Here is a 144,179-nt window from a genome sequence, read left to right on the forward strand (position 1 = left end):
TTGAGGGGCCAGAGAACAAAGCTGTGCGCCTAATCCCAACCCCCAGTGTATGACCATGCAGTCCAGGAGTGCTGAGCTGAGCCTTGGCCTCCTGAAATCATCCAGAAACAAAGCCAGTCAACTACATTCAATTTATACCACAGTCAAACCTTCAAAGACATCAAATAATATAAAAGCAAAAAGCCTCATCCAAAAGACAACAACTTCAAAAATTAAAGGAACATCCCACACAGATAAGAAAGAACCAGTGCAAGAAATCTGGCAACTCAAAAAGCCGGAGTGTCTTCTTAACTCCAAACAATGCAGCAGCTTTCCAGCAATGGTTGTTAACCAGACTGAAATGGCTGGAATGACAGAAATAAAATTCAGAATGTGTATGGCACTGAAGATCATTGAGATTCAGGAGAAAGTTGAAACCCAGTCCAAGGAAACTAAGGAATTCAGCAAAATGATACAAGAGTGAAAGGTGAAATCACCACTTTAAGAAAGAACTAAACTGATCTGGTAGAGTTGAAAAACTCACTATAAGAATTTCGTAATACAATCAGAATTATTAACAGCAGAATAGACTAAGCTGAGGAAAGAATCTCAGAGCTTGAATACAGGTTCTTCAAATCAACTAGTCAGACAAAAATAAAAAAGAATAAAAAAGAATGAATAAAACTTTTGAGAAATGTGGGATTATGTAAAGACACCAAACCTATGGCTCATTGGCATCCCTGAAAGAGAGGGAGAGAGAGTAAGCAACTTGGGAGACATATTTGAGGATATTGTCCAAGGAAAATTTCCCAACCTCCCTAGAGAGGATTTTTGCCTGAACAAAACTGATACCAAAACCTGGCAGAGACATAATGAAAGAAGAAAACTTCAGGACATTTGCTCATGTAACAAACCTGCACATGTACCCCCTGAACCTAAAATAAAAGCTGGAAAAAAAAAAAAAAACAAACAATGTGGTAACAGAGCAAAGATAGACAAATAGTCCAAAGAAACAATAGAGAATCCAAGAAATAACCACACATATATGAAACTTGACAAATGAAATAAAAGGAATGACAAATTTTAAAAAAGAAAGAAAGTAGATTAGTAGTTTCCTAGGGCTGGGGGTAGGGGGAGATGGTGGTAGGGTGGGTAAAGGATAATGGGTATTGATGGCTAATGCCTATAGGTTTCTTTAAGGGGAACAAAAATGAAAAATTAGGCCGGGTGCAGTGGCTCATGCCTGTAATCCCAGCACTTTGGGAGGCCGAGGTGGGCAGATCACTTGAGGTCAGGAGTTCGAGACCAGCCTGGCCAACATGGTGAAACCCTGTCTCTACTAAAATATAAAAATTAGCTTGGCATGGTGGCATGCACCTGTAATCCCAGTTACTCAGGAGGCTGAGGCAGGAGAATCACTTGAACCTGGGAGGCGGAGGTTGCAGTGAGCTGAGATCACGCCACTGTACTCCAGCCTGGGCAACAGAGCGAGACTCCCTTTCAAAAAATAAAAAATAAATAAAAAGAAACAGAAAAATTAGATTTTACACTTCTTAAAAAATTTATTGAGGTCTCTAATTTCTCTCAGTAATGTTTTGTAGTTTTCAGTATAAAATTAGATTGTGGTGAAGAATGTACAACTCTGTGACTATACTATAAAACATTGACTTATCCACTTAAAATAGGTGAATTGTATGATATGTGAATTATATGTCAATAAAGATGTCAAAAAATAAAAAAAGTTATTTTTTATTTTGTCCATGCCTCTTCCTGCTTGCCTTGTCTCTCACCACTGTTCTACCTATATTGCGGCCTTCAGCCAAATCTCGGTTAACTCCATTCCCCAATTAGCATCCACACTTTTCTGCGTCTGTGCATTTCTTTGACCTCAACTAATTCCCTCTCATTTCTTCCTGTGGAAATCTCATCCATCCTCCAAGACTCATTTCCATTCATTTGTCACTGACCACATATTCTAACTTGTATTGTAGTTATTGGTTGTTGTCTTATGCCCATAATTAGGCTGGAATCCCTTGAGGTCACAATTCATGTCTGTTTTGCTACATTCCTGCAGAATGTAGCTCAGCAACAATTAGGAACTGAAATGAATTCACCTTGAACTAAGAGTGCTCCACAATAAGATTTCCCTTTTGCTCTTTTAAAACTTTTAAATACTATGCTTTTTAGTTATTTAGACTCAACAGTTTTATAGCCATCTCTGAATTCCTGCTGAGTTTTTAGCCCTTTGTTAGCCATATGGTCATGGAATGCTGAGACTTCTGATCCTTCACTACTCTTTAATTCAATATATGTATGACATGAAATATATGTGTACATGCACATATGGTACATATATACATAAATATATAAAGATAAATACAAACACATACATATTGAGAGAAAAAGAATGTATTATATGCCAGATACTGGGAAGATAGCAAGACATAAAAGTCATAGTTAAGAGTCTTTGCAGGTGGAAATGAAGGTGGGCATATACAGACATAATGAAACTTCTAGATTTGGAAGTGCACAGAGGAAATCTTGCAGTGAGAGACTACTGAGTGCCAGTGCTGTTCTCTTCAACTTACCTCCCCCCAACTCTGCAAAGTACCTAAGTCTTTTTAACTGCCCGAGTGTCATTTGAGGCCATGTCTTAATTTACAGATTTGCTTGCTTAATTTTCAACCATATTGCTTTTCAAGTGTCTTATTTATTGTTTTCTTATTATGTATTAACTTGTCCTTAAACAGATTTTGTTTGTTGACCTATTTTAGAATTTTTGTTGCCCCTTTTCTAAAATTTGAGAACTAATATGTTGAAGCTTGTAATTTCTTAATGTAAAATATATCTAGCCATTTAATCAAGTTATACCACATTCCATCAATAACTCAAATAAATAGACAATATCCATTTTATTATCACTGGCTTCATCTAATCAGTTTTAAGGATGCTTTCACCAATGGGTGAATATGGGCCACGGATGCTCTTAGGAGTAAAGTCAACCAAAACACTGATTTCCTAACTCAAGAGCTATCCAACACTTTTAATAGTCACATTTAATTACTTTCTTAAAGCTACAATAAATAAAAGTTTTAAAAAATAATAAAATAGTTTGAAGTAACCACAGCTTTCCTTATATTCCTGCAATAATTCTTCTTCTTCTTCTTCTTCTTCTTCTTCTTCTTCTTCTTCTTCTTCTTCTTCTTCTTCTTCTTCTTCCTTCTTCTTCCTCTTCTTCTTTTGTTTTTTTGTTTTTGTTTTTGTTTACTTGGTGTCAACGTAAGTGTCTGGGAAAGGAACCCAAGTGAAGAACCTCAGTCAAAAGACATACAGTCCATCCTTGTGCCTGGTGGAAAACCAACCACTAAAATGCCAAAGGGATCAGTCTTCTGATTAATGGAGGGTTTGATAGAACGTATAGTTTACCACGTTTTTGGCCCTTAAAATTTTTATCCAAAATGGGTGAATCCACTTTCATGCCTGAGTCCTAACACTAATGCTCTGAGAAGAGGAGGTCCTCAGGATCATCATTCTGAACATGGGCCGTCTTCATCTGGAACTGAAAATGGCTGCTGAGATTGGATTTACTGTCTCCTGAGTCCAAATAGTCCTAGATTTGCTTTCAAAACATCCCATCAGCCTCTTCATATTCTCCCAGCCTGTGGCTTGCCTTTTCATTCACTTAATAGAATCTTTTGAAGAGCAGTTTTTAACAGTAATAAAGTCAAACATATCAATTTTTTCTTTCACAGATTAGCCTTTTGGTGTTATATCTAAAAATACATTGCCAAACTCCAAATCATAAAGTTTTCTCCTATGTTTTCTTATAGACCTTTTGTAGTTTTGCATTTTCCATTTAGCTCTATGATTCATTTTGGGTTAATTTTGTGTAAGGTGTGAAGTGTGTGTTGAGATTCTCTTTTTTTTGTATATGGATGCCCAGTTGTTCCAGCACCATTTATTGAAACACCCAATTAATTTTTGTAGAGTGAGTGGATTAATTTTGAAATTGTTGGTCTCGGTTATACATTGTGTTCCTGTTTTCTTTACGTTAACTGTAAAAAATTTTGAAGTTCTTACTCATTGCAAGATGGCCTCAGCAGGTTTCTTGGGTGACTAGTCCATACATTATGATCCATAAAATCTTTTTGGACTATAAATACTGATACTTACATACCATATTATTTTATATTTATATTTGTTGGATATTCAGCTTGCTGAAATAGCAAGAGAAAATTAGATGACATTTTAAGAGGAATTTAAGACCTAGTGATTGGAAGACTTGGTAGCTTGGGTCAATCCAGGAAATATCACTTATTTTAAGAAACCTGAGTGTCCCTTACACCAAAATGAATTCCAAATGGGTCGAGGATTTTACAACCAAAATCATGAAGAAATGGAAGAAAACACAGGATAAGTTTTATATATAATTTTGCAGTTGAGAAAGCCTTTTTAAGTATGACAGAAATCCAGAAGCCATAAAAGGAAGCATTGATAAATTTGACCTCATATAAGTAAAACAGCTTCTGTGTTTCAAAATACACTATAAACCAAGAAAAAAGTAAAAAATAAAAATGACAGACTGGGAATAATACTTATTACATGTATCATAGACAAAAGGGTAATTTTCTTATTATACATAAAGAACTCCTACAAATTGATACAACAACAACAACAAAAGCCATCAATTCAACTCAAGTTTGCAAAGGAATAAATAAAAAATTCACAGGAAATATAAGAGCTACATCAGTTCATGAAAGATGCCCATCAATAGTAGTAACAAAAGAAATGCAAAATGAAACCACACTCAGATACCATTTTTACCTGTTATGTTGGCAAACACAAAAAGTTTACACCTTGTGTGATTCAAGATGTGGGAAAATAAGTACCCTCATGCATTGCTGGCAAGAGTGTAAACTGACAATACTATCAAGCTGGAAAGTGATTTGGCAATGTCTATTAAAACCAAAAATGCACTTACCCTTCTCACACACACACATCTATCAATATTCACTCATTGTATCATTATTCATAATAGCAAAAAATTGAAAACTGTGTCCTTCAATTAAGACTGATTCTACAAAATACGATATATATATATACAATAGAATACTATGCAGCCTTTAAAAAATGAGGCAGCTCTCCGTAATTTGATACTGAAGGATCTCCAAGATGTAGTGTTAAGGGAAAAATAAAGCACACAACAGTGTCTAGTATGCAACATTTCTAAGAAAAACATGTTACAGACTGTGTAAGTGTGCAACATCTCTTAATGTACGCAAGGAAATCAGTAACCTTGTTTATCTCAGGAGGATGGTTTAAGGGAAAGGCAGGAGGAAATCTTGCTTTTCACTGATTGTCTTTCTGTGCATATATTAATATTTTAAAAGTGAGATGATTTTTAAAACTCAAGTGATAGTTTTCAATGTCGTTTTAGAAGTCCCTTAGGCTCTTACCTCTCACTCTGTCACCCAGGTTGGAGTGCAGTGGCGTGAGTCAGCTCACTGCAGTCTCAACCTCCCAGGCACAAGTGTTCCTCCCACCTCAGTCTCCCAAGTAGCTGGGATTACAGGCACGTGCCACTACATCTGGCTAATTTTTGTATTTTTTTAAGAGATAGGGTCTCTCCATGTTGTCCAGGCTGGTCTCGAACTCCTGGGCTGAAGTGATCTGCCCACCTTGGCCTCTCAAAATGCTGGGATTACAGACATGAGCCACTGTGGCCAGCCATACACTAATTTTCTTTGTGTTATTGAATCATGTGCAGTTTTAAATTTTCTACATTGAACATGGATTGATTGTGTGATTAAAGAAAATCTCTCTTACTATGAGCATTCTTGTCCATAAAATATTACCTTGTCTAATTTATGCTCTACGTCATTAAAAATGAACAATCAAGAAATCCTCATTGTGTTAACATACTAAGGAAAAGATGAGTGTGACAGGAGAATGGTACAAGATCCCTCTGTTCAGGCATAACTCTTATTCTAAGGTCATCTACTTTCTGTTCATGGAAGAAGGAGCATGGCCTGCTTGCTGGTTAAAGGTGACTCTGGATTATTAAGATGAGAAAAACTGGTGAGCAAGCCAGGAAAAGCAAGTGCCACATCTCAGAAGAGTTAGGGCCAGGTCTGAGAAAACTATGAAGTAGGCCCACAAGTGACCCTAGCTCTGTATGATTCAATTTTGCTCTTCTATAACATCCCCATTTCTAGCCCCGTTCAAGAGGGTGGAAGTGAGAAGATGGAAAAAGTGAAGGTGTTACTGGGAAGTACAGGAATCCTTGGTTCTTGTCTAATTTGGGAGAAAGAATTTGGCCAAGGGACAATTAATAATGCAAGTCAAAGGTTTGTTAAAGAGATAAGAGTACAACCCAAGAGAGGAGCCAGTTAACTTGGCTGCAAAACAGCTCTGGGCTGGTCTGGCTGGAAAGCAGCAGCAGTAGCAGCAAGGTTTATTTACACGGACAGTACACTTGGAAGCACGAGTCAGAGCAGGCTGCTCAAAAGAATGGGCTAGCAGCAGCTGGTGCTAGGGGACTCTAAGAGAATCTTACATGATTATTCATGAAGGGGCATAACGAGGTGTCACTTGCAATCATGTTTTAGGTGGTCCCCTTGGGCACACGTGCTGGATGATTGTACATGTTAGTATGCATGACACATGTCTCATTAACATTTAAAATCCCCACTCAAGGGTCTGTTTTTTGCTATTATAATGAGCAAAAGGGTACTCTAGGGCAAGCTATTGGAGGAGTGTGTATGCACATCTGCCCGGGAAGTCCCTACCATGGTTATCTCTGGCTAGGGCCTGATAAGTCTCCTTCAGGGCTGGAGGAGCCCAACCACAAGGTCAGAAGTAGCCAGTGTAGCCTGTCTTTTTTGCTGTCAGTGGGCAACATCTCCGCGACTTCTTTTCCCAGAGCCTCCTTTGCCTACTCGTTCCTGGCTATCTGCCTACTCTAACAAAGGGACTTTGTGGGGGGTTAGGAATAGAGGTAAAGTGACAGAAGACTCTCTTGCGTGGCATGAATAAGGGGTTTGCTGCAGCTTTATCTCTCACATGTAGAAGTCTAAGGGTAAGCATGAGACACAGGAGCCAAACAGGGAGAACAATGGAGAGAAATTCCAAATCCATTGCTCAGATAAGCTTTGTTAGAGGCAGACAAATGGAAATCCTGTGGCTCTGTATTCCATGACATGAGTAGTTTATTTTAAAGATTGAAATATTCTAATGACTGAGGCAAAATGCCAATTGGATTTGTCAAGTTGTGTGACAAGCCTGCTTCTGTTTCTGGAAAAAAAAAATACATATATATATATATATAGTCACAAAAACTGACTGAGCTGTGGCCAAAAAGAGATAAAGTGTAGTAATTTACTCCTCAGCCATACTTCTTGTTTTAAAACTTTCTTGGTGGAAAAAAAATTCATTATGTCCGCTATGAAGAAGAGAATCATCCTGGAGGGCCTCTATTTTTCAAATGGCTTGAGAATTCTTCAAATGAAACTGCAACACCTATAGGTTCATAAACTTCAAGTAGTTTTAACATAACATTGTCTTCGTTATCATCTCAAACTTAGCCCACCAAATCTAGAAACACGTGCTGTGTAACCTTTCCGTGTTAATGATCCTAACAGGTTTTTCATTACTTCTTTTTTTTTTTTTTTTTTTTTGAGACGGAGTCTCACTCTGTCGCCCAGGCTGGAGTGCAGTGGCCGGATCTCGGCTCACTGCAAGCTCCGCCTCCCGGGTTTCGCCATTCTCCTGCCTCAGCCTCCCGAGTAGCTGGGATTACAGGCCCCCGCCACCTCGCCCCGCTAGTTTTTCATATTTTTTAGTAGAGACGGGGTTTCACCGTGTTAGCCAGGATGGTCTCAATCTCCTGACCTCGTGATCCGCCCGTCTCGGCCTCCCAAAGTGCTGGGATTACAGGCTTGAGCCACCGCGCCTGGCCGTTTTTCAGTACTTCTAAGGCTGTTAGGTCTCTACTGCTCAGGGCTTCACTTGGAAAGAAAGTATGGATTTGATGGAGTAGGAAAGATACACGTTGCCAAGTTACAGTTTCCCATCTAGATTGTGTCACCCAGAGCAACTCATCAAGGGACAAGACTATGGGAGAAAAGAAAAACATGGGAAACAATGTTAAGTAATTGAAAAGATTCCATAGCCAGAGACTGGAGTCCTTCAGTACTGGTTTCCATTATTAGCTCATTCGATGAGACAAAGATAATGGGACCGAACATTTTACTAAGAATATTGTAAGTATTTCAAAAGCGTCTAAAATCGTGGCACACAGACAGTCTCCATATTGTTCTTCTCTATGTTAGTGAGTGGGTTGCTCCTGTGCAAGTAGAAATTTAAATTTAAAGTTTCTGAGATAATCGGCTCAGGAGTATGAATTTGAGTTTGTTATTGTGGGTCTGTGATTCATTCATAATTAAAGAAATATGATCATCTGTAAAATATGGATAAAAAAAGAAAAAAGAAATACTTTATTAAATTTTAGAAAAATGTTGCCAGCACGTTTTTCATTGAAAAGATAATGTATCAAAAAGCTAAAAACATTTTCTAAAAAAAAATATGGCCAGGTGCCCGTGGCTCACGCCTATAATCCCAACACTTTGGGAGGCTGAGGAGGGTGGATCACCTGAGGTCAGGAGTGCGAGACCAGCCTGGCCAGCATGATGAAACCTCATCTCTACTAAAAATAGAAAAATTAGCTGAGTGTGGTAGCAGTCGCCTGTAATCCCAGCTACTCAGGAGGCTGAGGCAGGTGAATCGCTTGAAACTGGGAGGAGGAGGTTGCAGTGAGTTGAGGTCATGCCACTGCACTCCAGCCTGGATGACGGAGCAAGACTCCGTCTCAAAAAAAATAAATAAATACATAAAAAGCAAAATATGTTTAATAGTTGTAATCAGAGTCAACTTGCTTTAAAATTTTAAAATGTAATACAGCTGAAATTGAGTATTTTTGGTTTAAACATAGAAATGCCAGTTCACACACAGAACTGTTATTTTAGTTTTACTCTTTGCTTATTTAATCATTTATTTTATTTGAATCAGGATTTCACTCTGTTGCCCAGGCTAGAGTGCAGTGGCCCAATCATAGCTTACTGCAACCTTGAACTCCTGGGCTCAAGTGATCCTCCTGCCTCAGCCTCCCGAGTAGCTGGGACTACAACCATACACCACTCTGCCCAGCTAACTTTTTTTTTTTTTTTTTTTTTTTTGCAGAGATATTACCCAGGCTGGTCTTGAACTCCCGGCCTCAAGCTATCCTTTCGCCTTGACCTCCCTAAGTGTGGGGATTATAAGTTTGAGCCACCACACCCAGCCTCAGTTTCATAGTTTAATTATTTCTGAAACTGTGGTTCAGATATTTAAAATTACTATTTGTAAAAGAGTGGGTAAGAGTTTAGCTTTTGTTTTATAAGGGATATATATGTATATATACATATTTGGTTTTGAGACAGGATCTCACTCTGTCACCCAGGCTTGAGTACAGTGGCATGATCACAGCTCACTGCAGCTTTAATCTCCCAGGCTCAGATAACCCTCCTATCTCAGCCTCTTGAATTGCTGGGAACACAGGCATGTGCCACAATGCCTGGTTAATTGAAAATATATATGTATTTGTAGAGACAGGGTCTCACTGTGTTGCCCAGGCTGCTCTCAAACTTCTGGCCTCAAGTGATCCTCCAGCCTCAGCCTCCCAAATTGTTGGGATTACAGGCATGAGCTACCGTGCCCGGTCTACAAGGGATATTTTAATAGGTACATTTAAGAAAAAGACTTGGATATTTAGTATGTAAGCATTATCCTTCAATGTAGAGTAGTTATAAAAAATAAAACTAAAATATTTCTATGCGGGAACACCTTGTCAACAGTCATTTCATATCCACTTTTTATTTTCTGCAGCATATATTATTTTGGTGCTAGTAACACTGATGAGATGTGATAAGTATGAGGAAAAAAACAAATGGGACAATAATAGAAGCTGAAAACCAACCGAAAAGACTACTGGTATTGTATTGAAAACAAATCACATGAAATAAAATAAATTGAATAGCCAAACCTAGGATCTACATGCATGAAAAGAGAAATAAATTAACACTATTTTTATAACAAAAGAAATGAAATCTATAAAATATGCAAAAGCTTTATCTTTTAGGTTCAGTAAACACTTATTTATACTTCCTATATGATATGCTTTTCCACATACATTATATTGGATTTCCTTGATAACATTTTTACTGATTTTAAAAAGTAGACTGGGCACAATGGCCCATGCCCATAATTCCAGCACTTTGGGAGACTGAGGCAGGAGGATTGCCTGAGGCCAGGAGTTCAAGACCAGCCTGGGAAACATAGTGAGACCCCCATCTCCACAAGAAATTAAAAAATCAGTTAAGTGTAGTGGCGTGCCTCTGTAGTCCTAGCTACTCAAGAGGCTGAAGTGGGAGTATCACTTGAGCCCAGGAGGTGGAGATTGCAGTGATCTGAGATGGTGCCACTGCACTCCAGCCTGGGCAACAGAGCAAGATCCTGTCTTTAGAAAAAGCAATATATGTGCATGCATGGAGGCAAGGTATATATGGGAACTCTCTGTACTTTCTGCTCAATTTTTTGGTGAACCTAAAACTTCTCTAAAAAATAAACTCTATTAAAAAAGGCAATATATACTTATTGTAGAAAATTAAATATACGAAGGTATAAAGAAACTTAACATAACCCACAATCTTACCACCCAGAAACCACTATTGACTTTTCTCTTTTCATTTTTTCTGTGCATATATATTTATAACCATTTAAAAAATAAAATAACAAGCATGCAAAAAACAGATGTAATTTAACCATTCTACACCTACAGGAATAGCAAAACGTTAACACCAGAAATTAATGTGCCTTTCAGCAATAAATTAAAAAACCGAATACGTTTTGTTAACTGTTTGGTCAAACAAAAATTTCTTTTCACAATTGGTGGACATGCAAAACAGTTGAAATATTCTGAAAAAAACCTGGACATCTATAATTAAAGTAACAAACACATTTCTTTTTTCTCTTTCTCATCAGGATCTAAGCCAATAAACTAAAAATAAAAACACGAATCAAGAATGATCCCAACAACCATGCTGGAAACTAAATATTTCATTTTTGTTTCACTAAAGATGTGTCATTAGCATAACTAAAGAAAATTATACTCCAATTGGAAATACAATGTGAAACTTTATACTGTATTGAATCCTGCACACAATAAATTGAGAAATGAAACCATGAAAAAATAAACAGAAAAAAAGCAAATGAGACATTATACATAAAAATAAGAATATGACACACTGAGAACTATAAAATATTGATGAAACTGAAGAAGACATAAATAAAACGATATCCTGTGTTCATAGGTTGGAAGAATTAATATTATTAAAATGTACAGACTACCCAAAGAAATCAACAGTTTTAATGCAATCCTTGTCAAAATTCAAATGACAAGAGTTTTTCACAAAAATGGAAAAAAAATTCCTAAAATGTGTATGGAACCTCAAAAGACCCCAAATGGCCAAAACAATCTTGACCAAAAGCAACAAAGCTGGAAGCAACACACTACCTGATATCAAAATATACTACGAACTACAGTAATCAAAACAGCATGGTACTGGCATAAAAATAGACATTCAGACAAACAGAACAGAATAGATAGCCCTCAAATAAGTCAACACATTTATAGTCAATTGATCTTTGAAAAAGTGCCAAGAACACACAATGAGGAAAGGACAGTTTCTTCAATAAAGTGCACTGGAAAACTGGATATCCACATGTCTCCTTTGAAAAAGAATGAAATTAGACCTTTTACTCACACCATATACAAAAATAAAAGAGATTAAAGACTTAAATATAAAACCTGAAATTTAAAACTACTAGAAGAAAACATGGGGGAAATAACTTCTTGACATCAGTCAGGGCAATGATTTTTGGAATATGACTTTCAAATCATAGGCAACAAAAGCAAAAATAAATGTTTGGGATTGCACAAACTGAAAAGCTTCTGCACAGCCAAGGAAACAATCAACAGAGTGAAAAGACAACCTACAGAATGGAAAAAAATATTTGCAAGCCATGCATCTGATAAGGGGTTAATATCCAAAATATATAAGGAACTCAAACACTCAAAGGCGAGAAAACAAATAACCCAGTAAAAAATGAGCAAGGGACCTAATAGACATTTCTGAACATCAATATGGCCAACAGGTATATAAAAAAATGCTCAACATGCTTAATCATCAGGAAAATACAAATTAACACCACAATGAGATCACTTCACACTTGTTAGAATGGCTGTTATCAGAAATATGAAAGAAAAGTGCTGGCAAGGATCTGAAGAGAAAGGAACCCTTGTATATTGTTTGTGGGAATGTAAATTGGTACAGCCATTGTGGAAAACAGTGTAGACGTTCCTAAAAAAATTAAAAATAGAACTACCATATGATCTAGCAATCTCACCTTTGGGTATATATTCAAAAGAAATGAAATCAGTATGTCAAAGAGATATCTACAGTCCCATGTTTGTCGCAGCATTATTCACAATAGCTAAGATGTGAAATTAACCTAAGTCCGCTAAGTGTCCATTGATGAATGAATGGATAAAGCAAATGTGGTATATATATACAATGGAATACTATTCAGCCTTAAGAAAGAATGAGATCCTGTCATTTGTGATAATGTGGATAAACCTGGAGGACATTATGCTAAATGGAAGAAGCCAGGCAGGTACAGAAAAGACCAACACTACGTGGTCTCACTTACATGTGAAATCCAAAAAGGTTGAACTCATAAAGGCAGAGAGTAGAATGATGGTGGCCAGGGCCTGGGAGTGGGGGCAGTGGAAATATGTTGTTAAAATGGAACAAAGTTTCAGTTATGTAGGATGAATAAATTCTGGAAATCTACTGTACAGCACGGTGACTACAGTTATGGTGTTGTGTCCTTGAAAATGCTAAGAGACTGAATCTTTTTTTTTTTTTTTTTTTTTTTTTTTTTGAGACGGAGTCTCGCTCTGTCGCCCAGGCTGGGGTGCAGTGGCCAGATCTCAGCTCACTGCAAGTTCCGCCTCCCGGGTTCCCGCCATTCTCCTGCCTCAGCCTCCTGAGTAGCTGGGACTACAGGCGCCCGCCACCACGCCCGGCTAGTTTTTTGTACCTTTTAGTAGAGACGGGGTTTCACCATGTTAGCCAGGATGGTCTTGATCTCCTGACCTCGTGATCCGCCCGTCTCGGCCTCCCAAAGTGCTGGGATTACAGGCTTGAGCCACCGCGCCCGGCCGAGACTGAATCTTTAGTATTCTTACCACAAAAAAAAAAATAAGTGAGTTGATGGGTACATTAGCTTGATTTAATCATTTCACAATATGTATGTGTATATACATATACATATATATTATATATATAACAACATCATGTTGTATACTGTAAATATATATAATTATTTTATTTGTCAATTATACCTTAATAAAGCTGGAGAATAAATGAGTATATAACTATGCACCTATCAGAATGGCTAAAATAAGAAATAATGATCACAATGCATGTTGGTGAGGATGAATACCTGGCACCTGTGAAAGGTGGGGGTTTGCTAATGGTGGTAGTTCAGGAACTCTCCCTGGAGACTCTTCAAATCAGAGGTAGCAGGCCTTTATACACTTGTAATTCTATGATTTTTCCATATGTGGGAAAATTTATATTTGGCTAAATGTGCAGCCAGCTGCTTGGCAACATTTCCCAGGAGAGCCGGGATTGCAGTAAAAAGGGACCATTTCTGGCACTGTTTTTGGAACACCCTAGATTGGCTTCAGTGGTTTCAAAGGAACATTTTTGCACAATTTTCTCAAAATTAATTTTCCCAATTCATTTTATACCAAAGATAATTTAAGGCAGGAAATACCCTCTGAAAATCCTTCTATCTAAATTGTATTTTATCCCTGGTTCTTCCTCCACAAAGCCTTCGTAGACTCACTTGGCCCGCAGTGAGCTCTTCCTGTGAGAATTCCTCCTGTATTTATGATACAAGTTCAGGTGGCCTTTCAGACGGCCATGTAATTTAGCACATTCTTCTGGGTCTATGTTCTTGCTCTGTTTGTCAGCAATTGACTCTCTCCCCAATCAGGTTGTCTACTCCTTGAGAACAAGGTTGGTGTCAGATACCTTAGTCATACTGCCTCCCCAAGCCCCCTCACTGGGTTAGCATAGTTTAGAACCAAACGTCTGTTCAAAAACATGCAACCAAGAAAGGGGATGGGGATGACATAAAGTCTGTGTCCCTGTAAAGCACTTAAAAATAGCTTCAAGAGAGCTCCTTGCATGAACACCTATTGCAATTTTCTCCTGGATGCTAAAACCATGCGTACATTATGTTGGGCTCTGTATTTAACCAGGCTGAAGTCTGGACTTATTTTCCTTGGGCCCTCAGCCAGAGACCACAGAGAAAAAGCAGCCTTGGGTGAATGTCTTGGTTGGAAGTGGAAAGACCTTGTTCAAGTGTTGGTGTAGGAATAGCAGCAGATAGGAGCTGAGCTACCTCCCTAACTGGGGGGTGATCAGTAAAAAAGGAAATTACTGTCCACGGTAGATTGTGAGATTGTGCCCTATTGGCAGCTGCTGAGTGATAGTGCTGAGATAGAAACCAAGGCAGGTTGGATCCACAAGCTGTGCTCTCAACCACTAGGTTACACTGCCTCTGACGATGGTTCCCTGTTAATGAACATACTTGCTATTTCTGGTTTTTAAACATTTGCAAGTACTCTTCCTTCGTTCATTGAGCAGGGACTCTCTCTCTCTCTCTCCCTATCTGTCCAATCTATCTTTTATCTGTCTATCATCTATCTATCTATCTATCTTTTTTTTGAGATGGAGTCTTGCCCTGTTGCCCAGGCTGGAGTGCAATGGCGCAGTCTCCACTCACTGCAAACTCCACCTCCCGGGTTCAAGCAATTCTCCTGCCCCAGCCTCCTGAGTAGCTGGTATTACAGGCGTGCATCACCACACCTGGCTAATTTTGTATTTTTTAGTAGAGACAGGGTTTCACCATGTTGGCCAGGCTGGTCTCGAACTCCTGACCTAGAGTGATCCACCTGCTTCGGCCTCCCAAAGTGCTGAGATTAGAGGCATGAATCACTGCTCCCAGCCTTTTTCTTTCTTTTATCTGTCTATCTTGTTCCCTGTTGTATCCCCAGTGCCTGGCAACGGTTGTTAAGAAAAGGTTGCTGAAAGAAGTCCCTCTTCTATCCCTACAGTGCTCTGTAATTGCCTCTGTCATTTTACTTACCATGCTGTGTTGTATGAGGTGGGACTGCACTTATTTCAGACATTTCTTTGTTTCTTGGAATTTTTTACATGAACCCTAGGAAGAAGGATGCATCCATACCCCTCAATCATTTTAGTGATACTGTCAATATCCTTTGGCCAAAGATCACTAGGCACACACATGTTGATCAACCTGGGTTTATCACTTGTTGAAGTGAGGGGGCATGTACACCATGAAGAACTGTGAGGCATCTCAAGAATAGTGTGTTAGAAAAGATTTGTTATAGGATTTGGGCATTGGCTAGATGACTTGGGGGAAGGTCAAAAAAAGCTGTGGTTTGCCCTAAATTGTATGCTGTCGGACAGTAGAACAATTCTGTGATCAAGTATTTCAATAAGTTTTAGCTAGAGGGAGGGTAGAGTAGAGGGAAGCTACAGCTCTAGTTAGTAAAGAATAGCAGTCATTCATTTTAGCTGGGAGAGGGATGTTTGGTCATTTCTGGGGTTTGGACAGTGTTCACATTTTGTCTGGGTTCAGCCGTTACAGAATGATCTTGCTTCTGCCTTGATCCACCATAGTCACAGAGTTGCCTTGTCTGATATTGGCATTCTGTGGATTTATGTTCAACAGAACAAGACCTAGTTTGGTGTTGCTACTAGTGCTAGGCCAGCTCCTAGCAACAGCAAGGCCTAGCTGATGGTACTAGTCCAACTCCCGGATGTTAGGAGATGCTTTTCTCTTTCTCATATCAGTATTTTACCAGAAGGGCATGCACAGGGAGCTACCCTAAGTGCATTTCAAATAGGCTCCTGAACACCTCCGTCCATCCCACAGGTGTTCTACCTCCAAAGCCCTATTCTCTGACCCCAATGAATTGTTCTGTTTCTGTCTGTCCAACCCCTGCTCTATTTCTGGGCCAAGTCCTACCTCTTATATGAAGACATCTCTGACCACTCCACACCAAAAGACTTTCTCACTACTCTGATCTCAGTGCCTTTATTGTTTGTTCTGTTTCTTTGACATTTTCTGGTAATACCAAGACTCTCCGGCTCACTATCATATCCTAAGGCCTAACACTACATACGGTCTAGTGAAGTGGTAGCATGTACTGCTATTTAATCTTTAATGCATGGGTTTTATCCCCCCAACTGAACTCTAAGCTAGTTGAGGGCAGGAATTATATGCTGAGGACCCATATGTTACTTATGTGCCAGGCTTTGTTCTAAGATTTTACATCTATTAGTTCATTTAATACTCACAACAAGCCTATGTGATAAGTGCTCTTATTATCTACATTTTTCATATTTTAAAAAAACCACTGAAGTGCAGGGAGGCTAAATAACTACCCAAGATCACGCAGGTACTAAGTGGCAGTTCAGCCCCCGAGTTTGACAAATTCTTTTTTTATATTCACAGCAGGAACATCTGGAATTAAAAAGTACCATCCTCTGGAGAAAGGCATCCTTATTCTTTTTTTTCCCTGGACCTGAGGTGTCTCTCAAGGAGTTGGAGAAATCAGAATCTCCCTAATAGAGATGAGCTCAAGGGTAAAAAAAATAAAAATAAAAAAAAATAATAAAGTGATGGATAAGATCTAAGCTTAGTACACAGATAAATGACTGCATATTACCCGCATACTAAAGCACTTTTTCCTTTACAAAACCCTTCCCTACAAATTCCTTCAAAGAGAAAGTACCCTAATGCATTTCTTTTTTTTTTTTTTTTTTTTTTTTTTTTTTGAGGCGGAGTCTCGCTCTGTCGCCCAGGCTGGAGTGCAGTGGCGCGATCTCGGCTCACTGCAAGCTCCGCCTCCCGGGTTCCCGCCATTCTCCTGCCTCAGCCTCCCGAGTAGCTGGGACTACAGGCGCCGCCACCACGCCCGGCTAATTTTTTTTGTATTTTTAGTGGAGACGGGGTTTCATTGTGTTAGCCAGGATGGTCTCGATCTCCTGACCTCGTGATCCGCCCGTCTCGGCCTCCCAAAGTGCTGGGATTACAGGCTTGAGCCACCGCGCCCGGCCCCTAATGCATTTCAAACAAGCTCTCTATCTGCAACATTTCCCTTTCAGCCCTCCCCCATCTCTCCCCACCCTCTCCAACTGTCAGTGGAGTGGCTTGAGTGGAAACTGCTATAGGTTTTTAGAACTTATGGTAGTGAATGTGTGCTTTTAAATTGCAGAAGACTCTGGAGGTCAGTGGGCTGGTGAGGCAACCTGTTGCCAAACAGTGCCAAATGGACAATAGAAGCTGAACCAGCCCAGAGGATGAGCCTGTGGGTCATACTGCAAATAGAGTTGTTTGGTTGTTGGCATGGGGCTTCCTGAACTAGACCTGTCAAACAGCCCATGGAGCTGTCTTGAAATGTTCTTTAGTTACAGTCATTTACAGTAGCTCCTTCAATTGCCCCATCGATAGCCCTGCCATGAGAAACAAGAATCCCTTCTGCAAGCCATTTGGAATATAGAGGAAGGGGAAAAATCATATATATATATGTATGTGTGTGTATGTATGTGTGTATATGTGTGTGTGTGTATATATGTATATATGTGTGTATATGTATATATGTATATATATGTATATATGTATAAATCAATATGGCCAAGAGCGACCTGATTTTTGTTCTCATTTCTTTGAACTGAGGTCCGCTCAGTTATAACCTTGCTTGGTTATTTCCCAGTCCTAGACAGCCATAGATAATGGGCTTGCAGCTTTGTATGGAGGCATTCATGGGGCACCAGTGCACTGACAGTCTCTGAAGAATTATTAGGTCAGCTGGTTTCAAAACATTTCAGGCTGATTAAGGCCCTGGAAGAATCTTTTTCCTAGCCCCTTCTGTTACCTCTTCCGTGCCTTCTCCTCCAGTTGACTCAGAGGTTGGTTCATGACCCATCGCAAAAAGCAGGGTAGTAGCGCATACAAATCTTCTCTCTAAATACTCTTCGGACATATTTCACTTTGTATAATACGTGTTCTTGAAACTTTGTATAATACGTGTTCTTGAAACGTATTTCACTTTGTATAATACATGTTCTTGAAACCAAATGGTCAAATGACCATTTGGCACTGTTTGGCAACAGGTTGCCTCACCAGCCCACTGACCTCCAGAGTCTTCTGGAATTTAAAAGCACAGAGTCTTCTGGAATTTATTATGCATTAATAAAATTGTGTTTGCTTGAATAGAGAAGCTACCATCACTGTGTGGATTAGAATGTCATTGGTGTAAAAAATCTATGAAGATACTACATCTACATGCCAAGTTAGATCAATGCAATTTGGTATGTGGTATCTCCTTAGATCCTCACAATGCCACCCTTATCCTCCTGTTACAAGTAAGGAAACTGAGGAAGAGTGATTCCCAGAAAAAGAAGAGGAAGACAAGATAGAGACGTAAAAGATAAGAGAAGGAAAAGTACAGGAAGTTTTGGGCAAAAAGAAACCAAAACTTAAACATTTCTGGAGACACTGCCTGGGCCACCCTCCTGGAATGAAGATCTGAGGTCAGGGTAGCTGGAAAAAAAAAAAAAAAAAAAAAAAAAAAAAAAATCCTTCTATAACTTTTGCCTTCTCTTGGAGCGAAGCGCGACCTCTACTCTGAAACAGAGTCATACAGCTCCACTCAGTGGCAGTCTCTAGGTAGTGCACCGAGAGTGTCTGCAGCAGCCACCCAGACCCAATGAATCAGAACCCCGAAAGACAGAGGAGAGGCGATTATGTTATTTTATTTAATCCCCACGAGGTTTTGATATGATACAACATTTGAGAATTTCAGGCCAAACTTGTGCTTTCTCTATGACATGAGGACTTTTTAATTTAATCCCCACGAGATCCTGATGTGCTGCCACATTTGAGAATTTCTGGCCAAACTTGTGTGGTTTCTCTATGACATGAAGGCTTTTTCTGATGCCAATCAGTGTGGCAGGAGGCACCTGGGCAAAGCAGAACCTAGACCCTCTCTTTGCTCTTTGCATTCTCTTCTCAGGAGTTTCCTTCTTTCTCATCAACTATCACTTCTCAGTGCGTGATTATGTATTAGGTGCTGTGGTGATATAGCATGGCACAAGACAAACGAGATGTCTGTTCTTGTGGGGCTTACAGGGAGAAAGACAGCAAATCTATACTTACAGATGGTGATAGGTTCTATGAAGGTAGTAGACAGATATAGCACTGAGACAGAAAATAACTGAGGTTAGAGAAGGCCTCTTTGAGGAGTTGACATTGAAGCCAAGACTTGAAGGTTGAGAAGAAGCCAGCCATGGGAAGAGTAGAAGCAAGGTCTTGCACACCAAGGAGCAAGCTTGACAAGCAGACTGCAGGCTAGATTTTGGCCCACCCTACACCTCAGCTGGATACCTTTGCGTAGAGAACAATCTGCATAATCTTACAAGAGAGTAAGGGGTAAGGGGATTGTTCCAGCAGATGGAATTTCATGTGTAGGAAAGAACATGTATTCTAGAAATTACGAGAACAGTGCCAGGCAAAGACTAGATCACACAGGGTCTTATGGGGTAAGGTAAGGAGTTTGTATCTTATTTAATTCACAAGAAGTCAGTGAAGGTTTTTAAACAGGACGACTGAAAGGATATGAATTATATTCTTTAAAATGTGCAGAGAATCCACCGGAAGGGGAAAAACCAATTAGGAGGCTATTGAGTAGTCGAATCAGAAATTCTAATGGTTTACATTAGAATGAGAGTATTAATAGTTGAAGAGGTGAGAAATGGACAGATGTGAGAGACGTTTAGGAGGTAAACTGACAGATGGAATGGATGTAGAAAGGAATTAAAGAGGGCAACCAGGTTTCCGATTAAAGCATCTTGGTGGGTAGAAGTGCCATTTCTTAAGAAGGAAGAACAAGCAGAGAGGAGGAGCAAATCAAGAATGACATTTTAGCTACTTCAGGTTGGAGAGATCTGTGAGATACTCAAGTGGAGATACCAAGTCAAATTTGTTATAAACTTGGAAGAGGGGTTTGAGACACAGATATCAATTTGGAAATTATAATCATTGGGTTATATTCAAGGCCTTGAAACAAAGATTAGATCACTGAGGGAAGGGAGTATAGAGAGGCAAAGTCCCAGAACAGAGCCCAGAGAAACTCTAGTTTTGGGGGAATGAGGTAAAGAGTGGCCAAAGAGGAGAAAACTCAGAAAACTGTAATGCCACAGAAATCCTGAAAGAGGCTGTTTAAGGAAGAGTAATGTGGGTAGCTGCTGCTGAAAGATCAAGAAAACTGAGAATAGAAAGAGACTGATGGCTTTGACCACATGGTGGTCATTGGGGACCATAATCGGAGCAAGGGCACCCAAAATAAGAAGTGGTGGTCAGAGTGTGGAATTCTTAAGATTTTTTAATCTTGAGATTTGGGGAGTGATGCATATTTTCATTAAGAAAGGTATAGGATCCTTGGCATGGTCCTGAGAGTAAGTGGATGAGATAGGGTAGATGGCAAATCATTGGAAATGTAGAAGTTAAGAAACAAAAATGTTTGTGTGTTCAATGGCAAAATTGTCAACAATTTGAAGTGGAGAGAAAGTGTAGTGAAACTGTGGTTGCCAAGCAGTCTTGAACGTACTCATGACCACAAATTTTTAATCAACTTAGTCAACCAATTTTCAATATTTTTATCTGCTTCATTTAGTGGCAAGGAAAAAGTAATAGAATGCAATTCAACTAGAGTTGGGGTTTTGCCTAGTAGATATGATAGACAGCTAAGAGGAGAAAGGGAATGGAGTGACTTTAACGTGAGTAGGTATTGTTTTCCTATTGCTGCTGTAACAAATCACCACAAACTTTGTGGCTTAAAATACAGACTTACAATATTAGAGTTGCAGAGGTCGGAAGTATCATTGAGCTGAAATCAAGGTGTGGGCAGAGCTGTATTCCTTCTGGAGACTCTAGAGGAGAATCTGTTTCTTTGACTTTTCCAGCTTCTACAGCCTGCCCACATTCACTGGCTTATAGTTCCGAACTTCCTCCATCTTTAAAGCCAGCAACATCAGGCCAAGTCTTTCTCATGCTGCCACCTCTTTGGTTCTCTCTTCTAATTCCCTCTCCCACTTTTAAGGACGCTTGTGATTGCATTGGGCCTATCTGGCTAATCCAGAATAATCTCCCTATCCTAAAGTCAACTGATTAGCAACATTAACTCTATCTGCAACCTTAATTCCCCTCTGCCAGGTAACCTAACAGACCCACAGGGTTCTGGGGATTAGGACACGGGCATCTTTGGGGAGGCCAGCATTCTGCCTGTGATAATAACAACACATAATGGATGGAATTTATGTAAGTAGGCAAATGAAGAAGATGGTAGGAAGGTAGAGTGAAAAAGTGGTTAGGTCAGCAGATTGGGGAAATAATCTGATGGAATTGAAACATTGTAGCAGTAGAGAAAAAATTTTCTAAATGGTGCCATTTCTGGTAATGGAAAATGGAAAAGGCTAGTGTAGGACCATGGGGGTAAGCATCTGATGTAAGGTTGGAGAAAAGATCAGATGAGGAGGTCATGGAAGTGGAATTCCAGGGCGTGGGATGAGTCATCCCTGTTTAAAGTCACCAAGAATGATGAACAAACTTCAGTGTAGGGAAGAAGACTGAGGATGCAAGGAAAGGCATAAACCCCACAAGCTAGATGAGCCTGTAAGTGAAAAGGAGCCTGTGGTGGTGCAGACTTGCCTAGAATTGGAAGAATGGAGCCCTGACATGCAACTCCACTCCCAGGGGCTGAGCTCAAAGTCACAGAGTCTGTGCAATGACCCCTTGGGATGTGGGGGGTCAAGGTCAAATCCCAAGAGAGACCAGCATTCCAGACTGTCCCCCACCCCTCTCGTGGCTTCCACGAGCAGCAAGAAGTGCTGGACTTGAGGACTGTGGGCTCTCCCCCGCCTGCAGGGAGATGGGACTCTTGTGCCAGAGTAGGCACAGAGTAGGCACCCACAGCCTACTCTGGCTGTGACACAGTAGACTAGGAGGCAAGCAAGGGACCAACTCACTCCTTGTATGTGGGGGACGGGGGCAGGGTCTCCCCTGAGGAGTGAGATCCCTCATTGTCCTCAGCCTCACAGCAGAATCACACTAGGTTGCAAAAGCAGAAATCTCACACGAGGCCAGGGAGACGATCCCAAGAGAGAAAGGAAGGGGGGATAGCAAGGCCCTTTGTAGACGGTCAAGCCCTAGGCAGGTAGAAGAGGAACACCATTCATGGTGATAGTGATTCCAAAGCCCTTTGCTTCATTTAGCAAACATTTATCAAACACTGACCTGGTGCAGAGCCCTGTGGCAGGCACTGTGGGTGTTACAAACTTGAGGCAGGCCTGGACGTTCACCCTAAAGGGCCTGTGCTTTCTTAGAGGAGCTAAACCATGTCCATGCATATCACTGTCATTCAGGATCGTGTCTGGTGAGGGTGGTGGGGGACAGATATAGAAAAGTAGGCTGCCTGGAGGCGATGAGTTTTGAGCCAGCCTGTAAAGGAGATCTTTGGGCTGGTCATCCCAACATTAAGTGGAAATCTCTGAGGGTTGTTGTGGCTTTAGGTCTCTCCCTCTGGCCCACTTTGACCCTGATGGTGGGTCTGCAAATGGAAAGGACTTGGCCACTTCTGTTGACTGATAGACGGAGGTGGGGTGGGGAAAGAGAGCACCTTTCCCTAAGAAAATCTGAAATCCTGGGTTGTGCCAACTACCTGACTTGGCAAAGATCAGATGTCATTGGTGGGATAGCTGGAAATAAAGGAAAGGTAGCAACTACACACCAGAGATAAGGGAATGTGACATCCTGGATGGGTCTGCATCTGCAGGCAACAGCCTCAGGCAGATAACCAAGGCTATGGAGATTGTTCCATGGACTTCTGGCTCACGTACTTGCCATGAAGAGAGCCCCAATGCAGGAGCTGGGAGGACACTCTCCCTCAGTTTCACTTCAGGTAGTTTCACTTCACTTCTTGAAAGCACACCTGCTCAGCTTTTTCCTTTCTCTTCTGTTTGCTGGTGCTAACTAGTTTCCCCTCCCAGGGACTTGGAAACAACCGTTAAGATAGCTTACTGCCACTGCAACAGAACCATCTCCTCCAGGATCTGCCTCACTCCTTGACAACAACTTGCTCCATAACAAGCCCAGTGCCCAGTCCTATCTCCCTGCAGAAAGAAGCAGCTACTGCTGTGCACTAGAGACCTCAAAATTGACAGCAGTCATCACATTGTGTTTCACACTCATTGATAAGTGGACAAGGAAACTGAAGAGGGAATGATTTAGTATAAACTGGAGTCTCGGCAAATATATTGGAACGTTGACACTATGCAGCTGAGAGGGCTCAGCTTCCAGAGGTCTGAGCTAACCTCCACCCCAAAGAGGGGCATAGGAATGATGGGGGAAGAGGTACTAGGATGTAAACCATGAGCAGTCTGTCATCTTTGGATTTCATCAGTCAAACAAGCAAGAGGTACAAATAACAGTTGTAAGGAGGCGTGGCATTGGTACATGGAAGACACTCGATACATTTGGTAAATGAATAAATAAATGGTTTAATGAATAAGGTTGATCACTTTAGGTAGGAGGTGAAGAAGATCGGAGGGCACTGACCAGGCAAATACAGAAAAGAATGGTGGTACAGGCCAGGCACGGTGGCTCACGCCTGTAATCCCAGCACTTTGGAAGGCTGAGGCTGGCAGATCATGAGGTCAGGAGATTGAGACCATCCTGGCTAACACAGTGAAACCCAGTCTCTACTAAAAATACAAAAAAAAAAAAAAAAATAGCCAGGCATGGTGGCGGGCACCTGTAGCCCCAGCTACTCGGGAGACTGAGGCAGGAGAATGGCGTGAACCTGGGAGGTGGAGCTTGCAGTGAGCCGAGATCACGCCACTGCACTCCAGCCTGGGCGACAAAGCAAGACTCTGTCTAAAAAAAAAAAAAAAAAAAAAAAAAAAAAAAAAAAAAAAAAATTCGTGGTACAAAGAGGAGTATGTGTCCTATGGAAGGCAGGAAACCTACTTAGTGATAGTAATTACATAATAGTCTCCATATTGCTTCCGGGCCTTGCAGAACCTAAAATTTTTCCTCTCTGCCCTTTACAGAAGTTTCCCCAATCCAGGGTGCCTCCACATTGGACCACTATAGTGTTGCTAATAATCGTAAAATTAAAAGGACAGGACTTGTGTGGACCTAAAGGCTAGCCCTGGACACTAAGGTCTCAAAGAAAAGGTGGAGTTCTGGATTCTGAGTTGTCCTAGAGCTTAAGGGCCTTGATCTTCATTGGACGCAGAGCATGTCAATCTGAAGTTTTCAGCAAATGAGCTTAGAGCTCACTGAGAACCCCTGGTTGACCCTCCCCGGTCCCGCCCCCTGTCACTTGCCAACCGGAATCTTTCCCGCCTTGTCTAAGTCCTCTCAGGCCAGCCTTGGAAGGAGGCTCCTGGGATTGGCTCCCTGCCCTTCCCACCTTAGGGTGTCCTCTGAGACAGACTCTTATTCCCTCAGTAAGGAGACAGACTCTTATTCTCTCAGCAGCCAGACCCTCACCTCCCCTCAGCCACAACCACCTCAGAGGCCACCGACTTCACCATCGTCGCCTCAGCCTAGTCGCCACTCCAGTTGAGGCACTGACTGGCGTCATGTCTGCCACAGGGGATCAAGACCCGATCCAAGAGGACCGGAAGGCCCCAGTGAGCCAGGAGAGAGCACAGGCCGAGGCGGGAGGTGACCGGGAGGCTGGTGACTCTGGCCCCGACAGTGGCGACATGGTGCCTGTGGCTGAGGTGGCCGGAGTCACAGGGCCCACGAGAGGCCTCGGGGAGGAGGAGGGTGAGCAGGCGGCAGGCTTGGCCGCAGCCCCTGTGGTCAGGAACCCCGAGGAAGACTCAGAGATCAGGATAGTAGTGGAGATGGTGGAGGAGGAGGAGGAGGAAGAGGAGGAGGAGGAAGAGGAGGAGGAGGAGGAGGAGGAGGAGGAGGAAGAGAGGAATGAGGCGGGCAACTTTGACTTGGTCGCGGCCACCCGTCGCTACCCCATAATAGGCTTTCGCGTGGAGTTTCTGGACATGGTCCACTCCCTTCTCCACCGCATCTATCACAACGACCACATCCTGATCGGGATGCGTGGCGGCCGCCTGATGCGGAGGCCCCGCACTGCGGCGCCCAGTGGCTCAAATGAGCCCGCACTGTTGCTGGTGCGTGAGAGGCTGGGCGTGGGGGCCATGGGCCCTGAGGGCGAGGGCCTGGGCCTGCTCCAGGAGGCCGCGTCGGTCCCAGAACCTGAGGTGCCAGCAGATCAGGCTGAGATGACCAGGGAGCCTGCAGAAGAGTCCGCAGAGGAGGCCTCAGAGGAGCACGCAGAGGAGGCCGCAGAGGAGGAGCTTGCAGAGGAGGCCGCAGAGGAACCGGCCACAGAGGAGGCTGCTGCTCCCGAGGGTGAGGAACGGGCTACCTGCAGTGGCGGGGAGGCAGGGACCCGTGCATCCGAGGGTTCCAGGCAGGGCCGCGGTGCGCGCATAGCTGGTGAAGAGGGTGGTGAAGCGGGGGTCGGGGCCTCGGGTGGTGAAGTTTGGGTCAGGGCCCTCCTGAAACTTAAGGCCAAATGTGTCCCAATGAGTCGAAGCCCAATTCTCTAACGACCTCTATGATTTTGAGAAAACATGCTGCCCTCTACCAACCTGTATTTGATAGGAGATCTGAGATCATCGATGCCATTTGGGGGGCCCACAGATGAATGGCCGGGTAGATAGGAGTTCAAGAGGGAGGTCGGCAGGAAACAGAAGGGACGCCGGAAAGAAAAGAACAGGCAAATGGCAGACATCCTTTTTGGTTCATGGCTTTTCAAAGTGTAAAGATTCTTAGAAAGTTGATCCCCAAATGATGAAGTGATATATTGGCCCTTGGTAAAAATGAAACATTCAGGGGGGTGAGGAACCAATGAGCTTCACCATAGAATTTGTCTTTTGAGGTAACAAATATTTTCCCAACAAAGTTCTGACCAAAACACTTGGAATGAGATCAGACACAATGATTCTAATCTCTTCTTCTCCAAAGAACTAGAAATAATCAGCAGCTTTGGGTGGGATATTTACTGGACAAAAGGGAAATAGTGTCACTGTGGAAATGATCAAGCAGCAGCAACGTGAGGTCCATGGAACTGTTGTGAAAACCACTAGGAAGATGGCCAGCTATTCCTTCCTTAGTTAAGTCTATCCTCCTGCTTCTCCTGAGGGTGGAGTACGGGATGCCGCTGCTAGTTATAAATTGGGCTATATTTTCTGCGAATGTCTGGTCCCAACGTCTCTATTATTCTCCACTAAAGAAGTCACTAAATATCAGCATGAAAAGTGGGATGAAAAGGCCCAAGATTCTGCAGGCGAGGAAGAGAAAGAACAAGAAAAAGAGAAGGATGAGAAAAACAAGGTGAAGAACTCCAAAGGGACCTAGACGCAGCAGAGCGGAAGCTGAGAAAATCCAGGTATCTGTGTATAGCTTTGAGGATCACTCGACTATTCCTGGCATTTACCTGTTACTGACAGTTTTATTTTTAAAAAAATCCCAGTAAATTAATTAAGAAAATGTTTTAGTTTAAAACTTCAATTTAACTTACTTAAAATGTTACTAGAATATTCATGTACCTAGTAATATGAACTGCAGTGTGTTCTGAAATATACTTCATGGCTACTCATTTGTTCATGTTGAGGTCTTTTGTCCTCTAGCTGCAGGACTACTAACAAGTGTCAAATGTATCAGACCTACTACCTAAGACCAATATTTGTGTAGAAAACAGTTGCCAGACGCAGCATCTAACTTTGTTGGGCCACACATTAGTTGGGCCTTCATTACTTAGCCACAGAAATGCAGGCTCCCATAGTAACTAGGAGGCAACTCAATGCCTTTTACAAAGTGACTACTTACAAATAGCAAAAAGCTAAGAATTTCAAGTAGGACCACATTTAATGACTAATACCTAAATATTTGTTTAGCTATATATCTTTGTATTTTATGTGACAAATGAAAAGAATGTGTGTAATTAAGTGTTAAGGCATATCTGTCTTTGAGTATATTTAAATGGTTAATATTTTTTCTTTTTTTTTTTTTTGCATTTTCACAGCTGTATATTTCATAACAGCTTCTTTCTCATATGGTAGATATGGAAACCAAGGGTCTGGGAGGGTAAGGGAGTATCATTTGTGGAACTAGCACAGGCTGTTAAAGCTCGAGAGATTTATTTAAATCCCAGAATTGCCTCTCATGTAAAAATAACAACAACAAGCTTTTCTGGTGCTAGGGAGACAAGGTTGGTGTGATCATTTGACTGGAACCATCAGTTCCACAAGCACCCTGATATCTAAGCTTGCGAGTTACAAAAGGAAAAGGTGTTCTTCTCTGCTTGTTTAAGATATAGCACACAAATGTTGCAGATATACACAGAGCTGGCCATTTTCTTCTATTTAGAAAGTCACTGGTGCTGCTTAATGTACCATTGTTTATTTTTTTCTCATTTCATTCTGTAGTTGGGAAGAATAGTAAGAAGATGAAGAAAGAAGACTCTGCTGTTCATTGTTTTTATTTTATTTTATTCAGATGCCTGCGAGAATTTTAACACATATCATTCCAAAGTTCTTTACCTCAAACGTGGTATCTAGTGACATCTAACTTTTATCTTTCACAAATATATTTGACAGTGTTTGTTCAAGTTAAAAATAAGAGTTTGTTTTAAATGAATAAATTGAAACATGGGGAGATTTTTCAATAAATAATTCTGACTCAAATCTCTCTTTTACCTCTTTGTTTTGGCCCACCATACCTTCACTGAAAGATATTACTTTCCACCATTTGGTAAGATTGTTTTAAATTATTTTACTGCAGCCAAAAGTCAATTAAAATGTCAAGTTTAAAACCATTTTTGAAAAGAGAGAGATGGGGCTCAAGTCTTTAGAGCTGTGCTGTCTACTACCTTAGTCACTAGTAACGTTGTGGCCGCTGAGCGCTTGTAATATGGCTAGTCTTATTAATATGTCTGTAAGTGTGAAAATAATATTGCATATCTTACTAATGATTTTCATACTGATTACAGGTTGAGATGATAATACTTGAATTAAAATGAAATATTAAAGTTTTTGTTGGTTTCTTTTTATTTTCTAATGTGGCTACTAGAACATTTAGAATTACCCATGTAGATCACATTATATGTCTATTGGACAATACTGCTCTAGAGCACGGTTTTGAAGAAAACTTCATGGATGGCCCAGGTTACCTAGAAGCCACATGGTATTGCTGAGCTTGGGCCCAGACTTTGATTTGGAGCAGTGGTTCTCAAAGTTTGGCCCCCAAGCAGCGTCATCAGCATTACCTGGGAATTCTCAGACTCCACCCAAGACCTACGGAATCTGAAAATCTAGGGTGGAGTCAGCAATCTGTGTTTTAACAAGACCCCCAGGGACTTCTGATGAACACTAAGGTTTGAGAACCACTGGTTTCAGGCAACAGAGGAAGAAGTTCAGCACCTCCTGTAGAGCCAGGGTTAATTCACTGGCTCGGGGCTGTTTCAGGTAAACTGAAAGGGACAGCAAGGGATGGGCTGGGGAGGAGACTAGAATTCACAGGGGCTGAGGCCGAGGGGGAAAAATGCATAAAGAAAAAAGTTGGGTCCAAAAGGATACAAACATGATACCATGTGTATGACTTCGAAGAAAACATACAAATGATCACCATAAATTGATTGTGGGTACATATAGAGAGACTAAAAGGTGTGCATGTAAGAGATGCATACAAGTGTAGCATACAGAAAGACAAGTACATTTGAGATGGTAGTTACCTCTCAGGGAAAGAAAGGGAGGGGCATTCTAGTAGAGAAGGCTCCACAGCAGGCATCAACTATATTTGTAATGTTACATTTCTTAAGCTGAATAGTAGATGCATGGATGTTTATAGTAATGTTTTCTACAATTTTGTGTAGGTGTGAAATATTTCTAAAGCGGGAGGGGAAAGGGGAGTAGTTCTTCCCACATCACTGGGGCAGGACTTACAGGAGGCTGAGAATTCTAGAACCCAACCTGGCCTTTGAGGTCATTATGAACGTACATTTGTCATGGAAGGAGATAAACCATTAAATAAAACATGCTATATTTGTTCATTTAAATATTTCAAATACTTAGACATATGGTATGTGGATCCCAAGTTGAACTCTTGTTCTAAACCCTGAACATGTTACAGATGAACCAGGGTCAATAGCTGGCCTATAACCCCTTTCCCTTTCTCTCTCCATGCCACTTTGTTACCTGAGCACAGTAGGGCCCCTTGCTTCTGAAAAGTGCTTGTTCCAGTAGCCCATCTTGCTATAGGACTTGGACTTTGTCCCTGACGCAGGTTAGAGTGCAACCACCAATCACCTTGTCTCTTCTGCTCCCCACCCCAACCACACCCCCTCTTTATTCTCCAGGTGTTCAAACCCAAAACCTCTTCAATGGCCCTTCTCCCCCATACCAAATATCAGTGCGCACCTGAAAGCCATCAGCTTGGTCAGGCACACCTGCGTGGACTCCCTTTATTCTCAGCACCACCTCTTAAGAACATTTTACTTCTCTGACAACCTTCAGCTCTGAATTGTCAATATCCTATTTGATTTCCCGTCCCATGTCACAGACAGAGATGGACTACAGAATAGGCTTTATTAAATTTATTTGCTTTGCATATATCATAAATCAAAAAAGCTAAAGAAGTAGAAAACTTGTCAGAATGTGCCTTTAGGCATTTATAAAGAACTTAATCTCTTCATTTAAAAACAGAGCTTTGTTGTTAACTGTGGAAAAGAAATTGTTATTGAAGAGTTCTCAGAGTGACAATAACTGAATACAGGTTCACTGTGAAAAAAGGAAGAGAGGTGTAACAGCTGTGTTGTTAATTGTGGAAAAGAAATTGTTATTGGAGAGTTCTCAGAGTGAGAATAACTGAATACAGGTTCACTGTGAAAAAAAGGAAGGGAGGTGTAACAGCTGTGTTGTTAATTGTGGAAAAGAAATTGTTATTGGAGAGTTCTCAGAGTGAGAATAACTGAATACAGGTTCATTGTGAAAAAGGGAAGGGAGATGTAACAGCTAATCTACCAGGAGTACCCAGATAAAGGGCATCTACCTTAATATATTGTTCACTATGGGAATACAAAGGAAATAAAATTCACTCAATCAAAATAGCATTATCAAAATGGCAAAGGCACGGTATCAGGAAAAATAGATGTTATATAGAGAAAATGCAACATTTAGCATGTAATTGTACTGTGTCACATTATACCAGCATCAGCAAAACCCAGCACCAAGTGTTTAGCTCCGACACCTCACTACCTCTCTGGATTTTTTTGCATGGGGCAGCACCCCACTCAGAATATAAAGGCACAGTCAGATGTCCAGGTCTTCATTTCTGTTTAAGCAAAGCAACACAGTGTAACAGAGGCAGACACAGTGATAACTATACTGAGAAGTCACTTCTGGGTCTCCTAGAAAAACGAGCTAGGTTTACCCCCCAGACATCCAAAGGGAGCTCTCCCTTAGTGTTTGGTGGGTTTGGGGGATGGAATGAAGGGAAAGACATAGAAAGGAAGATTTAACCAACTTCTAGTGAACCTAGATGAGATTCTAGGGTGGTCTGCATCTCAGAAAGCCAGCCAATTAAGGAACTGGCTCTGGGGGTAAAGGTGCCTACATCTTCATTCTTAGCCGAGGAGTTCTTAACGGAGGCTGTGCTACAAAAGAAAAAGACTGTGTGGCAAGATGGGAAAGGAGGCATCAACATTTGCAGGCTACTTGCCCCCACCCCTCATAGCTGACCATCCCTCTCATTCTCTTTCTCACTCTCCCTTTTTGGTCTTCCCTCTTCTCCATGGCTGGGAGATGAGTGGGTTACTGGAAGGTAGTGTCTCTCCAGCCTAGTAACTTTTGAGGTGTGTGCCCCTAGGAATGAGGGTGCGGAAAAGCTGATTTACTCACTTAACGCTTCCAGGTAGCAGAAAGTTCATTTCTCAGTGGCTTTGGGATTGCGCTCTTGCTTTGGGCTAAAACCTTGTGAAGCAAAGATAGCTGAGGGAAAAGGACAAGAAGCTACATGGAGTTCTCCACCTTAAGGCTGGAACCAGAGAGGAAGGAGTTCCAGTGGCCCCAGATGTGCATTGAGGCAGTAAGCTTGCCATATGCCTGATGGAAAGTACAGCTTTTGGCATCTGTAGAACTCTAATTTCAATAGGGTCTTCAGTGCTTAACAGGATATATGTGATAGACAGTGATTTCTGTGCGATCAGAGAGGGTCACGGTAGTATTGGGACAAGAAGCAAAACACTGATGGACTCACTATCCAGAGGAGTAAGATAATTCCCAAGAAGCATTCTGCGTCATAGGGAGGTGCTCGCTGCAGCCAGGCCTGTGACAGGTTGACGTGAGGCATGTCCAAAGAGGGAGTTTTGTGTAAGTGCTCTGCGTGTTACTATCACCCAAGGAGAAAGCATCAGGGGCCCCCAGGGACACAGGGAAGATGTGTCAAGGGGTGATAGGCTGTGCAGAAATTTTCTTGGAGACCCAGAATTTTCACTTCCACCATCTCTTTTAGGAGTCTTTGCAAAGTTTGGAGCAACAACCAAATAATTGCAGCATCTATCTAGGCTCATAAAACCTAAAGGCCAATCTTTGGGTCAAATCATCTGAATGTTTCCATTCCAAAGTTAAAGATTTTGCAATTCTACAGCAGTGCAAATGTTTTCCATAGTTTTAATAGAGGAAATGCTGGGTTTCTGGGTGCTGGCAGTGGCTATATGGAAGGTTAAGCATTCATGGCATTTATTTCATTCAAACAATTATGTTTTAATTCACATTTCTAAGGCTATTTTGCTTAATAAATTCTTATTTTGCTTAATACTTATTTTGCTTAATAAAACTGGTCACAGTAAAAAGATCACTACATAGAATTAATACAGCTATTAGCAATTATCATTTAAAATGCTGATGCTTGGCCAGGCGCGGTGGCTCACACCTATAATCCCAGCACTTTGGGAGGCTGAGGTGGGCGGATTACAAGGTCAGGAGATCGAGACCATCCTGGCCAACATGGTGAAACCCCGTCTCTACTAAAAATACGAAAACAAAATTAGCCGGGCATGATGGCGGCTGCCTATAGTCCCAGCTACTGGGGAGGCTGAGGCGGGAGAATGGCGTGAACCCAGGAGGCGGAGCTTGCAGTGAGCGGAGATCGCGCCACTGCATTCCAGTCTGGGTAACACAGCGAGACTCCGTCTCAAAAAAATAAAAATTTTTTAAAAAATGCTGATGCTCCACACAAGGGCTCTTTATTGCATCATCTCTGCCATGTGGCTCCATGCTTTGGCTTTCTTCCTGGCCAGGGAGAACCAGACAGGCTCAACTGGCTCTACTGGCTTCTGGAACTTGGCTGGGAGAATTGAAGATCGTTTGGTTTCTTTTTCCATGGCAGGCACTTGCAGTATCTTCTGAGCTTCAAATCCAACTGGAACCAAAGCAAATAACACACAAGCAATAAGGAATCCCAGAGATATTGGGGTATGTTGTTTATGGAATGCCAAAATGTTTCCTCCTTTCAGGCTTCCTCTGATCCCCCTGCTCTAGTGCTTTCTAAACCCTTCTCCCTTTGGTGCCAGACTTCTAAAAGTTAGGGCCTGTGTGATGCCATGTGTGATATGTCAAAGGTGTAAAATCAACATGGCTATAGCCACAGGGCCCTGGGCATGGGAAGGCCTGGGAGGTAATACCTGTGCCTATAACTGCCAATCTTTGGGTGGTTATTACTGGATTGTCTTACATCTTTGAACTGAGACCAGAGGGAAACATACTGTATCTGCTTAGTTTCTAAAATTTCAAATAAGGTAATGTTATTTGTGTTTGCCAATCCATGATTTCATGTGAAATGAATTGATTGATGACTCAATAGATGCACCCAGTAAAAGTTGATGGTAAATAATATTGTACTAACCCAACTACCCCAGCCAAGCAGACTACCTCCCTACTCCTAATTCCACTCCCTCCCTCATCCTGCTTATCGTCAATTGACTTAGTGACTTAGACTCAACCAGTGGTTCTCAATCCTGGCTACACATTAGAATCACCTAGGGCTCTTTTAAAAAACGCCAATACCCGTGCCGTTTCCTGAAGCAAATGAATTAGAATCTCTAAGGATGGAGCCAGGACCATCTGTAATTTTTTAAAAAACTCACCAGGTGATTCTGGTGCACAGTGACAGTTGTGATTCACTTGATAGGAGAATAGTGCCCATGAGGCCATTAAAAGCTGTGAGCAAGTCAGCTGCTGCTATTTCATGGCCAGAAAATGGGTTCCTGAATTCCTGGTCTAATTTCTTCATGAGCGGGATTAAGGGAGAGGACAAAGATGGTTCAATATAAATCCATCCTCCACTCCCCTGCTCCTGCTGAAAAAATTCTCTCTAGCACACAACTCTTTCTGGTGAGATCACATTTTATTATATCCCAGCAGAGTATTCCTCTCAGCTGTCAACATTTCCTCACCACTTACACATCCCTGCTCAGAATACAGAGAGGCTTAAACAAGCCTTCTAAATAATTAAAAACAATTGAATATCATTGGGCCTTTAGAGTGAATTATTTTCAACAGTTTCGTTGGAGATGTAGAAAGTGAGAAAACACCGCTTTGCTATGAACTGGAAAGTGACTCGGTACTTTCCTCTTGCATACCCAATCAGAAGAATGTTTCAGTGAGTGACCACAGTTTTGTGCCTAGACAGCTTCTCTGACGAGGCAAAAGACTGGAAGACCCTATGAAAGTTATACACTGGACTTGTATTAGTCAAAATAATTAGATTTTTCTAAAATAAGCTGTATCTAATTAAAGAGCCACGCGAGAAATCATTAAGCTGACTTGGGAGGTAAGAGACAAGTATTACCTGAGCTTGAAATTGCAAAAGTTTCACAACATTTTGCCGGGGCTGTTTTCCGAGTGGTCGGGATGTATGCTTTTACCTGATTTTGTAGGCTTAGGTGGCTTCATCTGTGCTCTCTTCTCCTGTTTATGGACACTGGAAGTGAAAATCTTTTTAGGTTGGTTTTCATTTTCAGGGCCAGCTCCCTTTAATACAAAAATGAAAACAGAAAGCTTGTAAGTTCTGACATTAAAATGGCAGATTGCTTATTCAGAGGACCATAGAGTGCAAGCCCTGTCCTGGGTACTATGAGTTTAACAGTATCCAAAAGGAAAGATTAGAGATATATAGATAGATAAGGAGAGAAATAGCATTGAGACTTTTGGCTTGAAATTTAGGTTCACAAAACCTAAGCTGGCTCAAGTTTACCACCTTTCAGACCAGAAAGAAAGAGCTGTTTAATTTTACAAATAGTGAAAGCAGGTTAACAAGAGAATTATTTAACTTGAGAACAACCTTTTCCTTAGCACTTTACCAACACTTAACAGCAAGCTAACAGAACATGGTAGTTGCAAACAAATCTGATCAATTCATTCAAGTGAGTTCCATAAGATTTCTACTTTTCAAAACTAGCTGACATATGACTTGAAGCATTTCTCACATTAGAAAGTAATATACCTGTAGGTCTTTCCAAAATTCTGCAGTTTATTCTTTTCAAATTAACCTCTTCATAATTGGTCTAAATTAGTGAGTTTATATACACTAATCTATCTCTCCTGACAAAAGCTTTAATCAGGCTGAGAGCAGTGGACTATAATCCCAACACTTTGTGAGGCTCAGGCAGGAGGACCACTTGAGCCCAGGAGTTCAAGACCAACCTGAGCAACATAGTGAGACCCATATTTACAAAAATATTAAAAATTAGCTGGGCATGGTGGCGCATACCTATAGTGCCTATAGTCGCAGCTACTATGGCGGGGATGAAGGGGAAGGATAATTGAGCCTGGGAGGTTGACACTGCAGTAAGTTGTGATTGTGCCACTGCACTCCAGCTAGGATGACAGAGTGAGAACCTGTCTCAAAAAAAAAAAAAAGCTTTAATAAAGGTGGACTTTACCCCTGTGTGATCCTGTCCCCGTGTAAATACTAACAATGAAAAAGAAAAGACCTTTAAAGCAAAGAGTTACACAGGTCCTTGCATGGTCCTTCAACAAATTTAGTAAGCACTTAAAAGTATAGGAGCTTAGACATATCTCTTGATATGCGAATCTGGTATGTTTCCTTGAGTCAGTTTTCTGCAGGTTTGATAAGAGGAGAAAGGCATCATCCCATCAGCTCTTACCCACATGTGGTAGTTAGCCTAGTTTACCACATCACATTTTATAACTTACAGGTAGGTGCCACACCAAACCAAATCAATATGTAGAAATCCAAACATCAAACACAGAAAGGGAACTTGTTTTGTACTAATATGGAAAAGTGCCCAGAAATAAAATGTTAAATGAAAAAAAAAACCAGTATTTATAGTTTGATTCCATTTATAAACATGTGTATAGATAGATAGATAGGCATAAAATATCTGTAAAGGTAATCACTCAACTCTTACCCCAGTTATTACCTTTAGGTATTTTTTTAAGCTATGAGGATGCAAAGGCATAAGAATGTTACAATGGACTTTGGGGACTCTGAAGGAAAGGGTGAGAAGGCAGTGAGGGAAAATACTATGAATTGGGTTAAAATACTATGAATTGAGTTAAAATACTATGAATTGGGTTACAGTGCACCAAAATCTCACAAATCACCATCAAATAACTTACTCATGTAAACAAATACCACCTGTTCCCCCCAAACCTTTTTTTTATGGAAATAAAGAATTTCCTTTTTTATGGAAATAAAAAATAAAATAAAATGACTTACTCCTTATTTCTCAACCAATTTTGTGGAACCTTGCTTTAGAATATTGAGGGCAGGATTTGTTTTGTAGATCTCTCTATATTCATGACTTTACACAACACCCCCCCACACGCACATGCACTTTTGAGAAAGGATCTCGCTCTGTCACCCAGGCTAGAGTGTAGTGGCGTGATCTTGACTCACTACAGCCTCCATGCCTGGGATCAAGCAATCCTCCCACCTCAGCCTCCCACCTCAGTAGCTGGGAATGTCAGTGCATGCCACCACACCCAGCTATGTTTTTGTATTTTTAGTAAAGATGGAGTTTCAGCATGTTGCTCAAGCTGGTCTTGAACTCCTGAGCTCAAGGAATCCACCTGCCTTGGCCTCCCGGAGTGCTGGGATTATAAGCATCAGCCACCACACCTGGCCTGCACAAACCCTTTAAGAGCATAAAAGCAGGGCATATTTGTATAAATGCAAAGCAAGTCTTTCCCTAAAGACTCCTCCTGCCTTGATTAATGCTCCCAAAGAGAGGGGGAGCTGCATGTCCACAAAGTTCCCAATAGAAGCCTAATCAGTGATTCCAGCAAACTTTTTGGAGTGTTTTCTTGGCTACCCCAGGTCCTACCCCATATTTAGGCTCCTTAGGCTCAGCATTGGCTCCAGCTCTGCTCTTAGTTTTCAGCTCTTTCATAGGAATGTGGGCCTTGAAACTCCTCTGCTTCTGCTTTGCCATATTTATCCAAACTGGCTCTGAGACAGCATAATCTGACTGTTGACCATCAGGCTTTCCTGAGAAAGAAATGAAAGGAGTTAGAACTGAAGCAAGGCAGGCAGGGTCTTGAGCCTGGCTGGGGCTTACCCACAATAATATCCCAAATGGGACCCTTGTTAATTGCCAAAGGAAAATAAACAGATATCAACCAGAGAAGGCCCCCCTTTTTTTGGGCCCTCCCTACAACTTGGCAAGGCAGGAATTCCTTGGGTAGTAAAGAAGCTGTACTTAAAAGTGGGCATCCTGTCCCTTTACTGGACCCTTCCCTTGTCCATCCCTCATCTCATCTGCAAATCAGGGTAGGAAACACTTGCCAGGGGTGGGCTGGGAAAATCCCAAGGATGCCAGAGGCTCAGGCCATTGATGCCATTCCTCTAACTCCTAGAAAAATCTTAGAGTATTTGTTACTTCATAGTCCCTCGTACAAGTGTGTGGTTACGTAAGTGTGGTTACAGGAATATAAAAGACTTTCCCAAGGATGGAGTGTGAAAGTCCAAAGGTTTTGGGAGACATTAGTGCCCAAAAGATCGCCTAGCTCTGAATTCTTAGATATTTCAGGTGAGCGAAGAGACATTTATGGCAAATTAAGATTTCAGGCTGAGAGACTGAATATAATGTTCTACTAATGAGTTGGCTTTAAAAATCCACATGGTGTTACGGAGGGGCTTAATGCATGTAAACGTATTTTGAGAAAAGCATAAAATTCCATCCAAACGTAAGGTGTGCAGAGGGTGAGGAAGAGGGAATGGGGAGATGGTCATGTGTCTACTGTGGAATGTAGATGGATGTCCAGAGGGGGACCCCATTGGGAAAGGGAAAACTCAAAATTAACTACCTCCAAATCTATTAAATCTAGAATGGGGCACTATTTTGCTCCCAAACCCATAAGCCAGCCCTGTCAAAGCCACAATTCAGTAAGCAAGGCTAGAATAGACTTTAATGCCCATTCAAGGCTTTGCTTTCCAGTTCTTCTTTCCACGTGATATCTACTTGCCATCTGGAGAGATAAAAGCCTTACCTGGGATCTTGCAAGCAGGTTGCTTCTTGGCCATGCTTTCAGATTTGGGCCTGCTCTGTTGCTTCTCTGCAACATTAGATATTTTGGTGAGGTTCCCTGCAGCCTCCAGGAGCCCCTGGGAAGTGCTTGTTGTGATTTTATGCCCCCTGCCTACAGAGGATGAAATTGGGCCCGAGGGCACTGAAGCAAGCTGGTTGAAGTTATCTTGTTTCTCACTCTTATACTTCTGTGAGGAAGGGGCTCTTTTCAGTCGAACCCCAAAAAGCTTTTCAACATCATCCTGGTTGGATAGGTTTGCATGCTCGTTATTATTACCATCACCACTCTCAAGATCTTCTTTCTTAGAGCAAATGTCCCCAGAAGTGGATGTTTGCCCAGCAGGGGCGGTGGTGAGCTTCCCAGGTTTGGTAGCAGGGGCCGGGATGCTCTTTATGGGGTGTTTGGAACCTTGGCTGAATTTATTGGTTTTGTTTGCAAAAGCTTGATCTCTTCGTAGGAACCAGTTGTCAGAATTGCTCTCAAAAATAGACCGCCTAGCAGCAGCATTCACAGAACTTGAATGAACCTGTTGCTGGAAAGGGCTACTTGGAGGCAGGTGCTTCTCACCGCTGCTCTGCTTTACAGGTACATTTGCTGGGCCCTTTGATGACATCTGTGGCTGGAATTTAGACCTATCTGAGGCTTGGGAAGAATGTTTGGGAGGCAGCTGCTTTTTAGAATTCCTCCACTCTTTAGGAGAGCTGGCAGAAGCAGAGGAGACTTTTTGCTCATACTCAGGTTTCCTCAAGGCCTGGGAAAGCTGTCTGGGAGACAGCTGCTCTTTAAAACTGCTGCACTTCCCAGGAGCTTTCTCTGAACGTGAGAAAACTTTCTGTGGGTCTTCAGGCCTCCCCAAGGACTGTAAAGGGTGCTTCATAGGTAGCATCTTTGAAGAAATGCCTCCCTTAGGATTAGCACTCCCTGAATCTGAGAAAACTTGGTGCTTGATTTTAGGCTTCGACAAAAATTTGGAAGGAAGATTGGGAGGCAGAGGTGCCACTTCACTGCCCCTCTTAAGAGCAGAGCTCTCTGAAAAGATTTGCTGTGCCATAAATTTCACGAATGACTGGGTTGGACGCCTGGGAATCCGTGATTTCTTAGAAATGCCTTCAACAGCCATTTTCTCTAGATATGAGGTCATTTCCTGAACTTTAGACCTCTTTAAGAACTGGGTAGCGTATTGGGGAGGCACTGGGCTCCCAGAAATGCCTGCCTCAACAGCAGCCCTCTCGAAATCTGAGGACAGTTGCTGGACTTTATTTCCCACAGTAAACCAGGAAAGATATCTGGGAAGCAGCTGCTCCTTAGAAATGTCCTCTTCAACAGTAGTGCTTTCTGGATGTGCAGGGAGTTGATACAGTTCCTCAAATTTAGGGGTCACCCATGGCTGGGAAGTGTATTTGGAAGGTGTTGGCGCCACAGGACTGCTGCATTCTGCAGAAGTACTCATTGAGTCTAGGAACTTAGGCCTCTCCGAGGGCTGGGAAAGGCATCTGGGAGGCAGCGACTCCACATAAGTGCCTTCCTCAACAGCTGTGCTTTCTGAGATTTGCCGGATTTGAGGATCTGTCAAGGACTGAGGAGAATATCTGGGGAGCAGTGGCTCCACAGAAATGACTCTCTCAACAGCAACATCCTCTGAACCTGAGAATATGTTTTGTTGAACTTTAGGATTCATCAAGGGCTGGCAAAGAAGTTTAGGAGGCAGAAGCTTCACAGAAATGCTCTCTTCAACAGCCATGCTCTTTGGAGATGAGGAAACTTCTTGCTCCACTTTAGGGTTCACCCATGGCTGGAAAGGGTGTCTTGGAGGGATTGGCTCCATGGAACCACTCTGTTTTACAGAAGTGCCCACTGAACTGGTGGGGACTTGTTGCTGAACAGTAGGACTCATAATGGGCTGAGAAGGGCATCTGGAAGGCAGCTGCTGTGTGGAAGCATTCTGCTCTTCAGGAGTATTATTTGAAGCAGAGGAGACTTCTTGTTGGTCTTTGGGCTTTCCCAAGGCCTGAGCAGGGTGTCTGAGAGGCAGGTCTTCCTCTGAGCTGCTGCAATCCTCAGAACTGTTGTACTTTTCAACATAACTGCTTGATTCTGTGAAGACTTCTTCATCTTCAGGCTCTTCTAAAGCCTGGGAGGGGCATCTGGGGTCCAGCTCCTCCTCAGAGCTGCTCAAGTCCTCAACAAAACTTTTTGATTCTGAGAAGACTTCTTGTTCATCTTCAAACTTCCCCAAGGACTGGGAAGAGTGACCATGAGCCAGTTCTTCAGAACCATCCCCCTCCTCAAGAATATTCTCTGAATCTGAGGAGACTTCTTCAGCATCAGGCTTCCTTGAGGACTGAAAAAGGTTTCTGGGAGGCAGAGTCTTGGCATAAACATCTCCTTTGGCTGTAATACTTGTCATACCCAAAACACTTGCTGTAAAGGCCTGGTGAACATTTCCAGAAGGCTTTTCTTTGCAGGTAGTTTGAACATCCTGGGCTGACTCCATTTTGGATTGGGCCTTCCGTGAATCAAAGCTGAAAGCTTCTTTATCTTCTAACTGGATATGAGAAGGATTCATAGACACCTGAGCCTCTGCTGCTACTGAGAGAATGGCTTCCTCTTGGGTTGTAGAAAGACTTTCTACCATCAGTGAAGGAGAAGCTCTGGCTTCTGTCTTCTCAGCTCCAGAAGCCACATCTTCATGGTATGGTTGTGGATCACTAACCATGGAATTGTCCATATTTTCAGGTATGGGCTGTGCTGCTGATGCTTTTCTGGATCCGAAATCTACGCCATCATTTCTCCTTCCCATGTCATCTTTATCTGAAAGCAACCCCTGAGGGGTAGTGGTTTCTGGTTGTGGAGTTGTAGGCTGCTCCATGTTGTCCTTCTCCAAGGACAAGTGCAAGAATGGGACATTCCTGGCAGTCTTATTGGTAGGCGAAGACCCAGCTCTATCGCCCAGGCCATACCCTTCACTGGATTGTTTAAGGCTTCTTCCTTTGAATTCACACTCACTCAATCCTGAAATACTTGCTCCTTTTCTTCTCTGTCTTCTTCCATATGCTGCTGACATTGGATAGCTCTGACTCCCAGAAGCATCAGTGTTTGGAGCCTGGTCTGTTGTCTTCTTATCATACATCTCAGTTTTGTTGTTCTGTTCCTGGCTTGAGGAATCTGCACCAAACAGAAATAAGGAAAGGAGAAATACATGTGACTTTGACTTCCTAAAATAAGAATACTGTGCCCTGGCCCAATGGTACCTATTTGCTACTGAATTTCCTAGTATGAGGAAGCAGCTATTCGGAAGACAGAGGGCAACTTGGTCACTATTAGGTTTCTGCAATTGGACATTTTTAAGCCAAAGAGAAATCCTAGCTCTAGAAACTGATTCCAGGGTTGGCTTATCACCTTTTTACCAATAGTCTGGTCCACCATTCAGTGTGAGAAACATCAGAAGGCAAATTTTGAACCTGTAACAATGACTACCTTTGGAGAAACTGACTAGGGAAGGAGGAATGGAATTTTTTACTTTCTAATTAGCATTTCTATTTTCTACATAATATTTATCTGAACTACTTGAAATTTCATATCATGTGCATGTATTGCTTTGGGTTTTTTGGGGTTTTTTCTGTTTTTTTGTTTTGTTTTGTTTTGTTTTTTTAGACGGAATCTTGTTCTGTCGCCCAGGCTGGAGTGAAATTGAAAATTAATTATGGCTCTATTTTATACTCTACCCAAAAGACAAATTTCACACTTTGAATTCATACCTCATACCAGGCTGCAGTGGCACGATCTTGGCTCACTGCAACCTCTGACTCTCAGGTTCAAGCAATTCTCCTGCCTCAGCCTCCTGAGTAGCTGGGATTACAGACACATGACACCACGTCCGGATAACTTTTGTATTTTTAGTAGAGACGGTGTTTCACCATGTTGGTCAGGCTGGTCTCAAACTCCTGACCTTGTGACCCGCCTGCCTCAGCCTCCCAATGTGCTGGGATTACAGGCATGAGCCACTGTGCCCGGCCATATTGCTTTGCTTTTAAGAAGGGGTCAATAGGAGTTATCTGGGAGGCAAGATTATGGCCCCTTTTTCTTCTTTTTTTCTACCCTCATATTAAAACAATCCTAGTTGTTTTTATTTCCAAGATGCAGATTGGAGACATTGTTAGCGTGTCTCTCCCACTTGGAAAGACAAAATAGTATGTAGATATTCTTGCTGTGAGCTTTTTCCAAGAAGCAACACAGGAACTTAACAGAAAGAGTGAAGCCAGGTGACAATAAACTATAATAATCCATTAAAAAGTGGGCAAAGGACATGAATAAACAGTTCTCAAAAGAAGATATACAAATGGACAACAAACATATGAAAAATGCTCAATATCACTAATCACTAGGGAAATGCAAATTGAAACACAATGCGATATCATCTTACCTCAGCCAGAATGGCCATTATGAAAAAGTCAAAAAACAATAGATGGTGGGATGAATGTGATAAAAAGAGAATACTTACACACTGCTGGTGGGAATGTCAATTAGTGCAAACTCTGTGGAAAACAGTATGGAAATTTCCCAAAGAACTAAAAATAGATCTATGATTCAATCCAGCAATCCCACTACTGAGTATCTACCCAAAGGAAAAGAAGTCATTATATCAAAAAGACACCTGCACACATATGTTTATTGAAGCACAATTCACAATTGCAAGGATATGGAATCAACCTAAGTGCCCATCATCCTATGAGTAGATAAAGAAAATGTCAAGCACAAGGTAGTAGTTGTACAGATTACTCCTCTCCTTTCTTCTAGTACTTTTCTAAGGAACTCACTTTGATCCCCAGATGGAAGGGCCCCTCGCTGCCTTTCTTCCCTCACTATCTGCTGCATCCCTAGCTCCATCTAGTGGTTTCATACCCAGCATATGGCGCTGAGAATAGCTGACTGCACTCCAAACCACTTCCATGATATGGAAAATCAACTAAAGAAAATGTGATACTACTCAGGCATAACAAAGAATGAAATAATGTCTTTTGTAGCAACTTGGATGAAACTGGAGGCCAATATTCTAAGTGAAGTAACCCAGGAATTGAAAACCAAATACCACATGTTCTCCCTTATAAATGGGAGCTAAGCTATGGGTATGCAAAGGCATACAGAATGGTATAATGGACACTGGAGACTCAGAAAGTGGGAAGGGTAGGAGGGGGTGAGGGATGAAAAACTACATAATGTATACAACGTACATTACTCGAGTGACAGGTGCACTAAAATCCTAGACTTCGCCACTATACAATTTATCCATGTAACCAAAAACCACTTGTACCCCCAAAGCTATTGAAATGAAAACATTTTTAAACCAATCATATGTAATATACATGCAAAGAAATTCTTGGAATGCCTTAACAATTGCATTGGTCCACAGGCTTCAGGTCAAGCACAAGGTAGTAGTCGTACAGATTACTCCTCTCCTTTCTTCTAGTTCTAAGGAACTCTCTTTGATCCCCAGATGGAAGGGCCCCTCGCTGCCTTTCTTCCCTCACTATCTGCTGCATCCCTAGCTCCATCTGGTAGTTTCATATCCAGCATACAGCGCTGAGAATAGCTGACTGTGCTCCAAACAACTTCCATGATATGGAAAATCAACTAAAGTATCTGCCCCCATGGATACTGACTCAGTTCTATCCTCTGTGTGTAAAAGAGACAACTATTAAAAAATAAAGCTCAAAGGCTGGGTGCAGTGGCTCACGCCTGTAATCCCAGCACTTTGGGAGGCCGAGGCGGGTGGATCACGAGTTCAGGAGATCGAGATCATCCTGGCTAACACGGTGAAACCCCGTCTCTACTAAAAATACAAAAAAATTAACCAGGTGTGGTGACGGGTGCCTGTAGTCCCAGCTACTAGGGAGACTGAGTCAGGAGAATTGCTTGAACCAGGGAGGCGGAGGTTGCAGTGAGCTGAGATCGCGCCACTGCACTCCAGCTTGGGTGACAGAGTGAGACTCCATCTCAAAAAAATAAGTAAATAAATAAATAAAAATAAAGCTCAAAAAGATTTTTTTTAAAGTACTCATCTAATCTTCCTTTTTCTTTCTTTTTTTTTTTCTGGAGAGTTTTGTGGTTTTCTTAGTTTTCATGGGAAAATGTGTTTAGGAATATCCTGTCTTTGAACCCACATGTGAAATCTTTTGTGGCAAAAACGTAACATAACTGTTCAACTTAATTTGAGGAACTGCATTTTTTATCAAATATTGCTTGAAATCAGCTTGCCATCAGCTGGAGCCAGCATCAACATATGCACACGCATAAACATACAGAGAGATTTTCACTCTGGTGATATTTGTTGTTTGGCGATTTAATAGGTATTGGCTGCCAAGGACATCTGTCTGCAGCTGCATAACCCCTCTTTGTCCATGGATGTGGGCAATAGTATCATTATTAAGAAAGTCATTTTCTCTCTACAGGAAGAGAAAGGCAACTTTTAAAAAATGATTTTTTGGCCAATTATGTTATTCCTTTCTGGTTCTTTTGCTGAGGAAGAATGCTGAAGGGAAATCAGTGACTGTCCTCCCGTATCTGGGCTCACTGAGGAACTCAGCATGTACGTTAGCCTCAGAGAGGATGAAACAAATTCACAAACAAAACACCTCTCTTGTTGGAAATTCATTTAGATAAAATAAGAATCCAGGTATGATCCTTTACCTGAACCCCACACAAGTGGCAATTGTATTACTTTGGCAGTTTAGATGGAGAAGCCTGGACCACATTTTCTGCATATAAAATTGAAAGCTCTCTGAAGACCAAGGGCAGCAGTCTTAGGTAATTCTTGGGTACAGCTCCTATCAACGTAGCACTGTGTAATGAAGTCTGTCATACATGTTTCTGAGTGAGGGTGAAGATATGCTAACCTGCACTGTCCGTTCCCAGCTTCTTTTGGTTGGTTTCTTTTGGTTTGGTTATACTCTTTTCTTCTTCAGAAACCAATGGAAGGTTTGGCTCCTCCTGCTTTGGTTCCACCTGAAACAGGAAAAGAAAGAGCTTGAATCCTACTGAAGTGCTTTCCAACCACTTCTGCATGGTTGCCAAAGAAAAAGCATCAGGAAAAATAGTTCTTGATGCTGGGCGTGTAACAATACCATTAAAGATGGACGTTATTTCAATGGAGATATTTCCAGGGATTTCTTAATGGAATTGTTTCCACCAAGAGATCCTTGGGGATCATTTTACCTATTGTAAGTGGTTCATCCAGTTTTGGAGTTTCTAATGTCAGAGTGACACACTGCAGGGATCTCTCTAAAATACCCTGGAAATGACTGAACCACATTGGAAGGTCACGAATCTGAAAATGGGGTCGTTGGGTCTGACAACAGTCATGCCCTCGGCCATATTGGGATTCTCAGATTTGCTTCACCAGACCTGTGAGCTAAATTCAAATCCATTTTGGCTTCTTTTCAGGGAATTTAATGAAAGCATGAATTATCTCTTTCCAGATCAAAAGAAGAAAAAGAATTGGGGTTTTGTTGGGAGGGAAAGGAGAAAAAGCTGAAAGGTTCAGCCCTTACACTGGATGGGCTGAAGTTGGTTTAGCATAAACAAGGTTTTCTGATGATTACAATACAGCTCTGGAAATGTCAGTGTAGCACTGCACTGAACAGTGTCCGGAATTTGCTTAGTGTAAGCCTTTATGTCATACATGTAAAGACAAACATACAACTCTTTACACTCCCACTCAAAGTACCTGTGCAAACAGACACAGCTCATAATAATTTATTTTTGAGAAAATGTAGTCAGATTGGGCTGGATTCAAAATCTCTTCATCATTTACTTGCTGTGTGACCTTGGGCAAGTTATTCTCTGAATCACTGTGTCTACATCGATAAATAAGAGACCAGGAGAAACCTCCTGTGGGACTTGCAGATCTAAGAAATTACAGAGCAGGGAGAAAGTGGTAGTAGTCCCTGTGTCATAAATGATCCTGGATCTTTTTTATATTCATCTACATGACAGGGAGAGAGTCACAGGGAAGAAGCGGATGTTCTGGCCTTCTCAGAGGGTAATGCCCAGGCTTTTTCTCAACTAGGCTATACAGAAAGAAGAAAGTTAGAAGGGTCATACTGCTTCCCTCAGCCAACCTTCCCCATCTCCCAGGTTTATTGTGAGGTATTCAGGGCATAATGCATGTATAGGGTTTGGCACCTCATAATTGGTCACCCCTTCTTTGACACCAAACTAAGAAGGTACTCTCAAGGCCACCAGAGGGCTTCCCTCTGCCCCTCTGCTCCTCCACCTGTTCTTTCAACTCGTATTTTTTCTACAACCTAAAGTGAAATTGAGATGCCTAAGCTAGAGGCAAGATGGTGGGATGAAAAAAGTGCTGAGCTGGAAGTCAGAAGACTGAATTCTGGCCCTAGCTCTGCCACCACCTGGGTGTTTGACTTTGGGTAAGTATCTGAAATTATTTGTGCTTTAACGCCCTCCCCTGTAAAATGTTTGTACTATACAATCTTTTAGTCTCTTCACCTCTGATTTACAGTCTCTTCCCTTCAGCCCAGAATCACTGGCGAATTCAGTTTTTTATCAAAGTGAGTTTTATAGCCAACTGACACATCCTTTTAAACACTAAACACTAACACTTTTTAATCCTTAACTTTAAAAACAAACAAACAAACAAACAAAACAAAACAAAACAAAAACGGAACTTCGCTCTTGTTGTTCAGGCTATAGTGCAATGGCGTGATCTTGGCTCACCACAACCTCCGCCTCCCAGGTTGAAGTGATTCTCCTGCCTCAGCCTCCTGAGTAGCTGGGATTACAGGCATGCGCCACCACACCTGGCTAATTTTGTATTTTTAGTAGAGATGGGGTTTCTCCATGTTGGTCAGGCTGGTCTCGCACTCCCGACCTCAGGTGATCCACCCACCTTGGCCTCCCAAAGTGCTGGGATTACAGGCATGAGCCATTACACCTGGCCCTAATCCTTAACTTTTACTAAAAGCCTTTTCCAAAAGCATTATTTCTCTATCTTTTTAAACGGGGATCACGGAAAATAATCTACTTTTTCTAGATGACTTGGACAAATAACGAAATGATCTATTACATTGGACTATGATATAGTGTGACCCTGAAGGACATATTGAGGTGGGCAAAGTTCTTGAGCCCCTATATTAAAGGGCCCCAGATTATTTCCGTCATTCTCTCTGCTATCAGCTGTCACTTCTCTTTGCTGTCAGGTCTGAGTCTGATCTGTGGCCATGTTTTTAACACAGTAGATCTGCTTCCTAGAAAGTCATGTGGCATCTATTTGGAGATCTTTGGATGGGTTAACAACTAAGTTCTGTATGTTTAGGGTTGCTGAAAGTTTGACCTCCAAATAAGTGGAATAGTGCTGCAATTTGTAACTCATGGGTCTCATCTGATTAATAACGGAAAGAATCCTAATCTGGGCTAGGGTTGAATATTCTCTACAAATAGGGCTGAGTGAACTCCCAGATGTTAACCCAATAAGCAGTTTATGGGGGTTTAAATCATTCACTGTTTCTGCTTCATTTTAGTCCCTTCTAATATGAGTTCCACATAGATAGGAAACCACACCCAATAGATGCAAGCTTGCTCACCCCTCTGCGGGTGTCAAGCTCAGGACAGCACCCTTGACCTTGCCAAGCTTACTTAGGGCATGAGTCTCCTACACCATACTATTTCCCTAGTAGTAGTTTGCAAAGGTTGGAACTCATCTTTTCTTATACAGGAGTTTAGTGCCCTGTCTCTTGAAGGACTTACAATCACTTGAAGGTTCTTCTTTTGTTTGCGGGGATTTAAAGTCATCTTGTGGCGAGCAGCTGAAGAATCCAAACAGCCCTCGGTGGTGGCTGGGGTGCTGAAACCAATGGGCAGCTGGGTGCTGCTGGTAGAGGCAAGCGTGGCAAATGCAGTCAAGGACTGTGAGCAATCAGGTCCGGATGATAACTCAGAGAAGCTCTGGAGAAGGTGGGAGAAAATAGACGAGTCAATCGTATGCTGTTATTGGTCTCAAAAGTTGGATATTCTTCTGGCTGAAGAATTCCTAAAGAAGAAATCCTTCATGAACTACTGTCCCTTTTTCTTACATTTCCTGTCAATAGGCTTATTCATTAGAGGTAAGCTCCATAATTTTGCTGGTTTCCTTGCAGATGAAAACAAGAAACAGGAAGAAGTTTGGGTTACTCCTCTGCTTAGAAAACTTTCAGGGGCACCCCCTTGTCCTCGGGATGGGAATACAACCACTTAATTGAGTTTGCAAAGTCAGAGAGATTGCCTGTTCTCTTGTCCTAGATCCCCTTCTTATCAACAGGACATCTGGCTGGGGTGAGAGGCACAATCAGTTATCAGTGAAACCCAGCAGAGCTCTGGGATTTCTATATTGGAGGGTTGGGTGGAGGGAGGAAATTAGGTTGGAAGAGGGCCTGTCTGCAAGGTGCATTTTCATAGACAGCACACTACCTTTTATTTATATTGACAATTCATGGGTGCAAGACTGATGGGAGGACCCTCGGGAACTGAATGCTCCAACTTCCAGTGGGATAGTGATGGAGCCTGTAACCCCGTCCTCATTATGGCTGGCCTCCATATCTCCATACAATTTGGTTCTGGGACACCTAGTTGAATTCCTCTGTAGGACCTTCAAAATAGTCTCCTCTGGGCTTCTGGACATAGCATTTTCCATATCTCAAAGAGCCTCCCCAGACCTCTTTCCATTCCTAAGAAGATTTCAATTTCTGTTAGCAGAAGGCCCTTTGAAGATCAGCTGGTAAACTGTCTCTGCTAGATACTAGTAGCAAACGATATATTATAATTTAGCAAGTAGACAGAATTTCCACTTGTGTTACCCACCAAATTCTCTTCAGGCTAGTTTTGCACAGTGCCAGGGATCCCCTTGGTACTTGCAGCTTTCACATGCCTTCATGGTTCCCACCACCATTGTATGTTGATGCAATGATAATCTTAGCTACTACCTTGGTTATGAAGATGACACTGTCATTCCAGTACATGGGGACTTAACACAGTGCTAATTGGTCAGGCTGATGATAAATCCTGCAGACCAGTCTGCTCTGGATTCAGGGAGAAGGCAGAGAAATAGTACAGTTGCCTTTTGTGGGATCAATCACACAAAAGTAGGATTGATCCCAAGATTTCCTTTACTTCTTTGTGCAACTTTCATCTATGAATTTATATACTGCCTCTTCCTGATATCGTCTAGTTAGATTATGTTATGTACTGGAAATATAAATTTGGTATCAGTGTATAGAGTAAAAGCTCTTCTTTTATTGTTCTGAACATCTTTCATACTTCAGAGTGGTGTCATAGTTCTGGTCTTTTGGGGCTGGAGGATAACATCTATGCTCCCACTAACCTCACATGATCTGTCTTCCTTTTATCCCTGACCACATTACCAGCCATTTCCTGCTGCAGACACACTGCTGGTCTGCTGTTCTTCAAGCACTTCAGGCATGCTCTCCCCTTAGGGCCATTGTGCCTGCTGTTCCCTCTGCTGGGCATGCTCTTCCCCCATGTCCATGTGGCTAGCTCCCCTACTTCCTTCAGGTTTTGATTCAAAAGCCACCTTTTCATGGCTGGATGTGGTGGGCTCATGCCTGTAATCTCAGCACTTTCGGGAGGCTGAGGTACACAGATCACCTGAGGTCAGGAGTTTGAGATCAGCTTGGCCAACGTGGTGAAACTCCGTCTCTACAAAAAATACAAAACTTAGCCGGTGTGGTGGCAGGCGCCTGTAATCCCAGCTACTTGGGAGGCTGAGGCAGGAGAATCACTTCAACCTGGGAGGCGGAGCTTTCAGTGAGCTGAGATCACCCCACTGCACTCCAGCCTGACCGACAAAGTGAGAGACTCTGTCTAAAAAAAAAAAAGGCACCTTTTCAGTGATGTCTTCCCTGGCCAATCTATTTAAAATGTTTGAGCCACTTCGTTTCCCCTTCCCTGCATTGTTTTTCTCCCTGTCACTTTTCTCACTGTCTGACATACTATACATTTTCCTTATTTAGCTTGCTTATTGTCCATGTCCCCCATTACAATATAAACTCCATGAAGAAGGGTTTTTATCTGTTCTATGTACTACTGTATTGGGGATACAGCACCTCCAACTGTGCTTGTAGTAGTTGCACAAGCACTACATAGTAGTTGCTCAAAACATGTTTTTAGAACTGGTGACTTGATTATGTTAAAGGCTTCCACCAGAAGTTGCTTTTCTGAGATGTCATCAGAGCAAGCTCCTCTGTTCCCTGTATTATTTTAGTTATTCTTTCTGAGGCCTCACTAGCTCCAGCCAAAGGTAGAAGGAGAAAAACAAGGAGGCCTCTGAATCTGGAAACCCTAAAAGAACACCATACAACTTGCTTTGCATGAAAGCCAACTTACAATGCCCACATGGCAAGTAAACACATATTTAATAAATATAAAGACCTTTCAATTCAGTTGGCATCCCAAACCTTGTGGTATAAACACTAAAGATACTTAGTTTACTTTAGTGAAACTCATTCTATAGCGTAACAGAAAAATCATGCTCAGCAAAAATATGGCAATTTCTAGATTGGGTATGTGCAGGACAGAGTTTATCTGTTTCTAATCACAGCCTAAGCCAAGAGTCCATCAAACTTAATAACAGCCACTGATCTCTTTGTGTTAGCTCGACTCTCACTAAGGAATCTATAGACATCAGTTTAAACACAGACCCACATCCATTCTCAAACCAGAGATAAAAATTAAAGAGCAAAACCATCAAGCATTCTCCTCATCTGACTATGGAGCTCAAGCTCAGACATGTGATTTAAAACAGTCTTGAGGGGGGCGCCCAAGATGGCCGAATAGGAACAGCTCCAGCCTCCAGCTCCCAGCGTGAGCGACACAGAAGACGGGTGATTTCTGCATTTTCAACTGAGGTACTGGGTTCATCTCACTGGGGCGTATTGGACAGTTGGTGCTGGTCAGCGGGTGCAGCCCAACCAGTAAGAGCTGAAGCAGGGTGAGGCACCGCCTCACCTGGGAAGCACAAGGGGGAAGGGAATCCCTTTTCCTAGCCAAGGGAAACTGAGACACACAACACCTGGAAAATCGGGTAACTCCCACCCTAATACTGCGCTTTAACAAGGGTCTTAGCAAACGGCACACCAGAAGATTATATCCCACACCTAGACTGGAGGGTCCCACACCCACGGAGCCTCCCTCATTGCTAGCACAGCAGTCTGAGATCTAACTGCAAGGTGGCAGCGAGGCTGCCAGAGGGGTGCCCACCATTGCTGAGGCTTAAGTAGGTAAAGAAGCCGCTGGAAAGCTCGAATTGGGTGTAGCCCACCGCAGCTCAAGGAGACCTGCCTTCCTCTGTAGACTCCACCTCTGGGGACAGGGCATAGCTTAACGAAAAGCAGCAGAAACCTCTGCAGATGTAAATGTCCCTGTCTGACAGCTTTGAAGAGAGGAGTGGTTCTCCCAGCATGGAGGTTGAGATCTGAGAACGGACAGACTGTCTGCTCAAGTGGGTCCCTGACCCTTGAGTAGCCTAACTGGGAGACATCCCCCACTAGGGGCAGTCTGACACCCCACACCACACAGGGTGGAGTACACCCCTGAGAGGAAGCCTCCAAAGCAAGAATCAGACAGGTACACTCGCTGTTCAGCAATATTCTATCTTCTGCAGCCTCTGCTGCTGACACCCAGGCAAACAGGGTCTGCAGTGGACCTCAAGGAAACTCCAACAGACCTGCAGCTGAGGGTTCTGACTGTTAGAAGGAAAACTAACAAACAGAAAGGACACCCACACCAAAACCCCATCAGTATGTCACCATCATCAAAGACCAAAGGCAGATAAAACCACAAAGATGGGGAAAAAGTAGTGCAGAAAAGCTGGAAATTCAAAAAATCAGAGCGCATCTCCCTCTCCAAAGGGACACAACTCATCGCCAGCAATGGAACAAAGCTAGACAGAGAATGACTTTGATGAGTTGAGAGAAGAAGTCTTCAGTCGATCAAACTTCTCAGAGCTAAAGGAGGAACTATGTACCCAACGCAAAGAAACTAAAAACCTTGAAAAAAGAATGGATGAATGGATGACTAGAATAATCAATGCAGAGAAGACCTTAAAAGAACTGATAGAGATGAAAACCATAACATGAGAACTACGTGACAAATGCACAAGCTTCAGTAACCAACTCAATCAACTGGAAGAAAGAGTATCAGTGATTGAAGATCAAATGAATGAAATGAAGCAAGACGAGAAGTGTAGAGAAAAAAGAGTAAAAAGAAATGAACAAAGCCTCCAAGAAATATGGGATTATGTGAAAAGACCAAATCTACGTCTGATTGGTGTGCCTGAAAGTGACTGGGAAAATGGAACCAAGTTGGAAAACTTTCTGCAGGATATCATCCAGGAGAATGTCCCCAACATAGTAAGGAAGGCCAACATTCAAATTCAGGAAATACAGAGAACACCACAAAGATACTCCTTGAGAAGAGCAACTCCAAGACACATAACTGTCAGATTCACCAAAGTTGAAATGAAGGAAAAAATGTTAAGGGCAGCCAGAGAGAAAGGTCAGGTTACCCACAAAGGGAAGCCCATCAGACTAACGGATCTCTCAGCAGAAACTCTCTAAGCCAGAAGAGAGTGGGGGCCAATATTCAACATTCTTAAAGAAAAGAATTTTCAAACCAGAATTTCATATCCAGCCAAACTAAGTTTCATATGTGAAGGAGAAATAAAATCCTTTACAGACAAGCAAATGCTTAGAGATTTTGTCACCACCAGGCCTGCCTTAAAAGAGATCCTGAAGGAAGCACTAAACATGGAAAGGAACAACTGGTACCAGCCATTGCAAAAACATGCCAAAATGTAAAGTCCATCAATGCTAGGAAGAAACTGCATCAACTAACGAGCAAAATAACCAGCTGATATCATAATGACAGGATCAAGTTCACACATAACAATATTAGTCTTCAATGTAAATGGACTAAATCATCCAATTAAAAGACACAGACTGGCATATTGGATAAAGAGTCAAGACCCATCAGTTTGATGTATTCAGGAGACCCATCTCACATGCAGAGACACACATAGGCTCAAAATAAAGGGATGGAGGAAGATCTACCAAGCAAATGGAAGACAAAAAAAGCAAAGATTGCAATCCTAGTCTCTGATAAAACAGGCTTTAAACCATCAAAGATCAAAAGAGACAAAGAAGGCCATTACATAATGGTAAAGGGATCAATTCATCAGGAAGAGCTAACTATCCTAAATATACATGCACCCAATACAGGAGCACCCGGATTCATAAAGCAAGTCCTTAGAGACTTACAAAGAGACTTAGATTCTCATACAATAAAAATGGGAGACTTTAACATCCCACTGTAATATTAGACAGATCAACAAGACATAAAGTTAACAAGAATATCCAGGAATTGAACTCAGCTCTGCACCAAACAGACCTAATAGACATCTACAGAACTCTCCACACCAAATCAACAGAATATACATTCTTCTCAGCACCACATCACACTTATTCCAAAATTGGCCACATAGTTGGAGGTAAAGCACTCCTCAGGAAATGTACAAGAACAGAAATTATAACAAACTGTCTCTCAGACCACAGTGCAATCAAACTAGAACTCAGGATGAAGAAACTCACTCAAAACCACTCAACTACATGGAAACTGAACAACCTGCTCCTGAATGACTACTGGGTACATAACGAAATGAAGGCAGAAATAAAGATGTTCTTTGAAACCAATGAGAACAAAGATACAACATACCAGAATCTCTGGGACACATTTAAAGCAGTGTGTAGAGGGAAATTTATACCACTAAATGCCCACAAGAGAAAGCTGGAAAGATCCAAAATTGACACCATAACATCACAATTAAAAGAACTAGAGAAGCAAGAGCAAACACATTCAAAAGCTAGCAGAAGGCAAGAAATAACTAAGATCAGAGCAGAACTGAAGGAGATAGAGACATAAAAAACCCTCCAAAAAAAATCAATGAATCCAGGAGCTGGTTTTTTGAAAAGATCAACAAAATTGATAGACCACTAGCAAGACTAATAAAGAAGAAAAGAGAGAAGAATCAAATAGATGCAATGAAAAATGATAAAGGGGATATCACCACCAATCCCACAGAAATACAAACTACCATCAGAGAATACTATAAACACCTCTACACAAATAAACTAGAAAACCTAGAAGAAATGGATAATTTCCTGGACACATACACTCTCCCAAGACTAAACCAGGAAGAAGTTGAATCCCTGAATAGACCAATAGCAGGCTCTGAAATTGAGGCAATAATTAATGGCCTACCAACCAAAAAAAGTCCAGGACCAGACGGATTCACAGCCGAATTCTACCAGAGTTACAAGGAGGAGCTGCTACCATTCCTTCTGAAACTATTCCAATCAATAGAAAAAGAGGGAATCCTCCCTAACTCCTTTTATGAGGCCAACATCATCCTGATACCAAAGCGTGGCAGAGACACAACAAAAAAAGGGAATTTTAGACCAATATCCCTGATGAACATCGATGCAAAAATCCTCAGTAAGATACTGGCAAACTGAATCCAGCAGCACATCAAAAAGCTTATCCACCATGAGAAAGTGGGCTTCATCCCTGGGATGCAAGGCTGGTTCAACATATGCAAATCACTAAACGTAATCCAGCATATAAACAGAACCAAAGACAAAAACCATATGATTATCTCAACAGATGCAGAAAAGGCCTTTGACAAAATTCAACAGCCCTTCATGCTAAAAACTCTCAATAAATTCACTATTGATGGAATGTATCTCAAAATAATAAGAGCTATTTATGACAAACCCACAGCCAATATCATACTGAATGGGCAAAAACTGGAAGCATTCCCTTTGAAAACTGGCACAAGACAGGGATGCCCTCTCTCATCACTCCTATTCAACATAGTGTTGGAAGTTCTGGCTAGGGCAATCAGGCAGGAGAAAGAAATAAAGCGTATTCAGTTAGGAAAAGAAGAAGTCAAATTGTCCCTGTTTGCAGATGACATGATTGTATATTTAGAAAACCCCATTGTCTCAGCCCAAAATCTCCTTAAGCTGATAAGCAACTTCAGCAAAGTCTCAGGATACAAAATAAATGTGCAAAAACCACAAGCATTCTTATATACCAGTAACAGACAAACAGAGAGCCAAATCATGAATGAACTTCCATTCACAATAGCTTCAAAGAGAATAAAATACCTAGGAATCCAACTTACAAGGGATGTAAAGGACCTCTTCAAGGACAACTGCAACCACTGCTCAGTGACATAAAAGAGGACACAAACAAATGGAAGAATATACCATGCTCATGGATAGGAAGAATCAATATTGTGAAAATGGCCATACTGCCCAAGGTAATTTATAGATTCAATGCCATCCCCATCAAGCTACCAATGAGTTTCTTCACAGAATTGGAAAAAACTGCTTTAAAGTTCATATGGAACCAAAAAAGACCCCACATTGCCAAGACGATCCTAAGCCAAAAGAACAAAGCTGGAGGCATCACGCTACCTGACTTCAAACTATACTACAGGGCTACAGTAACCAAAACAGCATGGTACTGGTACCAAAACAGAGCTATAGACCAATGGAACAGAACAGAGCCCTCAGAAATAATACCACACATCTATAGCCATCTGATCTTTGACAAACCTGAGAGAAACAAGAAATGGGGAAAGGATTCCCTATTTAATAAATGGTGCTGGGAAAATTGGCTAGCCATAAGTAGAAAGCTGAAACTGGATCCTTTCCTTACTCCTTATACGAAAATTAATTCAAGATGGATTAGAGACTTAAATATTAGACCTAAAACCATAAAAACCCTAGAAGAAAACCTAGGTAATACCATTCACGACATAGGCATGGGCAAGGACTTCATGTCTAAAACACCAAAAGCAACGGCAACAAAAGCCAAAATTGACAAATGGGATCTAATTAAACTAAAGAGCTTCTGCACAGCAAAAGAAACTACAATCAGAGTGAACAAGCAACCTACAGAATGGGAGAACAATTTTTGCAATCTACTCATCTGACAAAGGGCTAATATCCAGAACCTACAAAGAACTCAAACAAATTTACAAGAAAAAAACAAACAACTCCATCAAAAAGTGGGCAAAGGATATGAACAGATACTTCTCAAAAGAAGACATTCATACAGCCAACAGACACATGAAAAAATGCTCATCATCAGTGGTCATCAGAGAAATGCAAATCAAAACCACAATGAGATACCATCTCACACTGGTTAGAATGGCAATCATTAAAAAATCAGGAAACAACAGGTGCTGGAGAGGATGTGGAGAAACAGGAACACTTTTACACTGTTGGTGGGACTGTAAACAAATTCAACCATTATGGAAAACAGTGTGGCGATTCCTCAAGGATCTAGAACTAGAAATACCATTTGGCCCAGCCATCCCATTACTGGGGATATACCCAAAGGATTATAAATCATGCTGCTATAAAGACACATGCACACGTATGTTTATTGCAGCACTATTCACAATAGCAAAGACTTGGAATCAACCCAAATGTCCATCAGTGACAGACTGGATTAAGAAAATGTGGCACATATACACCATGGAATACTATGCAGCCATAAAAAAGATGAGTTCGTGTCCTTTGTGGGGACATGGATGCAGCTGGAAACCATCATTCTCAGCAAACTATCGCAAGAACAGAAAACCAAACACTGCATGTTCTCACTCATAGGTGGGAATTGAACAGTGAGATCACTTGGACACAGGAAGGGGAACATCACACACTGGGGCCTATCGTGGGGTGAGGGTAGCAGGGAGGGATAGCATTAGGAGATATACCTAATGTAAATGACAAGTTCATGGGTGCAGCACACCAACATGGCGCATGTATACATATGTAACAAACCTGAACGTTGTGCACATGTACCCTAGAACTTAAAGTATAATAATAAATAAATAAATAAATAAATAAATAAATAAATAAATAAAACAGTCTTAAGAGGATGTCTGTTGTTAGGTTTAGAGTATGTTATGTGAGTATAGATTATGTGTATGTTATGACTTCCCTTAACTCACCAGTGAGTTAAATAAACTATACACTCTCTGGAAGTCTATGCAGTATTTCTCAATGTATGGTCTGGAATCCCCCAGCACCAAAATCACCTGGAACCAATGTTGAAAAAGCACGTTTTGGGGACATATTAAGGCCTAATGAGTAAGAATCAGAGGAAAGGCTTTAGAAGAGCTTTATCAGGGTTTCCAAATGAGTCTTCCAGGAGCCAAAGTTGAGAACCACTGCCTAGTCCTCTAGCATGACGAGAAAGGCTCCCATTTTCAAATATGAGTACAGCAAGTTCAGGAATAATTCTGTCAGTTGCCTTAGAACAGGAGTCAGAAATATATGGACTCCTTTTGGGAAGTGTGGCTTCTTCTTAGGCCTTCTTAAGTCCTCTTTCCCTCAGTCCTATTGGTTAGCAGCAACCTAGAAAAGTTACCACACGGCGGCTCATGCCTGTAATCCTAACACATTGGGAGGCCTAGGAGGGCAGATCACAAGGTCAGGAGATGGACACCATCCTGGCTAACACAGTGAAACCCCGTCTCTACTAAAAATACACACACACACACAAATAGCCAGGCATGGTGGTGCACACCTGTAGTCCCAGCTACTCGGGGGGGCCGAAGCAGGAGAATTGCTGGAACCCGGGAGGCGGAGGTTGCAGTGAGCTGAGATTGCGCCACTGCATTCCAGCCTGGGCGACAGAGCGAGACTGTCTTTAAAAAAAAAAAAGTTACCACAGGAGCCAACTACAGGATTTTATGAGTTACCCAAGAAAAGCAAATAGAATCCCTTCCTGGCAGAATTCTGAAAGAAAAACAAGTGGAGAAAGTGGGACACCTTTCTCTACTTTTCCATCCTCACTCCCCTCCAACCCTACTTCTCCTTCCATGCACTCTGACAGCCGACATACCCTGTCCGAACCCAATCTGCATATTATTTTTTCGTTTGTATAAATGTAAGGGGTAGAAGCGTAGTTTGTTACATGGATATGTCGCATAGAGGTGAAGTCTGAGCTTTTACTTTTACTGTAACCATCACCCAAATAATATACATTGTGCCCATGAAGCAATTTATCATCCCTCACCCTCCTCCCTCACTCCCACCCTTCCAAATCTCTGACGTTTATTTTCCACACTCTATGTCCACTGTGTACACATTATTTAGCTCCCACTTATAAGGGAAAACATTTGGTCCATTATGCGTATTATTAAGTACGGCTGAGATGTTTTCATTTCTTCTCCTGTGTTTTAGAGAGAGTTTAGCACAGACATCTTCAGATTAATATCTGGAATTAAATGGGCTTCTCGTGCCTCAACATCTGGGAGACGTGCCCGGCCTGGTACCTACTAATCCAGAATCATCTTAGATAAGGAACCTGGGTTGGACCTCAGGCCAGGGGAAAGGATTCTTCAGCACTGGTTGTTAGAGAGCTGGACATTTATTTGCTGTTAGCTGGGATAAGAGCTTCTCTTTGGAAAATAATAACACATTTTCACTTCTTTTTTCCCTTCTGTCAAGTTTCTAGACCCAGTGCAAAGGAGTTTAGTCAATAATGCACATTTTGGTAGTACTTTTTAATGATTTATTTTTCTGTTGTATGATGCTAGGGTTTTCCCCTTTTGAGCAGGGACAGAGAGAAGGTTGACTATCTTCTTGAGACAAAGGAAAGCTCTGATTGTAATGTCTTAAATAAGGGGATTACCAGGTGGCTGTTTAGGCCCAGATTTCGTCAAGCATTTGGCCCATAAAGCTGTCACTCTGGGAAAAAATACATTCTGAAACTGACACTGGGATGTTGGAGAGTTGGGTTCTATGTGAGTCAAAACTAAAAGCATGTGTCTATCTCCACAAGAATAAGCAATTCTTGGTGGGAAAAGTGGTTCTTGGTGGGAAACTTCTGCACCAAGAGGTACTGGCACAGAGTGTGAGACCCAGTAATGACTGTAGGGATTTTAACTTCCTGGGTGTGGCAAAGTGCCCATTCCTGAGAGTTCCTGCACAGCTGCTGCTTCATTCAAAATCTGTGTTACTTAAAGTTGTTGTGGTCAATATTTTTGCCAACTTGAAAGATCTTGAAGGTGGAATTTCTGATATTCCCTGCAGCCCCCTCCCCTTTCTGTCACAATCTCTTCAATTTCTTAACTAGTATAGAGAATAAGAACATGGACTTTGAAACCAAATAGGCCTGAATATGACATCCTAGCTCTACAATTTATTGGCTGTCTGACCTTGAGCAGGTTCCCTAGCCCTTTTGAGCCTCAGTTTTCATGTCTGTAAAATGGGAATAATTGTAATATATACTTTGGTTTGTTGTTGTAAAGATTAAATAAAATTATACAAGGAAAGTGCTTAACATAGTGCCCGTTACTTAAGAAAGTCTTGATAAATGTTAGCTGTTGTTGCTATTGCTGGGCATTGGTTATACAAAGTTAGATGACTGCTAGAGGCCACATAGTTCAGTGAAAAGTGCTATGGATTTGGTCAGGAGTCCTGGGATCAAGCCCCAGCTCTATCTTTGATTGGCTCTGTGGCCTTGGCCAAGTCACTTCACCTCACTGAACCTCAATTTTTTTTCATCTACAATGAGAGTCTTTCCTATCTGCTTTACAGAGTTATTGAGAGAATTGAATGTAACTATATATGGAAAATCACTTTGAAAGTTGTAAATTTTTGTGCAATCATGGGGGAAGGAGCATTATGTTCTCCTTTGATGTATTAGAGGATTTTAAAACTAAAATTTTATTTTATTTTAGAGACAGAGTCTCACTACACTGCCCAGGTGGAAGTATGGTGACTACACACAGGCATGATCATAGCGCACTACAGCCTCAAGTTCCTAACCTCAAGTGATCTTCCTGCCTCAGTCTCCTGAGTATCTGAGACTACAGGCATACGCAGCAGAGGATTGCTTAAAAAAAAAGATGGCTCTGTGCTTCGGAGACTTATTTGTATACAATGCTGTGGAATTATGGTGTAAGTCATCCAGGTAAAGCATGAGACATTACAAAAAGAGGCAAACTTGTAGCACTCTAAATTAACTCCTTATTAGCCAATTCAGTGGAATAACTTAACCCCCAAATGTTAACTACTAGCATTTACCCTGCAATGTGACTGAGGCCAGGGAATTTAATCAGCCCAAACTTTAAGCTTTAAGAATTTTACCCTGACAAGGTATATTGACAGCTTATCTTCACAGGTGTGGAACAAAGGACAAAACTCAAACTCATCCCTCTGCTCACCTGAGACAAATGCATATTTGATTGCTTCTTCTGATGTAAAAATGCAGATTCACTGAGGAAGATGAAGGCATAAGTGACCATTTCTCTATCCCCTCTCATATGTAAATTGTGTATTCAGTGAAAGACTGATCAAAGACTCAAACGCAACTATTTGTCTCTTATCTTCCCACACCTTTTAAAATTGTGTTCATCTTTCCCCAATATCCACCTTTTCCCCTTTAAACACTGAAGTCCTCAAAATCATCTTTAGAGAAAGGTACAGACCTGCCTCCCAGGTGCGCATCCTTAACCATGGCAAAATAAAATTTTCAAATTGTTTCTGACAATTTGTCTTAGGTACTTTTCTGGTTTACAAACTCAACAACAAAAAGATAAATAACCCAATTAATAAATGGGCAAAGGAGAAATCGATATTTCTCCAAAGAAGATATACAAATGGCTAACAAGCACATGAAAAGATACTTAACATCATTATTTACTAGAGAAATGCAAATCAAAACCACAATGAGATACTATTTCACACCCACTAGCATGACTATAATTTTTTTAAAACAGGAACCTAACAAGTGTAATGTAAAGCGGTACTGCTGTTGGGGAAAACAGTTTGATTAAACATAGAATTACCATATAACCCAGCAATTCCACTCCAGGTATATACCCAAAAGAATTGAAAACAGGTATTCAAACAAAAATTCGTACACGAATGTTCATAATAGCACTATACACAATAACCAAAAGGTAGATAGGACACAAGTGTCTATCAATGGATGAATGGCTAAACAAAATGTGGTACATCCATATAATGAAATATTATTTAATCATAAATAGAAATGAAGTACTGATAAATGTCATGACATGGATGAACCTCAAACACATTATGCTAAGTGGAAGAAGTTAACACAAAAGCCACATATTGTATGATTCCATTTACATGAAATATCCAGAGTAGGCAAGTACAGAGATAGAAAGCAGAATAGTTGTTGTCAGGGGCTGGTGGGAGATACGAATGGTGAATGACTGCTCAATAGGAACTGGGCTTGCATTTGGGAGAACCAAACAGGTTCTGGACTTTGATAGTGGTGATGATTGCATCACATTGTGAATGTATGTACTGTCACTGAATTGTATACTTTAAAATGGTTAAAATGATAAATTTTATGTGATCTGTATTTTACCACAATAAAAAATGGTATCTAATTCAATTCTTCCACTAACTCAGATTATGCATCCCAATTAATCTGATTTAGTGGCATCCTGCAGAAAATACTTGTAGTCGTAACCCAGATCCATAAAACAATAAGCATCCATCCACCTACTACCAGTCTGTGCTTTAACTTTGGTTTTAACCTAATTTGTTTCTTTGTTGACATATCTAACTGAGGGCTGCTTCACTTCATAGGATCTTTTAACATCAAAATAGAGTTTTGTTCTGACTGGTCAATTCTCTTCCTTAAAAATTAGGTTTCTGTTTACTTTTTATTTCCAAAGGTTAATCATTCTAAACTCTACTTCACTCTCAGAGCCCTTTCAAGTTCACCAACAACCAATTCAATTAAACACACATTAGTTTGAGAATGGAAGTGTTGATACGGGCACGCACTACTATACGCTGATTGATATTATCTGGTTGACAAATCTAGTCGTATGAAATAGACACATCACCCTCTCATGTGTCAGCTGATTTTTCACATGGATATGTGTCAAACAATATTATATGCCCTAACCTCTGATATTTTATGGATTTCAAAGTGTAGAGACTATGCTTCAGTAAAAGTCTCTATTTTTATCTTCATGAAATAACTCAAAACATCTGCAAACTTATTTTTTCCAAAATACTATCTTCTCTTGCTTATACATTAAAAAGGTGATTATTTGGTTTGTAGAATTGGATGGAAAACCACCATGCAAATCAAAAGCCAAGAATGTCAGCTCCTTCCCCAATCATCCCCCTAGTGTTGAGCTCCAGCGGGAGAATAGATGACACAAGAAGAAATTATGCCTCTGATCTGTGAGCCCCCTCAACCTGCCCCTTAATATATACTCACCTGAGTGGCTGTCAAACTCTCATGTGGTAAAGCCTTCTTTTGTGGATTCTTGGGTGACTCATCATCGAGAGAGATTTCTACCAAGTTCTTAGAAATTATGTCAGGTTGGATAACAGGTGGGATGATGCTGAGTCGGCGTTGGCGTGATGGTGGGTTCTGTCAAGAGGGAGAATAGAAGGAACAAGTTAAAACCTGTGCGCTCTCCCTCAAATTAGTGGTTTTCTCTTATTCTTTAATAAGAGAAAGGAATCCAAAGTTGGTTGAAGAACTAAGAATCCAAAGTGAAAAAAATAAGCCCAGGGAAGAATTTCCTACCTTCCTGTCTTCATTTCTAATACCTACTCAAACCAAAGACTACTAGCCTTGATTTTCCCTCTGGGGTGCTGCACACTTTTGCCAATCCCCAAAGACAGAAACTTCAAATTGCTTGTTCGTGAAAAATCAGAATCCTGATGTTATCTCCTTACTGATGTTAAATACAAATCTTATTTAGTTCTGATCTTTCTTTTAATGTCTGAATTTGACTTTGGAAGTCCAGTTCTCGTAGAGGCGAATCTTTGAGTTATGACCTGGAATTGGCATCCAAACTACACTCTTTGCTCCTATTATTCCATGAATTATTTGGATAGAATCTTGACTGTGTTCGTTGCTTATCTTAATCCTGTCAAGAATGACTTTCTGGGATTTTAAAGAAAATCTACAGAATTTTAAAATCTATAGATTTTAAAGAAAATCTACGGAATGGTTTCCTAAAGGGACAAAAATTGATCATTTGGATTTTCCTTGGGATTCAGCAGACAGTTTAGTTGATTCCATTTTGAAGAAAATGGTACACTTGAATTTGAGGCAGTGGTCCCTGCCATGGTCCTCTTGATGTGGGTCAGAATCCCTGCTTTTTATGTTTAACAAACACTGGCTAAGCATCTACAATGCATTACATCCCATTCCAGGAAACGGGCCTACAACAATAAACAAAACAAATTCTTGCTGTCATGAAGCTGACATGCTTGCTTCTGTTGTAGACTCTGCTCAGCTCAGGGCAGACAGCCTTCAGACACTATAGCCAAAGAAGGGGCCACAGTGAAGCTTACCAAGGTTATGCTCCTGGGGTGCTCCTGGCCAGGTTCTCCAGTGCTTCCTTATTACTACCAGGCCCCATTGGGAGCTCTTGGGGAGAGGCCATATCAACCAACTCCAAGCCCAGCTTTATTAATAATAACTACAATAATGACAACTAACTTTTACTAAGGGCTTACGGTGTGCTAAGCAGGGAATGCTCTCCATAGATACATCTCACTGAAGCCTCACAACAATTCTTTAAAGCATTTGCTATTGTGGGCTCCGTTTTACGGATGGGGAAAACGAAGTTTGAGAGATGATGTAACTTCCCCTAATTCTCCCAGTGGCAGATCAAGCATTTGAAAGGTCTGTCCAGCTTGATAACCCTTGTTCTTGATCACTATGAACTGGTGTCTCCTAATTATAAGGGCCAGAAAAGGGAGAGCCCATACTGAAGGCCAAGTTCAAGACGTTTAAAGGCAACAACCGGAATAGATGGTGTGCCTGCTTCCTTAAGAAGGGCTGAGGGACAGTCAAGACCGCGAGCAGTAAGAAAAATTGTTTTGAAGTCTCAGTTTCTTAAATGACTAAATTCAATTTGATTCAACAACAGCAAGATGCTAATAATCTGCCATTGTATCTTTTTAACTATTTGTACTCAAATAAAGGGAACAGAAAATGTCTTGCAGAGTAATGTAGGCATCCACATTCCTAACACTTCAGATGGGACATCAGGTAAAAATCTGGCAGGAAATAAAATTGGTTCAGTGTCAGTATTTCTGACATAACTGTATACCTGGATTTCTTCTTTCACAATCTCCTAGTTGTTCTGAATGTCACTTAATCCATTAGAATCCTGCCCCTTCAAGGGAATTGATCCCACTGGCCAATTCCATGCTTGCCCCAGCTTTTATGTAGCACTGGGTGTCAGGACCCTTGACTTAATGCTATCAACCATCCTTCCATTTGGAGTTGTCATTTTGGTACTTAAGGGAAGTTTCCCATGCAAAGGTCAGGTTGGTTGTTGATTACTTAGGTCCTATTAATACCCTATGCTGTCTTCAACCTTGTTTTACAGGGTATCAACTAAGGGATCAGGCCAAAAGTGTGAGGTGTAGGCCCAAACCAAACATTTAAGAAAGCTTGCCTTTAGGCTATTGTGGCCTTCCCCAACCACTTCCTTGTGAGAAGTAATGCCCCTAGAATATTTTCCTTTAACTTTCACACAAAAAAATAATTTTTTTAAAAAAATGGAATATCTCTGCTATATGAGTCTCTCTGTTGCTGGGACTAAGAGAGGAGGGGAAAGATGGAGGAGTCCAAGCAACTAGTTTCCTCTTTCTGAATGTGAGAACCCTGTGCCACTTGGTCATGGTCGTGAGGCTGCAGGGAGTGTAACTATGGCGGTGAGTGAAAGCTTGTGTTGATGTTTAAAACTGAAGATTGAATAGTTCATGGAAGTGACTTTTCCTGCTGTAGTACAAGAGGGCAACAGTCTTCTGACCCTAGGGGCTGCTTAACAACTTTAGGGTCAACACTATTAGTGTCTATCTCAGTGTTTTCTCCTGTATAGCTAATGGATCCAGAAGAAAGGAAACCAGAGTGAGAGATGTGGGATCTTAGCAGGCATGTCAGAAATAAGCCCCACTTACCTTTTGCCAAATGGAAAATAATCATATCTCCAGTGGAGAAGGGTCTCCTCCTTGTGTGGCTTTCCCACTTACACAGGGACCCTTGGGCATAATTCCACCCTCAGGCTGAGATGGGGAAGACAGCTGTTAAGGGTTGTCTCCTTGACAATATCTCCAGCTCCCCCTGAAGCATTTCTGGATCACAGATATAGTCTGACTGAGTAATGGATCCCTACCATAAATTTAGGATTAGCTGGAGGCAAGATGCTACATTACGTAGGCACTAAGGTGTACCCTTCTTTCTCTCCAGGCAGGTATAAAGAAGTTGAGTATCTTGGGGTAATGGAAAGATCATGGGGTTTGAGTTTAATACACCTGGGTCAGATTTCCAAGTCTACAACTTACTACCAGGGTGAGCTTGAGCACTATCTTTAACTTCTCTGAGTCTTCATTCAATCCTCACAAGCAACCCTTTGAGGTAGATGTTAATATTATAACCACTGTAGATGAGGAAAAGAAGGCTCAGAGAAGTTAATCAACTAGTCCAGGGGTCACACAGCCAGTAAGCAGCAGAGTAAGAATTCAAGCATAGATCTGTCCATTTCTGATTTCTGACTGAGCTGCCCATGCTCAGAACAATTCCACTTTGTTACCTCAGTGATCTTGGGGCCAGTAACCCAGAATGCACTTGTAGGCACATTTTGAAGCACAGCTCCTAACATGGCTCCAGACACAACTCCAGGCACACTACTCCTAGGTTTAGGCAGAGTTCTGGAAATACGGGATCTCTGTGTAAGAGAGAGAGAAAAACTTGAGGATTGGTATGCCAGCATATAAACAGTGGAATGTTGCTGTCAAAATAATTATTCTTATGGTATGTTAAGATAAGTGAATATAGGCCAGGCACGGTGGCTCACGCGTGTAATCCCAGCACTTTGGGAGGCCAAGGCGGGAGGGTTGCTTGGGCCCAGGAGTTTGAGACCAGCCTGGGCAACATGGTGAAACCCTGTCTCCACAAAAAGTACCAAAAAATCATCCAGGCATTACAGGCCTGTAGTCCCAACTACTCGGGAAGCTGAGGTGCGAGGATCACCTGAGCCTGGGAAGTTGAGGCTGCAGTGAGCCATGATCATGCCATTGCACTCCAGCCTAGGTGACAGGGTGAGATCTGTTTCAAAAAATTAAAATAAAATAAAATAAAAAAGAAGTGAATATGGCAACACTAATCAACACTGTGTGCCAGGTATTAGGCACATTATATATTTATACATTCTGTCACTCAAGGCTTACAACAGCCCTGTGGGGGCAGGATCAGCTGAGAAGCAGAATCAAGTTCCCACTCCTTTTAATTTTGGCAGGGTTAGAGTAGGGAACAGAAGAGAAGTAGTTCAATTAGACACTGATGCTCGAGTCCACTATTACCTGCCGAGGTCTGCCTCTCTGGGGATCCATAGAAGGACACATTTTACTTGCTGATCTTTCAGGCTCAGGACCCAACATGAAGATGCTATCATGGGATAGGGCTTTGCTCCCCATGCTGCTCTTGACCCTGGACAGAAAGGAAAGGTCTTGTAAAAGCAACCCAAGGGCCATGGGAACTGAAGACAAATGTATGTTCGTAATATGGCCCTACCATAGATACCTCAGAAGGAGAGCAGGGATGCATATGTGCTGACATAGAAAGCGGCTCATGAGATAGTAAGTGAAAAAAAATAATGGTATGGCCCCATTTAATATATACACACATATATAGTTCATATTCAAAGAAAAAAATCTAGAAGGATATCCACAAATTGTTAGAGGTGGTTCCCTCTGAGGAATGACACATTAGGGACAGGAAGGAAATGTTCATTTTCCACTTCATGTCCTTCTGTATAATTTTACTTTTTACATTATGAGCATATATCCTTTTTACATAACAGTCTTACTGAGATATGGTTTATATATCATACATTTTGCCCATTTAAAGTATATAATTCAATAGTGGCAATTCTGGGGAATGGGAGGAAAGGCCATGAGTTTTGCTATTATTACAGTGAGAATTATAAAAGATCTTTCACACCCAAATTTTTCTCTAGTGTTTTTGTTTTGATTTTAAAAAATATAAAAGATCTTCTCAGATACAGGAGGCTTTCATTCATCAGATCCTTTCCTCTTTCACACAAGAGCTCTGCAATATATCTATCCTATTTTCAAAGTCATCCTATGTACCACCTGCCCCTCCCTTCCCCAAGCTTACTAAATCCAGATGAAAATACCTTCTGATTGGGAATGGTACCAGGTTGATGATAATTACATGTTAAGAAAAATCAGAAGAAAGAGAAAAACAAATGAAAGGCTAAAGACATGAAAGACTCCTTTTTGGAGTGTGGTAATGTATTTTACCTTTTAAAAATTTCAACCAAAGACATCACAGGAAGAGCAAACTACAGACCAATATCTCTTATGAACATAGATGCAAAAATCCTCAATAAAACACTCACGAATTGAATCCAATAGCATATAAAAAGAATTATATACCACGACAAAGTAGGATTTACAAGGAATGATCGGCTTAATGTGTGAAAAGCAGTGAATGCCAAACACTATATCAATAGAATAGAAACAAAAACTATATGACCATTTCAATAGATGCAGAAAAAAAATTCATAAAATTCAGCACCCTTCCATGATAAATGCACTCAATCTTGATAGAAGATATCTGTGACAAATCACGGCTAATATCATGGTGAAAGGCTGGATGTATTCCCCCTAAGATCAGGAACAAGACAAGGATGACTGCTTTTATCATTTCTATTCAACAGTGTATGGGAGATTATAGACAGGGAAATTAGGTAAGAAAGTGAAATTAATGCCATCCAGAATGGAAAGGAAGAAGTGAAATTATCTCTATTCACAGATGACGTAATTGTGTATATAAAACTCTTAATGAACACACTAAAAATGACTAGAAATAATAAACGAATTCATCTAAGTTGAAGGATACAAGAATGATATACAAAAATTGTATTTCTATACATTTGCAATGAACAACTTGAAAATGAAATTAAGAAAACACTTCCATTTACAATAGCAACAAAAGAATAAAAACATGAAAGTAAATTTAACAAAAGATGTGCAAAACTCATAATCTGAAAACTGTAAGACACTGATGAGAAAAATGGCAAAGGCCTGAATAAATGAAAGGAAATCCCATGTTCATTCATTGGAAGACTTAAACTTATTAAGATGGCAGTACTTCACAAAATGATCTACAGATTCAGTGCAATTCCTATTGAAATTCCTGCTGGCTTTTTTTTTTTCCGGAAAATTGATCTTAAAATTCATAGTGAAATGCAAGGGACCACAAATTAGCCAAAATAATCTTGAACAAGAGGAACACAGTTGGATAACTTATACTTCAATTTCAAAGCTTACTGTAAAACTACAGTAATCAAGACAGTGTAGCACTAGCATAAAGGTAGACATATAGATCAATGGAATAGAGTTGAGAGTTCAGAAATGGACCTATACGTCTATGGTTGATTTTCAACAAGGGTACCAAGACTATTCAATGAAAAAAGAATAGTCTCTTCAACATATGGTGCTAGAGCAACTGGGTATCCACATGCAAAAGAATTAAGTTGGACCTTTATCTCACACCATATATAAAAATACTATAAAGACACATGCACATGTATGTTTATTGCAGCACTATTCACAATAGCAAAGACTTGGAACCAACCCAAGTGCTTATCAATGATAGACTGGATAGAGAAAATGTGGCACATATACACCATGGAATACTATGCAGTCATAAACAAGAATGAGCTCATGTCTTTTGCAGGGACATGGATGAAGCTGGAAACCATCATTCTCAGCAGACTAACACAGGAATAGAAAACCAAACACCGCATGTTATCACTCATAAGTGGGAGCTGAACAATGAGAACACATGGACACAGGGAGGGGTACATCATACACTGGGGCCTGTTGGGGAGTGGAGGGCTAGGGAAGGGATAGCATTAGGAGAAATACCTAATGTAGATGATGGGTTCATGTGTACAGCAAACCACCATGGCACATGTATACCTGTGTAACAAACCTGCATGTTCTGCACATGTATCCCAGAACTTAAAGTGTAATTTTAAAAATTAACTCAAAATGGATTAAAGGCCTAAATATGAGAGCTAAAACTATAACATTCTTAGAAAAAACATAGGATTAAATCTTTGTGATCTTGATTTGGCAACGGATTTTTAGATATGACACCAAAAGCTCAAGTAACAAAAGAAAAAAAAATAGATAAATAGTGACATGGTTTGGCTCTGTGTCCCCACCCAAATTTCATGTCAAATTGTAATCCCCACATGTTGAAGGAGGGACTTGGTGGAAGGTGATTGGATCATGGGGGCAGTTTCCCCCATGCTGTTCTCGTGATAGTGAGTGAGTTATCATGAGAGCTAATGGCTTAAAAGTGTGTGGCAGTTCCCTGCTTGCACTCTGTCTCTACTGCCACCATGTAAGATGTGCCTTGCTTCCCCTTTACCCTCTGCCATGATTGAACTGTGAGTCAATTAAACCTCTTTTCTTTATAAATTACCCAGTCTCAAGTAGTTCTTTATAGCAGTGAGAACGGACTAATACAAATGGATTTCATCAAAATTAAAAATGTTCGTGCATCAAAGGTTACTAGCAAGAAAATGAAAAGATGACCCACATAATGGAAGAATATATTTGCAAATTATATATCTGATAAGAGTCTTGGATCTGAAACATATAAAGAACTCTTTCTTACTAATAGGAATTCTTTTTATTGAATTCTTAAGGAATTCAATAATAAAAATTTAAATAACCCAATTAGAAAATGAAAAAAATGATATGAATAGACATTTCTCCAAACAAGAAAGATATACAAATATCTTTTCCAAAGATATACAAATGGCCAACAAGTACATGAAAAGATCCTCAACATCACCAACTGGCAGGGAAAAACAAATCAACACCATAATGAGATGCCATTTCACACCCAGTAGAATGGCTAGAATTGAAAATTCAGCTCAGATAATAACAAGCATTGGCAAGGCTGTGGAGAAATTGGAACACCCATACAGTGCTGGTGGTGCCCCCATACATTGCTGGTGTTAAAATGGTCCAGCCACTTTGGAAAACAGTCTAGCAGTGCCTCAAAAGGTTAAATATATAACGACCATTTGACTCAACAATTCCACTCCTAGGCATATACCCCAGAGAAATAAAAACACATATCTGCCCCAAAACTTGTACACAAATGTTCATAGCAGTATTATTCACAATATCCAAAAGGTGGAACAACTCAAATATCCATTAACTGATGAATGGATAAAATGTGGTATAGTCATGCAACGGACTACTATTCAATAGCAAAAAGGATGAAATTCTGATACATGCTACAACATTAATGAACCTTAAAAACATTATACTGAGTACAAGAAGTCAGTAAGAAAAGACCACATTCCATTCATGTGAAATGTCCAGCATAGGTAACTCCACAGAGACAGAAAGCAGATTAATGATTTCTAGGGCCTGGCGGGCGTCGGGGGAAGGTTGAATAGGGAGGACTGGTCAATGGGTACAGGAGTTTATTTTTGAGGTGATGGAAAAGTTCTAAAATTTATTATGATGATGATTGTACAACTCTGTGGATTTACAAAAAAAAATGTTGAATTTTACCATTTAAGTGGTTTAATTGTATAATATATGAATTATATCTCAATAAAACTGCTACCAAAAAAAGAAATCAAGTTCTTGATGCATGATTTTAAATGAATGACCCTTGAAAACATACTAAGTGAAGGGAAGCCAGTCAAAAATAGCCACATATTGTATAATTCCATTCATGTGAAATGTTCACAATAGGCAAATCCATAGAGGCAGAAAGCAGATCAGTGGTTTGAAAGAGGAGAGGGGAATGGAAAATTACTGCTAGTGGGTGCAGGGTTTCTTTTTAGGGTGATGAAATATCCTAAAATTGGGTAATAGTGATAGCTGCACACTCTAAAAGGTAGAACTTTGTAGTATGTGAATGACATTTCAAGAAAGCTGTTATATAGAAACATAAAAATTTTAAATAACAAAGTTATTCCTGTTAGGTAGGAAAAAATGTGTATATTTATATAAGAGATGAGATTAGATACAAAAAAATAAAGGAAGAAAAGAATTAAAAAAGCAAGTAAGCTCATACATGCTACAACATGAATGACTCTTGAAAATATGCTAAGTTAAAACATGCTAAGTGAAACAACCTTTGTATGATTCTACTTACATGAAATATCCAGAATAAACAAATTTATAGAGACAAAAAGTAGATTAGTGGTTATTCAGGGGGAAAACTGTTAATTGGTACAGGATTTCTTTTAGGGAGGGATAGCCATGTTTAAAAACAGATAAAATAAACTTTAAAATGTTTAAATGCCCTTTTTGTACTTATTGTCTTTATTACAAAACAATACATATATGTTGGCACTTAAAAAATATCTTTAAATGGTAACTAGAGTAGCAGCTTGGGCATTGTGGAGCTAGCACCGCCCTGTCTTTATGAGCCAATGGGGCCTTCATATGGATATATTTGATAATGACACACTATAAGGATAATCTCATGTTATGGGGATCAAAACAGAACCCACTCTAAGATGGCTTGTGGGCCAACAAGAGAGGAGAGGAGAGAGATGTCTGCTACTTTTTACTAAACTCCTATTTACCTTTTCCCTATAAAACTCTGCTATCCGGGTGGCCCTGGTGTTGGAAGCAACATAGTCTGCTTTATAAAACAGCAGTCCAGCAGAAAATTACTGTGACTCTCTAGATAAACACTTAATGGGCATATATATGATTGACTCAGCATTGAGAGAGTAATGTTTCCAGACATCTCTATATACACGCATATGCTCAGTATGCACACATAACATGCTTTCATTCACTGCTGCTCTATGATCTACTGGCTCAGAGGTTCAGAACCAGTGTAGCATCTGTGACTACCTTGCCTCCTCTGCTTTGTGCAAAAAAACTGAGAGGAAATCTTGGGCTGTGAGTGGGCTTAGAAATGTCTCTCATTTCCATGCTGTGCATTAACCAGAGTGAAGCTGTTGAATTGGCTCTATCGTGCCAAGCCCTCCCTGATCAAAAGATTAAATTAGCACCAATTGTGGCCAAGTTTGTCAGAAATGAAAACTCTTATCCACTTAACATATCTAGTGCTCATCGATCTGTTCCCTGGAGGTGAAAAGAAAAAATAAATTAAAAATCGCAAACAAAATCTCAGCCTTTAAGGGCAGTAAAGTATATTATTATAACATCACTCATTAAGAAATCAAATGAAGGAACGGGATTTGTCCATTCCATCAGATACAGCTTAATACAGTCTTGGAAACAGATGCTGGCCCTATGGTACAGGCCAGGGGAAGGCTGGTCATAAGTTTTGTTATGATTGATTGCTTCAGTGAATGAAGAAAGCTGATATCCCTTCTCCAGAGTGACATTTTCCAGGGTTTCTTCCCCTAGCACATTAAGCAAAAGACTGAGATCGGGGTGATCTTCAGACCCCCTAAGTTAAATCCCCACCTTCTCTCTCTATCTCTCTCTCTCTCTCTCGTTCACGTGTACACACACTTCTGGAAAGGAAGGAACAAGTAAGAGGGAGAAATGTAGAACTTTAGCAGAGATAGTAAACCTGAATGCCCCTCCCTGACCGACCTCCAGGTTTTAGCAGGGCTAGTCTTAGACTTACTGAACACTGCAAGGCGATGGGCTATAATAGTGTTACTTGTGAGGTACTACATAAGCCCCTCTTTCAAAACCGTCTCCCCTACTTCCAGCAAGACTATCTGAACTTCCTCACACTGGAGGCACTCATGAAGGTTGTTCTTAAGGAACCGTATATGATAACTATGAGGCCATTATGTTATAGAACGTATTGGGGGAGGTATTGGGGACAGTATAACATGTCAGCTAACTGCCTCATGAAGGTTTTGCCTGGTTGGAATGGGCAGGAGGACCGGTGAGCTCTGTGAGGAGTCCAGATAAGTCTGGTATTTAAGTCCAGGAGAACAGTCCTAAGTAGAACTTCATAGGGGGAGATTTGATTGATCGGGAGACAGCTGGGGATCCTAGGTGTCCAGATTGCACAACAGGATGTGGAAATTTGGGCGCTGCAAATGAATATCTGAATAGCGGTGGCAGTGGTAGCTGGAAACAGTCTTCACCATGCCCTCTGTGACTATAGCATTTCCCCTAGTCTCCTGGGATGGAAGGAGAAAGGGATCTGGGTTGTTTGCTTGCGTGTGTGTTTTTACAGCAACACAGTGATTTCATGCTCATGACCCACCCCACTCACAGCTAGATAGCTTTACTATATGAGGCTTTCATCACTCGTTATGAGATCTTGGCCAGATCTGTAGTCTGAGAGCCAGGCAAGCAAACCAGACCAAGCCTCCTGAATGATGTAGGCCCTTCTTACCAAATCAAACAGGCCTTCAGGTCCTCATTGGCTGCAGGCCCCACATCTCAAGTTATTTTTGTTGTGACAGTCAGGGCTTCCCAGAATATCTGCACCCTCTTACTCAGTGCTCTTGGGAAGTGGGGTATGCATTTGCCATGCTCCAACCCACTGAGCTGTGCAGCTCAGACAACAAACATGCATATGCACAGAGAGAAAAGCACCACTCCCTACCCCAGACATGACTGCATTGGCAATGGCTGCAAGCCTGGCCCCCACAGGTGGGGTCTCTTGGTGTCCCTGGTGATTTGGCTGCCGAAAGGCGACCTAGATCCAACTGTCTGCCTCTTCTCCTGTCTCCCCATCACTCTCCACCCCATCTGAGCTGACCTGGCCTTAGTTGGTTGATTTTCTCGAGCAGGCTCCAGAGAAGAGATGTTAATGTTGCTGCTGGACGAGCTCAGTTCTAGCATTTCTTCTTCCTGGGTATCTTCAGCTTCTTTTTTCTTCTTCTTACCAAAAAAGCTCTTAAGGGCTTTAAATTTGCATTTCTTCTTTCCTGGAAGTGAAAAATGAAAATGAGACAGAGTGTGATGGTAGAAGGGAAGACAGGAGAGGAAATAGGGCCTTCATGACAGGAACGAGGACCGTGATCCCACCCAGGTAGCCTGCAGAGCTTGGACTCAACCCCAATGCTGACAGCACCCTTCAACATTCATTAATAACTCAGTAACAAAGTGTCTGAGTTACTGGTGAAAGGAGAAGCCCAGGCCACAGCTTGTGATCTCTGGGCAGCCTCTATTCAGGCCAAACTCACTAGGAATTCACTTGCCTCTCAATTTCAGCTATTAACATATACACCTCTTTCTTTGTCCTAAGAAGTTCATTCATGTGAAGCAATGATTGAGCCAATGAAAGCACTTGGTACTCCCCTGACTCTACCCCAATGGCTGGAGTCATTGCAATCCAATAGGAGAGCCAAGCTCCCACATGAGAAAAACACTTCAGAACCCTTAGAAATCCAAGTCTAAGTGGGAGTTGATACTTCCCAGCCTGCGTGCTCAAAGGATGCAGACCCAAAGAGTGAGTGCGGTTGATTAGTGCAGTCCAGGAACACTTCCTTGAGGAAGGAATTTATGAGCAAGGGAGATGGCTGGGAATCAGAAAGAAGAAAAAGCTGCCCAGGCGAAGAAGCTGCCTGTGTAAAAGGCATGTCAAAATCAGATACCAAAGAGTTTTTCAAGGAGTGTGTGTGTGTGTGTGTGTGTGTGTGTGTGAGATGATCATTGTGTGTGTTCTTCAACTCTTGCCAATTGGTTTGGATTATCTACAGGGCTGCTGCCCTTTGCACATGCAGATAAATGAGAGTTTGCTCTATCTATAATAATTACCAGGGCAGCAGTGAGGAATGTGAGCTTTAAATGCTCTTAAGGTTCTCTGTTTGGGCTTTATTTATTTATTTATTTATTTTGAGACAGAGCCTTACTCTATCACCCAGGCTGGAGTGTGATGGCGTGATCACGGCCCACTGCAACTTCCACCTCCTGGGCTCAAGCGATCCTCGTACCTCAGCGTCCCCAGTAGCTGGGGCTATAGGCATGCACCACCACACCTGGCTAATTTTTGTATTTTTTGTAGAGATGACACTTCACCATGTTGCCCAGGCTAGTCTCGAACTTGAATTCTTGGGTTCAAGTGATCCACCTGCCTTGGCCTCCCAAAGTGCTATGATTACAGGCATGAGCCACCACGCTGGGCCTCTTTGGTTTCTTAATAAGCACATGTTTTTATTGTGCTTATTAAGAAACTAAAGGGGAGAAGGGGGAGAGGGCTCGTGCTGCATTCTTCAGAGGGAAGGAATTAGCTCTTATTGATTTCACATGCAAAAAGTGCCAACTAAGTTGTCTCATTCCAAGTCCCAACTGTCTGGTCTCCAGAAGGTCTCATCAGCACAGCAATTCTGTGCTGGCAATGAAGGGTCCAGACAAGGGAGTTGCCAATGCAGCAGCCATCATGAAAGGCTTAATGGTGTAATGGAAAGCACCATCCAAGTGTCAGAAAATTCTGGAATCCTAGGCTTAAATTCACTATCAATTAGCTTTGTGACCTTGAGTAGGTCACTCAACCTCTCTGGGACTCAGCAGGAAAATTAAAGGAATCCATCTGATCAGCATCTCCCAAAGTGTGTTCAGAGGGATGCTCATAAGGTTTGTTGCATGAGACAGGGATCTGTAGTCCAGTCAATCTGGAAAATTCTGGATTAGACAAAGTTCAGTAGTCTTCTTTTCAACAAAACTTTTCTGAAACTTCAAAATGGTTATGTATATGGTGAAGTTCCAAGAAACCAGGCAACAATATTATCTCCCAATGTGTGTCAGCAGAATGTCTGGCAAAACACACTTTGAGAAATGCTGAACTAGAGTTCCTTTAGCTCTGAAACGCTATGACCTATTTGTGCACCGATTGCTCCTGAGCCTGCCAGGGTAAAGGTTCCTAAACTTCAAGGCCTGCCTTAAGTCCAGTTTCCCACCAATCAGTGAAACTCATGCTTCTCTCTGTCCTCTGAACACCTAAAACTTGGCTGTTAGCATCACAAGTTTTGCATCTGAATGTTCTTAGCTTACTCATTCATTCGTTCATTCATCTATTCAACAAATATTTATTAAGGTCAAGTACTTATCATGTTCTGGGTATCCGTGAGAAAGAAATAAGTTATAGTTCCCTATGTCTTGGCTACTACCCCCACATCAAGGCTGCAGGCAAGCCCTCCTTAGCATCCAGCACAGTGCAAGGCATGCAGTAACAGCTGTGTCCACGTGGGGGCGCAGAATACCAACACAGCTTGTTACTTCCCTTGACTTGAGACCACTGAACAGAGTCATCTTTCAGCATACTATAATTTAAACACTGGCCCTTATAGGAGTTGATGCAAATTATAAATGACATAGGTAAAGAGCTTAGCATATGATCTGGCATGTAGTAAGTGCTCAGTAAATGTGAGCTAGTGTTAGGGACTCAGTAATTACTTGTTTATCAAGGCTGGATTCAATTCTGTGTTCATTAGAAGCAGACCCATATCTATAACTGAATAGTGAACTGTACAATATGCAAAATTGGAGGCAGAAGCCAGCATGGAATAGAGCAACGAAAGATTATAGGACTATTTGCTTGATAATTGCTGCTTAAGTAATTTCTGTTTTGGATGACTTCGGCAATTTCTTATCTACTAGAATGTGCCTATATAGGGGCATGGTTGGGAAAACTTCGCAATTCTACCTAAAGAGAGAAAGAATAAAAAATGAAAATGAAATAGGAAATGTATATTTTCTCCAAGATCCCTTTTAAAAATGTTTTCAGAAAAAATTAATTTCTACAATAATAAAATATTTAAGGCTGGGCACGGTGGCTCACGCCTGTAATCCCATACTTTGGGAAGCCAAGGCAGGAGGATTGCTTGAGCTCAGGAGTTCAAGACCAGTTTGATCAACATAGCCAGACCTCATCTCTATTGAAAATTTAAAAAATTATCTGGGGGTGGTGGTTAGTGCCTGTATGCCCAGCTACTCAGGAGGCTGAAACAGGGGGATTGCTCGAGCCCAGGAGGTTGAAGCTGCAGTGAGCTATGACAATGCCACTGTACTCTCTCCTGGGCAACAAAGTGAGATCCTTCCACCTCTGCCTCCCAAGGTGCCTGGATTACAGGTATGAGCTACTGTGCCCAGACGATTTATTGATTCTTGACAGGTGGATCTCATTCTGGCCTTCTGAAAGGGGAACAACTTTATACTCAGAAGATTTAGAAACACAGCAATTGTTGCCCCTCTTGCTTCAAAATCCCACAGTGGAAGAGAGGAAAGCAAAGCTAGGGAATTTGAGTTGCAAACCTGCTTCTAATAATCCAGCAAAGACAGGGAGAAGAGAGTCAGCAGCTAGTAGCTCCATTTGTGACACAATCTATAAACACTGAATAACTGGATAAAAACATGTCTAATAAACTATTTAGGCTGTAATAATGAATTCAACAAACATAATCATTGTATGAGCGGACAAAATTATACATTAACACATTTTTATGTTCCTAAATTAACAAAATGACTAGTGACTTTGGAACTATAACAAGTGCTAAAAGTTAAGTATGCATATAGTCCAATTTCCCCCCAATTTTCCATTCTTTTCTGGGCAGAAACAACAACTTATTTTCCAGCAAGGATTCAACAACAGCTAAAGCAATGGGTGTCTCTTTTAACTATGGACCCCAGAAGGAAAAGAATGTTTCCATTCCATCCTGTAGTGTGGCTCTGAGTGTAGTGGTGGTATAGCTTTGTTAGCAGGGAGCTGGGGAGACACGGAGAGATGGTAACTGCCAAACATGGTAAGTTGGCTGCTGTTGTTCTAGGTCAGTGACTGGATACGGCCTTTGTGACAACCCACTGCCAGACATACAATGTCAGCAGCAAGGGTCTATGTCTTCAGCCTACTTTCCATTAGGAAACCGCCCTACCCCTAACTGTATCCAACACCCCCCACCCCCGCTATCCCATGTATGGAGACAAGCCCTGGTCTCAGCCCTGGGAGTGAGATACAAAGCTGGATACTGTCTACATGCTATGCTTCTTTTGAAACTCTAATGGAATCTGAGATTGTTGCCATATATTCAAGTCTATAAATTTGGCCTTTGAAGCTTTATTTTTTAAAGTGTGGTGGGGGCATCTTTAAATCACCAGCAGCTGAGCCCTCCACAGGCTGTTTTTCAAAATCTACGAAAAGCACAAAGGGTAGAGAGATCTAGACAGCAGGTATGGGTAAAAACTCACATTTGTACCCAGCAATGTTTATATAGGTCACCTATACACTGGGTAACTTATGTCATCACAGGGTACAGCAGCTGCAGTCAGTGAGCTGACAGCTGAGAGGTGACAGCTGTCTGGACTTCTATAACAAAGCCATTGATTTCCCCATCCAAGCCCAAAGACTGCATTCCCAAACAGCAAGTAGCTTTCAATATACTCATCCAGTCAGGGTCTGCAGTGTGTCACATACCAGAAAACAGCTCATTGAAGACTGTTTTTTCTCCAGAGAAGAAAACACAGCTAAATCGAATGAGAAATGGTTGCCTCTAAGTTGTATATTTGCTTATCCACCATGCATACAGGGAACCCATCTGAATTGAACTGAATGAGCTTTTAAAATGCATCGCATAATGATGACCTTGTTCTCTTGCATTGCTGCATTGCTGCATTGCTGCTTGGAAATAAAACTTTTTTTTTTTTTTTTTTTTTTTGAGACGGAGTCTCGCACTGTCATTCAGGCTGGAGTGCAGTGGCGCAATCTCGGCTCACTGCAACCTCTGCCTCCTGGGTTCACACCATTCTGCTGTCTCAGCCTCCCAAGAAGCTGGGACTACAGATGCCTGCCACCATGCCCAGCTAATTTTTTGTATTTTTAGTAGAGACGGGGTTTCAATGTGTTAGACAGGATGGTCTCAATCTCCTGACCTCGTGATCTGCCCGCCTCGTCCTCCCCGAGTGCTGGGATTACAGGCATGAGCCACCACGCCTGGCAATTTTTTTTTTTTTTGAGATGGAGTCTTGCTCTGTTGCCCAGGCTGGAGTACAGTGGTGTGATCTTGGCTCACTGCCACCTCCACCTCCCAGGTTCAAGTGATTCTTTTGCCTCAGCCTCCCAAGTAGCTGGAACCAGCCTCCCAAGTAGCTGGAACTACACAGTCCTGCAACCACACCCAGCTAATTTTAAACATATTTTTAGTAGAGACAGGGTTTCTCCATGTTGGCCAGGCTGGTCTTGAACTCCTGACCCCAAGTGATCCACACACCTCGGCCTCCCAAAGTGCTAATACTACAGGTGTGAGCCACCACGCCTAGCTGGAAAGAAAACATTTCTAACTAAGCTCTCCTCCCTTTAACCTCCCAACAGCCACCTTATTCTCTGGCCAGCCCTGACTAGTTCTAAAACTTCTAAAATTGTACTCAAATATTTGGTCTTACAAAAACAAAACAAAACAAAACAAAACAAAAAAACTTGAGAACAGAGAAAAGGCATTTCTTTACTACCACTCTTCATCAAGATGTACTGTGCTGCCATCTTCTTTTGTAGGCATCTGTTTAGTTCATATCCAAAAAGATAGGTCAGTTGGTTTGGTAGTTGGGTCTGCTTTGGTGAGAAGGCCTTTCACTCATTTATTCATTCATTCATTTATTTAATATTTTGGAACACCTAATCTCTCTCTCTCTCTCTCTCTCTGTCTGTCTCTCTCTGACACAATACTAAACAGTGATAACACAGAGATGAAGAAGACCCTAGCACTGCCATTAAGAATCCGTGATCAGGCTCTCAGCATCCCCTGCCCCACATCATGTGTGAAGCCAGGCCCCCAGGAAGCCACAAGGAGATTCCCCTTTGTTCTTCCAGACAAAGTTTTCTGTACCATACACCACTAAAGAAAACTCGGCAAAAGAATGGAAGAACAACCCAATAAACTGTTCAATTCAATTATGTCTTTACGCTCAATGTCTCACATTACATCTTATGATTTCTTTTTTATTTTGTGTGTGTGTGTGTGTAAAGCTTATCATTGTTTAGTGACATTTGCCTCCCTTTCTAATTGTTCCATGCACGATCACCTATCACTCACAGATTGCGCCACAGTTTAGGCAAGGGATACACAAGTAAGTTTTGCCAAAGAGAATTTTTGTCAATTGAATCCTATTTAACAGAAGCCTGTGGAGGCATCTTTTGTTTCTACCTCCTTTTGCTCCTCAACAAATTAATCTCTTGCTTAGATCTGAATTACTATCTACAGTAAAACCTCAGTTGAATTTGTCAGATCATGGTCTGTTCTGATTGCTTTTTTTTTCTGATGAAGCAGAAAAGGCCTTAGTAAGTAAAATCTGGTAACCATTTTCAAAGAAGATTGCAGGACCTCAGGCAAATCTTTGACCATCAGTGTTGGAGGTGACAAAGAAGAAATTAGAAAACTGAAAAGTAAACGTCGTGACTTAGTCTAATGATCTGAGCTTGTTTTCTTGTGCCTTGCTTCTTTGTCCTAGGAGCTAAATAAACACAGTGAACAAATCTAATTCTGGTTATCAAAGTTTTATTGGGTTACTTACCCTCATCACTGGCCTCCAGAACATCCAGACTGTCACAAATTTCACTTAGTGATTCAGCCATTGTAGGATGACTAAAATAAAATAAAAAGCAAAAGATCATCATTTGATAGTCAGGGCGTATTGCAATCCTTTCACCCTACCCCTTATCCTTCAGTTATATTCTTAAAATAGCCTAGAAAACATATACAAATGGAATTGCCATTACAGAGAGTTATCCTTCCTTTAAAAAAGACAATGATTCCGAATGATTCCATTTACATAAAATGTCCAGAATAAGCAAATACATAGACACAGAGAATGTCTTGCTTAGGGCTGAGAGGGTTTTTTTTTTTTTGGTGGGGGGGGGGGGGCCAGGGGGGTTGGTAAAGAGTACAAGATTTCTTTTTTTTTTCTTTTTCTTTTCTTTTCTTTTCTTTCTTTCTTTCTTTTTCTTTTTTTTTTTTTTTTTTTTTTTTTTTTTTTGACAGTATCTTGCTCTGTTACTCAGGCTGGAGTGCAGTGGTGCGATCACAGCTTACTGCAGCCTTGACCTCCCAGGCTCAGGCAAAACTGCCACCTCAGTCCCCCAAGTAGTTGGGACTATAGGCACATGCCACCACACCCAACTAATTTTTGAAGTTTTAGTATGGACAGGGTCTTGCTATGTTGAACTAGAACTCCTGAGCTCAAGCAATTCTCCTGCCTTGCCATCCCAAAGTCCTGGGATTACAGGCATGAGCCACTGTGCCCGGATAGGGTTTCTTTTGGAGATGACGAAAATGTTCTAAAATTGATTGTGGTGATGGTTGCAAAAATCTGTGACTGTATTAAGAAGCATTGAATTGTATACTTTAAATAGGTGACTTGTATGGTATGTGAATTATAGCTCAATAAAGCTGTTACCAAAAAAAGACAAATGCAAAAACCTGATCTATTGTTTTGTGAGTTGGGGCCCATTAACTTTGGATGCCTATTACTATTCATGGTGTGCTCAGGGAGACAAAATTGTTTTGATAAATACGCAGAGCCACAAACAAAAGACTGAAACATCTGGCTACATGAAAATTTCAGGCCGGGTACAGTGGCTCTTTCCTGTAATCCCAGCACTTTGGGAGGCAAAGGCAGGAGGATCACTTGAGCCCAGGAGTTTGAGTTGAGGCTGGGCAACATAGCAAGACCTCATCTATACAAACATTTTTTTTTTTAAATAGCTGGGCATTGTGGCATTTACCTGTAGTCCCAGCTACTGCAGAAGCTGAGGTGGGAGGATGACTTGAACCCAGGAGATTGAGGCTATAGTCAGCCATGATCATGCCACTGCACTCCAGCCTGAGTGACAGAGCAAGACCCTGCCTCAAAAAGAAAAGTAAAACTTATGGAAAAAAAATAAGGCAATAAAAGAATGACAAACTGGAAAACAATACTAGCAACAAATATGACAGATACAGGGGCCAAATTTCTTAATTTATAAATAACTCATATAAATCAATAAAAGACAAACAACTTGGTCTAAAAGGGACAAAGAATACAAAGCAGTTAGCAGAAAAAGAAATACAAATAACCACATATGAAGAGGCTCCATCCTACCAATAATGAAAGAGATAGAAATCAACATATCAAATGAGTATTGTCATCTATCAGATTGTCAAAATCCTTAATTTGGATGATATTGCATTGCTGACGAAGGTGGGAAAAAATAGGGACTCTCATACACTCTGGAGTATAGTTCTAACTCTCTAAAGAGCAATTTGGCAATATCTATCAAAATTTAAAATGCACATACCTTTTGATCCAGGAACATCACTTCTCGAACATTACCTTATAGATAGTCACACTTGCATACAACAATATACATACAAGAATGTGTGTTACAGCATTGTTTCAAATAGTTAAAAACGGGAAACAACCAAAGGGATCATGAAAAGGATAATTCTCCCATGACTCTATGTCATGCTTCTAAGGAAGCATGCCAGTTGATAATCAAACTTTTAGAAATCAATGTTGACAACAGTTTTAGAGACAAGGCCTTGCTCTGTTGCCCAGGCTGCAGTGCAGTGGTGCAATCATAGCTCACTGCATCCTCAACCTCCTTGGCTGAAGAGGTCCTCCCACCTCAGCCATCATAGCAGCTGGGACTACAGGCGTGCTCCTCCATGCCCAGCTTATTTTATTTTATTTTATTTTATTTTATTTTATTTTATTTTATGGAGAAACAGGGTCTCACTATGTGCCCAGGCTAGTCTTGAACTCAAGTGATTCCCCTGCCTTGGCGTCCCAGAGTGCTGGGATTACAAGCATGAGCCACTGTGCCTGTCCTAAAAGTGGGCAAAGGATATGAACAGACACTTCTTGAAAGAAGACTTTTATGCAGCCAACAGACATATGAAAAAATGCTCAGCATCACTAGCCATCAGAGAAATGCAAATCAAAACCACAATGAGATACCAGATACCATCTCACACCAGTTAGAATGGCAATCATTAAAAAGTCAGGAAACAACAGGTACTGGAGAAGATGTGGAGAAATAGGAACACTTTTACACTGTTGGTGGGACTGTAAACTAGGTCAACCATTGTGGAAGACAGTGTGGCGATTCCTCAAGGATCTAGAACTAGAAATACCATTTGACCCAGCCATCCCATTACTGGGTATATATCCAAAGGATTATAAATCATGCTACTATAAAGGCACATCCACACATATTTATTGCGGCACTATTCACAATAGCAAAGACTTGGAACCAACCCAAATGTCCATCAATGACAGACTGGATTAAGAAAATGTGGCACATATACACCATGGAATACTATGCAGCCATAAAAAAAGATGAGTTCGTGCCCTTTGTAGGGACATGGATGAAGCTGGAAACCATCATTCTCAGCAAACTATCACAAGAACAGAAAACCAAACACCGCATGTTCTCACTCATAGGTGGGAATTGAACAATGAGATCACTTGGACACAGGAAGGGGAACATCACACACCGGGGCCTGTTGTGGGGTGGGGACAAGAGCGAGGGATAGCATTAGGAGATATACCTAATGTAAATGACGAGTTAATGGATGCAGCACACCAACATGACACATGTATACATATGTAACAAACCACGTTGTGCACATGTACCCTAGAACATAAAGTATAATTTAAAAATTGTAAAACTAAAAAAAAAAAAAAGAAAGTAAGTTTGTGTGTGTGTGTGAGGGGTGGGGGATCTGATGAGCACCATAATCCAGAGAAAGGGTGCTATATTCATCCGCGCCAGAAGGCCGTAGAAAGGCAAGCAGAGACTTTGCCCCTATGATAACTCTCCTTGAGGTATTGCTGTAACTGAATGAACTATTGTAAAGTGGGGTTAAGTAGATTCTAGAATTCCCTTGCCACTCCAGATCTGCTCTGTTCCCAGACAGCTACGCTGCCATTGCTCTTTCATGGGTGGGCTTCAGGCCCACCCTGTCCTGCTTTCTAGCTGTAAATCCCTGATGCATCTCCAGAGTTGGGGGGTGGGAGGGCGGGAGTGGTGGCCACAGGCTGTAAGGCTAAGGAGAACTTGAGAGTTCACATAGCCAGAGTGACTGAAGCCTTAGAGAACAAAAGGTTCCAAGTCGCCATGAGAACTGACAGGGCTGTGGTGTCAAGATTGCTTCAGACCCACTTATTAAGATGCCCTATGGTTCCCCACAATTCCCCCTCACTGCCACAAGTAATAAATCCAATTTGTTCAATGACAGGTACATTCCTGGCTGAAAGGTATTGATACTTTAAGTCACTCAACTTTTATGAGTTAATATTACAATTCTGCCTGAAGATGACTGAGTCCCAGGCCCTCACAGTGATCAATAATTACCCCCCTCAACACACACACACATGGGGACACATGCACACACACACCCCGTCTACTCCATAACCACAGCGCCTTTCTTATCATATACAGACCTTCAAGAGAGCCCACATCAATGGATTTACACACCAATGCATTGTCCTAGAAAGAATGACTTTACCCTTGGCATTACTGTCTCTGCTAGTTTTCCAAGATCTGGAGATCTGGCAGGAGCAAAGAGGAATGAAAATTCAACATCTGACTGGACACAGTGGCTCACACCTGCAATCTCAACACTTTGGAAGGCCAAGGTGGGTGGATTGCTTGAGCCCAGGGCTTTGAGACCAGCCCGGGAAACATGGCAAAACCACATCTCTAGAAAAAATACAAAACAAATTAGCCAAACATGGTGGTGCATGCCTGTAGTCCCAGCTACTCAGGAAGCTGAGGTGGGAGGATCACTTGAGCCTGGGAAGTCGAGGCTACAGTGAGCCATGATCACGCCACTGCACTCCAGCCAGGGTGACAGGGTGAGAACCTGTCTCGAAAAATAATAATAATAATAATTCAAAAGCTCTTAGGAAATTCAGAGGGAGAACAGGAGGAATTTGTGTCACTGGTAAGTTCCTGGCCATCTTAATAAACACAGCAGTACCCCCACCCCTGCCGCTATAGAAGCCTTTTTAGACATTGGGGAAATAAACTATCTTAGAGAAGCCTGTGGGGAAAAAAGCCCGTTAACCAAAATGTGAAGCCATGGTAGGCTAACATTGTCATTGACCTACCTCTGTCAAGTGTAGAAGATAGAAAGGGAAAAAAAACACTAAAGAGAAAAATATGAAAGTTGAGGGAGAACAAAGAAAGAGGGCATCTTGGCTGCATCTGAATTTTTAGAGCACTAATAGAATCATCGCATTTAACCCTTGAGCTTAGACTGTCCTGTCTGAAATTCTTTGCGGCATACTTGCCTTACTTCCCCAACCAAATCTTAAAAACCCTGAGGCTTTTAGCAGGCACTCTGTTGACAACGCCACCATCAGCCAATCCAACTGGACATATAAAACTGTCTCCCCTCCTAAACAACCCAGCAACGACAGCAAAACACAAATCTCCCCTTGAGTTCAAATTCTCTTGCTGTTACCATCCCATTCCTCTGCATCTCTTTAAAGTAAAACTCTTTAAAGAGTTATCTATACTTACTGCCTTTATGTCCTCACTTTCTATTCTCATGAGCTCTCCAATCAGGCTTCCAAACTGAACTGTTTCCAAGCCAGTCCACCAACACTGCGCTTGCTGAATCCACCAGTTTCTTTAACTTTCAGCAGCATCTGATGTGATTGGCCACGCCCTTCTTTTTGAATAATTTTATCACTTGTCTTCTGGAACACCACACTCCCTTAATTTTCCTCCTACCTTATTGGCTGTTCCTTCTGGGTCGCCCTTGCTGGATCTCTCTCCTCTCCCTGATTTTGAAATGTAGCACTGCAGGGCTCTGTCCTTGGCTCTCTTCTTTGACTACAGTCACTTCCTAGACCCTCACCATTAAATAGAAATGTTAACGTGAGCAGAATTGCAAGCCACGTATTTTGAATTTTCTAGTAGCTACATTTTTAACAAGAAAAAAGAAACAAATGAGACTGCTTTTAATAACATATTTTATTTAACCCAATATAACCACCATATTGTGATTATTTCAACATATAGTCACTATAAAAATAATATTAATGGTATATTTTACATTATTTTTGTTCACAGTAAGCTGCCACATCAGCTGCATCAGCCTCCTGCTCCAAACCCCCCAGTGGCTTGCCATTAAGCGCAGAGTAAAATCCCAGCCCCTTACCATGGGCCTCATGTGATGCAAGCCCACCCCATGCTCCACTGATCACCAAACCCGCTACCCCCCTACTTCATCCCTTCACCTAGCCTCACTGGCCCTCCTGGTAATGCCGCCTTTCAATCTCAGGATCTTTGCATTTGCTGCTTTCTCTGCTTGGAGGACTCTTTCCCCAGATAGTTGCATGGTTGGCTTTTTTGCAGCATTCAAGCATCCAATGTTACTTCCCCCCAGAGAGCATGTCCATGATCATCCTAGTTAAAATGTTCCCACTCTCTCTCCATCCCATTATTTTTTTTAATTTATTTTTTATTTACTTTTTGAGACAGAGTTTCCCTCTTTGTGCCCAGGCTGCAGTGCAATGGCGTGATCTTGGCTCACTGAAACCTCCGCCTTCCGGGCTCAAGTGACTCTCCTGCAGCCTCCTGAGTAACTGGGATTACAGGCATCAGCCACCATGCTCGGCTAATTGTGTATTTTTAGTAGAGATGGGGCTTCTTCATGTTGGTCAGGCTGGTCTCAAACTCCCGACCTCAGGTGATCCGCCCACCTTGGCCTCCCAAAGTGCTAGGATTACCGGCGTGAACCACTGCGCCAGGCCAATTATTCTTTATTAACATCTTCATAACCCTCACTGCTGCCTAAAATTATATTCTATGTTAATTACTAGTTTCTTGTCTATCTTCTCAACTTGAATGTAAATTCCATAAGGTCAGGGTCCTTGTCTATTTTGGTCATCATTGAATCTCCCAGGACCCAGAATGGTACCTACAATGAAAGAGGCAAAGGATTCACTGTTGAATCAGATGTGGTGTGTCAGGGGAATAGCAGGCACTCAATAAACATTTGTTGAATTAATGCATAAATTCAATAAAAGAAAAAAATTCTTCAATTTTTTATTGAAAAATTCAATAAAATCCACCTTTGTGGATTTTACTCTGAGCTTGATGGCAAGTCACTCGGGGCTTTGGAGCAGGAGACTGATGCAGCTGATGTGGCAGCTTACTGTGAACAAAAAGAATGTAAAATATACCATTGATATCATTTTTATAGTGATTATATGTTGAAGTAATCATAATATGGTGGCTATATTGGGTTAAGTAAAATATATTATTAAAATAAAAGTGGTTCCTATAAAAGAACCACCTTCGTGGTCAGAAATTTCTTCAGACACAGAGGCATGCTATAGGGGGCAGAGGAAGACTTGTCTTAGAAGAAGAACCCCCTTGTTTTCCAGTTTAGCAAGACCTGTCTTCCCGCCCAGCCCTGGATTATTCACCTGTACAGAACCAAGCACTCTTGGACCCCTCTTTCCCTTGATACACAGAGCCCATTCCTAGATATCCCAGCCAGGTGAACCCTGAATGTGGAGCCCCATTCAGCTGGGCTAGGTCTGGACCCTCACGGAGAAAGAGGTTTCAGTAAAAGAAACGCTGCCTCTTCCTGCTTTCCAGCCACCACCTTTTCTGTCCTTTTGCCCCCACAAGCTGATCTTATTAAACAAAGCTTTCCTTCCCAAGTATCTCCTTTTAGAGGCATCACTGTATATTTCTTTCATGTGCCTCATTATGGCTAATATCAATTTAAAATAAATTTATTCCTTAATCATACCATGATTCATTGGTGGTGACCTTGGGGCTGCCTTCTCTGAGCTATACTTTTATTTATGATATTTAGAAAAAGCTACAGTCACCTCACAATCTCAAAAAAGGCACAGTGTTCTCTCTGAAATATAACCATGAGCCTCCCCTGCTTAAACTTGTCCACCAGCTTCCTGCTGCCTGCAAGATAAAAGCCAAGTTCTTAACACTCAAGGCCCTCTGCAATCTGGTGTTCTCTGCCCGCTGGAGGGGGTCCAGTCTCCCAGCAGCCCACCCCGACTCACACCCCCATGCTCTGACCTCCCAGAATCACCATGTTCTTTTGTTTTCTCTGTGTTCCGCACAGGTTGTGCACTTGGCTTGGAACATCATCCCTGTAATTCCTACATCCTTGAAATTACACATATGCTTCAAGACCCAACTCAAACGCACTGGCCACCCATGCCCCATGCTCTCAGCCCTTTGCACATACCTCTTGTCATAGCTGATATCACCTTGAGAACAGGGACCTTGTTTTGATTATCTGAGTATTACCAGCACCTAGCGCAATACCAGGTACGCAGGAGGTGCTCACTGTATATGTTTATGGATGGATAAATGCAGGGGGTGGAGAGGGTCTTGCAGTGGCAAACAGAAGTCAGTGGGAAAAGTGGTCTTTTTTAAACATATGGGGACACACTGAGACACACTCTCAGTAAAAGACCCTTCTGCATGAAGTCCCTTGAAAAAGCTGGCAAACTGAATAAGGGAAGAGGAACTATATGTTTTTATCCAGTAAATTATGACAGGCTTTCAGAACCACTTCCAAGGACCAAACATAGTCATGTAATAATGGTTATCAGGGAACCTGGCAGAGCAGAGGTATGGAGTCTCATTATCAAGTCATTATTAAAGTGCTTTGTTTGCTTCTCTAGGCCGACCCCAGATGCTTAGGGCCCAGAGCTGCCTTTTCCTTCTCAAACTGACTCATTGGAGACTTGAACAAGGGCTCTGGGGGAAAAAGAGGGGGAAAAAGAGGGGGAAAAAAGGGAAAAAGGCCCTTCTTCCAAGGTTGTTGAATTTTTTAAACCACAGCCTGATTCAGCTTCAGGGATTCAGAAGACTTTTCCTGACAGCTCTGTTGCCCTCCCAGAATGGATAATGCTAATGGGAAGCAGCTGGCCTCATGTTGTTGGTTTTCTTTAAACAATGTAATAGGATGAAATGTATTTCACGGAGTCTGTGGTAAACAGAATTCTAAGATGACCTACAAGATTCCCACCCCCTGGTATGCATGTCCTGTAAATCCCCTCTCCTTCAGCGTGGGGGGACCTAACCTAATCAGGTGGGCCTCTAAAACGGAGGGTTTACAAATACCACATGCTCTCACTTATACGTGGGAGCTAAACATTGCGTGTGCATGGACATAAAGACGGGAATGACAGATACTGGACACTGGGGACTACTAGAGTGGAAAGGGTGGGAGGGAGCAGAGTTGGAAAACTACCTATAGGGTACTATGCTCACTTCCTGGGTGATAGGATCAACCATACCCCAAACCTCAGTAACATGCAATTTACCCATGTAACAAACCTGCCCAAGTACCCCCGAACCTAAAATAAAAGTTGAAAAAATAAACAAAACACAAACTTGAACATAAGTAAAAAAAAAAAAAAAAAAAAAAAGGAGGGTTTAGAGATCAGATAATAGAAGCCAGAGACAGTCAAAGCTGCAGCAGATGCTGTCCTGTTGGCCGTGAAGTAACCAACTGCCATGTTGTCAAAGGCCACATGGCAGGGCATGACATGTGGCCTCTAGTAGCTGAGAGAACCCCTTAGCTAACAGTCATCAAGAAACCAAGGACCTCGGGCAGGGCACAGTGGCTCACGCCTATAATTCCAGCACTTTGGGAGGCCGAGGCAAAGGATCACTTGAGCTCAGGAGTTTGACACCAGCCTGGGCAACACAGGAAGACCCATCTCTACTAAAGATATAAAACGTAGCCAGGCATGGTGGCGCACGCCTGTAGTCCCAGTTAAGGCTGAGGTGGGAGAATTGATTGAGCCCACGAGGTAGAGGCTGCAGTGAGCCGTGATTGCTCCACTCCAGCCTGGGTGACAGAGTGAGACCCTGCCTCAGAGGGGGAACAAAAGGAAACCAGGAACCTCAGCCCTATAGCCTCAAAAAACTGAATTCTGCCAACAACCATTCAGTTTAAAAGATAACCCTGTACCTCAGAGGAGATCTCAGCCCTAACAGTGATTGAGCCTTGTGAGACCCTGAGCAGAGGACTCAGCTAAGCCCAGTCTGGAGTCTTGACTCATAGAAACCAAGAGATAGTAAATTTGTGTTGTCATAAGACAGTATTTTTTTGTCATTTGTAACACAACAATAGAAGACGAATAGAGTCCTAGAGGCTCTAGCTCTAATTGCAGTTGAAACCAAAACCAGGGTAGGTTTGGAGCCATGTAAACTGCAACACAGACCTGGTATAGAAGCACCCAAGGGGATTATATGCTCCCTTCCCCCAGTACACCCCACTGCAAACACTTCTTTACGAAGAACTTAAGTTGCTACTCTCTCAAGCGAATTGTCAGCTGGACTGATTAGACCCTGCCAAAATGTTAGAACATGCAAAATCCCTTTAAAGACTCAGCTTGTTTGAGATGGCTTTCCCTACCCCCAGGACAATGTCTTTAACCCCTTTCAAACTATTTTATTTGAGACAGGGTTTCACTCTGTTGCCCAGGCTAGAGTGGAATGGCATAATCGTAGTTCACTGTAACCTTGAACTGAGCTCAAGCAAGCCTTCTGCCTGAGCCTCTTGAGTAGCTAGGACTTACAGGCATGTGCCACTATACCCAGCTAATTTTTAAAAAAACTTTTCTTGTCGTGGTGGGGGGTCTTGCTATGTTGGCCAGGCTGGTCTCAAATTACTGGGCTCAAGTAGTCCTCTTGCCTCTGCCTCCCAAAGTGCTGGGATTACAGGCATGAGCCACTGCACCCACCCTTTCAAACTATTGCTATTCTTTGTGCCCTCAATCAAGAATGTGCATCCACCAAGCAGTGGCTAAAGAGCCCTGGAGTTTGAACATTCTGAGGCGTGGTAAGAGGAGAGAATGGTGGTGATTGGATTCTTCTAGAGGGAGTGTCTGATGGCAGGATGCCAACTCATCGAGGAACCAGGAACCACCTTAAATGAAAGTATCAGAAAGGGCCCTTATACCCCTTAATTGAAAAATAAAGTATCCTCCAGGGGAAAGGAGGCTATAATCATCCCACAGCTTCCTCTTTTCTTGCAGGAGGTTGGCAGGAGAGCACCAGAGGTCCAGCCAGCTCCTGAAATGCAGCCCTTGGACACTCCATAATGAAGATGGCTGCCCTTCTGATCACACAATGAGCCCCAGAAGTCCTACTCCACGAGTCCACCAGTAGTCATGGTTCCACTGTGGAAAGTCACCCCACTGATTGGCAGAGTTCACTTGGTGGGTAGGGGTTTGATACCAAGTTCCACCCAGGATACAACTACATCCATGCACAAATCAGGGCTGTGGGATGTAGACAAAACGATTGGCATTTGCCCAGCAAGGGCCAAGAGCAGCAGCAGTTCTCAGCAAGCCCAGGGCCAGCTAGCTAGCCTTGAACTTCTGTTTGTTTGTGCTCCTAGGAGCAGGTGTGAACACCCTCATGGGAACCTGGGTAGAAGAGGAGAACAATCTTTTTTTCTTTTTTTTTCTTTTTTTTTTCAGACTGTGTCTCAGTTGCCAGGCTGGAGTGTAGTGGTGGAGAACAATCTTGATGGCCATTTATGCTGGCTCTGAGAGCTCTGGGTAGATATCTACCCAAAGCAGAAACTGATGCATGGCTTTGGTGGCACATTATTATATTTTTTAATTTGGAAATTTTGTATTGATGCATTATATTTGTACATATTTATGGGGTACATGTCATATTTTGTTACATGCATAGAATGTATAATCATCAAGTCAGGGTATTTAGTAGATATTCATCGCCTCAAATATTTATCATTTGTGTTGGGAACATTTCAAGACCTCTTTTCTGGCTATTTTGAAATATACGTGTTCTCACTCATAGGTGGGAACTGAACAATGAGATCACTTGGACTCAGGAAGGGGAACATCACACACCAGGGCCTATCATGGGGAGGGGGGAGGGGGGAGGGATTGCATTGGGAGTTATACCTGATGTAAATGACGAGTTGATGGGTGCAGCACACCAACATGGCACAAGTATACATATGTAACAAACCTGCACGTTATGCACATGTACCCTACAACTTAAAGTATAATAATAATAAATAAATTTTAAAAAAAAGAAATATACAATATATTATTAATTATAGTCATTCTACTCTGCTATGGAACATTAGGACTGATTCCTTCTATCTAACTGTATGTTTGTATTAACCAACCTCTCTTCATTCATCCCTGCCACCCATACACCCTTCCCAGTCTGTGGTAACTATCATTCTACTCTCTACTGCCATGAGATCAACTTTTTCACCTTCCACATATGAATGAGAACATGCATTATTTGCCTTTCTGTGTCTGTCTTATTTCACTTAACATAATGTCCTCCAGGCTTATTCACGTTGCTGTGAATGACAGGATTTAATTCTTTTACATAGCCAAGTAGTACTCCATTGTGTATATATACTGCATTTCCTTTATCCATTCATCTATTGATGGACAGTTAGATTGATTCCATATCTTCACTACTGCAATGGCACACTGCTTGAAATGACATCTTCAGCAAATTCTGCAAAGTCAACCCTCCAAATGTCCATGGATGTCAGTAGCAAGACACACCAGGGAGAGAAGGTCACCCCTCTACATCCCACACCCTCACCTGTGGGTATTTGAACATCTGGATCATCAAACAGATGCCCAAATGGGCTCTAGGGGATGCCTGCCTCAGATACTTGCTGCAGGGCAATTGTCACTGAGGCCTTTCTTACACACTAGGAGGCCAGAGAATAATGGAATCTACCCTCTCCACCTCGTCATCACGAGGAAGCCCATTTCAGAAATACCTCTGAGCACCCTGATTGTCATCCAGCGAACATGCAAAGAACGTGGCCTAAAAGGTCCTTTCTGAGATCTCTCTAGCGGCCTCAAAGCCTAGCAGACAGGGAGTCCTATTCCGTCTTTCAATCCACAAATGCTATGATCAAAGGCTCTGTTCTTGTGCAGTGAGGGGCAATTAATATTATACAACTAATCCAACTAATGAAATTTCTGAGTCCTCAGTCTGTGCCAGGCAGGCACTGTAAAAAATTATTTTATGTGCATTATCTAATTGAGTCCTCACAAGAGTCCTATGTAGTAGGCATGGTTATTTTGCTTTTATTCTTTTCACCCCCATTTCCCAGATGAGGAAACTGAGTCTTGCTGAAATTAGGCAGTCTGTGCAAGGTCATGCATGTTATGAGTAATAGAGTTAGGACTCAAACCCAGTTCTGGATTTTAAAGCCCATGATTCGACCACTATACTCTTCTCCTTCCTCACTTGGCAAAATCTGGTCAATTTGAAATGCCCACTCACTGCTGCCCTAAAGAATCTTCCTTACTGGTCTATTATATCACCTGAAAATAGAATAACTCACCAGGCCATTAGCAGCCCCTAACACCTTTGCAGATATTTGTTGACATTTTAACAGTGCACAGAGTCCTGCCAAAAATGACCCACTAGATACGTATATTGTGATGAGGGATCTTAAAGGAGATAGGTCTGCGGCATGGGGACCCTTGGGTGGTCAGGCTGAAGTACTGTTCCAGCACTGGGGAGGGGGGGACAGGAAAGCATGAGAATACTAGAAGACTCAAGAGAAAAGTCAGAATTGAGGGGCCCTAAGGATGGACTTCACAGCTTTGAGCATGTGTTGGGTGCCAAGAGCTCTGCCCCCAAATGCTCTGCCAGTTCTCAAGCCCATCCCAGCAGAATGTGTCTAAGGCTTTTGATCTTATTGTTGAGTTACTGCAGTAGCTGTTATTACTGCTTCTAACCGTCAATAACATACCAGTTGAGGGAGGAGGTAAAAATCTCCAAAGAGGAAAAAAAAGTAAAAGTAGAAGAAGGCCGGGGGTGGTGGCTCACGCCTGTAATCCCAGCACTTTGGGAGGCCAAGGTGGGCGGATCACCTGAGGTCAACAGATTGAAACCATCCCGGACAACATGGTGAAACCCCGTCTCTACTAAAAATACAAAAATTAACTGGGTGTGGGGGCGGATGCCTGTAGTCCCAGCTACTCGGGAGGCTGAGACAGGAGAATCGCTTGAACCTGGGAGGCAGAGGTTGCAGTGAGCCAAGATCATGCCACTGCACTCCAGCCTGGCAACAGAGCGAGATTCCATCTCAAAAAAAAAAAGTAGAAGAAAAGGGGGTTGCTAGTGGAGGATGTGAATTTTACATAGCTCATTGGATTATGTGGGATTTGATATAGACATCTCCTGCCCTTAGAATTCAAAAGCCATCAAGGAGTGGAGACACCAGGAGTCATTCTCTGGCCAGGGGAGGAAGGGGAGATAAGGGAGAAAGAACAACCAGTCCTCTGGAATGTGTTCCCAGCCCAAGCTGAACTATCTGTGTTCTTTGTGCAGGCACATTGTAACTTTCTGGTTTCATCTTGCAGCATTTTGGCCCACGGGGTGGAGGTTGGGGAAAGCAATCTCAGCATCACCCCATGGTTATGAGAAGTAGCCTTTGGTCTCCCAGTTCTGGAGGGATATAGAAGTCTCTGAGTGAATTTCATCTTAGCAGGAAGGGAATGGGCATAAGGAGGGGTGATGCTGATGTCGTTGTACCCGGAGGGCACATACCCACAGAAATAAAAATGCCACGGCCAGGTGCAGTGCCTCATGCCTGCAATCCCAGCACTTTGGGAGGCCGAGGCCAGAGGATCACTTGAGCCCAGGAGTTCAAGAGCAGCCTGGGCAACATAGCAAGACCCTATTTCTAAAAAAAAAAATTCTAAAACTTTAGAACATTTCTAAAAATTTTTTAGAAAAGAAATAAAAACGCCTCCAAGAATCTGAGATCACTGGACATTCTCAGTCAAGGTGACATCTGAGCCTTTAGGACCTCAGATTTCTTTAACCCTAATCCCATGGACAGCCCTGCAGCTTGGCAAAGGCAGCTCCCTACCTGGAGTTATGGAAAGAGTTATCCGAAGGTTCTCTAGCCCCAAATCTTTCCTTTTACCCCAGCCACGGCACCACCCTCTCTTTCTACCTGGCCTAAAATATCCACCATCGGAATCATTCCCCTTGAATCAGACAACAAAGTCAGAACGTTATTTCCCAGAGCCTGTCTCATTAGTAACCCCAAGGTCTTTATGCACAGCTACTATGTGCTCAGACCTGTTTCAGGCGCTATGTAGGCAATGACAAAATAAAATCGTTAACATTTACTTGACAATGAATATGTGCAAATGCTGTTCGAAGTGCTTTGGATGCATCATCTCATTTAATCCTCAGAGCAATCCTATGAGGTAGGTACTAGTTATCTTCACTTCTCCCCCATTTTGTAGATGAGGAAACAGAAAGGCTAAGTAACTGCCCAGGGCACATGACAACTTCGAATTCTGAAGGTAGGATTTGAATCTAGGCAATTTGACTCCAGAGCCAATAAGTGCTACAGAAAGTGACCGATTCTCTGATGACAAAGAGAAAGAATAGACATGAAACAACTGAGAATAGAACTACATTGGGAATCAGAAAGCCTGTGTCCTGAAATCTGCTGTTCCAAAAAGTTGTCTTTGCAGCCCTGCCCGAGTCATAGCCCCTCTTTGGACCTCAGTTCTCACATTTGTAAAATAAGATGAGGCAAAATTATCATGTGTTAGGACAAGGATTCTCAGGGTTAAACTCTACGGCAAGCTTGTCCAACCCATGGCTACTGTGCTGCATGAGGCCCAGGATGGCTTTGAATGTGGCCCAACACAAATTCGCCAACTTTCCTAAAACATCATGATTTTTTTTTTTGCGATTTTTTTTTTTTTTAGCTCATCAGCTATAATTAGTGTATTTTATGTGTGGCCCAAGACAATTATTCTTCCAATGTGGCCCAGGGAAGCCAAAATATTGGCTGCCCCTGCTCTAGGGCACTGGCTACATATAGGAGGAGTCTGTAGGCCCCAAGAGTTGTGGAACAAAAAGCTGGAGTGTACTTTACTTACATGTGTGGTACAGAGGGCTAGATGCCAGAAATGAGGCAGAGGGGTAAGATCAAGCCAGAAAATGGTGTCCATAACACATGGCAAAGCTGAGAATGGCAAGGAACAGCAAAGCAAGGCTAGTATGCTGAGATTTAGATGTAAATGAGGTCAAAGAACAAGAGAAGGTGAGAATGAAGGGGAACAACATAGGAGGCCGTCAAGCTACAGAAGTGACCAGAAGGTGCCTGTACGGGTGGCTCCATCTACAGCAGAAGGGACTAAAAGGGACCTCTCAATGCAGGCTGAAGTCACCATGAAAGGCTCAATAGAGAAGGCAGAAGTTTTTGTTGTTGTTGTTGTTGGGTTTTTTTTTGTTTGTTTTTGTTTTTGTTTTTGTTTTTGTTTTTGAGATGGTGTCTCGCTCTGTCACCCAGGCTGGAGTGCAATGGTGCAATCTCGGCTCACTGCAACCTCTGCCTCCCAGGTTCAAGCAATTCTCATGCCTCAGCTTCCTGAGTAGCTGGGATTACAGACATGTGCCACCACATTTGGCTAATTTTTGTATTTTTAGTAGAGACGGGGTTTCACCATGTTGGCCAGGCTGGTCTCAAACTCCTGACCTCAGGTGATCTGCCTGCCTTGGCCTCCAAAAGTGCTGGGATTACAGGCATGAGCCACCGCACCCGGCCAAGAAGGCAGAACTTAAGATGCTCCAGGTGCTAGGCAGAAAAGTTTGCTGACAGCTTGAGCACTGAGGCACTGAGAGACAGCACAGATGAGTTACGGATGAGGACAGAGAGAGCAGGTGACATCCACAAACCCTAGTGACCAGGAAGGAGTGAATAATGTGCCCAAGCTCTTCCTCCTACAGTATGCTACCTGGAAGGAAAAGAAAAGTGGCAGTGAACGCCAGGAGAGCAGAAATCTGTTGGGCTTCTCTAAACTTCAGGCACAAGAATCCCTAGTCAGAATGACCTAGGAAAAAGAAAAAGCCACACTGGGGGTAGCATCTGTCCTCACAGTGACCGAGAGAAGCTCCTAAATGGGGGTGGCAGGTGGCTGGCCCCTGACCCAGCTGGACACTGCCCAGTTGTCCACTTGAGCATGAGAGAAAAGTATACACCAGCATGTGAGGAATAAATGAGATGCATAGAAAGTAGTACAAAGAAAGTGCTCAATAAATAGTGGGATTTTCAAAACTTCCATGACAGATAAAGGCGAACTGTGAGTACAAGGTTCAAGGAGGAAGGCTGTAAGTCAAGAGCATGTGTAACAATCACTGATTCCTTGGCACTCACTCGCAGGGATGCTGCTTCTTCAGTTGGAGTGGGGCCCAGGAACCTGCAAGTCCAGAACCTTCCAAGTGACTCCTGGGAGGTGAGGGCTCCAAATACCTCGCTTTAAGGAAACTCTGCTGTAAATCACCTTGGGTACAGGGCATGGCTGAAACAGAAAACCTGAATTGGGAAGCCATAAGAAATGGATGGCAGCTAGAGTGTGGATTAATAGACATTGGAACCTCAGGAAAGTGGGAAGGTGGGAGGGGAGTGGATGGTGAGAAATTACCTATTGGGTACAGTGTATACTACTAGGGTGTTGGGTGCACTAGAAGCCTAAACTTCACCAAGTATCCACACTGTATCACTCATATAAAGCTCTTGGCAAGAAGCATAACACATAGTAAGCACTCGATACATGTTCACTGTTACTGGTATTACTCTCCCTTCTGCACAAGAAGGCTGTCCTCCCCACGGTGTTAATGACCTGTGTTCCCTGCTCTTCATCAGTTTCCCTAAAGTAGGAGATGAGACATTCTGCAGTTACCTGCAATATGTCCATGTAATGCAACTGCACTTGTACCTCCTACATCTACATCTTGAATAATAAATAATAAAAAGAAATGGATGGTAAGGCAAGCGTGGTGAAGAAAAAGCAATTTGAATGATATCTAGAGAGAATCGTGACCACAGATGGAGGTATTTTTCTTCTAATAAACACTTCTAAGGTGTGAGCCTCCAATGAGGCCTCCAGCAATTTTTGGACAGTTCAAACCCCAGCTCTGCAATTAACTAGCTGTGAGGCCTGGGGCACATGGAGTCCTTTCTTGGAGCCTCCGTTTACTCCCCTAAGGACTAAGTGGTTGAACTAGACTTGAAGTCTAGGGTTATTTTTAGCCCAGGCATTCTTGGATTCCATTATTTCCTGAGATGATCTTTCAAAGTTCCCAGTTCATCCTAGAGTAGCCAGATTTTGCAGAGGCTCACTATAAGTCCTCCCTGAGTTGGCCAATGGTGGCCCAGCCTTCACAGCAAGCCTTTTAGAAGCCTTTCAATATTGCAGAACACTGTCTTACTTTCAGATTGTTTAGAAACCTAAGCTATATTTGTCATTAAAAAATGCACAGGCTGGGTGTGGTGGCTCACACCTGTAATCCCAGCACCTTGGGAGGCCGAGGTGGGTGGATTAACTGAGGTCAGGAGTTTGAGATCAGCCTGGCCAACATGGTAAAACCCCATCTCTACTAAAAATACGAAAATTAGCCGGGCGTGGTGGCACATGTCTGTAATTCCAGCTATTCAGGAGGCTGAGGCAGGAGAATTGCTTGAACCTGGGAGGCAGAGATTGCAGTGAGCTGAGATTGTGCCACTGCACTCCAGCCTGGGCAACAGAGCCAGACTCTTTCCAAAAAAAAAAAAAAAAGCACAGGTTGCAGATTTAACTAAAAATTCCCCACTCATTATTTCCTCCACTTCTAAAGAGAACTACCTCATCCCAAAGAGTTTCCTCCTTCCTCTAACTCTGAAGAAGCAAACATAAGCCATTTCTGTATAAAATAAGTCTCAGGATCATTGATGTTTGGCTTCTGGAGCCACAAGGACAAAAGGAACAAACATTCTTCACATGTGAACTTAAAATTATGTCCTTCAAAAATAGGGCATGGCTGGGCATGGTGGCACATTCCTGTAGTCCCAGCTACTGGAGAGGCTAAGGCAAAAGGATTGCTTGAGCCCAGGAGTTCGAGGCCAGCTTGGGCAACACAGCAAGACCGCATTAAAAAAAAAAAAAAAGGTTTTGGAGGTTTAGTGAGGATTTTCCCCCTTCTCTTTCCCTTAACAGGTTTCTGGATACCCCTCCAACTATCATAAATGAACAGTGAACTAAAGCAGAAACCTCTGTTCACATGCTTGATGGCAAACTCTAGAGAGGAAACTTTCCGTGCCTGATCTACTGGGTTCTGTTGCAAATCTGAGGAGGCAGATGCGCCTGTGCTCCCAGGACCCTTTCCTTTCTCCCATTGGCTCAGAAGACTCTCCCTTTGACTTACTTTCCTCTCCATTTTCCCAGGACAGTTGGGCTTATGGAAAGGGAAGATCTAAATGCAGCAAGGAAGAAGTATCACGATCCTTAGTTCATAGGATGGGCTAGTTAGTCCTTAGCTCATGAAGTTCACAGGCCAGGAAATAAGAAATAAAGACCTCATTAATGTAAAAATGCAACATGACTTTATCAACTTTCTGTAGCAATATTTTTCTGAAATACACTGCCTCCTGTGCTGTTGCTCTTTTCTTACTCATATCTGGACTTTCCCAGGTCCATATCTCTTCTTTTCTTGTTCTCTTGTTTCTATTTCTCATTTTGAACATCTCCCTTATATGTTATAGTAGATAACTGAATTATATTGTTCTAAGTTTTTGTGTTTGTAGCAAGAAATATGGTTCAAAATGTTCAAATTAGATGGGTAAAGTATTTTTTTTCTACTTTTAAAAGTTCAAGCAAGTTGATTTAACAATATGGGGCCCTTTGTTAATTTTTTCTCCTGGGGCCTTGGCCTCATTAGATGAAACTCTCCCTCTTCCTATGAGGCTGGGAAATTTTTGAGGACCAGAACCTCAGACTAATGCAGATCTTGACAAGCTGTGTGGCCTAAGGTAAGTCATATAATCCCTTCATGCCTCAGTTTCCTGATTTACAGAATGAACATGATAATAGAAGGGTCTGGGGACAGAATTTAGGAGATGAAGGGAATAGGTAGAATGAAAGAAGTATGAACATCATAATAAGTCTTTGTGTAGTGCTCTTGACTCTGATCCAGTAGTTTCTAAGCAGATGTGCTTTTGTCACAGAAAGAGAAATCTGGCACTTTGACCTTCTGAGGAGGAAGCATAACATAATTGTGAAAGGCTTAGGCTATGAAGCTGGACAAATCTAGGTTTGAATCCTAGTTCTTGTCAGTTACTAGGTGTGTGATCTTGGGCAAGACACTGAACTGCTCAAAACCTAAATTTCCTTAGCTGATAAGTGGGGCTAAGTGTAGTACTCTCATCATAGGCTAACTGTGAAGATTCATTCATTTAATAATTGTTCATTGAGCTCCTGGTATGTGCTAAGAAGAGCTCAGAGCAGTGCTCAATAAAGAGAAGGGCCCTGCTCTCACAGACAGCATGGTGAACTAACTCACTGCATTAGTCCATTTTGCATTGCTATAAGGGAATATCTGAGGCTGGGTAATTTATAAAGAAAAGACTTTGATTTGGCTCATCGTTCTGCAACCTATATAAGACTGCCAGCATCTGCTTCTGGTGAGGGCCTCAGGAAGCTTCTAATCATGGCAGAAGTGGAGCTGGTTTGTGAAGATTACATGGTGAAAGAAAGGAAGGAGGTGGGCACAGTGCCTCACGCCTGTAATCCCAGCACCTTGGGAGGCCGAGGTGGGTGAATCACCTGAGGTCAGGAGTTCAAGACCAGCCTGGCCAACATGATGAAACCCCATCTCTACTAAAAATACAAAATTAGCTGGGCATGGTGGCGCATGCCTGTAATCCCAGCTACAGGAGGCTGAGGCAGGAGAATCACTTGAACCCAGGAGGCGGAGGTTGCAGTGAGCCGAGATCATGCCACTGCACTCCAGCCTGGGCAGCAAAGTGAGACTCCATCTCAAAAAAAAAAAAAAAAAAGAATAAAGAAAAGAAAGAGAAAAGAGAGGGGAGGAGGTTCCAGGCTCTTTTCAACAATCAGATCTCATGTGAAGTAATAGAGTGAGAACTCACTCATTACCACTGGTAGAGCACCAAGCCATTCATGCGGGATCCATTCCCGTGACCCACACACCTCCCACTAGGCTTCACCTCCAACATTGGGGATCAGGTTTCGACATGGGACTTGGAGGGTACAAGTATCTAAACTATATCACTCATATAAAGCTCTTGGCATGAGGCATAAAACACAGTAAGCACTCAATACATGTTCACTATTATTGGTATTACTCTCTCTTCTCCACCAGAAGGCTTTCCTCCCCATGGTGTTAATGACCTATGTTCCCTGCTCTTCATCAGTTTCCCGAAAATAGGGGATGAGACTTTCTGCAGTTACCCATACTCTCTCCATCAGCCCCCCAGTAACCAGCAGGTTTGTCCAACGGTTACCTGTATTGGGGGTTGGGGCCCATGGGTGTGTGAGGGCAAAGCCAACTGGATCCAACCTGTGCCCTTGGCCCATTAGCCACCATTGGATCAATAGGCCACAGATATGGCTTGAGTTTCAATCCCAGACTCCTGGGAAACTGATTGTCCCCAGAAAGCCTCTCTCTGGGTTCACAGAATGTAGTGACTTCTTTGGGGCAAGTATCAAGCCCAGGTGAGGCCGCTCAGGCTCCTCATTAACTGTATTTGTGACCACCCAGGCCCTGTGCTTTTAACCTTTCACCCGAGTCTGTTCCTAAACAGTTCAGACTGCTTTTTTGGACACTGCAGTGGCACAGCAAGGAAAATCCTTCCCCTTTCCTCTTCTCCAGAAAGGACTAAATGGCTTTCCTATACCAACAGCAGAAACTTTCATTTCCTTTGGCTATCCCAAAGGAACAGAAATGGGATCATGACTAGCTAATTGGTTAATGGTCGCTCTTTGTTTGTCAACATAAGGTGACAAGGGAACTCATATTTACTGAGGGCAACCTACTTGTGCCCGCCAGTTACCTGATTTAATCTTTGTGACAACACTGTGAGGTAGGAATCATCTCCATTTTACAGATGAGAAAATTAAGGCTCAGAAAGGTTAAGGCATTCACCTATGGCCACATGGCTAGTAAGTAGCATTGTGAGGATTCAAACCCATACTGGACTCCAAAGCCCCATGCACTTTCTACTATATGGTACCAAAATATTTTCCACATGTGTACATATATATCTGTCAGTCCAGACACTCTGCCTAAGAGGCTGAACCCTTGGGCAGTATGGCCTTTGATGGCACACTATACTTTCCCCTTGTATACTTTCTTCTTTCCCCTTGAACCAGATGCCTTGCTCCTTCATTAGGAGCCTGGGAGACAGCTTTGTCCATATAGTGCTCTGGCTTCCCAGCCCCAAATGCCAAGCTTCAATGCATCCTTAAAATGGTGCATGGGCTGTCCTGCCATACTCTGGTCAGGTGACCAACAGAGCAGGGCCTAACATCGTGAGGAACTCCCGGTTTCCTGCTGCTCTCCGGTACAGCCTTCCCAATTCAGACACTTACATTCCAAATTTAAGACAGTTTTACCAAGGCAGGAATTTTGTACTGAATCTGGATGAAAGCACAGCTGCAATGTGCAAACTTATGGCACAAACCTTATACTTCCAGAGGGCTTTGTACTCTTCAGAGCACATCCCAACGATGCTGTAGCATAGACAGCTAGGAGAGAAGCATTTTATTATTCCCACTTTGCAGATGTGGCCAGAGAGGCATGGGAACATGCCTAGAGGAATCCTGTGAGGGCAGAGAGTTGGAGCTCTGCCTCTGAAGTGACCTTTAAATAATGTTGCAGGGGAGGTCTTGTTTTTAAGCCCTGCACAAGACTCACTTACATGATGACAATTACTATACTTATCACAAATCTCTAGCAATAATTGCTAACATCTCTCAAATTCTTACTGTGCTGGATACTGCTACATGTTTTATTTCTCAGGCATAATTGAATTTGATACTCACTATCCTGAAAAGTAGGTACCATTGTTACTTCTTGTTTTGCAGATGAGAAAACCGAGGCTCAGAAGGCCTAGATGACATACTCAAGACCATAAAGCTAGAAAGTGGTAGACTGTGGACATGAACCCAGGACTATGCTCCACTAGATCATAATGCCTCTAACACTGAATCCAATATGAAAGCCACTAGCCACATGTGGTTGTTTAATTTTAAATTACTTGAAATAAAATAAAATTAAATACTCAGTTTTTCAGTTATGCTAACCACCCTGCAAGGGTTCAGTAGCCACACGTGGCCAGTGACTATCTTATTGGACAGCAGAGATAGAGGTCATTTCCATTATCACAGAAACTTCGAGTGGACAGTGCTGGTCTAAATGCTCTTAAGGTGGGTCCTCCTCAGACTTCTACTTTGGGAAACTGTTATTAGTTTAAGGTAGAATCTCATAATCTAGGGATGATTGACATTTGGGGCTGCAAAATTCTTTGGTGGGAGGTAGGGGATGGCTCTTCCTGCTCATCCTTGGATGTTTAGCAGCATCCCTGGGTCTCTAACCACTAGATGTCAGTAGCATACCTTGGCCCCAAAAATGTCTCCAGACATTGCCAAATGTCCCCTGGGGAGCAAAATTATCCCCCACATGCCCCTGTCACCCTCCAGTTGAGGGTAAGTACTATACATGCATTTGAAGTAATAGCATACAACAGGGGCCCGCAACCCCCAAGCCACAGACCACTACTGGTCTGTAGCCTGTTAGGAACTGGGCCACACAGCAGGAGGTGAGTGGCAGGTGAGGTGAGCTCATCCAGCTGGTAGGAGAACAAGTACCTACCTTGACCCTGAGGTACTGGGTCAAGGTAAGTACTATATATGTATTTACTATATATGTATTTGAAGTAATCAAATGGCAAGCCTTCACTAACTTAACTTGATCTTCTGAAAGCAATCCAATTCACTAAAACTAATTTCTTCTAGCGAATTATAAAGTTTATAGCAATTTGAATTGAATGGGCGGTTTTGATACCTATTGAAGATTTCATGAAAGAGTAAAGCAGTAGAAGGAGAGTAAAGATGCCAAGAAAGGATTACTATAATACATTGTAGGATTCATTCCTCAAATTTGCTATCCATTGACCATAACTATGAAACTGTGAAGGAAGGATAAGAAGCAGATTGGTTTAAAAAGCTAAAAGAATGCTAAAATAGAAAATCAATTAGGAAATGACAGGGGCAATCACATCGCATTTTACATTTTGGTTACTAATTTCCAGAAATAACACACAACAAAAAATTGTGCTATATGAGAAACTGAGGAAAGAATTCTAAAAATGCTAAAGTTGATACAACTGAAAATGCACTTTCAAAGGATTCAAAAGAAGCTAGTGTACAAAAAATAAGTATATGAGGTGATGGATATGTTAGTTGCCTTGATTTAATCATTCCACAATGTATACATATATCAAAACATCAGGTTGTACACCATAAATATACACAAATATTCCATTGTCAATCAAGAAAATACATAAATTTTTTAAAAGAAACAAATATAAGCATTCCCATATAATATGCTGAAATTTTGGCTCCTGATGAAATAATATACTTTTCCGCATTTTTCATATGTTCCCAAGGAAACCAAACCTCCCTATAACAAATGGAACATCCCTTAGAATGCTGCTAAAGACCAAATGAAACCTGTTGACTACATGTTTAGAGAAATCTCCAAAAGCTTTTAAAATCATTTTCTTCTAAATGAATTTTTGCAGAGACTTAAATACTTTATGTTCTAAATAACTGAAAGAAAAAACTTTAGGTAAACTGGTAAATATGGCAAATAATATATTCAAGAAATTACCCAAGAGCCAGTTTCCCCCTAATTCCCTACAGAGGGTGAGGCCAGGGGCCTGGGACAGTACCTCCTCCCTCCGACCCCTACACTGGTACCTGCCACTCCAATGGCACCTATCAATCCTCCTATTGCTCTCATGAATGAAAAATGCAACTGAGTGAATGCAAGCTAGCAAAATGCGACGCCCAGACTGAGCCCCTTGCCAGGGGAGTTAACAATCTTTCTTCTAAAACTAGGGGGAAAAAAAAAAACAGGAAAGAAGGGAGGGAGAGAAGGAAGTGAAGTGCCACAGTGATCTCTAATGACCACATTAAACACTCCTAATTATAGTGAGGAGTGGAAGTTGGGTCTGATCTGGCAGGCTAAGCTGCAGCTACACATTTTTGGTGCTTTCGAAGGGCCTAAATTTGCCTTCCCCAACTGGAATGTCACATAGAGTCAAATTTCATGTTCATCATTGTTCTCTCCATGCAGCTAGGTATGCCACAAGGTCTTGGGTTCTGGAGAACTGGTTGCAGATGCTATGGGGAGATGGGCCCAGGTCAGTAGAGGGCACTTCAGGGTTGGCTGTCTTCTAGCATCTGAATTCCAGGGGGCTACTCAGGGCCAAAAGAGAATGCATGGATCCCCAGAATACCAGCAACTGGACCGCATTACAAGTCAATATTTATGGCTTCTAATCGCAAATTGCAACCCACACTGCTTCCAGGGGCATCAGGGAAGTTTTGCAGCCAAGGGGAGCAGACTGACACATAATTTACAATAGTAATTCCCTGGTCAGGTGTCAAGTACCTGTTGCAGAAGCTCTCAGTCTCGCTTTCCTGAATCCTGTTCTTGGAGTAGGAGAAGCTGACTAGCATGATGTGAGGGGCTCACTATCCTGGCTAGATCCCCAAGATTACCAGCAATCACTGGAGTGACACAAAAGCATCCAGGTCCTGTTGAAATACACATTATCAGGAGTTAATCATTAATGTCTACTAACCTGTCATCACAGGTCAGTTGGCTAAGAGCTAGCCCCTGGGCCACAAGATGGCAATGTGTTGGCCAAGAGGAAATCCACGGCCTAGAAGGCCAAAGGCCTGGAGAAGACAGGCTTGGAGAGAAGGGCAAAGTTCAGGCCCAGAACACGTGGAGTGGAAGGCGTACTGAAATCGGAAATGGGTTGTAACAGGAGAGACTGGGGTTGCTAAAAACAAAGTTGCCCTGGGCTAGGCACAGTGGTTCATGCCTGTAATCCCAGGCTGAGGTGAGAGGATCACTTGAGCCCAGGAGTTTGAGACCAGTCTGGGCAACATAGCAAGACCCTGTCTCTATAAAAAGATTTTTTAAAAATTAACCAGACATGGTGGTAGACACCTGTAGTCCCATCTACTTGGGAGGCTGAGGCAGGAGTTTCACTTGAGCCCAGGAGTTCAAGGCTGCAGGGAGCTATGATTGTTCCACTGCACTCCAGCCTGGGTGACAGAGTAAGAGACCCTGTTCAGAAACAACAACAAAAAGTTGCCTGAGCTCACCATTTTGCCTTAGGCTGAATTGACCTCTGCAGCAGTCCCAGAGAGAGGCCACAGTATCCCACAATGTATGATTTTGGTCTACTACTCAGATGACGATCTTTCATCTATCCAAGCTAGACAGCTCTATGCTGGGAGTCAGGGTACTTGGGAGTCTAATCTTGGTATTGCCACTGACTGTATGACCCAAAGAGAATACCTTAAAACCTCTGGGGCCCACTTTGTTTACCCTTAAAGTGAAGACATTGTCACCCATCCCACCATTACAGGGTCTTGTCAGATTTAAAAAGTTATTTTGCTTTGCCTTCATCTCCTTTTATACTTGTGCAATATGGTGTCACATAATTCAAGTCTACTGCTCTTTTCTCCCTTCTTCCAATAAGCATATTCACCACTCTTGATAATTCTCCTGTAACCTGCTGTCCTTCCATCTCTATGAAAATAGTAACAGAACTTAATAACTACTTATCTTGAGCAAGATCTATATCTACAGTAACTGGTTAGGAATTTAAAAACCCAAACTGGGTTTTTAAACTACAGACTCATTTGATTAGAGCAAAGTGCCACTGAGGCTCTTGCCATGGAGTCAAGACCCACAAGAATATGGATGGCTGCTCTGAACATACCCATTCCACCACCGGCCAGACATTTCAAACATCTCCACTATGATAAATGTATATATTTATATATAAAATCTAGACTGCGATTGTATGCGGGAGAGGAGACTGTGAACCAATCCTGTGTTTTGCCCAAATTTGAATTTCAAGGCCTATTGGGCTTCGTTGAGAAAGTGCAACCCTACTGATTTGGCCAAGTTGTGATCCTAGGAAATCTCCTTGTGTTGCGGGGAGGTGGGAGTGTTAGGGGGATGGAGAGTGTGAGAGTGCCCAAGGTTTACAGGGGGAGCAGTGAATGTTTGAGCCAGCACCATTTCCTTCCCAGTCTTCCTCTCCCACAACACGTGGAGCCTAGGAAAAAGCTCAAAGAAGAGGACCCGAGAGTTCCTCCATGTGCTCGCTTCCAAGTGCTCCTACTCTCCTTTACATTCTCTCCTACTGAGCTTATGTCCCCACCCTCCACCTCTTGCAAACTGTTGTTTACTGGCCTGGTCACCCCCTAAGAAGGCAAGCTCCTTAAGTGCATCTTGGTTCAGTTAACAAGATTCCTTCAACAAATACTTGTGCCAGGCACTGTGCTTGCTTGGCTCCGGGAGGGGAAAGGAAAAGTTTCTCCCAGAGGGCTCGGCACCAAGCTAGCTACAGTGTAGGTACACACTGTTTTTAAATGTACACCAAGTTTCTTTTCCCTTTTAGGTCCTGTGAAACACTCTATGCCACTTATTTGTAAAGGCCCTGGCTCCTTAATCTCAAATGCCCTCTTATCATTTCTCCTGTACCTTCAGCCCAGATTCAATAAACATGAGCTCGGACTGAGACTTCTTCACCTGAGGCCATAAGAGCAAGCCATTTTGTCCACTGATTTTCCTCTTCCAACCTAAAGACCTCAGGTTGCTCCAAATTCCCTCCACAGAAAGTAGACGTTAGGGTGAAGGGGCCCCAAGAAAGGCCCCTTGCTCGTTTACAAGTAGGAAAATCTAACATAAGCTAGCACTGAGCCCCAGGGAGAAAGGGCTTGGAAGCTCACCTGGGAGTAAAATGCTTGCTGTTATCATCTCCCTTGGCCCTCCCAAAGCACTCACTGACAATGTCTCTGTCATCTGGTGCTACCATGAATTACACAGAGAAAGCCTTGTAACATCCACAGCATCCATTCAAGGCCATAGATTGAGGGCACAACAGTGAGATGATAGCCCTGGAGACAGGGTTTTACAATAGTTGCCAAGGACACTTTTTTATGGGGATCAGCAGCATTTCAAGAGTCCAGGCCCACTCACCAGCAGAAAAATGGGAGCATGTTATGGTACTGATCTTGGGGAAGAAGCGGAAATGGGCAGCCAATCTACCCACACGTCCATACCTGAAGCACTTCACTTTAGCATTCCAGGTGGAGTACCATTAGAAATCACATGGAATTCTACTTTGGGCCTGCAGGCTAGAGGCTGCCAGTTCTTGTTCATGCAGTGTGTTTCCATGTAGGGAGAGAATTGCAGGGCGAGATGAACCCATGCAACTCCCAATGACTGGAGACTTGCAATGAGTGAAATGGGTTTCTGGCTGTGATTCCAAGTTGGAATAGTTAAGGGAAAAGAAGAGTGTTCACTCCATGATTGAAAATTGGCAATAATCATGTACAATCACATACCCACTAATTAACCATATGACTAAATCCATTTTGGTTAATATCTTCTTCCTTTTGGAATTGCTTGCAATATGTAAACATATGCACACACAACATCCAAAAACAACACTGTGGACACATAATAAGAATATACTTATTGGAGATAATACCCCATCGAGTAACTGGGAGACTGCATATTGTACAGCTTGGAACAAATTTAGAAAATTAAGACAACTCAGAAAATTTAAGGTAATTCCTCTCTACTCATCCGTGTTCCCCTCTCTCTTTCCACCTCTCTCTTTGCCTTCCTCTCTTCTCTCTTCCACTTCTTGGCCCCAGTCCCCCATCTCCCTTATCTCCCTACAAGATCATTTATTGTCAGTCATGCTAGCTGCTTGCTGGCTGCTTACTAGTGCCAAAACATCATGTTCCGATGTAATTGAGCCACATTATTTGACAGAATTATTGCCGTCAGTTACTTGAATGGTGTTACTAATCAATGAAATGAGCCTTGTAAAATTCAGGTTTGTGGGATGCTTTACCTTGAGATAGTGTTGGCTAGGTTTCTTGACACATAGAGAATCTATAGCTTTGTCCAGTCTCTCTCCCTGGTCTGTCTGTTATATAAACATCACCCTTGTGCAGATCTCCCTTCTCATACTTGAGCCATTTCTTACAAACCCTGGCAAAGCCAAGACTGTAGGAGTGCCACAAAGTACCCCTGCACCAAGAAGTAGGGAATCGCGGTGTGCGGGACAGGAAACCCCGGAAATAACTAGGTATTTCCAGGTCAGTCACTGCAGCTGGGCCAAGTTCCCCTTTGGTGCTTCCCTCCGTCTTGCCTTTGCAAGTCAACCAACCACAACTGCAACAGCCTTGGGAATACGTTCGACTTCCCATCCTGGCCCCTGGGTCCCTGGGGCCCAGGTGAGCAAGGTAGGGGTGCCGGGCAGGAAGGAGAGGAAGCGTGAAACGCAGAGAAGCCTCAAGGCGTCCAGCCGGCCCTCATTTCCCCACGTAGAGTTGACCTGTCTCTGTGTCCCCCGACCTGCCGAGTCCCGGAAGCTGGGTGGAGGGCTCTCCCGCTGCTGAGCTTTCCCACACACACGCACACCTGCGCGAGCTCTCCCAGGAGGACACCGCCCCCAACCGGCGGGCTGCACAGGGGAATGATGTTGCAAGTTCGAGCCCAGAGGTGTCTCGCTGCCCGCCGCCCACCCCCGGGTCACCTCGCCGCCCGTCTCTGCGGCTAGCGCACCACTTGGGCGGGTAGGAGCCGCTGCAAGGCCGGCTGGCGTTCTGCCACCCTCCACTCCGTGGTGTCTAGGGGGAGTAGGTCGGCTGCGCCCGCCACTTACTCTGAAATCTTGAGGCAAGCATGAAAGCTAGCCATGGTGCTGCTGAGGGAGCCGCTGGCCGGTTACGTGCCTTGCCTGCTGAGGTGCATGGGAGCCCGCGCTGTGGGCATGCCCTTAGAGGCTGCCACGTGGGGGCAGCTCGGCACTTCAAGCGCCCACACGCACGCAGCCCCAGACCCGCAGGCCGAAGCAATAACCAGCCAGATAAAATTTCTTCTCCAAGGCCTCTCGCTGTCTTCTGATCTCATTCCAAAAAGGGCTGGGCTTGTTCCTTACATGGCTGGGAACTGTTAACTCCCCTTTTTCCTCTGTCTCCATCTTCCCGCCACTACTGCATCCTTAGTGCAAAATACCAGATGCTCTTTCTTAGCCTCTCTGTATCCCTGCAGGGCTGAGTGTGAGAAGTAATTTGGAGATGAAACTCTAAGGAAAGAGTAGAGGCTTTTATCCGAGCGGTAAAGGACACTCAAGGGCTTTGGGAAGGAGATGTAAATAAGTCGCTTTCTGGCATTTTAGGTGGTGCAGGCTGGAGGGAGAGGGGAGCAGAGGGGAGAAGAGAGAAGACAGGGAAGAAAGAAAATTTAAGTAGCATAGCTGCAAGCATTCCCATCTAGATGTGAACACTGTTTTTGAGGTGTTCTAAGCTGTTCTTGTTCAGTCCTAAGGAAAACTATTTACTCCCTTAGCCAGTCTGGGGCCATGAACCAAAAAAGCAAGAATTTCCGTAAAATTGTGAAATATTTTCTGCTCTTGAGATGAAGGTCCCTACCAAAGGTTGTGTGTACACAGGGAACCCCAGTTATAACATGGCTTACACTACATGGATTCAGAGATGTTGAAGATCAGATTGTGTCCACAGAAAACCAAAAGAACTGGAGAGAGAGAGAGAGAGACAGCGAGCAAAAGTGTGACCTAACGTTGACTGCCTGGAAGACCCAGTAGGGCACTTTTCCCAGTCTCAGTCCCATAAAGAGGCGTGTGTCCCTACCTTGGCCTCTGAGATGCAGAGATCTGCAATATTTTGATTTTTTAAAAGTGTATTTTGATTTTTTAAAAGTGCCTAGTGGGAGTGCGACACGCGAAACAAATGCAGATGCAGGATTCTGGCTTTTTAAAATGACTTAGAGGAATCAAGAGTTTCAAAAGGTCGTGATTTCTCCTGTGCATGTATTCACGAGGGGCATTAAACACTGTCCAGCTGGGCCTAATCTGACAGGCTTTCCCAATTGGGTTTGCCCAAATAAGAATAAGAAGAAAGAAGAAATTTAGGCTGGGGTCCCTTCAGGGGATCTTGGCAAGTCTGGTAGCAGAGGCCTTTTCTTCCTTTCAGCCTGAAATAGCCAACACCCTGCTTCTGGAATTTCACTGGGTGGGTAGGCTGGGGTCTCTGGACAGGGCAGTACATGCGACCCTCTCTTGTTAACTTCGGGGAAAAGACACATAACTTAGCAAGTACTAAATTTATGTTGTAGATGCTAAATTCTGACCTGTGGCTAGAATTTCTAACTAGAATTCCTTTCTAACTCAAATTTGTGGTTAGTTCTCCATTATTCATATGTGGCTGTTGCTTACCCACTTAGTACATTTCCTGTAATTGTGTTGTTAATCAAAGAATAACTTCTGGAATACCTACCCCAGTTGTAATGTCAGCAGGCAGTTAAGAAAGACCAATTTTAATATTGACCAGAAAAGAAGCTAATTAGAAGGGCAAATCTGTATCATTCCCCTCCCACCCAAATAGAACACACTCTGAAAACGATGAGCTTTAATTTAGCGTTTGGATAATGCATGCTTTGTGATTCTCTGTGTAACTCCTTCCTTCCATTACTTCAAATAATCAGAAGTAGAGAGTCCACAGAAAATCCATCTTATAATCCCCAAACTGCATTGATGGCTCCTTCTACTGAAATCTCATAGCACCTGTGGTCAAGGCTCTGGTGTCAGAGTTGTGTTCAAATTCTGACACTGTTTAAGTTTCTGAGGTGTGGTAACTGCATTGTGATTGTGTAGGAAAATGTCTTTGTTCTTAGGAAATACATGCTGGCCGGGCGCGGTGGCTCACGCCTATAATCCCAGCACTTTGGGAGGCCGAGGCGGGTGGATCACAAGGTCAGGAGATCGAGACCATCCTGGTTAACACGGTGAAACCCCATCTCTACTAAAAATACAAAAAATTGAGCCAGGAGAATGGCGTGAACCCGGGAGGCGGAGTTTGCAGTGAGCCGACATCGTGCCACTGCACTCCAGCCTGGGCGATAGAGCGAGACTCTGTCTCAAAAAAAAAAAAAAAAAAGGAAATACATGCTGAAGTATTTAGAAAGGAAGTGTAATGATATCTGCAATTTATGCTCAATTAGGTCAGAAAAAAATGCATAGGAGTTTGTGTGTGTGTGTGTGTGTGTGTGTGTGTGTGTGTGTGTGTGTATGGTGAAAGAGAGAGAGAGAGAATGATAAAGCAAATGTGGTAAAATGTTAATAGTTGGTGAATGTAGGTGAGGCATATATGGGTCTTCATTACAGTATTCTTCAACTTACCTGTAATTTTGAAGTGTTTTCAAAATAAAAAGTTGGGAGTGGGATGTTTGCTCTGCCTGCATTTACCAGCTGCCTTACAGCAAATTATTTACTTTTTGTAAACCTGAGTTCCCTTGGCTCAAAAGTGGAGATATTAACAGAACCCATCTCAAAGGGTTGTTTTGTTATGAGGATTAAAATGAGATAATAAGCGTGATGCCTTTAGCATAGTGCCTGGCCCTTAGGAAGACCTCAATAACTGATAGGAATTGCTATTATCATACCATTTCCATTCCACATTTTATTATATACTGTCTTTTGTTGTCCTCGTGGTGTTTCAAATGCATATAACTTTTCTCCTTAACTTAGATTAGAAGTCTCTGGAGGAAAAAAAAAAAACACACATTTCTTACATTTTCTTTTTTTCTTTTTTCTTTCTTTCTTTTCTTTTTTTTTTTTTTTTTTTTTTTTTTTTTTTGAGATGGAGTTTCGCTCTGTCACCCAGACTGGAGTGCAGTGGTGTGATCTCCACTCACTGCAACCTCTGCCTCCAGGGTTCAAGTGATTCTTGTGCCTCAGCCTTCCAAGTAATTGGGATTACAGGTGTGCACCACCACACCTGGCTAATTTTTGTATTTTTTGTAGGGACGGAGTTTCACCATGTTGACCAGGCTGGTCTTGAACTCCTGGCCTCAAGTGATGCACCTGCCTCGGCCTCCCAAACTGCACATTTTTTTCTTATATTTGCCATGGTACAGTGCTGAGTGAATCATAGGTAGTGAATAAAACACCTTGTTGAGGGACTTTGTGGTTACTATTCTGTGGGATCTGTGGTCATAGCATTGACTTGAAAATGACCACATGCCCAAAAGCCCATCATTAGAACAGACCAGTAGAAAATGTTAGAATAACATGGTAGGAGCTGGATAAGGCTGGATAAGAAGATAGGACTACAAAAACAACTATTTGGGGAAGAGTTTTTTTTTGTTTTTTTGTTTTTTTTTTAGCTCTGGATTTTGGAAAGTGTTCATCCTTTGTAAATCCCAAGAGGGCATACATTCCATTACTTGGCATTCCGGATGGGAATAACCTCTACTAAGAAAATTGGGCACATTCTTAAGATGCCGGGCCAATAACGTAGATTTCCAGGTGCAACATAGCTCAGCCACTTGCTTCCAGCAAAAGATAAAGTACAAACACCATGATGACTCCCTCCAAACCCCAGTTCCTAGATAAATGCCTCCATTGCTTTGGGGGGAATCTGATCTTCCTGGCTCTAACCAATGATTCCAGTGACTCTAAAACATGCAGGACAAATTTAACTGAAACCTTCAGGACTGACTCAAACCTTCAGGACTGACCAGGCTTTTTAAACATGCGGCTCTGGAAAAATCTCTATAATCGGCCGGGTGCAGCAGCTCATGCCCGTAACCCCAGCACTTTGGGAGGCTGAGGCGGGTGGATCACTTGAGGTCAGGAGTTCGAGACCAGACTGGTCAACATGGTGAAACCCCGTCTCTACTAAAAGTACAAAAAATTAGCCAGGCATGGTGGCTGGCACCTGTAGTCCCAGGTACTTGGGAGGCTGAGGCACGAGAATCGCTTGAACCTGGGAGGCGGAGGTTGCAGTGAGCAGAGACTGCACTCCTGCACTCTAGCCTGGGTGACAGAGCAAGACTCTGTCTAGAAAGAAAAGAAAAGAAAAGAAAAGAAAAATCTCTATAATCAGTAGATCCAGAAATGGAGAATAGTGAAACATCCTTACTTCCAAACAGGTGCAAACCATTCCAGAAGGTCCCTCTCACTCTCTGTCTCTCCTCCCCTTCCTTTGGTTCATGTCTCCCTGCTTTCTCTTTCCCAATCCCCTCAGCCCACCTCCTGAGGCTCACTGAATGAGCTCCTACTAAAGGCTGGCAAAGGTGTGGGTGGATTTAAGGGTGAGAAATGAGAGTGACAAAGCGGTTTAGTGTCTACATCCGTGTGACCCTGCTGATTAGAGCATCTCAAATGGAGTGACATCTCACAAAGTCCAGGAGGATGAGCTAGAGATCTGAGTTATGGCTTCTATGGAGCCATTTCACCAGGCTTCTCAGAGTGCCTTGAAAATATCTGCCCTCACAACACTCTAGGGAGGCTGGGGGCAAGTGGGACCACCAGATCCAGAGTTGTCCTTAAGGGAGCTAGACTGGAAGAAAGTACACTTGGTAGGGCAGGGACCTTCATCAACCCTCCCCCAACATTTGTAAACAGGCCAAGTCTGATATAAATTCACATTATGGGCAAAAAAGTAGGAATGGGGTGGGGGAGAGCCAGCAAGATACTATGGTGGGTTAGGGGGAGGACAGGATGCCTCCTAGGGAGGAATGCTTACATAATGATGCTTATATAGACATTTGCTAATGGCAGTTATCAGTCCTGACTATTTCTTCCTCCCCCTCTTCCCATTCCTCCTCCTCTCCCATCAGGCGGTATTCAGAGTCATTGGAAATCTCCTGGCTGGGGTTGGAGTAGCGGGGGAGGAAAAGTCGCCATCACTCACCACACTCCTGGCTCGTTCTTGTAGTGGAGGAGATTTAGAGGAAGTCTGTATAGTATAGAATGTCTACAATGCAGTTTTATTACTTTCGGGCTATATATCCAATAACATAACACAAACTTGGCTCTAGGTGTGGTCCTAGGGGATCTGCCTGACTGAGCAGAGATGAGTGGAGTTTGTAACTAGACATTGCGCAATGTCTCTAAACACACACCTGTCCATCCACCTGGCTGCTTGTTTGCCTGTATTTCAGATTGTCCCATTCAGGAGTGGAAACTGGAACTCAGATGGGGTCAATGATGCTATGAGTAAAGGTGCAAGGATGTGGAAGGCCCTTGCCAGTTTCTTGCTGGATGCCTTCATCTCCTTTCTCCTGGCTGCACGAAACTCTAAAATAATTCCCTCCACTCCCTCCAGCTCTCTGGTCCTCAGGAGCCTGAGATTGGAACAGTGCTCAGGAAGGAGGAAGAATCCAATTTTTTTCCTCACCTCCAGCCATAGCCAAAGTCATAGTCTCCAACCTGAAAATCCCCAGCAGGGAGAAAACACACACATTTATCACTCACACTTCACTTAGCCCAGAGCTTGGAGGGGTGAGGCACTGCCCCCACAGGCAGCCTTATCCAAAACCTGCACGCGTCCCCTCTCCACGACCATCAGCCTGGGGAGCAAGGGCCCAGCCAGGGATGTCACCCCCACTGGAGGAGGGACACTGGTTTGGCATAGTAAATGGCATTTTTACCCCCTAGCCGGGCAGAGAATTGTTGTGGCTTCCTTGGCCAGGCAGCTAAGAGGAAAGCAACCCCCCGGGTCTGGAATCAGTGATTCACACAGGCCTACCCAAACAGCCTCTTGCTGTCATTTTCTTTCCTTCCTTCCTTAATATCCTGGAGAAGGAGTTTTCAGTGCTTCCTCCTGGGCTGCTGACATCCTGAGCTGAGTGACTGGTCAATGGGACAAGCAGAGGCATGTAGCCAGGGTAGCTGGCCTCCAAAAACTTCCCCAAAAGACAAAGAAAAAAATGGCTGGAAAATTCTAATGGTAGACAAGGTATAAAATGATGAAACATGAAAGCCCATCTTTACCCTTCACCACCACCATGTCCCTATCTGCCTCTTGGTTTCCTTCCAGGAAACAAAAGAGCCGTGTGTGTGTGTGTATACCTATATGTACATATATACACACACATATATGTATATATACGTATGTATGTACATACATATACATATGTGTGCATGTAAAGGTATATATATGTTAACTGTGTGTGTGTATATATATATAAGTTATCACAATATATATATATTTCTTTGTTATCTTAGCAATCTCTTTCTCACAGGCCAAGGTGTTCTTCATACTTTGATAACTACAGGCTCTTGAATGATCCTTGGGAAGGAAAATTTGAGAACAGATACACTGGCTTCTCTCTTATACTCAGGCCCAAAGTCTCTATCCTTTTTCCTTAGCATCTCAGAGCCTTGCTGTGTGCCTGGTGACAACAGCTGGTAATAGTAATCAAGCCAACCAATCGATGCATTACTTGTTTCCAAACACAAAGAGCGTAGGCCTGCGGAGAGGGTCCCCAAAAGAGGTGTTAATGGGAGGAGGTTCGAGTATCATGCTGAGTACAGTGCAGAGGCTATTTGAGTTGAAGTGGGGTGGGGGAAAGGAAGGTGTAGATTTTCAGGCCACCTCCTATATGCCACCTACTCAACTACAGAACTGAACTGCCCTCCTGAATTACTGCCATCCTCAAGATGACTTAGCATTTGTACTTCAATGTTCACCTACACAAGGGACCCAAGAAAAGGGGATAAACAGAGGAACAGAAAGGGCTTTTCTTTTTAAATTAAACTTATTTTGAGGTAGGTTCACAAGCAGTTAGTTCACGTGTAAGTTGTAAGTTATCACAAGTTGTAAGAGAGATCCCACATACCCTTTACCCAGTTTCCCCCAATGGTAACATATCATTAATATAAAACATGGTATAATATTAAAATCAGAATATTAACATCAATGCAGTCAAGATGCAGAACGTTTCATCACTACAGGGATCCCTCATGCTGCTCTTTTATAGCCATACCTGTTTCCCTCCTTCCTTTTCCTTAACCCCTGGAAGTGACTAATCTTCATTTCTGTAATTTTTTCATTTTCATTTGACATGTTTTATAATGGAATCATGTAATATGTAAACTTTTTGGATTGGCTTTTTTTCACTTAACATAATTCTCTGGAGATTAATCCACATCATTCTATGTATCAATACTTCATTCTTATTTTGTCGTTGAATGTCCATGATATGGATGTATCACAGTGTGCTTAACCATTCACCAATGAGGCACAGCTGAGTTCTTTTCAGCCAGTCTACATCCAGATGGGAGATATATTTCCTTGAAAATTCATGAAAAGAATGTCAAACCTCCCGGTATCCAAGGTGAAAGCAGAGCCCAAGAGCACACATAGCAGCTATGTGCCCACAGCCTGCTGAGGCTCAAAAACTGACAGTTCACCCAAAGCTCTGGGCCTTGCTTCTGCCCAGCAGGGCACTGAGACTAATGGGTGCTTTGATAAAGGGGTATGGGAAGGAAGCAGGCAGTCTTATTCAGAAACTTGAATCTGACTTCAAAGCAACTAAAGAAATGAAATGGCAACCATATCCCAGGGAGTGGGGGAGCAGAACTTCTGCCAAATCTGAAATCTCTTGCATATTTTTTTTTCTGACCTTTTGGGCAAGATGCAGGAGGAGGACTCACTCCTAAATGACTTCCTATAGGGCCTATAGGGCCTATATGGTTTCTCTCAACAGTGGTTACCTCTGGAATGAGAATTCGGGGTGGGCGGGATCTTTCCTTTTTAAATTAATGTACTTCTGAACCAGATCGTTTTTTCCCACAATGAGTATATATTCTACTTTTGTCATCATAGAAAAAAGTAATTTTAAAAAGTCATGGTAGGGTGTGGCACAGGGGAATGAAAACAACTGCAAAGGCGTTCTGAATGGAGGGTCCAAGTTGAAAAATGTCTTGGGCATTCCTTCACTCCTACTTTTTTTATTTTATTTTTATTTTTTTGAGACGGAGTCTCAAGCATTTATCCTTTGTGTTACTAACAATCCAATTATATTCTTGTTATTTTTAAATGTCAATTAAATTATTATTGACTGTGGTCGCCCTGTTGTGCTATCGAATACTAGGTCTTATTCATTCTTTCTATTTTGTTGGTATCCATTAACCATCCACTCCTCTCCCCTAGCTCCTCACTACTCTTCCCAGCATCTGGTAACAATCCTTCTACTCTCCATGTCCCTGACTTCGTTTTGATTTTTAGATCCCACAAATAAGTGGGAACGTGTGATTTATCTATCTATCTATCTATCTATCTATCTATCTATCTATCTATCTTAGAAACAAGGTCTTGCTCTGTTTCCCAGGCTACAGTGTAGTGGTGCGACCTTAGCTCACTGCAGCCTCAACCTCCTGGGTTGAAGCGATCCTCCCACCTCAGCCTCCAGAGTAGCTAGGACTACAGGTGCACGCTACCACATCCAGCTAATTTTCTTTTTTAAATGTTTTGTAGAGACAAGGTCTCGTGATGGTGTCCAGGCTGGTCTTGAGCTCCTGGCCTCAAGCAATCTTCTCACCTAAGCTTCCCAAATTGCTAGTGTTACAATTTGAACCACTGTGTGCAGCCCCACCCCACTTAATTTTGGGGGCACCCACTCTTTAATGCCCTCCTCTGACCCCCAACTTAGTCTCAGTAGACTGAACATAGCCTCAGGACCTCAGACACTGTGCCCCCTGTCCCCTCCAAACACAATGTTTTATCTGGACTCTGCTCCCACATGCAGGAAACTGTTTTCTGATGCATGATGACGAAAGGCATATAGGGGTCAATCAGAATCAGTCAGATTATGAAAACCCTGTTGGAGCCGGTGTGAAAAATCTCCAGAAACACAGTACCATCAACCTGTGGGGAAAGACATAAGGACCTCAGGAAATCCTTTCATTTTTTTCTAATGTTGATAATGGACATTTCAGCCACAGCAGTGTATTTCTCAGTTAGGACAGTTTGACTGGACAATGGCCAGGACCATCTATGACAGTAAGATTCTGACCCACAACCTCTACAGGCACCAGCCAGGCAACCAAACCACAGTCTCTCAGCAATCACTCCAGAGCAGTCAGGACATGGTCAATCTCATGATTGACCATGCGGCCAGATTCACTATCTTTGCCACTGTCCCTTCCACTTCCAAATCAGGAATAACCACAGAGAGTGAAATAGGTCCCGCACACCAATCGTGTAGGATACCTCGTTTCTAGTTAAACTGGTCCAGCTTTCCCTTGCCAACAGCCTCCAATCAGGGCATATGTTTAGCATTCCCCTTGTTCACTATAAAGCTTTGCCACCCCCTGCCTGCCTTTGAGTCTCTGCCAACCCAAATCGTGGTGATTGACCCCCTTGCTATAGCAAGCTCTCGATAAATAACCTCTTTTGTTCTTGTTTGGGTGATCTTGGTTTATTCTACAATGTCCTACCACATAGCTGGGTGCTTGCTCCAGCCTGCTACCTGCCACTGGCCAGGGCTGCCCACAATGTCCACACCGGCACACTTGAACTGTTTCAACCACATTGTAATCGAGCACTTTCATGGTTAAGTACTGTCCGCACCCTGCCTTTTGGCAACTTGGTAGCTTGGTGTAGTGATAAAAAATATTAATATTGAGGCCAGAAACTCCAGCACTTATTAGCTGCATGACTTCAGGCATGTTACTTACCCTCATTACCACATCTGTCAGGTGGAGGGAATTATGCCCTCTGGATCTCTTTTGTAGAACTGTTGCTGCATCTTGGAGGGAGGCAGCCTTGACCTAGAGAGGTATCTAAATGTTTGAGTCCCTGTCCCTCAAAGCAATGGTTTTAGCCAAGCGCCCACTGCTAAGCAGTGGGATAAGAAGGGAAAACTTAACAATTCTCAAAACCTTCATGTGGGAAGTATGGATCAGGCTCTGGCCCAGGTCACCGAGAAGTTAGCATACCTGGCTTTTCCTGATCTTCTGGCCCATGGCCAGGGAAAAGAATGCCTATTCTTGTGATGGGATTGTGAAAAGATATATTGAGGAACGAATGAAAAGGTCCAGGAGTCTTTGTTTTCTTCTGATTTAGCCACACATGGGGGCTTTTGGGAAGCCACTTAATCTTCCTGAGTCTCAGTTTCCCCATCTGTAAAGTAGTAAAATAACCTCCACCCTTCCTGAATGACTAGATCATTATGAAGATGTGATGGAATAATGTATGTGTTTAATTTGTTAAGTGTTATACCATTGCAAGTAACGATTCTTAGGGGACATATATTTACAATGGGAGTCTTGGCAAACAGAGGCCAAATGAGGAAGGCGAAGGTTCTTCAGGTTTTGGAGCTGGGCTCCAAGTTCAACCCTAAGGTCCCTGCCCCTTGCAAAGGCCTCTCCCTGACTCCTCATGATCCTAGAGTGCCCCAGAAGTGGCTTTTCCATGTCAATGAGCCCTCATCCTTTTTAGAGTATGCTCAGAAATGAAAACCCTCTCTTGCGTCTCTCATATACGGCACTTAACAGTCTACAGGTCTTCCTCCTACCCTGGCTCCTCACAGAAGCGGGTTTTAAAGCTGGGTTGTTTGGTAACATCTCTGTTCTGGCACATGCTGCCTGTATGAACTTAGGCAAATTACGTACTCTCTGTAACCCAGTTTCTCCATTTGTACAATAAACATGAAAATAAAATAGTACCTACTTCACGGTATTGTCGGGAAGATTAAGTGAGCTACTATGTATAAACACTTAACAGTGCCTGGCACTTAGTAGGTGCTCGATAAATGTTAGTTACTGTTATTTTCGGGCAGGGCAGGGTATGCTATCCCCATTTTAGTCAACTGTAGAAGTAGGATCAAAACTGGGACCCTTATTCTAAGAAAAGTCATTCTTTTTTTTTTTTTTTTTTTGTCACTCTATCGCCCAGGCTGGAGTGCAGTGGTACAATCACAGTTCACTGCAGCCTTGACCTCCTGGACTCAAGCAATCTCTCCACCTCAGCCTCCCAAGTAGCTGAGATCACAGACACACGCCACCATGTCAGGCTAATTTTTTGTAGAGACGAGGTTTCACCATGTTGTCCAGGCTGGTCTTGAACTCCTAGGCTCAGGCGATCCACCCGCCTCGACTTCCCAAAGTGCTGGGATTACAGGCTTCAGTCACTGTGCCCAGCCTTAAGAAAAGTCATTCTATAAAATTGAGGGCACTCAAGGAATACAAGAAAATACTAATATTTGCAAACCATATATCTGATAAGGGATTCATATTAGAATATATGAAGAAAAATTCAACAACAAAACAACTCAATTAAAAAATGGGCAAAAAACCTGAATAGTCATTTCCCCAAAGAATATACAAATGAAAAGATAACAATCACTAATCATCAGGGAAATGCAAATGAAAACCACAATGAGATATTACTCACACCCATTAGGATAGATACTGTTTTAAAAACGGAAAATATTAAGTATTGGTGAGGATGTGGAAAAATTGGAACCCTTGTGCACTGTTAGTGGGAATGTAAAATGGTGCAACCACTATCAAGAGCAATACAGTGGTTCCTAAAAAATTAAATATAGAATCACTTCACAATCCAGAATTCTAATTCTGGGCATATACTCTAAAGAATTGAGGCCGGGCACGGTGGATCACGCCTGTAACCCAGCACTTTGGGAGGCCGAGGCGGGCAGATCACGAGGTCAGGAGATCAAGACCATCCTGGCAAACACGGTGAAACCCCGTTTCTACTAAAAATACAAAAAAATTAGCCAGGCGTGGTGGCGGGCACCTGTAGTCCCAGCTACTAGGGAGGCTGAGGCAGGAGAATGGCGTGAACCTGGGAGGCGGAGCATGCAGTGAGCTGAGATTGCGACACTGCACTCCAGCCTGGGTGACAGAGCGAGACTCTGTCTCAAAAAAAAAAAAAAAGAATGGAAAGCAGGGTCTTGAAGGGATATTTGTGCACCCATGTTCACAGCATTATTCACAATAGCAACTGAAATGTTCATCAATGGAAAAATGGATAAACAAATGCAGTATATACATATGATAGAATATTATTCAGTCCTGAGAAGGAAATTCTGACACATACTACAAAATCAATGAACCTTGAAAGCATGCTAAGTGAAATAAGCCAGTCACAAAAAGACAAATATTGTATGAATCCACTTGTTTGAGGTACCTAAAGTGCTCAGATTCATAGACACAGCAAGTAGAATGGTGGTTGCCAGGGGTTGTAGGGGTCAGGGGGAATGTGGAGTTACCATTTAATGTTACGGAGTTTCAGTTTTGCAAGATGAAATCAGTTCAATGGATGGCAATGATGGTAGGCCAACAATGTGAATGTAGTTAATGCCACTAAACTGTACACTTTTAAATGGTTAAGATGGTAAACATTATGTTATATGCATTTTACCACAGGCTTAAATTTGTTTAAATTTTAAAACTAGTACAGTGCCTGGAGAGAATATAGACACATGGTATAAAAGGAAGATCAGAATTGGGAAAATGCTGTTAGAGGAACAGTGCCAGACCCTTTCCCAGCATGCCACAGTTTTCATCATCTTGTTAGGCTCTTTCCAGCCAAATGATTTCTGTCAATTTCAGAAGGACTTTTTCCTTTGGAATCCAAGAAAGTAGGAAATGAGGTTTACTTATGTATTAATACACCACATACGTTCAAAGAAGGAAAACAACTCTTTTCTTTCCTAAGTAGTAAATTGCTCCTCTAACGGTATGACATTTTCAAAAGGAACTTGATCAAGAACTTCCCATAGCTTTTTTTTTTTTTTTTTTTTAATGCTTTAAGTTCTAGGGTACATGTGTACAACGTGCAGGTTTGTTACAAATGTATACATGTGCCATGTTGGTGTGCTGCACCCATTAACTCGTCATTTACATTAGGTATATCTCCTAATGCTATCCCTCCCCCCTCCCCCTCCCCACAAAAGGACCCGGTGTGTGATGTTCCCCTTCCTGTGTCCAAGTGATCTCATTGTTCAATTCCCACCTATGAGTAAGAACATGCGTTATTTGGTTTTCTGTTCTTGCGATAGTTTGCTGAGAATGATTGTTTCCAGCTGCATCCATGTCCCTACAAAGGACACGAACTCATCCTTTTTTATGGCTGCGTAGTATTCCATGGTGTATATGTGCCACATTTTCTTAATCCAGTCTGTCACTGATGGACATTTGGGTTGATTCCAAGTCTTTGTTATTGTGAATAGTGCTGCAATAAACATACATGTGCATGTGTCTTTATAGCAGCATGACTTACAATCCTTTGGGTATATCCCCAGTAATGGGATGGCTGGGTCAAACGGTATTTCTAGTTCTAGATCCTTGAGGAATCGCCACACTCTCCCAAGACTAAACCAGGAAGAAGCTGAATTCCTGAATAGACCAATAGCAGGCTCTGAAATTGAGGCAATAATTAATAGCCTACCAACCAAAAAACGTCCAGGACCAGATGGATTCACAGGCGAATTCTACCAGAGGTACAAGGAGGAGTTGGTACCATTCCTTCTGAAACTATTCCAATCAATAGAAAAAGAGGGAATCCTCCCTAACTCATTTTACGAGGCCAACATCATCCTGATACCAAAGCCTGACAGAGATACAACAAAAAAAGAGAATTTTAGACCAATATCCCTGATGAACATCAATGCAAAAATCCTCAATAAAATACTGGCAAACCGAATCCAGCAACACATCAAAAAACTTATCCACCATGATCAAGTGGGCTTCATCCCTGGGATGCAAGGCTGGTTTAACATACGCAAATCAATAAACATAATCCAGCATATAAACAAAACCAAAGACAAAAACCACATGAATATCTCAATAGATCCCATAGCTTTTAAGGTTAAGACCAAACTTCTTAGCAGACTCCTTAAAGGTCTGTCATGATCTGGCCTTGGAAGCCTGCTGACTTTGCCAGCCTCAGCTATCACCCTACTTTTTCCTTGATCCTCTGTTCTACCACATTGGTCTTCTTGCAGACCCTCCATGGAGCCTTTGCACATACTGTTCACTCTGCCAGAAATACCCTTCCCTCCGCCCTTTGCCTAGTTAAAGTCTAGTCATCCTTCAGGTCTCAGCAAAATCCTCACTGCCTCGAGGAAACCCTCCCTGATCTCCTGAAAAGTCAGAACATCCCTATTATGTGTTCTCATAGCATTTACCTCTCCTTTCTAGATTTTTTCACAATTGTATTTTAACATTCATTTCTTGATAATGTACTTAATGTATTACTCACCAACTAGTCTATACGTTCCATGGGGGCCGGGACCATGTGTGGTTTTGTTCATCACTAGGGCCAGCACAGTGCCTGGCCATAGTAGAGTGCTTAATAAGTATTTGTTGAATGAATTAAGGAATTAATTGCAAACAAAAAGAAATAATTTTTAAAATGAAACTGATAGACAGTCAAGTTTCCAAAGTACAGAGATGTCTAATCTTAAAAATCCCTAATAAAAGTAGTGGGGTGTTTCTCTGGGTCTTGAAGCTCCTCAAAGCCCCTTCTCTTAAAATGATTATTTTCAGATTAAACGGGACAGGTTCGTAGGAACTGTATCTATTTCCCTCCCTCCATATCCCAACTTGCCTGCCAGTTTTATAGCTCTCGAGTGCACCAGCTCCATGCATGAGAGGTACATTCTGCTGATGCCCATCCAGCCCTGTTCGCCACCCCCTTAACCCAGTAGGCATAATGCATGACCCAGCATCAGTGTAGCTACAGCAAGAGGATGGCAGTTCCTTTGAGCACCCCACTAAGGGCTAACAGGCTAGAGGTCAGGGGTGGATGGCGAAGTCCTGGGTACCTGGAATGCAAAAAGCTCAGGGTGACGGGCAAAGACTCAGGGCTGGTGAGGAGGGAAAGAAGCACCCAGTTGCCCACTCTGGAGTCGAGTCAAAGAATACATAACTGCTGCTATCCACCTATCCCCTAAACCCTGCCTAACTGGAGTCAGGAAGGAACTGTCAACAGATTCCAGATGGGAGTCAGAAAGATATTTTTCTTCCAGAACTTGGCACCTCTGTTCATCTGCAGAGATTAACACAGACCTAGCAGAAAGGGTTGCCTCCTGATTTATGAGGACTTTATGACAAGGTAGTGTGGGAGCCAGGAGAGGTGGGATTCCAACCCCCATGTCCTTACGTCTGGAGAGCAACATTTTTGTGGGAGGAAATGCAAAGTAAATTAATTTTTGACACCATGTAAAAAACTGGTATTTCCTGACCCAACACCAGGGCAGCCAGAAGTTTATAAATGAAGACTCTATGGTTCCTTTGTTTGAAAATATGTAAGTTGTTGTTGGAATAAAGCAGCTTTGGTTCTTTATTGGAAATATTCTGTGTTGGGTAAAGAGAAGCCAGAAGCATGTTCCACTGACGTATGACTTCAGCATGGGCAAGCTAATGAAATGTACACTGTCAGCCTGGGCTACAGAGGCACACGGCAAGAGCAAGCTGCACATTGTTGCTAGAGTCAGAGGAAGCCCACAGAGTAGGTGGAAATCAAAACAAAACTTCCCAAACTTTGCTGAAGTGTGCCTTGGATAAGGTGGCTTTGTGACTGTGCCTGGCCTGATTCTTCTCTGCGCTTGACCTCTCAGTCAGCACCTTTAGGACTTTGCTCATGCTGGTCTTCAGCCTCTCCTGCCCCACTAACTGGGATGTCAGGGACCCTAACCTGGGCAGGTCCCCACTTTTCTTTTGCTATGTTTCTTCATCTAGGAAGTTAGAAGTTCGGACCAGAATCTAGTAACCAGATATTCTCTCTGGTGCCTCCAATTCCTCACCCCATCTGTCTCTCTTTCTTCTAGGTGGGTAAACAGCTAGCATCTCTTCCAGGAAGCCTTGCCGCCTTATAAATTCTACCTGGCCCTACACTGCATAACCACATTCAAGTCATTTCATGGGTGCAAAAGCCAGATAGGTCCTTGGATACAGAAACCATGGTTTCTAGTTCTTTTGTCTCACACCCCATCTTCAACATGTAGTGGAGTTTTCTTGTAAAACTAGTATGCAATTCAGGCTGCTGACTGACTAGCTGAGTAATCAGGTGGTTACTTACTGAAGATTAAAGAAAATTAGAAGAATTTTTGAAAGAAAATCAATAAAAACGAGAATTAAATGGCATCAAGTATGGTTAAAAACAGGGATTCTAGAGTCAGTCAGCTGCAGGCTTAAAACCCAGCTTTACTGAGTATTAACTGTGGGTTCTTGAGCAAGTCACTCACACTCCATGTGCCTTAGTTTTCTCATCTATAAAAACAGGGATAATAATAGTCCTACCTTAGGGTTGTTACCAAGTTTCAGTGAGATCATGAATGAAAAGTCTGCAGCATAGTACCTGGCATATAAGAAATGCTCCAAGAAATGTTAACTCTTTTATGTTGATGATGGTGATGTGAACCCATCCCAGGAGGGCTGATCTCAAGGCAGAATGTCCACAGGCTTGGCCCACTGTTTCTTCCTCCCCACTCCTAAAAAAGTAGATGTGATTTCTAGAATCTTGAATAAATGCTCGGTTGCCATTGGAATATCCACACTTGACTTCAAGGAGTCAGGAAGTGGTAATTGAGGTCTTCTTTTACTTGTCCTCATAATTTAAGGAAAAGTCTTTAGGAATCATGGAAATTCAAGGAAACATATGTGACCTGTTACAAATGGTGGACATAGGACCATTGGGGAAGGGAAAATATAGATTTGGGGATATCAGCAAACTCTGTTCTTCGAAGTGTATTAAGAGTGCAAAAGGACACATAAGGAGGGAATTCACACAGAATCCAGAAATCCCTACTCAGAAACACCTCAAAGCTGGGCCTCTCTCTTGTTATCAAGCTGCCTATTGGACATCTCCACCTGGATGTCCCATGGGCATTTCAAACTCAACTTGTCCAAAGTTGAGCTCCTTCTCTCCCCTTTATTCATAATCTCTTAAGCCTCTCCTTATCACCCAATTTTCCAAATTAAGAAATGGAAGGTCATCCTCAGCACTACCTTCTGTCTCAGCGCACGACTGTCAACTAATCCACAAGCTGTGTGGATCTGAATTCGTAAATAGCTCCCTAATGCACTTATGGCTTGTCCTCCTCCACTGCACTGCCCCCAATTTATCAACTCTTCTTGGACCAGAACAATATTCTTCTCAATACCCCCTTTGCTATTACTCAGTTAATTCCATCCCCCTGCCATCTACAAAACCACCAGAGGAAACATTGTAAAAGTCTAATCTGCCCAGGTCAATCTCTTGCTTTCAAAACACCTCCCTGTCTTCCCAGACCCTTTGTAGTGAAGTGAAAATACTTGGAGAGACATGAGCCCTGGCCCCAGCTAAATTGTTTCCAACACTCTTTCTTCTCATGGGGGCCTCAGACAGTTTGCATCAACAAGAGGAGGGACAGATTATAGGTCTATGAGCTGCCCTAATTCATTATTGGTATGCTATGTTATTTTACTCTTGTATGCCACCTGTATCCAAAAAGTGCTCCTCTTCCTTCCCCTCCTTTGACCTGGTGAATCTTACTCACTTTTCAAATTTTACTCAAACCTCACCTCCTCTTTGTATGTTCTCCTTTCACTACCATCTCTCCTTTTCATGCTAATGTTCCATATAAGGCCTTGAACATGCTCCTCGTACTGTAATTATCTGCTCAAACTGAGGCCCCTCCTGGGCAGGGACCATATTTTATTGATCTCTATCTTTAGCACTCAACACAAGACTGAGACCAAAGAAGGCATTTGAAAAGGTTTGTGGAATGAATTCACGGCCTCACTAAGTCCCTATTCCCAATAACAACAGGTCAGTGTCTAATGAGAGCTCCCAGACTTTGGCAGGGATGGAATCTGAGAAATTTCAAGGGACTTGAGGTCTGGCCCTGGCTGGTACTCAATGTGAATGACTTTTTGTCCCAGGCCCAACTGTTCCATCTCCACTCCCCAGAGAAGCAGCACACAGAGAAACAGGGCAGTGACACTATCATAGTCTTGATCCTCTGGTCACATAATTCCTCTGCCCCCTTCAAAACCTCCCTCCAACCCTCAAGGTCTAGTGTGGAGCTTTTCCATGAAGAAAGAACATTCTCACCTGAGTCCGGGAAGGGATTCCTTCTCCTCTGAATTTCTGTAAAGTTCATTGCCTGGGCAAGTCTGAGACATTGAGGTTCAGAAAGAGAAGCGACTTGCCATAGACCCCAAGTCTCCTGGGGAATGTGATCAAAATAGATTCCTGCACCAGACCCTAGACCTATGAAATCAGAATAAGGAATAGTGAAAAGCACTAAACTATCTCATGCTACGTCTATGTTGTGTCTCCTCAACTGGCTTACCAGGGGCTAATGGCAGAGGCTCTCTCTTCTTAGTTCTCTGTGTCCTCCATAGCCTCATATTTGTGTCCTCCTCAAGGACATACTTGTGTCCTTCTTAGTTATCTGTGTCCTCCATAACCCCAAACTACAAAGCTTTCTTCATTGACTAACCCTTGGGCTGCTTCCCCATGAGAAAATTAAAATGAATAAAGAAACCCAACTTAAAGTTAGTCTGAGGGCACCAAGGAAAAGCTGGCCTTGACTGTGGCAGCCTTCCTCAGATGCTGCTGTCTGTCTGATTTTCTAAGTGCCAAGGTTATCCTTAACCAAAATTATTCCATGTTGGAAGGTCCTATTTCTTAGGATGATAAAGGGTCATTTACTTGGACCCCCTCAGACATTTTTCTCAACTCTCTTTTGGGAAGAAAAATGAACATTCCAAAACAAACAAATGAACACACCAATGCATGAATACCTGGACATACACTGAGATCACAGTCCTTTTTTTTGAGACAAGGTCTCGCTGTAATCTTAGTGTGCAGGGGTGCGATTGCGGCTCACTGCAGCCTCAAACTCCCCAGAGTTCAAGCGATTCTCATGCCTCAGCCTCCTGAGTAGCTGGAACTACAGGCATGTGCCACCATGCCTGGTTAATTTTCGTATTTTTTTGTAGAGACAGGATTTCGCCATGTTTCCCAGGCACTTCTAAGCTAAGCTCACGCGATCCTCCCACCTTGGCCTTTCAAAGTGCTGGAATTACAGGCATGAGCCACGGCACCCAGCTTGAGGCCACAGTTTTATACTTTGTTGATTTCTATCACTAGCCTGGGCAATGATTCCAGATAATCAAGATGAACCACCTCACAAAGGTTCGTTACAGTCACTAGGCTGAGCACATTAAGGCAGGAAGGTAGCCTCAGACATTGTGGTAACTCTTCTGACAAGGAGGGTGACAAAATAGGCTTTCTGTTTGAGCCTCAGTTTCTCAGAAATTCCCACTGAGCCCCTTCCCCAGGATTCTGACCAGGTAAGGTTCTACTTGGCTGAGAAGAAGGCCAGAGTTATCTAGACCTCAGGCCTAGGCCCCCACTGACTCCACTGACCCTGCCTCTGGGAAGAAAAGTGGTCTACATGCTTGTCACCCATCAGAAAATAGACACAGGATCAGCCCCAGCCTGACCTCAAAGGTTCTTTCTCATACTAAAAAGCCATTGCCCTGTCCCTGGGCCATTGGGCACAGTTGGATAGGCAGGAACCCTGGTTAGAGGAAGAAAGGGAGCTCACTCATTCACTTGTATCACTAGTCATCCCATCCACTGAAATGTGGCCAGCAAGTCCTCTCTAGAACCCATTAACACTCATGTGCATCCAGAGCTTCTCTGGTTACCCCTTTGGGAGTAGAGGGGTGACCAGGCAAGTTCCCCTGAGAAGGATGCCTAGGAGTTGAATATACTCAGACAAGACAATTACCTCAAGTCTCCAAAAAAGTACAAGATATTTCCTGGGACGCCAGAGGGTCAGTGTGGGGAAGGCTATGTTATGTTGTTAATTTCCAAGGGCAAGTGCAGAGCGAGAAACAAGAGATAAGACCTGAAATGTCAGGCACCAGGTAGACACTACAGTGGAGGCAGGATTGAAAAACAAGGATGTGGGCAAAGTGAGAAAGCCCAATTACACTGGGGATGGCAGAAGTGGGAGTCGGGTAGGAAATTGAGACATAACTATAGGTCTCAAGGTCATGAGCAGATCATTCTGAGTTAAAGCTCCAGGTCCTGGATGGATACTAAGGTTTTCTAGTGGGGCTTCAACAGGACTTTGCCCTCAGGGAGTCTGAAGTGTAGCAGGACCTTTCTGTACTTAAAGAAGAAACGGCAGTACCTCCTAGCCTTGGGTCCCTAAAGGCCACCAAAATGTTGAAGCTAGAAAAAGTCATTGGCATGATGGTTGGCCCTCCTCTGTGTAGGAAGGTGTCACTACTCCCCACTCCTGCAGTGGTTTTGAGTTGTTTTGCTACATGTGAGATGGACTGGCCCTGACTTGGCCACATTCTCTCATGGAGTTTTCAGTGTAGCTAAAGAAATATATTTGCCAAATCAGGCTCGCTTCGTTATCAAGGGTTTCCTGACTGATGCACTATGTTCCTAAAAACTGATATAACGTGACCACCAATCCCTGAAGGCACCTAAGGAAAGAAACATTCCAGTTTCACCCTGGCCTATGCAGCTTGATAAGCACTAAGCTCATCCATTTTCTGGGCTTTATTCTTATTAGCTGAAATCAGTGGAGGCCCAAGGACCCATGAATCATATGAACTTTCTGATTTTCTGATACCTTTTGAATCTCTACAATTCCATGAAAAGGACAATAAACCCTTATAATCCTGGTGGAAGGAAGGGGAGCCATTGCATCGTCTTTCACTCTGGGACATTTTTAACAAGAATAAGAACTACTGAGCTAGGCTTGGTGGCTCACACCTGTAATCCCAGCTACCAGGAAGCTGAGGGAGGAGGATTGTTTGAGTCGAGGAGTTAAAGGCTGCAGTGAGCTATGATTGCATCACTGTACTCCAGCCCTGGACGGCAGAGCAAGACCCCATCTCTAGAAATAAATACATAAATAAAGAATTCCCATCCAATGGAGCGTTATTCTTCATGCGAGGCAGTATGTAGAAGTGCTTTACCTACATTACCTGAACTAATTCTTACAACAGCCCTAGGGCAGAGGTGCTATAAGTAGGTCCACTTCACAGAAAGGTTTAATGACTTGCCCAAGGTCACACAGCTAATCTGAGGCAGAACCTAGATTCGAACTCAGGTCTATTGAATCCCAAAGCCCATGCTCTTAACCACTGCACCTGTGTATCTCAAAGCAGGATTTTGGTAAACATGAACAGATTCCCAGGCCCCACCCCAGATCTGTCAACTCAGAATCCCGAAAGGTGGGGCCTGGGAATCCACACGTTTAACACCACATCAGGGGCTCTTCTACATTCAGAAGTTTTAGGGCCCTGGTGACACTATATGGCCTCCTGCATTTGCCATACAGTACAGGCAAGAATGGGTAAAGCTTCCATGCCAAGCCTGACACTGCTCAGCAGTTTTCCCAGCAAATGTACCACCTGGGAATGGTCACTGAAAGTATTTTATCAGGCCAGGACAGCCGAGCCCCTTCATCTAGAACAGGGACTCTTAGCCCTTATGGGATCATATACTCCTTTGGGAATTTGTTGAAAACTCTGGGTATCTCCTGTTTCCCACACAGGCACATACACACAGAGGCCCACACTCCTTTGGTGGCCTCCCCTGACAAAATACACACATAAGCCTTTGAATATATTTTCAGGGAGTACATATAGATCTTCTGAGGCCCCTTCATGAGCCACTCTGCAGCTCAAGGACCCTACATCACAGAGACTTCCGATCTAGAAATGTGAACACAGACTGGGTCCAGTGGGCATGTTGTTTTAGAATCTTTTCTATGTTAGAGATGCATACTGGAGTATTATAGATGATATGATCTGTTGTCTGAGATTTGTTTGCAAATACACCCAGCTATGAGGGGATGAGGGGCATGGGGAGCAGAAAGATAGCTCCAACAAGGTTGCCCATAAGATGCTCATTGTAGAAGCTGGGAGATGGGTACATGGGAATCCATTCCACTGGTCTCTCTACTGTTGTGTATGCTTAGCAATGTCCATAATCAAAAGTTATATAAAAAAAATTAGAGTGAGTGACATGGCATGTGTAATGTGAATTATATCTCTGTCAAAAGACAAAGTTGCAACAAATTCAGTTTAAAGATATGAATTGGCTTTAATTGTGATTCTAGAATCTAGCAGCACCTCATCCTGTAAAACAGAATAAGTGTTCACATGAACTGAGCAGAGGAGGTTGGTTTTATAGACAGAAAAGGGCTGAGGAGAGCAGAAACAGAGAACAAAAAGCAAATTCCAAAGTTACTTTCCTTGTAAAGGTTAAAGCAGAGGGGACTTTTCATGCTGGCTAAAACTGGCTTGTGGTATTTGGCTATTCCCTCTCACTCTTTTGATTTCTCAGATCAGATAAACAACTTAGTTTCAGCTTGGTGAAATGCAACCTTGGCATGAGTGGTTCTGTTTTGGTTTGGTCTGTTGGGTCTAGTGCAGGAGCTCAGTCCAAATCAATGGGCTCCTATAAATTTTATTTAATATCTTCATAAGACTGCTTTTAAAAAAAATTAAACTCCTTATCTGATCCATCTAAATCTGTCAGTGGACATGTACTAAAGGCCAAGAGAGAACCATTTAATTTCCTGCTTGCTGTTCTTTAAAGTCACAACAGTTAATCAAAACCTCTTGATCTTGCTAAGATGGCAGAACCACACCAAGCAGGCCTCATTAGGGAACTGAGAAGACCAGTTGCTGTATATGAAGGGCTACATGCACGAGGGCTACTTGCTTCTAATAATAGACATTACTCTGCTAGTAGCACAATAATGATAATCATCATTTACATTCCATGGTTAGAGCACTTTGTAAAAGAGACATGAAACTGAGAGCTACCAATACCCTCTCCAGAAGCAAAAAAAAAAAATAGCAGAGATTCCATTAACAGGCCTAATTCTCTGCTGTTTAAAGCTTGGAATGAAAAAGATGTTTCCTTAGTGGATTTCAACGTTCTTAAAGCTAGCAATCCTTAGCAAGTTCCCATAATAATCAAACAGGTTTTCTATGCAGGAGGATATGGGGGTGGAGGGTGAAGAGTGACATCCCTACCTGTGTGCAACCATCTGCAAAGAGGCTCCCTCCTCTCCCTTCTTGTCCTGAAATGCTGCAGGGACCTTCCCACCATAAGCTCCGCCCCATCCCCCCCCAAAAAGACAACAAAAAACAAAACAAAACAAAACAAAACAAAAAAAACACTCTGGTTCTTGCTTGGGAGGTAAATAAACCTATGGCCATCTGCAGAGTTGGCTTAACCACATCTTCATTTTTTTATAGCATATGTTCCTCTACCACTGCAACTTCTTTATAAAACAGGATGACAATGGTCCCTGACTCAGAGGGTTGATGTGAGGTTTAAATGAGATTTTCCGGGCGAAGACCTCAGAATGAGGCCTGGGCACACCACAAACTCTCAATAAATGTTAGTTATTCTTATTCATGCTGTTTTCTTTGACTCACTGCAGAACAAGCCAAGCCATTCCTTGGATATAGCAGAGTGATAGCCGAGAGCATCCATCTGGCCCCTTCCTCTCTAGTGGACTTACATAAGACCAGGCTGCTTAAGCTATCCAGGGGGCAGCAGGTTGGGAGGAGGAAGTAGAAGGGAGGTGGAGATAAAAAGACAGTGGAGTCTTAGCTGGGCTTAGAAAGACCTAGAAGTCTGCTCTGTCCAATCGCACACACTGGTGTAAGTTGCCCATCCTCTTTCTTTTCTTTAATCTGCATTAGTGATATCTCCACGCCTTCTTTTTTCCCTTTATGACTGTCCTTGATGTGCATTTTCCCCAAATTTCATCTGGATGTGCACTAGGCCAGAAGGAAATGACCACAGAGTGTGATACCCGCTTCTAATCTTCACACAGGACTGGCCATCAATTTGCCAATCCCACAAGTGTGATGACGTCACCTCTAATTGAGTGCACTGAATCAGTGCTTCACCATTCAAATGATAATTGTTCCCACTCTCAGATTCTCCAAATGGAAATCCTACTTTAGCACCACGTTAGCAGCAAATGGAGAAGTGGTAGCCATCCTTCCCAAAACCTACTCCTTCTTTATTCTCTTATTTCAATTAGTTTTGTTTACAATAACTTTGGTTATTTCTTTAAACGATTTTTCTATGCAGAAGGCCATGAAGGCATTTTTAACCAGCCCAACCCTCTAAAGGATGCTCTCTGAAGTCCAGCCAGTCAATGACACTGTGAGGGGAGCCCTGTAATCTGCTCTTCAAAATACACCCTGATCCTTATTTTGATATTCTGTAAGTGGTACTTAATAAGGATGCCAACTGAGTAGCCCCAAACAAATAAGACCAAAAGAAACCTCCACAATTCCTGGTAAAAAAAACAAACAGAACATCTGATTTCTCTAAGTCGAATCTTGAGTGTCTCTTGGACGGAAATTTTTAAAATAAAAAATAAAAGCAAATCCTTATTTAGTGGATATAACAAAAACCGTAAGGAGACAGTAACCAGCATGCTCAGAACAAGTCCAGCTACCCCCACAAAACAGACTCCACTGCCACTGGTCACAGCCACATTCCTCTGGGACCCTGGAGACTATATCTGCAAAGAGTCACAGGTTTTTGGGGCCTGGTGAGCAAGGGTCAACAGATGACAAATTGTGTGGGACCCAGAGCCCAAAGAGCCAGTTAACATCTCTCCAACAATGGCCCTTCTGGAGGACACTGGCCCCATTTTTCTCTTGGTCCCATTGTTCTGCCCAGGACCCAGGGTTTCAAGGGCAGGCTCCAGCTGCTTTTGATGACAAGACTCAGTTGTGAGAAACCACAGATGGGAAATGGTGGCATATACACTCTGGGCCACACTTACAGAGGCCATTACAGCAGGGATATTCAGCACCCAGCCATCTGGCCACTGCAGGAGCAGAGCAGGACCCTGCCTCTTGAACAACTCTCCAAGGAGCCCCTCTGTCACCAACTTATCACCGAGCAGTCCTGTGATCCTCTGGATTTCTTTTTATGTCACTGCCTTTCCATCCCCAGCCTGGTGCCAGATGCCAAGTCAATAGCCACTCTTGTGGGGCCAAACCAGGAACCCATGTGTTAGCAAAGCAGCTGGTTCTTCCAGGCAATCTGGATCCAGCTATAAATATGGCGGTCACGAGGAAGAGCACAGAGCTGGGGAAGAAATGCAGCAAGTCCACTTTTCCTTAGGCATGTGGAAATCATATGCTTTGCTGATTGCTGTAACATTTTTTTTTTCTTTTGAGACAGGGTCTCACTCTGTCACCCAGACTGGAGTGCAGTGGTGCAATCTCAGCTCACCACAACCTCTGCCTCCCAGGCTCAAGTGATTCTCATGCCTCAGCCTAACGAGTAGCCTGGGATTACAGGCATGTGACACTATCGCCCGGCTAATTTTTTTGTATTTTTAGTAGAGATGGGGTTTCACCATGTGACCCAAGCTGGTCTTAAACTCCTGACCTCAAATAATCCACCCCCCTCAGCCTCCCAAAATGCTGGGATTACAGGAGTGAGCCACCACACCTAGCCTGTTGTGACAAATTTTTAAAACAATTTTAGATTGGGTTCACTCTGATTGCCAAATCTCTACCGCTAACTGCTGTGCACACAGGGAAATCGCACCAGTTTTTGTGATGAGTGTAAGTCAGGAATGGATTGAAAAGTCATAGATGTGCTGTAATAAACTCTCAGACTGGAATACAAAAATATTTTAATTCCCTTGGAGCCGGACCTGAACCTCAATGAACTAGAACCTTCTTGACCAGTGACTTCAAATAACCAGCAATTTTCTCCTGGCTTGCCTCAACCCTTTATAGGAAAATGAACTATCTCTTGTGATATCACAAGAGAGTGGGAAAAAAAAAATTGAAGTGGGGAACATTTTCAGCACATCACATTCAGCCCAGTCTCTATTTCTCTATCTCTGGCACTTGGTCATTTGTTGTCAAATTTGAGTGGGCACCAAAATCATCTGGAGTGCTTGCTTAACAAAAAGGGTCTCAAACTCACTTTCAGTCATTCAATTGGAGCATCAACTAATATCCAGAAAACACCTGCTATATGCCAGGCACCATGGTAGGCACCAGGGATCCAACACCGAAGAAGAAAGAGTCCCTGTCCCCAAGAAGCTTACAATTTAGTGAACAAACAGGCAAGAAAGAAAGAAGGTAATAGCAGGCATCTATGAGTGCTATGAAGTAGATAAAACATGGAGGTGATATGGAGAGACTAGGGTGGGGTTACGGTTTTAGATAGGGTGATCAGGACAGGCGTCTTTGAGGAGGTGACATTCTGCTGACGCCTGAATGGATAGAAGGAGTCAGCCATGGAAAAGGCATTATATCAGAAGAACGAGCAAGTGCAGAGATCCTGCTGTGATAAAAATACGCTTGGTCCATTCAAGTGCAGAAGGACAGACAGGGCCAGGTGCAGTCACTCACGCCTGTAATCTTAGCACTTTGGGAGGCCGAAGCGGAAGGATCACTTGATCCCAAGCGTATGAGACCAGCCTGGGCAACAAAGTGAGAACTTGTCTCTAAAAAATATGAACAAAATTAACCGGGCATGGTGGTGCATGCTTGTAGTCCCTTCTACTTGGTAGACTGAGGTGGGAGGATCCCTTGAGCCCAGGGTGGGCTCCAGCCAGGACAACAGAGTGACAGAGTGAGACCTTGCTATTAAAAAAAACAAAAAAACAAAAAAACAAAAAAAACAAAAACAAAAACAAAACAGAGACACAAATCCCAGAGGGGTCCAAGAAGGTACATTTTCAACAAGCGCCCTCCTTCTCCAGGTGATTCTGAGATAGAGGCCCAGTTGAAAATTCCTAGAATTGACAGTCATTCAGAACCCTAACCCTGAGGGTTGAAACATCACCCCAATCAGCAAACCTGTGCTAAGTGCTATTTACTGAAAAGGGAAATATTTCCCAGAATTATGCCTGGTACACAGTAATATCTGATGAATGAATGACAGCCAGCACGAAAAATATCCTGATGCTTGATGAGTTCATTTTCAAAGAACTAGAATTTTCTCAAACAAACCTTCATAAAAAGTGAAATAAAAAACTGTTTCTTCTTGCCCACTAGTTACCCAAGAAAGCATTGTGAGAATCTCCCACTTTCTGAGCAGCCATGTCCAGGGTAGTCACTGCATTCTGAGGTAGGAGCTCAGTCTCACCGTGGAGCTCTGTGGGCTTACAAGAATAAGAACTGATTGAATCAGCTGAGCTCACAATTGACATCAACCAGCTGTGACTACTGCCAACTGGGCTCTTTGGAAGGCCCACATCAGAATTTCTTGATGCCAGGTGCCACCTAGAGGCTGCTGGGAGCCTGGCCTATTCACTCAGGAATCCTGGCCAGGGCTGCTGTCTGGCCTGCCCAAGCCTCGTGGAATCTCTGCATGATCCAATTGGGTAACCAGAGTCTGGGTCATGTTTTGGGGCCTCTCTCCTGTCCCTTTATGCATCTCTCCCAATGCCTCTTACCTCAGGCAGCCAGGACCACGTGGGGCAACTTTAACCTGAACCAGTGTTGGTACCTGGTGCCATACATAGGCAGGGTTATAAAATCTACACTCCAGATCTCTTCCTCTCCCTCCTGCTTCCTTTCCCAAACAAAGCCTTCCTGTGGAGGCTTCTACTTCTGGGAAGACGGAATAAATGTACTACTTTTCCCCATTCCTCCCACTAAATACAAATAAGAATGCTAGACTGTATATACATTACGTACATTATATACTTTTTAAAAGAGAAAGAAAAAAGAAGAAGATTCAAAGGTGGAGACAGGGGCCAGACATGTGGGATCACACCTGTAATCCTAGTATTTTGGGAGGCCACGGCAGGAGGATCCCTTGAGCCCAGGAGTTCCAGACCAGCCTGAGCAACAAAGGGAGACCCTGTCTCCACAAATAATAATAATAATAATAATAATAAATTTAAAAAAAAAAGAACTAGAGACAGAAAGCCCAGAGAGGTCCAAGAAGCTGCATTTTCAACAAGTGCCCTTCTCCTCTAGGTGATTCTGAGATACAGGCCCAGTTGAAAATCCCTAGAATAGACAGTCATTCAGAACCCTGACTCTGAGGCTTGAAATATCACCCCAATCAGCAAACCTGTGCTAAATGTTATTTACTGAAAAGGGAAAGATTTCCGAGAATTATGCCTGGTACACAGTAATATCTGATGAATGAATGACAGCCAGCACTGAAAAATCTCCTGATGCTTGATGAGTTCAATTTCAAAGAACCAGAATTTTTCTTAAACAAACCTTCATAAGAAGTGAAATAAAAAACATTCTCAAAAGCCAGAATTGACAAATGGGATCTAACTAAACTAAAGAGCTACTGCACAGCAAAAGAAACTACCATCAGAGTGAACAGGCAAGCTACAGAATGGGAGAAAATTTTTACAATCTACCCATCTGACAAAGGGCTAATATCCAAAATCTACAAAGAACTTAAACAAATTTACAAGAAAAAATCAAACAACCCCATCAAAAAGTGGACAAAGGATATGAACAGACACTTCTCAAAAGAAAACATTTATGCAGCCAACAGACACATGAAAAAGTACTCATCATCACTGGCCATCAGAGAAATGCAAATCAAAACCACAGTGAGATACCATCTCACAACAGTTAGAATGGTAGTCATTAAAAAGTCAGGAAACAACAGGTGCTGAAGAGGATGTGGAGAAATAGGAACACTTTTAAACTGTTGGTGGGACTGTAAACTAGTTCAACCATTGTGGAAGACAGTGTGGTGATTCCTCAAGGATCTAGAACTAGAAATACCAATTGACCCAGCCATCCCATTGCTGGGCATCTACCCAAAGGATTATAAATCATGTTGCTATAAAGACACACACACACGTATGTTTATTGCAGCACTATTCACAATAGCAAAGACTTGGAATCAACCCAAATGTCCATCAGTGACAGACTGGATTAAGAAAATGTGGCACATATACACCATGGAATACTATGCAGTCATAAAAAAGGACGAGTTCATGTCCTTTGTAGGGACATGGATGCAGCTGGAAACCATCATTCTCAGCAAACTATTGCAAGGATAGAAAACCAAACACCACATGTTCTTACTCATATGTGGGAATTGGAAAATGAGAACACTTGGACACACAGTGGGGAACAACACACACCAGGGCCTGTAGTGGGGTGGGAGGAGGGGTGAGGGATAGCTTTAGGAGATATACCTAATGTAAATGATGAGTTAATGGGTTCAGCACACCAACATGGCACATGTATACCTATGTAACAAACCTGCATGTTGTGCACATGTGCCCTAGACCATAAAGTATAATAAAAAATTAAAAAATAAAAAACTGTTTCTTCTTGCCCACTAGTTACCCAAGAAAGCATTGGGGGAATCTCCCACTTTCTGAGCAGCCATGTCCAGGGTAGTCACTGCATTCTGAGGTAGGAGCTCAGTCTCACTGTGGAGCCCTGTGGGCTTACAAGAATAAGAACTGATTGAATCAGCTGAGCTCACAATTGACATCAACCAGCTGTGGCCACAGCCAACTGGGCTCTTTGGAAGGCCCACATCAGAATTTCTTGATGCCAGGTGCCACCTAGAGGCTGCTGGGAGCCTGGCCTATTCACTCAGGAATCCTGGCCAGGGCTGCTGTCTGGCCTGCCCAAGCCTCGTGGAATCTCTGCATGATCCAATTGGGTAACCAGAGTCTGGGTCATGTTTTGGGGCCTCTCTCCTGTCCCTTTATGCATCTCTCCCAATGCCTCTTACCTCAGGCAGCCAGGACCACGTGGGGCAACTTTAACCTGAACCAGTGTTGGCACCTGGTGCCATACGTAGGCAGGGTTATAAAATCTACACTCCAGATCTCTTCCTCTCCCTCCTGCTTCCTTTCCCAAACAAAGCCTTCCTGTGGAGGCTTCTACTTCTGGGAAGACGGAATAAATGTACTACTTTTCTCCATTCCTCCCACTAAATACAAATAAGAATGCTAGACTGTATATACATTACGTACATTATATACTTTTTAAAAGAGAAAGAAAAAAGAAGAAGATTCAAAGGTGGAAACAGGCGCCAGACATGTGGGGTCACACCTGTAATCCTAGCATTTTGGGATGCCACGGCAGGAGGATCCCTTGAGCCCAGGAGTTCCAGACCAGCCTGAGCAACAAAGGGAGACCCTGTCTACACACACACACACACACACACACACACACACACACACACAAATAATAATAATAAAAAAAGTAGTAATAATAAAATTTTAAAAAAAAAGAACCAGAGACAGAAAGCCCAGAGAGGTCCAAGAAGCTGCATTTTCAACAAGTGCCCTCCTCCTCCAAGTGATTCTGAGATACAAGCCTGGTTGAAAATCCCTAGAATAGACAGTGATTCAGGACCCTGACCCTGAGGGTTGAACTATCACCCCAATCAGCAAACCGGTGCTAAGTGCTATTTACTGAAAAGGGAAAGATTTCCGAGAATTATGCCTGGTACACAGTAATATCTGATGAATGAATGACAGCCAGCACTGAAAAATCTCCTGATGCTTGATGAGTTCATTTTCAAAGAACCAGAATTTTTCTTAAACAAACCTTCATAAGAAGTGAAATAAAAAACTTTCTCAAAAGCCAGAATTGACAAATGTGATCTAACTAAACTAAAGAGCTTCAGCACAGCAAAAGAAACTACCATCAGAGTGAACAGGCAACCTACAGAATGGGAGAAAATTTTTACGATCTACCCATCTGACAAAGGGTTAATATCCAAAATCTACAAAGAACTTAAACAAATTTACAAGAAAAAATCAAACAACCCCATCAAAAAGTGGGCAAAGCATATGAACAGACACTTCTCAAAAGAAGACATTTACGCAGCCAACAGACACATGAAAAAATGCTCATCATCACTCGCCATCAGAGAAATGCATATCAAAAACACAATGAGATACCATCTTACACCAGTTAGAATGGCAATCATTAAAAAGTCAGGAAACAACAGGTGCTGCAGAGGATGTGGAGAAATAGGAACACTTTTACACTGTTGGTGGGACTGTAAACTAGTTCAACCATTGTGGAAGACAGTGTGGCGATTCCTGAAGGATCTAGAACTAGAAATACCATTTGACCCAGCCATCCCATTGCTGGGTATATACCCAGAAGATTATAAATCATGCTTCTGTAAAGACACATGCACACGTATGTTTATTGTGGCAGTATTCACAATAGCAAAGACTTGGAAACAACTCAAATGTCCATCAATGATAGACTGGATTAAGAAAATTGTGAGTATCTCCCACTTTCCGAGCAGCCATATCCATGGTAGTCACTGCGTTCCGAGGTAGGAGCTCAGTCTCACTGCGGAGCCCTGTGGGCTTACAAGAATAAGAACTGATTGAATCAGCTGAGCTCACAATTGACATCAACCAGCTGTGGCCACAGCCAACTGGGCTCCTTAGAAGGCCCACATCAGAATTTCTTGATGCCAGGTGCCACCTAGAGGCTGCTGGGAGCCTGGCCTATTCACTCAGGAATCCTGGCCAGGGCTGCTGTCTGGCCTGCCCAAGCCTCGTGGAATCTCTGCATGATCCAATTGGGTAACAAGGGTCTGGGTCATGTTTTGGGGCCTCTCTCCTGTCCCTTTATGCATCTCTCCCAACACCTCTTACCTCAGGCAGCCAGGACCACGTGGGACAACTTTAACCTGGACCAGTGTTGGTACCTGGTGCCATACATAGGCAGGGTTATAAAATCTACACTCCAGATCTCTTCCTCTCCCTCCTGCTTCCTTTCCCAAACAAAGCCTTCCTGTGGAGGCTCCTACTTCTGGGAAGACGGAATAAATGTACTACTTTTCCCCATTCCTCCCACTAAATACAAATAAGAATGCTAGACTGTATATACATTACATACATTATATACTTTTTAAAAGAGAAAGAAAAAAGAAGAAGATTCAAAGGTGGAGACAGGCGCCAGACATGTGGGGTCACACCTGTAATCCTAGCATTTTGGGAGGCCACGGCAGGGGGATCCCTTGAGCCCAGGAGTTCCAGACCAGCCTGAGCAACAAAGGGAGACCCTGTCTACACACACACACAAAAATAATAATAATTATCCAGGTGTGGTCGTGCCTGTAGTCCCAGTTACTCAGGAGGCTGAAATGGGAGGATAGCTTAAGCCAGGGAGGCCAAGGCTGCAGTGAGCCGTGATTGCACCATTGCACTCCAGCCTGGGTGATATTTCGAGGCCCTGACTCAAAACACAAACAAACAAAAACGACAACAACAAAAACAAAGGTGGAGAGAAGAAGGCAGACTAGGGTCCTTAGGACACAAGTAACAATAGTGATGAATTCCCTGGGTTTTCTTTTTTGGGGGTAGTGGGGGGGTGGATTTTTATTCGGGTTTCTCACAGTGGTTAGAGTCACTCTGTCTTCAAAACAATCTCAGCATAGGAAATGTGTCACCGAGACTACCCAGATAAGTCTGAACAGCCTAATCTCATTGCTTAAAACACACATATTCACAATAAAGGACAAAGGGTGACATAAACCTTCCACCAACCCCTTCCATCTCATTCACCTGGAAAACCAGTCTCTATCACATCTCCCTGGCCCCCTAACGATTCCTTCAATTCCCTATTAAATCTGCCTCTGAGCAGGGTACCCTCCTGTAGTGGGGGCTAGACTGTGATTGGGAATCAAGCTCCGCTCCCTAGGTTTCAATTTTGTTCTCATGCATTTAGGGTAGGACGCTGCAGTGATCCCACAGTTAACACTCGACCACTCTAACTGGGGAAAGACATTCAAGAGGGTCAGAGTTCATCCATTTGATCAGTTAACTGAAAAAGGATTCATTCTGGTAAAACTTCAATGAGTTATTTGGGATTCTTTAAAACAGGTGGAAGGAAAGGCATTTGAGGGCTGTGGCACACTCCGGCCATCTCTGGCCACATGCCAGCTTTCTTGCACCCATTGGACTCAGCAGGGGGAGGCAAGCCCTGCGGTACCTCCAGTGCCCGCAAAGCCTCCTCCTGGCAATTCTGGGCAGGGCCGACATCTGGGCCACAGCTAGTGCAAGCCTGTCATTGAAGATCCAATCAAACTCTTGTCTGAAATTCCACTTTCTTCTGTCCAAAAGGTTGTGGATACCCCCGGGGGCTGGTACCGAGGACTAGGAGCAGGCAAAGGAGGCAGACAGGCTCAGAGCATGTTTCCATTTACAGGGAACAGAACACAGGTCTCCATGTGACCACGTAGCAGCATGCAAATCGCAGTGATTCTGAATAAATATTTTTTTGTGGGTTGTGGTGGTGGTGGTGGTTGTGTTTTAAACTGACCACTTAGAAGAACTACCTTGATTATCTGTGATTTTCATGCCTTGTCCCTGCCTCCGCCCCCACCCTTTTTGAGTGGGGTGACTCACTTTTCTGTGTAGAGACTCAATGGCCCAGGTAGGAGGGGAAGGCAGCTGTCAGGAAGGCCCACGGGATCCTTGTGCCTGTTGCTCAGCTTCAGGTCACCAGCTGAATTTTTATAGGAAACTGAATGGAGGCAGCAAACAGCTGAAACGAACATTCCCCACCTGGTTCATATGAAGAGTCTGGTTCTTCTCCCCACTCTTGAATGATGATGATATTCAGAGAAAGCATTGGCGTTATGGAAGAAAGAAAGAAAATCCTCTACTTTGAGCACAGTATCTCTGGCAAACACAGGAGCCTGCAGTTGACAATGCTGTGGAATACACCCAAGTACACAGTCAGACATTTGTTCCGTAAACAGTAAATGTGTAAGATCAGTTACCTAGAGAGGGCTATCTGTGCTCCAGGCATATGGTTCACATGGGGAGAATGCCACTCAAAGTAGCTCCACAGGAAAACAGGGCTCGGGCTCACGCACAACAGACAGATACACACAGCTCACCCAAAATCTCACTGCATGCAGACTTCACTTTGTTCAACATGGATTTTGGTTTTGTGGAATCCAAATGCAGACACTCATTTACCTCACAGCGTTGGATTGGATTGTCTGCTGGGTGTATATGTGTGTGTGTATTTATATATATATATATATTTTTTTCTTTCTTTCTTCCATAACGTCAATGCTTTGTCTGAATATCATCATCATTCAAGAGTAGGGGGAAGAACCAGACTCTTCATATGAACTGGGCCGGGTGGGGAATGTTTGTTTCAGCTGTTTGCTGCCTCTATTCAGAGTTTCCTATCAAAGATCAGTTGGTGAACTGAAGCCA

The 144,179-nt window shown here is 42.6% G+C and overlaps 2 protein-coding genes across 4 annotated transcripts; one reads left to right on the forward strand and one right to left on the reverse strand.

The window, feature by feature from the left end:
- Window positions 1-24,884: 24,884 nt before the first annotated feature.
- Window positions 24,885-26,691, forward strand: CT47C1 (cancer/testis antigen family 47 member C1). 3 transcript variants are annotated; one of them, XM_045383939.2, is made up of 3 exons: window positions 24,885-25,148; window positions 25,203-25,680; window positions 26,567-26,691. In XM_045383939.2, exons 1-3 carry the CDS (start codon window positions 24,885-24,887, stop codon window positions 26,689-26,691), a joined length of 867 nt encoding a protein of 288 aa, XP_045239874.2. The 3 variants fall into 3 exon arrangements, with proteins under 3 accessions (XP_045239874.2, XP_045239875.2, XP_045239873.2); XM_045383940.2 differs by having other exon boundaries at window positions 25,206-25,680; XM_045383938.2 differs by having other exon boundaries at window positions 24,885-25,734.
- Window positions 26,692-29,901: 3,210 nt separating this feature from the next.
- On the reverse strand, window positions 29,902-80,573 carry KIAA1210 (KIAA1210 ortholog). The gene is made up of 11 exons (XM_045383941.3): window positions 80,513-80,573; window positions 73,773-73,941; window positions 66,353-66,479; window positions 65,584-65,718; window positions 62,241-62,396; window positions 47,646-47,843; window positions 44,777-44,885; window positions 37,845-41,048; window positions 36,680-36,843; window positions 34,256-34,361; window positions 29,902-32,751 (listed from the first exon to the last, which is right to left on the reverse strand). Exons 1-11 carry the CDS (start codon window positions 80,571-80,573, stop codon window positions 32,576-32,578), a joined length of 4,605 nt encoding a protein of 1,534 aa, XP_045239876.2. The 3' UTR covers window positions 29,902-32,575.
- Between the last annotated feature and the right edge of the window lie 63,606 nt (window positions 80,574-144,179).

Source organism: Macaca fascicularis, chromosome X, assembly GCF_037993035.2.
Source record: "Macaca fascicularis isolate 582-1 chromosome X, T2T-MFA8v1.1".
Classification (NCBI taxonomy): Eukaryota; Metazoa; Chordata; class Mammalia; order Primates; family Cercopithecidae; genus Macaca; species Macaca fascicularis.

What these genes read in the sequence shown, in the direction of transcription:
- KIAA1210 (XM_045383941.3), bottom strand. Translation starts at nt 80,573, where the DNA reads ATGGCTGAATCACTAAGTGAAATTTGTGACAGTCTGGATGTTCTGGAG. An exon ending in AATCAACCAACTAAGGCCAG is followed by an intron (nt 66,480 to 73,772) that starts GTCAGCTCAGAT and finishes CTTTCTGTCCAG; the next exon opens with GGTCAAGAGCAGCATGGGGA. An exon ending in ACCTAAGCCTACAAAATCAG is followed by an intron (nt 32,752 to 34,255) that starts GTAAAAGCATAC and finishes CTTTGGTTCCAG; the next exon opens with TTGGATTTGAAGCTCAGAAG.
- CT47C1 (XM_045383938.2), top strand. Translation starts at nt 24,885, where the DNA reads ATGTCTGCCACAGGGGATCAAGACCCGATCCAAGAGGACCGGAAGGCC. An exon ending in AGGGACCCGTGCATCCGAGG is followed by an intron (nt 25,735 to 26,566) that starts GTTCCAGGCAGG and finishes TCTCCACTAAAG; the next exon opens with AAGTCACTAAATATCAGCAT.